General features: G+C 32.4%; 2 protein-coding genes across 3 annotated transcripts; both read left to right on the top strand.

The window, feature by feature from the left end:
• Positions 1–25904: 25904 nt before the first annotated feature.
• Positions 25905–125739, top strand: LOC143046398 (uncharacterized). Of its 2 annotated transcripts, XM_076219542.1 has the most exons (6): positions 60500–60601; positions 70193–70603; positions 72722–72951; positions 74300–74552; positions 109381–111876; positions 123898–125739. In XM_076219542.1, exons 2-6 carry the CDS (start codon positions 70384–70386, stop codon positions 123906–123908), a joined length of 3210 nt encoding a protein of 1069 aa, XP_076075657.1. In that variant the 5' UTR covers positions 60500–60601; positions 70193–70383; the 3' UTR covers positions 123909–125739. The 2 variants fall into 2 exon arrangements, with proteins under 2 accessions (XP_076075658.1, XP_076075657.1); XM_076219543.1 differs by lacking the exons at positions 60500–60601; positions 70193–70603; positions 72722–72951 and adding an exon at positions 25905–26174.
• Positions 34991–40496, top strand: LOC143046397 (uncharacterized). The gene has a single exon (XM_076219541.1). It carries the CDS (start codon positions 35093–35095, stop codon positions 38348–38350), a length of 3258 nt encoding a protein of 1085 aa, XP_076075656.1. The 5' UTR covers positions 34991–35092; the 3' UTR covers positions 38351–40496.
• Positions 125740–137516: the final 11777 nt, after the last annotated feature.

Raw genomic sequence — 137516 nt, 5'->3', positions numbered from 1 at the left:
AATACAGTGCACAGTAAATAAACAGCAAAACAAATCTACCTGAAACTATTAACTGTTTAAGTCCAAGAATATTCTTATGGCACACTGCTATTCACAGACAAAAGTGTATGTAATATATAAACTCCAACATGACTGGGTACGAATTTGTTTATGATAAGGTGAACGAAAAATTAAATCATGAGAAACAAACCTACGTTGACCGAAAATAAATATTGTGGTCTATGCGTCCTGTTCTTATCATGGGTAAACTACCTCTGTGTTCTCGGTTTTTTTTTAGTTCTGCGGGTAGTACATGAAGAGGGTTCAAACACCAGTTTTCAACTTGGACTCCTAGTCCAACAGCTAGTTCTCAAAAGCTCGCTAGTTAAGGAGTTTGTGTTACACCCCAGGGTACCGCGATTTTTTAAAGGCAGTGCTTTAAGGCCTGACTTTCAAGTCATGAGGTTCATCTTTCCTTACGCAAATCTTTGCTGGGGGTCATTTTGCAAGAAATAGATCCGGAAATGTTTAAATTTCTCCTCTACTTTTTGTGGTATGTATTGGTTTTTGTTCCTTTCATTTACATTGGGAAATAAAGAAACGATCAGTGTGTATTGTTCGCTTTAAAAATCTGTTTATTAATGTGTCTTTTGCATTATAAGCAGTCAATCTGATTACAAACTATCATTATTCGAATTCCGTGTGGAAAGAGGTCCGTTCAATTTCGAGTACTATTTGCGATCTAAAGATATTTTAAAATCATTCCACTCGTTGATATAACATGATATTATAATTAAAAGTCGACTGACCGTGAATTATATTGCATAATATACAATTTAAAGTATTTCTGTACGTGAAGCCGTATGACGTTATAGTTATTTCGGTCTCAGTTATGTAAAATATGAAATTATCGTTCCTGAATAGGGTTCCACTAATTAAAGACAAGAAGCGTCAAAAAGTGATAAGAAGCGACAATAAAATTAAAATAGCGATAAGAAGCGACAATATAATTAATTTAGCGAGAAGAAGCGTCAAGAAGACTATATAGCGACTATAAATAAATAAAAAAAATGTCATTGCAACAACTTATTCCCTATAGATATTAAAAAAAAACATGCATTATTTTTTATTGTAGGGGCGGTTATAAAATATTTTTTATATTACTGTACATTGATAGATTAAAATATGTTTTTATTAAGAAGAAAGGGATTAGTTTTTATTAGATATAAAAAAAATATATTTTATGCACACGCTAAAAATTGGCCATCAAAACAAAAAAAAATCAATTTCCTTTTAAAGAATTTATTGAATCAAAACCATGCAATATCATTTCCTTTCTAACAGTGAAATTCTTCTTTTTCATAGGGACATATTTGATAGGTGTAGCTTCACCCTATCACATCAAATGAGAATAGCCTCGTGAGAGAATTACGATTCGCTTGTCCCTTGTTAATTATTGTCGCTTCGTCACTAAATTAAACTTCTTGTCGCTGTTTGTCTCTAAAATTCGTCTTGTCTCTTATTAGTGAGACCAGTCAGTTCCGTCCTTAACTTCCGTTTTTGCACTGCAAAACAATCACACAATTAACGATGCCTAGTCCTTGTTGGTGTGTACCTGAGTGTCATTTAAGAGGAGGACTTGCATTTCTAAATGACTTAATAAGAAGGAAAAGTTGGATCTACGCCATGGCTCAAACGTAGATTGTCATGTGCGATGCAATCGTAGAACCCATATCAATCAGCTGTTGTTTGCAAGGCACATTTTACTGAAAACGACTACGTTCAGGAAACTATTCATGGTAAAACTTTATTTTCTTTAAGAAATATATACTGTTATTTATATAATCGCCATGCAAGTAAACCAAAGTCTGTTTGCAACCGCAATTATCGTTTTAGAATAAAAAGGGGGGTGAATTCAAGACGTCATAACTTTTGGGATTACGATTCAATATCATCTGACATTTTTTGGTTAATACTACAATTGTATGGTTTTTCTACAAGAGATATATTATACTGATAATTATTTTAGCAGTAATTATGTAAATTTCGGTTGTAATGACAAGAATTCATGAGCTATGCCTCGGCTTTCTTGAAAAATATCAATGACAATGTAAACAGGAACAAAACATTGACATGAATGCTCTCCACCTATGTTATAGTTATTTAGGTATGTGTGTTGCACAAGTCTTTCACAAGTTTCAAAAAAGCTAATGTTATAAAACTTTTTTCAGGGCACATACGTATACCCACTTTATAGAGACTTGTCTACTGCCATGCATTCCCATCCTATTTTCATGCACCATTTGTAAGCAAGAGAAATTAAAAATCAGGACGGTGTCCCGTTAAACCAAAAGAACTAAACTGGATGAATATTGTAGGAGAAATCTAGAGGAAAGTTTTGATTTGTGAAATTGGTTTTCCTGAACAGATGTACATTCATCCTCATCCTGCAGGAAAGATTTATAACTGTCAACCACCAACTGACGAGCTAATGTTGAGCTTCACAGATGGAATTACTCAAACACCATAAATGCCCATGTTTTCAGCACAGATTTCACAAATCATGACACAGCTGTGCATTTTTATGCCCCACCTACGATAGTAGGCGGGCATTATGTTTTCTGGTCTGTGCGTCCGTTCGTCTGTTCGTCCGTCCGTCTGTCCCTCTTCAGGTTAAAGTTTTTGGTCAAGGTAGTTTTTGATGAAGTTGAAGTCCAATCGACTTCAAACTTGGTACACATGTTCCCTATGATATGATCTTTTTAATTTTAATGCCAAATTAGAGTTTTTACCCCAATGTCACGGTCCACTGAACATGGAAAATGATAGTGCGAGTGGGGCATTCGTGTACTGGGAACACATTCGTGTTTATACCTGTTAAGAGTCGAAAACTAAATATTATTTTTATATAAATAAACATATATTGTTTCATTTTAGAACTTATATTTTTCCAAAGGATGCATGAATGAAAGTAGTGAAATTCATTTTGCTTTGATATATAGATTTGAATTACAATTGTTCATGTTATTGTAATGCATATAAAAATAAGGAGATGTGGCACAATGTAAATATATGATATTCTGTGAGTTTATCAAACTAAAGGGGATAAGAAATGGGTATAAGCAGTTACAGGACTGTACTACTGTACAATCTCCAACAATGAGAAAAACTCGTACTGTAAAGAGAATTTCATATTAACAAGTAAGTTTTGTTTTTGCATTGAATAATTTTCTTCTATTGTCTTAAAAGCAAATATGGGAAGTGGTTAAAATGCTAATGAGACAGCTTTTATGGCCACCAGATGTCATTGTTACCTTGATTAAAAACTCCTTTTTAGCTCACCTGACCTGACTCATCACTTGGTTTCGTCGTCCATAAACTTTTACAAAAAATCTTCTCTGAAACTACTGTGCCAAATTTAACCAAACTTAGCCAAAATCATCATTGCGGTATGTAATTTAAAAAATGTGTGCTTGGACCCGGTTAACCAACCGAGATGGCCACTATGGCCAAAAATAGAACATACAGGTAAAATGTAGATTTTGGCTTATAACTCTGAAACCAAAGCATTTAGAGCAAATCTGACATAGGGTGAAATTGTCTCTTCAGTGAAGATCTATCTGCCCAGGAATTTTCAGACAAATCTGACAACCCGTTGATGGATTGCTGCCCCCAAATTAGTAATTTGAAGGAAATTTTGCAGAGTTTGGTTATTATCTTAAATATTATTATAGATAGAGATAAACTGTAAACAGCAATAATGTTCTGCAAAGTAAGATCTACAAATAAGTCACTATGACCAAAATTTTAAGTTGATCCCTTAAAGAGTTATTGCCCTTTATAGTCAATTTTTAACAATTTTCATAAATTTTTGTATTTTTTGTTAATTTTTAAAAAATATTTTCAACTGTAAATACTGGGCCATGTTTATTATAGATAGAGATAATTGTAGCACCAAGAATGTTCAGTAAAGAAAGATCTACAAACACATCCCCATCATCAAAAACACAATTTTGTCATTTTATATGTGTCCGTTGTTTAATATGCACATAGACCGTCCAAGGTGAGCGACACAGGCTCTTGAGAGTCTCTAGGTCATTAATACAGGTAGATAACTTTATCATGTTTATACTGAAAAATAATTTTGCTTGGAGGGAGAATTTTAAAAAAGTTCTGTCTTCAAAAGAGTTGACATGTTACTATGTACATTAACCATTATGTTACTTGATGTTCTAGCAATACACACAGAACGGAGACTAGTCAATCTTTGTGAATTATTTTTCATAGGATAGGAGTAATTGAATATGTGTATATAATCAATAATTAAAAATAGTTTTGTTTACATTAAAAAGGAAAAGTTCTTATGTCTTAAAAATGCATTTCATGGCGAGGTACAGAAAATATACTGTAAACAGTAGACTATAGATATAGGTAAACTAGGTACAAGAGAACTCTAAATCTTAAATACTACAAACCACCTCTGTTCTCTGGAAGATAATGATATAACTGGACTAGAAATACACACAACCTGTAATTAACTGCCTTTACAGCGCTTTCGCGCTTTGATTTTTGATAGAATTCAACTTCATTATCTTATTGATAAAATACAAGGTGTTAGACTAAAAAAAAAGTGTCCAAAAGAGGTTTAAAAACGTCCCTTTCAATGGTCCCCTCATTTAGCAATCACGACTAAGTAATTTTTAAATAAGATTTTTAATATAAAGCAATTAAAAAAAATAAAGTATAGGTTTTAACAACTAAAACAGATACAAAACTATCATATTAATTGTAACTCGGAAGATTTTTTGTTTTAAAAAAAATGTTTTTTTACATAAAAAATAATCCGATTTTTTTGGTTCAAATTAAGGCATATTTTCTCCTTTCATAAAGAAATTCGTTATACAATTACCCGTTTTAGTTAATTAAACTTGAGAATTAATCATTATGCAATGTTTAAATCATTTGCAGTATTTATATATCGTCTAAAATATGAATTATTTCATAAAATATATGTACGTGCAAATACTCGTGAAATACCGGAAATCACCAAATTACCGTCTTTGATTCAGTATACAACATGTACAATGTATTCACACATAAGCATTATCAATTTGCAACTGAAAACACATATTTAATTGTCGATTTATGATGTTTTTGTGAAACAAATTATTTTATAAAGTGAATGTGTAACGAAATATTTATGAACACAATACAAATTAAGGTGATTTTTTTTGTGTTCAGAAAAGGTGCACCCTATCGAACTCAATAAAGGTGTGCTTGATAACATTTTGTGTTTTAGCTATGAAGTGATTGACTTATGATTGTTAAGTCATTCAATCGACAAACATCGCTTTGAACGAACGTCAAATAGTCAGTTGTGGGATTTGGTAATACTTTTTACTTTCTTAGGTTTCTTAGAGATACCAAAAAAATGGCTTTGTTGGTTTCAGTTTAAATAAAGATTCTGATAAACATTGGTTGCTAAATGCACATGAAAGAGCTTCAATATCCTTAAAATGTCGACACTTGGTAGGGATGGTTAACCTTGAAACATCCGCCCAAAAAGAACTCAGAAAAACTCGAATGAAGCGAGACGAAACTGATGTTTTGAAATTGTGTCAGACACTGCAAAGCTGGTCAAATCCAAACATCTGAGCAGTTATATGGCTTGTTCTCGGGTTATGTTGCTTCTTCGGAATTAATGTGCGACCTTCTAAACGCGTATGAAAAGGGAAAATTTGCTACAGAAATTTTTATTCCGGAACGGCTCATTCAAAAGTCAACCGATATCTTCAAAACACTCTAAAGAAAATCATTGCTTACATTTTTAAAAAAGGAAATAAAAGGCAAGCAGATAATGGCTGATAAGAACAACAAAATATTGAGAACAGATGCAAACAAAATGTGGCCTGCTTGTCATAGCCAAGACAAGATAGTTGGTTTTGCGATACATTCTCCAGTTTGAATTATGTCCTCTTCCAATGTCTCTTGCAAACTTTGACATGTAATGAAAAATTAAAATCTGTCCTAGGTGGTCTTTTAGAATAGGGCATTCCTTAGGAATTTGATGACATGACAGTTATTCAATTCATTACTAGGATACCAAGCACTTTTTTCGATTTGGCAATTATTATTTAAAAAATCATCCTTTTAGTTTCAAAAAGGGGTCCCGCATTGATTTTGTCACTGATTATTATCCCACAATATTCATTAAGAAATTAGAACGGCAGATCCTTGGGAGGGCATTTATCAGTACGATAATTTCTAGAACACCACAATCGTGTTCTTGGGAATGGAAGAAATGGTTGTTAGTTGGGGGAAACAAAGTTGCTCTTGTTGAATTCTTTGGTTTGGAAAAGAGTAAACATTCCTATAGATTTACACTTGAATGTATTGATTTATTTGTATCACATGGAAGTATGTGCCACAAAATATATGTTAAAAATGAAATAGCGTAGAGTGGTGTTAGCTTATAATCAAACAGGAAGAAGCCGATAAAAATGTTTCTTAATGCAAAAACATGCAGCTGACAAAGGTTACGACTCCATTGTAAAAAAACCTTCTGACACTGATGTGGAAGTATTGGCTTACTATTTTCACAGTTGCATATCAATTCTAATATTGTTAGTCTGACAGATACATCTTCAAAATGCAGATTATCAAATGTGCAATCAATGTGTGCGAAATTTGGTGAGCATGTTTGTAGAAAACTACCAGGATTTCACGCCAATACAGGTTATGATTCAGTAAGTGTTTTGTCTTGTAAGGAAAAAAGCAAAGCATTCGCCTTTTTGACACGTTATTTGGAGTTTTCAGATGGTCTATTCCATCTTGGTGAAACCTTTGAAGAGGTCGGCGAAGAGTTGTCAAAACACTCGAGAGGTTTTCGTGTTCCATATATGGCTACGAAATTAAAAATATAGATGAATAAAGATCAGAACGTTTTGAAATGCAAAAGATGCAATGTTAAGACACATTAAACAAGCTAACTTCCAGACGAAGATTTGGAAATCTGCTTTTAAACACAAGACTGGTCTGTTGCCAAACAGCTATGGTTGGATCGTTTAGAACGCTTTGATCAGTATCAATTGGTTAGACCAACCACCAGCGTTAGATCCTTTGATAATTCTGATGTGCTGTTCATGTAAAGCTTGTTGTGCCAACAAAGGATGTTCATGTGTTCAACACTGTGTTGAACAGATAGCTGTATGTTAATGCTGGAAAGCGTGTAGATATAAGGATTATCAAATCGTTGATATTGCTAACGATGACGACGAAGATGATGTAAATGATGATAATGATAATTCGATAGATGCAGGTCACCAAACTGATGATGATTCTATGGATTGACCTTCTGAGTGACCTTAAAATGTGGTGATTCGGTTGTTGAAAACAATTAAAAAAAATAAAGATCTAGAAACCCTGACATTTTTGTGTGTTTTAATATGAAAGTTATTTCATGAATGTGATGTATAAATACATGACAGAATCGTGCATTTCAGGTTGCTTATGTTTGGGTTTGTTGTGGATTCTATGTTTTTGTGTCTCACCTTTAAATGTTTTTTTTCAACAGCCTTTAGTTACTTTATGCGCTATGTTTCAATGTAAAAATATATATACCATTTTATCAAGAAAATTAGTAAGTATGCTTCTTTTCATTCAAAATCATGACTTTTTGAAATTACCCTCCCCCTTTTTTCTTCGTCCTCTACGATTTAAAAAATAGTTAAAAATTAGCCTGCGTTTTAATTAGATATGATGTGTTCCATTTAATAAAAAGAATAGTACTGAATACTTGGTTATTTTTTACATTTTTCTGTAAATATGTGCAAAACAAAATTTTTGATATACCCTTAAATACGTCCCCTGTTAACCCCTTTTGGACACTTTTTCAGAAGTCTAACACCTCTTAAAATATTCTTCAGATATTACTCTTTAAATTTATACAAAAATATTGCGGTACCCTGGGGTGTAACACAGAATTGAAATTTTGCCCTACCAGCTGATGGACTATCAACGTACATCACAATAACATCACGGCAAATCGATACATTGAAGACCCATTGGTTGCCTTCGGCTGTTGTTTGCTCTATGGTCGGGTGGTTGTCGCTTTGACATATTCACCATTTCCTTTCTCAATTTTACATTTTACAAGATGAAATCTGAATAATTTTCGATTCTTCAGAATAATTTTAGATTCTTCAGAATAATTTAAGATTCTTCAGATTTAAAATCAATGCAATAATTCAAACGAAATTATGTTTGAATTATATATATATATATAGGGTGTGATTTGCTCATTATCGGCCGCCTAGTCATATTTTCGTTTGAATTATTGCATTGATTTGAAATCTGAAGAATCTAAAATTGTTCTGAAAAATCTAAAAATATATATAAGATAAGATAAGATGAAATATTGTTAATTTATAGGTCATATAAAGTTTTGTGTTGACAATTTGCAAAATGCAAAAACCATTGAAATCGTAAATGCAAATGAATGTTAATTTACACGAATGCAATTGGGACACGAAGGGTCGATTGAAAATATATACAGTAATGAAAGCCGTTAAAGGGTGTGAATTTGTAGCTACGGAAAACATCATCTCTGTGTTTCGAAGTGTAAAGTGGCGTCCATTTTCTTGATCTAGTATACATTAGGTTTTCGGGGCAAAACTTCCGCTGGGTTCGGGATTTCTCGCTTGTTGAAGACCCTGGAGTTGTTTTAAATATTTTGGTCTGGTTGTTTTTCTGACATAATCCCTGTTTCCATTCTTCTTATTCAATTAATTGAGACGAATTGTATTTTATCATTTTTTTTCAATAGCTTGCAAACTTGGTTTTGAAAAAAAATTAAAAAAAATTGAAAGTAAAAAGCTTCCATCTTATCAAAGACGCTTGATTAATAAACGTTAAGCGAAACAGAAATCATAATCCCTGTTTTCTGGTCTTATAAGAGTTGACCTGGGGTGAGGATGGAGGGGGTTAGGGGTGTATTTTAATGTTTCTATATTTGTTTCTGCTATTTGTTTTGAACTATTTTTTCTATCTTTTTAATTTACTTTCAGCTGTTCTACTATCAGTGTGCTAAAGAAGAATATATTAATAAACAATTTAATATAAAAACGTAAATATGTGAAGTCATGCGTTATACGACTATGACCTTTTTACCATTTGTTTACAAAACGTAAAACAAGATTAATATGATATTTGATAAAAAAATATAAAAATTTAAACTATTTTACTTTTTTTTACATGATATTTGATCGTCTTATGTGTTATTTATTAAAAAAAACCTGCTGCAGGTAAACATCAACGGTATCAAACACACCCATACAGGTAACAAAATATGAGATAGTATTTAAACTTTTAGAGATGACCCCTGTATATCATATTGTATTAATCTTCATCCAACACGAGCGCCAGCAGTAGTATCGACTTTTCTTACACGTCTATTTAAATGATCAACAAAAATAAACGGTAATGCAATACAATATTCAACGATTCCTGGCTTCGGATAGGCATATATTGTGTTTTTGTATATAAGTTTTTTTATGGAAGTTTTTGAAAGGGTAAATTTAATAAGTTTGCCGGTAAAACATTACACTTTACAGTATATGCTATGTATTCAAGAGCAGTACATCAGTTGACGATAGTTTGAATAGCAGAAATGGTTTGATATTAAAGATTTACCTTATCTGATACAAGGATTTACAAAACTGGTAACATGATTCACATTCATATCAAATTAACAGAAACGATAAATAATGAGTTAATAATAAACAAATTAATCATCAAAAAGCAATATCATTTAGATATTGAATGTTCATAGCTACTTTCTTGTTCTTCTTGTTACAGTTTCTGCTGGGAATAGCTATACTTATAATAAAAATTATTCTGACATGGCAAACACTTGTTTGCAAAGAGACACAAATAGTACTGATCCTCTTCAAACAACTGTTGGAAAAAAGCACATGGTTAATATTCCTTTTGTTTTTTTGTTATGTACAGACGAACACCGTTGATATTTGCCCTTTAGTTGTACGATCTTGTCGTATCACTGATGTACTGTTGCCATACTAATGAATTCACTCTTCATATTGTTTGAAGTTATTTGACGTTGTAATCCGTGATAGGGACCAGCGAAATAAATATATCATAAGATACCTGATGTTCAGTTTGAGTACGTTGCGACTTGCGTGTCTAAAACTGTTTTACAAATATTATTTTGATGATGTGATCTCTTTTTCTGATATTCTAAAGTCCCCCGTAATGAAAGCTGTAGATTCATTTTCCGATTTTGTCGAAACTGTTTGTAAAGTTTTAAGCCTACATTTGTATTTAGGATTTAAAGAGTTTAAATACTTGAAAATATTCATAGATTTAATCTGCTTCAACCAGAGACATAAAACATTATGTATCTCTGGTTCAGCTGATGGAGTAGAACGTAAATTAACAAAAAAATACCGAACTCAGAAGAAAATTCCAAACGAAAAGTCCGTAGAATATTCAGGCAGGATGTCTTAGTGTCTTAGTCTGCAGCAGAGACATTCATAAATGGACCCAGCCTGTTTATGATATATATATATATAAAAAAAAAGAGCAGATGTGGTAAGATTGCAATATTACAAACTATGCACCAAAGTTAAAATAAAGTGGATTACGTACATAAGCAAATATAGAAAATCGTACGGCATTCAACAATGAGAAAACCCCATATCGTTAGGCCAGCTTTAAAATGCCTTCACATCATCAGAAACAATTCAATTGTGAACACTAATGGCCTAATATACAACAAAGCAAATAATGTATAACAATTATTACAGATATGACTAAACGACAACTACTAAATAAAGCCAACAGTAGTATACCGATGTTCAAAAGTCATAAATCGATTGAGAGAAAATAAATCCGCTTTTATGGCAATGATAAATATAACACTAAAATGACAACATTACATGACAAGACTACTATACAAATAAATGGAAGAACATTCAGGACAGAGAAATACACAAATAAACAGTGCAATAGAACATTACGATATGCTCATGGTTAGTAAAGGTATCAGACTTATAATTTAATACACCAGACGCGGGTTTCGTTTACATAAAACTCACCAGTGACGCTCAGGTAAAAGAAGTCAAGAAAGCCAAACAAAGGTGAGCATTGATGACCCAAAATTTAAAAAATATAGAATAAATCATACTTTTACAGTAAATTTATTAAAATTACCATAGAATTGATATCAATGTCAACCCCGTAGTGGTGACTAACTACAGAAAGAAAAAAAAAGACGTAAAACAACCTAGGTCAGCAGATTAAAACAGAACACAGCCGATCTTTTCAAACAAATAGGATAAAGTTCAATGTTAGGTTTGTAATTATGATATTTGATGTATAAAATAACAATGAAAATTACAATACTATAAATATAAAATTATGTTATTAATTAGATAATGAATTGTATTATCTAGCTATGCCGGTTTTTCTTCTAATTATAAATCAAACTATATTAAACCAAATACAAAGTGTAAGTTTAGTTGCCCCAACTAAAATCTTATAAATAAACTAGGTGATTAATTATCTTTACCCTCACACACGAATAGACCATAAAAAAAGTTAGAATTACAACTACACACGATAAGACATTAACAATATCTGATCAGTATAACAAATACAACATCAAAACTAAATACATGAATGTTGGATAACAATATACCGTGAACGTCTTATAGTTAAGCAAATTCACACTCGGCAAAACAGTCATAATCGAGAAAAGGTCACGTTAATTTAACACGCCAGATGCGCGTGTTGTCTACATAAGACTCATCAGTGACGCTCAGATCAAAATAGTTATAAAGCCAAACCCCATCTCTAAGCTTCGTTGAATCCTACTTTTGGATCCTCTACACGACTGAATAACATGCTCTTCCCCTATTTAACCACAGTTTACTCTGTATTTCACTGTTAAACACGAATGAACTATTAAAATTCTTTATAGACCTTTCCGCTGTCTAATAATTTACATACACTTCGTCACCTTTTTCAAATGTCTGCATTGCTGCCTCGGTTTTTATCCCTTCTGGTGAATGCACCCTTCTTATGAGAATAGAACGCCTAATTCTTGAAAAATCTATAACATCCCTATACATACGATATAACATCTGATTGCAATCCTGACCAGTAGTAACTTTGTCGTACATTTTCAAATGTCTCCAATTAGTTGAAAAAAGTAGAATCACAAAAATACTGAACTCCGAGGAAAATTCAAAACGGAAAGTCCCTAATCAAATGGCAAAATCAAATGATAAAACACATCAGAAGAATGGACAACAACTGTCATATCCCCGACTTATTGGTACAGTTGAATTTTGTGTCATAATGACATTTCGTAAGTACACTAATTTGTTCCTTAAACGGTAGAACAACTTGCAATCTTTCTTGTTTCTCGTTTACTTGACATATGTTCTGTTAAGAATCCCAACCTTTATATATGCCGATTTTTCAACTTGATACAACACGCTTCGTACAACATAAGCCTTACCGGATACCTCACTGAACATCGGACGCTTATGGTGTTATTCAACGATTTATGTAAAGGAGATTCCTGTCTTTGTTTTACAACTCTTTGAGATATAATTGTTCATTTAATATTTTCTTCCGAAGACTCAGCTACAACGCCCATACTGAATTCAGGTTTCTGATTTGCCTGGTAAAGTTTTGATTTAAGTCCAATGTTCCCTCAAAAATAAAATTTATCTCAGATTCTCCAAGTTCTAGCTTTTCAGATACAACATCCACTATACATTTGTTTGTTCTGAGAAAATCTAGTCGAAGTATTTCATCAATTTTGATATCTGCTACAGGTGCGTCCAACTTGAAACTTCACTATCAACTTGAATGACAAAGCATGGTTTGCCGTACAAGTTTAAAGTACCACCTCTGACCGGTGTTATGCTTTGACTTTTCTTAATAAGGTCAACCTTACTATGTTTTCCCAAACTTTCATACGGTTTTAATCACAGAGAAAGTTGCTTCTATATCCACAATTAATTTACACGATTGTCTGTTCAAAACTGCTTCAACATACATCCCATCTTCAGACTTTACATGATGCTTTTGATTTCAGGTGGTTAGTGTTCTTGTACCACTTTTCCCACTTAGTTCTTTTCCTATATTGTTTCGTGTAATGTTATTCCTTTGAAGCGGATAGCTACAATCCAATTGAAAATGTCCTTATTGACCACAATTAAAACACTCTTTGTTTCGCTTATTGTTTTTTGCCCATCTTTTATCATAAAAATTCTTCCCTGTATTTTTTTATAATAGCCAATTCACTTTGCAATTCTTTAATCAAACACTTCTGTGTTGACGTGAGTTATTATCGATATGTTCATAATTATAAATTAACTGTTAGCAAAACTTTGATGTTTTTCAAAACTAAGGCTTTTCTACCTCAGGAATAGATTACCTTATCTGTATTTGGTAAAACTTTTAGGAATTTTTGGTCCTCAATGCTCTTCAACTTCGTACTTTATTTGGCCTTTTAAACATTTTTTGATTCGAGCGTCACTGATGAGTCTTATGTCTGGCGTAAATATAAATTTTTAATCCTGGTATCTATGATGACTTTATTTCCATTAATATCATTGACATCTCTATTTTGTCAATAGAATACCGGTCAGCATGCTCGTGTGATTCCTGAATGTGTCGATTGGTTGTCAGTTTGTATTGTTTCATTTCCTAGTCTAATATTTTCTGATTCACATTCAATCTTTATACAATATATATCTCTGTTATCGGGACTACATAGTATAACGAAATCATAATCTGTATTTGATTAGATTGATTGATATTTTAACCTCATCCTATCCGTCTTTATAAGAGTGCTTTTAGGGGACGGATAGCATACTTTCGTCTACACGAATCAGGGGCATATCCACTTATTTTTCAAAGGGGAAGGGCCGCAACCATATGTCCAGTGCCTATTCAAATGCATTTATCGTCCAAAAAGGGGAGTTCAAACCCCCTAGGGGCTTGATCCGCCACAGGTAATGTATGTATGATATATGATGCAATGATCACATATTAAATAATTTACTACAGGTTCATAACAGAGCTACGGTCTATCTTTTTTCTACGATGTTTTATATAATTTTCAAAATCTTTGTAATTGACTTTCAAACAGTTTTACAATAAAGTTTCGTTTTAACGAAAATGTTGTCTTTCTGTTATGGACAAAAACGAAACTTTATCAGAATATTATTTTCCTGAAAAATCTTGCAATTTGTGAACTTGGAGGACAATAACCGTACAAATGTATTACAATAAAGTAATATTTATCCAATTAATTATCTATAAAAGGGAGAGCCTAAAACAACAATATGTCAGTATATATACGGTCAAATTTAAAAGATAAATGAAAAGAAAGTTGTCTAGGTAATTCGGTTGTAAATAGACCTATTGTGTAGAGTTGTCATGTGCCGAGATGTCATAAAGTAAAGTAATCTTTATTAAAAGTCGGGTTTCATTTATTTACAATAACAAAGAACATGAGCTCTTAAGAGCTCTTTAAACCGACTGTCATGGTTCGATACATAGCAAATTTAATAAGAGGGAAATAACCTAACAATTACACATGAAATCGAAAATAGAAATTTACTATCAACACAGTTTTAAACTTGTTTAAAAAAACACATAATATATTCACGTAAGTAAGATTTAATATTTTTAAATAGTTAAACTAAACTAACACTTTGTGAAAAATATAACAGATTTCCCCAACACCACCACCAACAACAACAACAATTTTTATTTGTCAATCTACTCCAAAGCGTCAAAGATAAAAAAATATAATAGCCTTTCAAGACGTCATAATTATTTGGACTATTGTCATTCAAGACGCCCCAAGGAGCAGTACAATTAATTCTACAGTTTGAAATAAAGTGTACAAATAATTGTTATGTTTTTTTCCCATTTAAACTATATAAGAGAAGGGAGACAACAAACACAGTACATATTCTCAAATATATTGAGTGAGTGGCCACAATCAGTACCATTTTTTAATTAGAAGTTGAGCTGTGGACTACTGATGTTTTATTACTTAATTGTACTCTTCTAGTTTTTATTAAACTATCAATTAATATTAATCATTATGTTAACAAATGGATCTTCATTTGACACCAACCATACAAAATTAGATTGGTCATTTAAAGTTTTAAAATAAGTAAATTTAGAGGATAAATCTAAAATGAAACTGGACCTTTCATTTTTAAGTGATGGACATTGAAGAAGGAAATGAATTTCATCCTCAACAATGTCATAATGACTAAATTTACAAAATCTTTTATCTTGGGGTATTCCTTTATGTCTTCCCTTTTCTATTTCAAGTTTATGGACACTAGTTCTAAATTTGGTTAACTCATTTAATGTTTTACAATTATTTAACAACAAATATTTTTCAAGGCCTATATTATTTTTAAATAGTCTATAGATCCTTAATTTATTTCCTTACACCATGCCAGGTTTGTCATTATTTGGTTGGTTAAGCCAAATTTCATCATATTTAATTCGGAGTTTTTTTTAATGATAATTGACTTTATATGAGATTTGTGATTTAACAAATATTCTGGGGTTAAATTAAGTTATTTAAATAATGAATAAATGCTTCCCACCCAATTGTCTTTACATGTTTTAGATAAAATTTTAGACTCTTCAAATGCTTCTTTAATGATGGAAAACACCAGAGACATATATAGACATATATATGTACATATGTTCCTGCCTACACTTATTACCCAATATCTTATCCACATATTATTGTCATGATTATGCATGGGATCTATTATATTATTCTGATAGTCCTCTTTGTAAGAATCTTCCTAAACCTGATTATTCCTTTTGGATTATGATTCAGTCTAGACATTTCATGATTTGGACGCATCAAAATTTTGTTTCAAGCTCTATTCATAGTATTAGTAGAAGGCATTGGCTACGGTTTCATTGAATTGTAACAATAACAAAAAGGTTACATTGGAGACTAATTGCCGGAATGCAAGGAATGCGCGGTTGGGTTAGTGTTGCTTATTCTTTAGTTTTCTATGTTGTGTCTTCTGTACTATTATTTGTCTGTTTGTCTTTTCATTTTTAGCCAGACGTTGTCAATTTATTTTCAATCCATGAGTTTGACTATCCCTCTGGTATCTTCGTTCCTGTTTTGGGAAAGGAACTGATAAACTACAAATGTAACAATAATATTCGTACGGAAGCGGATATCGGTCACTCGTTATTAGTAATTTGGATGTTAACTTGTGTTAGGTGATGAGAATCAATGCTTTATAAGATGATAATATTGAACTATTATATAACGATTATGTCATTATCAATTATAATGTTGGTTTAGTTTTCTTTAAGTGTTACTTCATAATATTATAAAACAAAGGCAACAGTGGTATACCGTTGTTCGACAGTCATACATCGATTGAGAGAAAACGAATCCAGGTCACAAATCAAAATATGAGGTCAACACATCAAATATGAGAGGAAAACAACGGAAAAAAACAGAAATAATAAAGTGCAACAAAAAACCAAACAACAATGCAACACACAGAGAAACGACATAAAAGATAACAATTTCCTGACTGCTGGTGGACGTTTCGTCCCCGAGGGTATCACCAGCCCAGTAGTCAGCACTTCAATGTTGACATGAATATCAATAATGTGATCATTTTTATAAATTTCCTGATACAAAACTTTGAATTTTTCGAAAAACTAAGGATTTTCTTGTCCATGGAATAGATTACCTTAGCCGTATTTGGCACAACTTTTTGGAATTTTGGATCCTCTATGCTCTTCAACTTTTTATTGTTTGGCTTTATAACTATTTTGATATGAGCGTCACTGATGAGTCTTATGTAGACGAAACGCGCGTCTGGCGTACTAAATTATAATCCTGGTACTTTTGATAACTATTGGTACAGTAAATTTCAAGAAAACAAATTGTGGGTTGAACCTGGTTTTGTCAATGTTTGTGGAAAGCCAAACCTCCCGCTTTCATGGCAATGTTTAATAAAACACTAAAATGAGAACATTACATGACAGGACTACCATACAAATAAATTTTAAAACATTCAGGATACAGAAATACACAAATTTACAATACAATAAAACATTATGACATGCTTGTAGTTAATAAAGGTACCAGGCTTATAATCTAATTCGTCAAACACGTCTTTCGTCTACATAAGACTCATCAATGCCCTCATGTCAAAGTAGTAAAACAAAACCCAACAACGATGAAGACCATTGATGATTCAAAATTCAAAAAGCTTGTATCAAATACTGCTAAGGTTATCTGCCTTAGATAAGAAACAATTTTATTAAACAATCGATATTATTATATTTGTAAAAAGTCCTTTACTTATTCCTGATACTCGCCAACTAGACGATAAAATCTCATCATTATATTCTTATTATGAAATAATTGTAGCCAAGGTAGTTATGCACAATACATAAACACAATTTAAGTTATGAGTTATAAATAGTTAAAATATTTAAGAAAAGCATAGATCGGATGTTACGATTACTACAGAACAGAAAAACCTAAAATATCGACACCGTGATCTGAGACCGAAATTTTAAATTCTGATGCGCATCAATTAGAACGGGAACATTTTAAGGTTTTGATTTGAAGTAGATTGCCCTTTTGTGTGATTTGAGCAAAAACTATAAAAGAAAGAGAAGCTGGTTTAAACAGACAAAAAGGATCAGCGATACAAGATCAATAGTAAAAAATGAATAATGTTCTAGTGTACAATGTTGGAGTGTCCATTGTTACATGATGCATGGTCTTGATGTTAGATTCTGCGTACTGATGTGGTTTATCATCTTAACAACGTGTTTTATTGTTCTTTCATTTGTCTTTGTTCTATTGTTTATATTACTCTTACTGTTGGATTGTTTTATGTGATATCCGTTTAAGGTGGCTCGGTATTTATACATCTCGTCAATGTGTTTGTATTGTCTTTCATTTGTTGGTAGTATGTTTTGTATATGCGACTTTTTGTATTTCTTTGGTTCTTATTACGTGACTCTGTACTTTAAAAGATCCCGTCAGTATGATATTTTTCTATTCTATGTCATTATGATATATTTCTATTATGAATTACAAAATACATTGAACCACAAACGTCAAAATTATTCAATCGCGTAATAGAATTAACTATTTGTGGATTCTTATAAATTCTATATAACTTTTGGACTATTTTAAATCTCGGTCTATTTCTGAAATTTATTCTTACATACTTTTGATTTTTTAACCCTGTATGCTAACATTGCCTATGTGAAATTTAAAAATTGTTTGTTTGTACATAGAACGACAAATATATGTGACGTATAAAATTTGCTGACGTCAAACACGCAAATCAATGAATGTGTTTGTAGATAGATGTTTTTGTGTTCTGTTAAATTGTTCCTTTTTAAAATTGTTACACGATGATGACTGCTGTACCCATATTTTGACTATTTTATTTATTGTGTCTGTTTATATTAGTTAACGCATCATTGTAAATATAACGGAATTTGATGAGACTGTCATAAAAGTGAGAGGGTTAGCGCTATAAAACCAGGTTTAATCCACCATTTTCTACATTTGAAAATGCCTGTACCAAGTCAGGAATATGACAGTTCTTGTCCATTCGTTTTTGATGCGTTTTGTTATTTGATTTTGCCATGTGATTATGGACTTTCCGAATTGATTTTCCTCTAAGTTCAGTATTTTTGTGATTTTACTTTTTGTTAAAGATGTTCCTGAACTTTTTTTAAAGGGACACAAACTCCTTTTGGTTTCCCTTCTCCTTGATCAGGATAGATTTTTCTTCTAAGTTGGGAATCACAATATCTGTAATAGGAAAAAGCCATAACCCCAACCACATCAGAGTTAAATGACTATTCCTTCATTCATTTCATGATCTTTTGAGGTATATAACTAATTAACAAAAATGTTTTTCACTGTAATCCACCTTTTTTTAAAGATTTATTTTTGTCTCGTTTCAACATCAACTGCTAACCTTCATGAACTCTTTATTACAGAACCAATTTTAAAAACTAAGGCACCATTATAATCGCATGTTGGCCTTGAGGATTTTTCAAATAAGAGAGCTAGTGTGCAATAAAATTCATGTTTGCATAGCCGAAGATTAAAATAGCCTTCATAGCGGAATTATATGAAAATCAAGATTATGTTATGTATGTATTATAGGCTGTTTTCTGTATAACCGTCCGTATTTGGATATCAATACCAAACATTGGGCCGGCAATTATTGTAATGGTTTTTTTTTTTTTTTTTGGTCGCATGTATCATAGAAGATGATAAAATATTTTGTGGTTCAATTTTAATTTTATTTTCTGTTTAGTGCTACATTATGGCACATCAGAAAGCACAGAAATGCACCTTTTAAGATAGATTTGACCACAAATCTTTTAAAGTCTTTTAGGTTCTTTTTTGTAGTTCTGAAGGGAAAAATCTTCTAGGATTGCAATACATGTTAATTTTGTTGTTTACTGTCCTGAGCAACCAAAAATACACATTTTGAAACTAAGACATGTCGCGTTTTTTAATTTGTACTCCGTGATCTTCGCCCTTGTAACCAAAGGTGGCGCTTTACATGATAGCCTCAGAATGTACCGCTTTATATTTTTTAATGCAAATAGGTCAAATACACATTTTAAGCAGTCTTTTTTATAATTATTATTTTTTGATATTATTCAAATTTAACGTTGCCAGTACTGTTAAAAAGGTATACCCTGCTTGAGAGTTTCTTAACCAAGGTTTGGTATGTTATTAACAGCACAACAAAACTGTACAATTCTTCCTGTTTTAAAGTAATTTGATGATTTTAAACAAAAAAAGGGAAAAGCTTTAGAAATTTACACCAAAAATGAAACAGACTTGAGGTTTTTCACTATGATCCACCTATTTTTTTTTTAAATCACTTTTTGTCCCGTTTCAACATCAACTACTTACCTTCATAAAATCTTTATTACTGAACCAATTCATTTTTGAATAACTGAAGATTAAAATAGCCTTCATAGTGGGTTTATATGAAAATCAAAATTACTTAATGTATGTAATATAGGCTGTTTCTGTATGACATTCCGTATTTGCATACAAACATTGGTCGTGCCATTATTGTAATGTTTTTTTCCAACTTTTTGTCGCACGAACTTTGTGATTAAATTTTACGAAATAATAAGGCGAAAGGCACCCATTTTTTATTTGATCATAATGTAAATTAATGTCAACAGTTTCTGAAAAAGTATCAGTCAAAGGCATAAAATTCTAGTTTGATCCAAATATATATACACATGGAAAAAAGTATTGCAACACCAAATTGAAATTGAAATTAAAAAAACACTTTTTATTTTTTTGTGATATAATTTGGTAAAATAGAACTACTTAAACATTATTCAAGTATCACCTGAGTTTAATCAATAAATATCGACTCGGTAAGTTTTTATCTGCACATGCAGCTACTGTACCCGTAAACAGCAAAACAGGTGTTTTCATCCTCAATGTTTTCAACACTTTAAATAACCAAAATTTTAAAGTTGTGTGATTGACACCTTGTAATGGGTCATCGACAACTCTTAACTGCAGCAAGATGACAGATTATCAGCATGAGTGAAGCAGGAGGTCGCTGTAATAACTGCACGTATTGTTGGTCATCACCATTCCACTAGAAGTCGTTTTGAGAATTAAAAATGGCACTAAACGATGTTAAAGACCTTCCGAAATAAAGAAGACCCTCTATACCATTTGCTAGGAAAAATCAAGCATAAAAAAGGTTGGTCAGAAGGAAACCCCTTGCATACAATACAATCCAAGAAAGAGAGTGTTTGGCATACAGGGACCTTTTAACAAGAACTGTTCGAGATTGACTCATCGCTACTGGTTATCGTGCGATAAGACCATTTCGGAGACCTTTGTTCACGAACAGACACACAGTTTTCCGTATCCAATGTAGTGCAGAGCTCGCTAAAATTGAAAATTAGCATCATGGAGGAAGATTCATTGTTCCAATGGAATTCGGGTCATCTTCCGTGGACGGATCGTAGCCCAGATTTGAACCATATCGAGCATATATGGGACACTTTTGGGCGGGAAGTGCGCGAAAGGACACCCCAGTTCAAACACATCATGAAATAAACAATGCCCTTCATCAGAAATGGTTGCTGCTACCTTAGCAACAAATTAGTCGATTTTTGGAAGGAATCAGAAGACGTTAAGATGCGGTTATCCGTTTGAATGGAGGCTGCGCACAAAGTACTAATTCTTTGGCCTATAACGATCAACCATGATGTGAACAGTCATCTGAAGATTAATTTTGAAATGTCTGACATTGTAAAGTTCGACTACAGTCAAAGTTGTAAAATGCATTTTTTGTACAAAAAACGCTTCATTTTGTTATTAAAATTGTGGTTATATAAATCATTTTTTTTAAACATTTTTTGTTCGTTTCAATGCCAATGTTATCATAAACTATGTTTCAATAATATTATACAAATATCTTATTATATATCATCCAAAAAAAGAGGCTGATTTTTCAATTTTTGAAAAATCAAGGTGTTGCAATACTTTTTTCCATGTGTTTATATGTCTTCTAGCACTAGTAAAAATATGTCCAAAATGAAATCGATTACGTTTTGGGCAACTCTATTATGGGGGACACAGGTGATAAAGTTGTTATTTATTAGCATTATATAGTTCAATGCCGGTTTTTAAAGATTATCAAAATTACAAATTTAATCTTTAACATATGAATTAACTTTTGTTTGACATTGCTTATTGTCCAATTGCAAGCAGTTCATTCTCCTTTTCAGCGAACATACAAATAATTCTAGAGTTGAATTAATCGTTTTCTTTGTAAATCATTTTGTACTAATAAACTACGACGATGTCTTTTATTTGAATCCGAATATTGCACAGCGGAATTTCAGCAGACTTCTCCCCTTTTGTCAATGTGAAAGCTCTTCAAATCATAAACACGCTATCAGGTTATTTTTTTTAATGAATTTTAGTTTGATCAGCATCACTAAAGGCACATGATCAAGAGACATAATGTCCATTGCCAAATAATTCGTGCATTATTTGAACAACATCATGTTAAAAATACATAAACTATAGTTGAAGATAGGTTCTACAAATGTATTATCATTTCCGGAATTTAGGTAAGACACTACCTCAATATCTGTTCTGTAATACGTTGCCGTTTTCAAAAAAATGTACAGAAATTTGAAATTAAATGTTGCCTTCAAAAATTCAACTTATCGCTCCATGAAAGCGTGAAATTCTACAAAGATTTTAATGCGCAGAGAAAGTTAATTTATTACACTATTGATTATTACCATATGATATGGTACAAAAATCACTCAATCAAATCGATTCTTATTGGCCACAGATGACTTTCAAAATGTTTATATCATTAAAAAAGCCCCAAATTATCTCCCTTTGGCGCAAAATGCCATTTTTGGACATTGAATTGAAATATCCTTTTTAAGTCATCGGTGACCGATATTTTTCATTATTAATTTTTTCAAATAAGCTGTACATAAACTCAATAGTTGTAAAATGTAAGCAATTTCTGTAATTTAGTTTTTTTTCGATATTACCACTACTTCTCCTATTAGTTCAACAGAAATAAAGGACATTAACAGAAATGTATGCTTCTTTCGGAGGCAGATTGTGAGCTTAAATGAACGGTGACACAATTTTTTATATCATTTTCCTTTTAATTATATGATAAAGTTAGTTTATAGAAAAATATAGCGAAATCCTATTTTACAAAATAATTTGATTTATACCCGCGATCCCCCTTCAGTAATTTATTTCATTCTGTTATGAAATAGTAAAATGAGTTCATGTTAATGAATAAGCAATAACCAAATATCATGCGTATTTATAATATGAACACAAATGATAGTTCAAATTAATGAAAAAAAACTTGGTATAGTTGTTAATGTCTGTGTCATTTTGGTCTTTTGTGGATAGTTGTCTCATTGGCAATCATACCATATCTTCTTTTTTATATGGACACGTTTGGTTTTTTTTTTTTAAAGACACGGTTTGGGCGTTTATACACATGACAACCATTTATAACAAGACATGGTTTGCAGTTCAGTGACGGCATGTGGACAGGTATGGGGGAATCGGACATGTTTGAGAGGAAGGACACGTTACATACATACATATGAACATGTTGGAAACAAACAGTTAGGTTAATGTATTAGGAAGCCAGAAATAAAAGATGATAAAACATTTTGTGGTTCAATTTTAATTTTATTTTTTAACTGTGGAGTGCTACATTAAGAAATATTTGATTATTTTTTAAATTCTATAAGTTACTGATAAACGGACTCTCTTTTTAAATTAACAAAAACAGCTGTAGTCGGAGGCCAGAAATTTGTTTTTGCAACACCCCTTAGGAATTTGCTTTGCAAAAAGAAGAACCAAGTCTAATAACTTATCGACTCCATCTGTGATTTTAATATTCCGTCTGTTCGTATGTCCAAAAGACCTTTGATGTAAACCTTTCTTGGCTTTAATAAAAATGATAGAAAGAAATTAATATATATTTGGTCATCCGTTTGACTATGTTGTGTTAGCGCCTCTAGTTTACAGGATTTGCTCCTATAGTATTATCGTGCGTTGTCACTTGATTGATTTGAAAGATCTTTTAGTTCACATTAAAAATCTAGAATTTACCAAATATTTTCACAACAGTCGTCAACCATATATAATTACAATATTTCCATATAAATGACAGCACTAATTGTGAATGATTACAATACATTTTCACAATTTTTTTATATATGGTTTTCTTTTCAGAAAATGTTCTCATATGTTAATAAGAAACCTAGATGGTGACAACTGCAAAATCATGAGAAGTGCAGCCACGATCTAAGTTCCAAATATATGAATAGCTACGACAAACATTGAATATAGAAATTAAATTGGAAGTCTGAACAAAATAAAACTATAAACTTATTTAGTAAAGCCATTGGTCATGGCGTCTAGACTTTCACAAGAGGAAGAAAACTATGTCAGGATGAGTCTATTAATGACGGGAATATCTCCTCGTGCAGCACGAGCTTTGTTTGATCAGGAATTTGCTCCGCCATGCTTAGATTCCTCTCTGAAGAAAGAGTACAATAAACTAAAAGACCTTAAAAAAAAACGAGTAATAAACCAGTCACAGTGGAATCTCCTTTTCCCAAGATTCCTTGGTAAGTTTAGAGACACGTTAAATGTCAGTTACATTGAAACATTACATTTCTAGATTTCATGGAAAGAGCAGTGAGATATTTCATAATTCTAACAAAGTGGAAAGTCCTGTTCCTTAACTTTCTGACCTGTCCTATTGTAGCCTGTGAAAGACATATATTGTCAACAGACTTTGACAGTCTTCATCATTAACCAGTTGCTAATACTGGTAAAATTAAATGTACCACAAGACCAACAATTAAGTTTTTGCTACTGCAAATCTATAAAACATTTAAATGAACCAATGATGTTTCTACAACTTTAGACACTTTTGCTTTGTTTCCATTTGCAGGCTTTAGAGATCATAGAGCTAAATTCATTCAAGTGAACTGACAAAAGACTTTGCCATTAATTGCATAATAATTGATTTCATAATGATTGCATAACAAAAAATATTGCAGTCATTTAAAAGAATAATCTTTATCTATCTATATATACCTCTTTTATTAATTTATATGCAGTCTTAAGAAAAGAACAGCATTTTAAAGGAAGGAGATTCATCATTGGAAGTAAAAAATCATTTTATTGTGCTACCTTAACTAGATTGGTAGTGTCCAATAAAAACAGATTGAAGATGAATCCAGCAATAGTATCTTTATAAAATGTTATGATTAATTAAGTGTTAAATTATTTCTAAATAAAACAGAAATGTTGGATCTTAATAATTGAGACAGCATTGCTGCAATTTCAAGTTTTTGTTAGATGAAAAATATGTTAAAATGGGTTGACAAAAACAAATTTAGAGTGGCCGAAAAATATTGTTTTGGCGGAAGTGGTGGCGAAAAAAAAAATCCCGTAAAGGTTATTTGTAGGAATTATTGAATATCTGTGATAATTCATATCGCCCTAAGCATAGAGAAGAGAAGAGAGAGAAAGATAATAAAGGGATATCAAAATTTATCATATACTTAGACTAAATAACATATGAATTTTACTGTATGATAATAGCATAAAATTAACGTAAATTTCATATTTTTCGAATTGGTGCTTAGCGGGCTGATATGAAAAGTTTATCACATGCTTCGAACGTTATCACATACCTTTCCGTAACGTTATCGCATGGTCATTCGGCTCTTGGGCTGATATTGAACCTAGGGCTGATAATACATGCGATATTAAAAATGCCATGTAATAATCTGATAGTATCAGACGACAATAAACTGACAACGCCATGTATAATAAAAGAAAAGGACAAATAGACAAACACTATTATACAAAGCACAACGTAGATACTAAAGACTGCATGAACAACACGAACACCATCAAAATCTAGGGGTGATATCTGGTGCTCCGGAAGGGTACGCAGATATAGCTAAACGTGTGGCACAATTCAATGGTGACAGTGTTGTAGTTAAAACAAATCCGCTATCATATGTGATATGAAATTTTTTTATAAGATATATCAAATTTTCAAATTTCTGTGATCTTAAATCTTATCCAAAGTGTTTATAAAGTAGTTTTTTTTTTTATAGAAGTCATCAAGTATCTTTGATATTCCGTTTTACATCAACATGGTCAAGATACATAAAGGTTATTTATAGAGGTGATCAAGTATCTGAGACCTTCCATCTTTTTCTTTGGAACTACAAAGGTTATTCATTTGTCTTAAATCTTCAATGACTTAATGATCTTATATATTTTATTTCTAGATTTACCTGATTCTAAAACATTTGACGTAACTCTAATAATAACGTTACTCAGAAACCTTACCAACCTCAGTCCTCCTCATGGTGGATTTGACAGGTTACCATCTGATAATGATACCACACCTTCTTCAGACTTAGCCAGGATAAAATATTACAGGAATTTCTTAGCTCACCTGGATGAAGGGAAAGTAGACAGTACTACATTTACAACCGCATGGGACAATGTATCTAATGTAAGTTCATTGTAAATAAAATTATAAAACTATTATAGTCCCCTAGTTTGTACTTGTTTTGACTTACGAACCTTTGTATATGGGCGTCACTAGTAAGTCTTGTGTGGACGAAACGCACTCCAGTCGTATTAAATTTTAAATCTGGTGCATTTTGTTAGCAATTATTCGATTGTTTCTTTGTTCAATATGTTCCAATTTTTGTATTGTAGTCATGTTATGTTGTGTTGTTATTTTAATGTTATATTTAATATTGGCATTAAAGCGGGAGGTTTAACATGCCACAAAACCAGGGTCAACCGACCATTTTGTCATAAAATGCCCTGTACCAAGTCTGGAAATTGGCCGTTGTTACATTATAGTTCGTTTCTGTGTGTGTCAAATTTCGGTGTTGTGTTTCTGTTGTATCGTAGTTCTCTTATATTAGATACGTTTCCCTCAGAATAGTTTGTAACCCAGATTTTTTTTCTCTCTCGATTTATGAATTTCGACCGGCGGTATACTACTGTTGCCTTTATTTACCATGGATAACATTCATACAGTAAGAATAATTTTACCAATAAGCCTGAAATTGAAAGGTATACATTTATATATGACTAGGAAATATCAATCATTGGCATGGACCATGTTGCAGTCTATGAAGATGATATTCCTCACCTTCGAAATTACTACATGCTTAAATGACACTAATACTGAAGTCCAAGGAAAATTCAAAACAGAAATTTCCGGACAAATGACAAAATCAAAAGCTCGAAAACATCAAACGAATGGAAAACAACTGTCACATTTCTGACTTGATATCAGCATTTTTATTATCTCTTTAGTTTTTGAATGCTGTGTACATGTATTTGCAAATCCGAAACTAAGAAACTCATTCAATTCTGAATATTTTTTACAAAACTGCTAGGAATTTATTTTTCTATGAAAACATTAAACTATATCTATTACAAAACAGTTTTGTAGAAGGTCGTTTCTCTTCAACCTGTTTATCTCTTAAATTAGAAAACATCTAAACGATCTAAAACAAATCTAGCTTATTCTCGTGTGTGTCCTCGTGTACCATTGACTTATGTCAGTTTAAATTTCATAGTTTAAGATGCCATTTCGTCCAGCTGATTTGACTTAATAAACCAACAATGTAAACTATAATATTGAACCATTCCTGTGTTGTTGGTTTTTTTTTTATTATAACAGCAATTATCGCAAGTCTCTTTTTATGTAACTGCAATAGTTTTGCATTGGAATTATTGTATGACGTTGTTGCTGTTGTCATTGTCTGGAGACATTTGGTTTCCAGACAATTTGCTCGAGTATAAGTGTACAGATTTCTATGTAATTATATAACAAAGCTCCATACCAAAATAAAGTTGCGATTGATTTTGGGGTTATTGTCGTACATGTTCAAAAGTTAGAGGTACAAAAAGAGGGCAAAAACCTGGTATTTTTGTTATGTTTCAGGACAATCAATTGTGAATAATCATATGGATCTCTATGAAAATGTACTACAAAGATTAACACATCTAAAGAAAGGTTGGGATTGCATAAGGGGGTTATGGCTCCGTGTTGAAGACCGTACTTTTACCTATAATAGTTTACTTTTACAAATTGTGACTTGGATTGAGAGCTGTCTTATTGGCACTTATACCACATCTTCTTATATTTCATTAATATGCTGATTCTTACTGTTTATTTACATTTTAAGATTTAGATATTTTTAATCACAATCCAACTTGTTTTTTTTTGTATGAAGACTCCTTGTTCTCTGTTAATTTTCAGGCTATCCGCCGATTATGTGGACAACAAATGAAACAGGAGTGTGATGAGCTGAAGGTTAAGATACTAGACCAGACAAATCAGGAAATAATGCTGGACATTAAACGTTCAAATGGTGAAATAATGGAATTAAAAACGTCAGTGGATAGCTTGAACAAGTCAGTGAAGGGCTTGAAGAGATCAAAGAAAGCTTTGACAGTAAAAGTGAAAAAGTTACAAACATTGCAAGAAGATACAGTACCTTGGAATATAAGGGGTAAATATGGAATACTTAAGTAGTAAAAAAAAATGTAGAAGGTTCATTGTTTGCCAAATTGCATCTAAAATCAAATATATTTCAAGCTTCGAATTTCTGATTTTTAGTTCACCTGGCCCAAAGGGCCAAGTGAGCTATTCTCATTACTTGGCGTCGTTGGCCGTCGTTGTCCTAGGTGGTCGTCGTTAATTTTTTACACTTTGAACTTCTTCTAGAGAACAACTGAATAGAATGGAACCAATCATGGCATGACTGTTCCTTATGAGGTGCTAACCAAGAGTTGTTACTGTGTCGCCGATCCATTATCCATGATGGTCGCCAGCGAGGGACTAATTTCAACAGAGGACCCTAAGGGAAATACATACACATATCTTCTTTTAGAGAACCAGCGAATCGAATGGAACCAAACATGACATGAATGTTCCGTATAAGGTGCTAACCATGTGTTGTTACTTTGTAGCCGATCCATCACCCAAGATGGCAGCAAGCGGGGGACTTAACATAAACTAAACATGTCATAAGTGTTCCTTATGAGGTGCTTATACAGTTTTGCTACTTTGTTGCTGATTTACGTCAGTATGAATTATTCTAAATGAATTCACCATGGCTGACATACAAATCAATGTAAAAGGAGTTCATAAATTATTGAAGAACCTGAAACCACATAAGGCTACTGGACCAGATGCTATACCATCCTGTATACTAAAGACAGCAGCAGACCAACTTGCTCCAATTCTTACAAAACTGTACCAAGCATCCCTCAACACCGGAGAAGTCCCTCAAGATTGGAAAGAGGCAAATGTAGTCCCACTCTTCAAAAAGGATGAAAGACACTTGGCATCAAACTACAGGCCTGTATCACTAACCTCCATTACATGCAAAGTCCTAGAACACATTGTACACAGCAGCGTAATTGACCATTTCGACAAATACAAAGTTCTCACAAATGCACAGCATGGATTCCGCAAACGACGATTTTGCGAATCCCAACTCATCATCACCATTCATGTTTTTGCATCGAAATTAAAAAGTAACAGCCAGGTAGATATCATAAGTGGCAAATGAGCTTCAATGCAAAAAAATGCATTGTAATTAGAATACAACCCAAGAACCGTCCTGTAATACCAACTAATTACAAATTACACGGACACACACTGGACACCGTTGAAGCTAGTAAATACCTGGGAGTTACTATCAGCAATAATCTTACCTGGGACAGACACATCGACAACATAGTGGGGAAAGGAAACAAAACACTAGGTTCATACGACGTAACCTAAAAGATTGCACTAAACCGGTCAAATAAGCAGCATATTCAACAATAGTAAGACCTTCAGTTGAGTATGCTTGCACAGTATGGGACCCTACGAAACAGGCTAAAATAAAAGCAATCGAACAGGTACAGAAAAGAGGAGCTAGATTTGTTAACAACAACTACACAGACCGCACACCTGGCTGTGTAACAAAAATGGTAACATCTTTAAAATGGGAAAGCCTTGAAGACCGCAGGAAACAAAATAGGCTATGCATGCTGTTCAAAATCCAACATGATCTGATAGACATAGATAGGCACCAATATCTAACGCCAAACGATAGCCGGACCAGAGGTAAAAACCGCTTCTTCCAAAAAAGGGCCACAACAGACGCCTTCGGACAATCATTTTTTTCCAAGGACCATTAGAGACTGGAACCAACTGCCAACATCAGCAACATCAGCTGACACAGTTGATGGATTCAGAGCTGCCCTGACGGAATGCTCTGCTAAAATTTAGACAGTAACATCCTGTACAGAGTTTTATATAGAGAACGTTTTATCCCGTAAATAGCCAAGAGAAAACTTTCTGTGTTGTCCGACATTGCGTTAGTTTTCGCGGGACCTCATACATTTAAAATTTGAATTCGGTTCCTTACCTGGAAGAAGAAGAAGAATTCTATCCTAATACTATCCTATTTGTTGGGAAAATTTTTAGAAATTCAAATGTGACATCACTTACATTTGTGCGTTTATTTATTTGGCTAACGCGGCTGTGAATTTTTATATGCTGGTTTAGATTATTCATCTATTCGTTTTTATATTGTAGTTAGTCACCGGTTTTATCATTTATATCTATTATATAGTCATTTTATAAAAATTTACTGTTTGAAAAAGTATGAATTATTCTAAATGATATAGAAGAGGGGCGAAAGATACCAAAGGGACAGTCAAACTCATAAATCTAAAACAAACTGACAACGCCATGTTCTTATCCCAGGCAGACAACCCTAACCGTATTTGGCACAATATTTTGGAACTGTTGGTCCTCAATCCTCCTTAACTTTGTACATTTTTTTGTGCTTTCGAGCCTTTTTCATCAGAGCGTCAAAGGTTAGTCTTCTGTGGACGAAACGCGCGTCTGACGTATTAAATTTCAAACCTAACACCTTTTGTTGGCTATTGTTCGTATGTTTCACTGTCCTATATATATTCTCCCATTTATTTGTATTGTAGTCCTATCGTGTAATGTTGACATTTTCATGTTATATTTAACATTGCCTTAAAAGTGAGAGGTTTGGCAAGCCACAAAACCAGGTACAACCCATTTATTTTTTTTCTTAAAACGTCCTGTACCCAGTCAGGAAAATGGCCATTGCTATATTATAGTTCGTTTCTGTGTGTATTATATCTTAATGTTGTGTCGTAGTTCTCTTATATTTGATGTGGTTCCCACAGTTTTAGTTTGAAACCCAAATTTGTTTTTTCTCAATCGATTTTTGAATTTTGAATAACGGTATACTACTGTTGCCTTTATTTACTTTTCAAGATTGCCACCAGGATTTATTAATAAATTATATGGCTAATATTAAACTAAATTGGCCTTAATCTTTATTAAAGTATCTGTTGTGACTTTTATCTTTTTTTATATGATGTCAAAAAAGTAGTGTCAGGTGAGCGACAAACACCCTTGAGACAGTACTGAGTAAACATTTCCAGACAGCTGTCATCAGTAATAAATGTATTTTGCTTGATATTTTCAAGGGGAAAATATGCAAGTCAATGCTTGTGTTAAATGCTGTGTGCTAATTTTGCCAAAATGTACTTAAAATTAGCCTATATTTACTAAAAACCTAAAATAACTCGAACATGACGTCTGTTTAATTACTTTAGGAAGAAAGAATTTACTTTCTAGAACCAAATCCGTTTTTTAAATACTGTTTAACTCTACTCATCAGATGGTAAAAACTATAGTTGAATCCCTTGCAAATCAATATGAACATAAGGACTGAGGTGTGATTGTTAATGAATCAGATATCCACCAAGGTCTTATAGAAAAAAATGTGTGCAACAGGTCACTGTAAAGTCTTTATTAAAGAGTACATCCCAAACTGTATAGTCTTCAAAAAGTACTAAATCCTGTTTTATAAATCGCTATTTAAAAAGAAGATGTGGCATGAATGCCAATGACATAACTTAAAAAATATTGCGGGCAACATGGCAAAGCAAATGACAAAAATAAAGTTCTCAATCCAAATTTTACCATTGCCTTATCCTGCTTTTAATAATTTTAAGGGAAAAGATTTGACTAGTAGTGTAAAAAAATCTAAAAACAAAAGAAAAGCGCTTTTATCTGACATTGAACATCTACATGTATCATAAAAAAAAAAAAAAAAATAACCCCCACCTCGAAGTTAAATGGTTACTTCCTAAGTGATAGGTAAATGATATTAGAATGACAAATCTCATTTCTATTGAACTTGTACCTTCAGTCATGGTTCATTGACCTTGAAAGATTGCATAGTTTACATGGTTAAATATTGCCAGTTTATTTTAATTTAGTTTAAACATATTTATTTATAGTTGAATGGGAGACAAGTTATTGCAACTTATATTAATCCCTTTCCAAGTTGCGGGTACATGTGCTGCCCTGTAGCGGCATTTACCTGCTCTTTTTCGAAATCTACTAGGGTATCTTTTAATTTCGACAATTTCATTTTCACCATCAAAGTAACAAAACATGAGACATATCTCTGTGTTAACATGGTCAATAGTTTCTAGTACTGAAGGATAGTTCAGATCCCAATTTCCACTAATATATAAACCGTGTTTTCACAAACAGAAAATACTAATGAACATCCTTCGGATAAATGTGAAAACACCATAAGCAGTCTGAGCTATGCATTGACCATTTGCCAGTATGGTCTTGAGGAAACGATGAAAGTCCGTCGGAAGGGGACGATAAATGGCTGACCCGTGTAAGAGAGAGTTATATCTCTTGAACGTTGAAGACACCCATGTAGATTTCGAAAAAGAGCAGGCTAATGCCGCTACAAGGCAGCACTCGCACCCGCAAAGTTGAAATGGATTAATAGAAGTTGCAAAACTTGTTTCTCAATCCACTATAAATACGTATGCTTAAATTAAATTGCCTCTGAGCCAAGCATTGCCTTATCAGAATATAATTTTTGACAGGATGTTGGGCCATAAACTTTCATAACTGAATACTGTAAACGGTATATCAATATATATGTTCCTGCTGGATAGCAATATATGTTTATTTATGTATTTAATCATCATTATAACACTGGTAAAGAAGACATTCAAGGATTTAACTACAATGACAAATTATTAACCTTAAATAATATCTTTATTCAAAGGAAATGTGATGCAAATAATTTTCAAATGAGTGTCTGAAAGGTCAAGGTCATACACTTTATATATTATCACAAAAAACAAGGGACAAGGCTAGATAACCACTTTATGAGCTGTATTTGGTTTAAAGAATCAGTAAAAAAAAGGAAGGACTTTGAAACTCATAATTATAATAAAAATTCACATCACCATAGCCCAAAAAAAAAAACAGCCAACAAGCAGCATGAACCCCACAAAATTGAGGAGTGAGAGTAGGTGGTCTTGAAGGGATGGCAGATCCTGTTCCACATGTGGCACTCCTCATGTTGCAAGGGTAAACATGTTTTTTGGGGTTATAATTATTATTAATAAAAAATGTTACATTATGTTAGATTGATTTCTGGTATCAAAAATTCATTTCTTTTGAAAATGTGTATTGCATAATCTTTGTTTAGATTTTATATGAATTTCTCACTCATGATAAGTAACATGTCTGTTTATCTCTTTATATGGCTCATTGATAAAGTAAAGATTTATATTAAACTTGTATTAAACTTTTGTCGTAATGACTTTTAACACAAATTCCATAATTATCAGGCAAGACATCTCAGCAATGTTTATCACTGTCTTCATAAAAAGCCTTGTTAAAGGTCGGGAAAATAAGAGGCGAAAGATACCAAGAAGACATTTAAAACTCATTAATTAAACAGAAACTGTTATTAACTCAACAAAATAAACAACAGAAGTGGATATATGTTAATGATACATCAAACAAACAACATAAAAAACCCTACACAATTTGGAAATTAAGGTGGCTCTTGGGTACAAAAATGTCAGCAGCTAATTAAACCTTTATTTTTTCATTACAAATTTTATTTATTACACTTACTTTATTATATGGTACAAAAATCAACCAAAAAAAAAACCGATTCAGCTTGGCCCCAGATGACTTTTAAAATGTTTATATTGAAAAAGCTCCAAATTATCTCCCTTTGGTGCAAAATGCCATTTTTTGGCATTAGATTTGAAATATCTTTTTTTTTTAACTCATCGGTGACCCATATTTTTTATTATTGTTTTCAAATAAGCTGGACATAAACTAAATAATTGTAAAAATTTAAGCGATTTCTGTAATTAGGTTATTTTTTGGTTTTGATATAACCTCTATTTCTCCTATTAGCTCAACAGAAAAAAGGACATTAACAAAAATGTATGCCTCTTCCAGCGGGAGATTGTGAGTTAAAGGAACGGTGACCCCATTTTTTTATTTCATTTTTCTTTCAAGTATATGATTAAGTTCATTTATAAAAAAATATAGCGAAATTTTTCTTTTAAGTATATGATAAAGTTCATTTATATAAAAATATAGCGAAATCCTATATTAGAAAAAAAAATGATTTATTCCCAGGAGCCCCCTTAAGCTAGGAGAATTTGCACATAACACTGTTTAAGTATTTGCAGTGAATAAATTGCTTTAATCTCCAAAAAGCATATGAACTGAAGATTAATCTGAATAAGGAAAGTAATTATTTTATTTCTATTTCAGCACAAAACAGTCAGCTTCTTGTGGAGTGGAAGGATAATGACCAGATGTTTATAACAACAGAAGCTACAAAACATGTACTAAAATGTATAAAGGAGAACAGTTGTGTAACTATTACTGCTAGTTCTGGTGTTGGTAAGACGGCAATACTCCGACATGTGTCTTTACAAATGACAAACGAAGGGTACGATGTGCTACCAGTTACCGCTCCAGGTGACATTGTTAAGTTTTATAATCCAAACCAGAAGACATTGTTTGTTATTGATGATTTATGCGGAAACTATTCTTTAAACCAGACTGACATAAAAGTTTGGGAACCAGTCATGGAGCGAGTAAAAAATATCCTTTGGAATACACATGCTAAGATTATAGCAGCATGTCGATTACAGGTGTATCAGGATGACAAATTTGAATCTTTATCAGTTTTCAAATCATGTGTTTGCAACATTTTATCAGACAACATGTGCTTGACAAAAGCTGAAAAGGAGTCAATAGCTGGGTTATATCTGAAAACTAAAGCTCCTGAGATTATAGATTATTATGATTTATATGATTGTTTCCCTCTTTTATGTAAATTGTATCATGAAAATCCTGCACTTAATATCAAAGATTTTTTCCAGAGCCCATTTACAGAAGCAGAGATTGACAAACTACAGAAAAAAGGATTTTCTAGTAAATACTGTGCTTTGGCTCTATGTGTCATATTTAACAACAATTTGAATGAAGAGATATTAACAGAGGATATGAACAAAGAAACAAGATATATTATTGAGAACACGTGTGAGGCATGTAAACTGGATATAGGGACATCACGGCTTACTTTACAGGATGAATTAAACTCACTTACACATACATTTCTAAAAAAGGAACAAAATAATTACAAAACTATACATGATAAAATATTCGACTTTCTGGTGTACTACTTTGGACAGAAAATAATCGGCTGCTTGATAAAGAATGCACATAGTTGTTTGATCATGGAAAGATTTTTGTTAGATAATCAAAACAATGTTGATCAGTTTATAACAATTGTACCTCCTAAGTATCATAACATGTATATGGAAAGAATGATTAATGACTGGTCAAAAGGCAAAGTAAATGATGTGTTTTGTAACATAAATATGAACATTCCTTACTTCAGACAGAGATTTCTATGTGTATTGAATAAACTGGATGTATCTTACCAGAAACAACTAGCACTCACCTGTGATGTAAGAAACAATGATACTGCTCTGTTTCTGTTATGTTTTGATGGTGACATTCCTATGATTAATTGGTGTATTAATAATGGTGTTGATGTTAATCAGTGCAGGAATGATGATACATCACCATTATATATAGCTGCTCAAAAAAGTTGGGCAGAAATAGTAAGGATATTATTAGACATAGGAGCAGATTATAATATATGTGACAATGATGGTTGGTCACCTGTAATGTGGGCTTGTAGTGAGGGACATACAGAAATAGTAAAGATGTTGTTAGACAAAGGAGCAGATTATAATAAATGTAACAATGATGGTTGGTCACCTGTAATATTTGCTTGTAGATATAGACATACAGAAATAGTAAAGATGTTGTTAGACATTGGAGCAGATTATAATAAATGTAACAATGATGGTTGGTCACCTGTAATGTGGGCTTGTAGTCAGGGACATACAGAAATAGTAAGGATGTTGTTAGATAAAGGAGCAGATTATAATAAATGTAACAATGATGGTTGGTCACCTGTAATGAGTGCTTGTAGTCAGGGACATACAGAAATAGTAAGGATGTTGTTAGACATAGGAGCAGATTATAATAAATGTGACAATAATGGTTGGTCACCTGTAATATTTGCTTGTAGATATAGACATACAGAAATAGTAAAGATATTGTTAGACATTGGAGCAGATTATAATAAATGTAACAATGATGGTTGGTCACCTGTAATGAGTGCTTGTAGTGAGGGACATACAGAAATAGTAAAGATGTTGTTAGACAAAGGAGCAGATTATAATAAATGTAATAATGATGACTGGTCACCTTTAATGAGTGCTTGTAGTGAGGGACATACAGAAATAGTAAAGATGTTGGTATACATTGGAGCAGATTATAAAAAATGTAACAATGATGGTTGGTCATCTGTAATGTGTGCTTGTAGATATGGACATACAGAAATAGTAAAGATGTTGTTAGACATAGGAGCAGATTATAATACATGTAACAATGATGGTTGGTCACCTTTAATGAGTGCTTCTAGTGAGGGACATACAGAAATAGTAAAGATGTTGTTAGACATTGGAGAAGATTACAAAAAATGTAACAATGATGGGTGGTCACCTGTAATGTGTGCTTGTAGATATGGACATACAGAAATAGTAAAGATGTTGTTAGACATTGGAGCAGATTATAATAAATGTATCAATGATGGTTGGTCACCTATAATGTGTGCTTGTAGATATGGACATACACAAATAGTAAGGATGTTGTTAGAAAAAGGAGCAGATTATAATACTTATAACAATATTGGTTGGTCACTTGTAATGAGTGCTTGTAGACATAGACATACAGAAATAGTAAGGATGTTGTTAGACAAAGGAGCAGATTATAATACATGTGACAATGATGGTTGGTCACCTGTAATGAGTGCTTGTAGTGAGGGACATACAGAAATAGTAAGGATGTTGTTAGACAAAGGAGCAGATTATTATACATGTGACAATGATGGTCGGTCACCTGTAATGATTGCTTGTAGATATGGACATACAGAAATAGAAAAGATGTTGTTAGACATAGGAGCAGATTATAATACATGTGACAAAGATGGTTGGTCACCTGTTATGAGTGCTTGTAGTGAGGGACATACAGAAATAGTAAGGATGTTGTTAGACATAGGAGCAGATTATAATACATGTGACAATGATGGTCGGTCATCTGTAATGAGTGCTTGTAGTGAGGGACATACAGAAATAGTACGGATGTTGTTAGTCAAAGGAGCTGATTATAATACATGTGACAAACATAGTTGGTCACCTGTAATGATTGCTTGTAGATATGGAAATACAGAAATAGTAAGGATGTTGTTAGACATAGGAGCAGATTATAATACATGTAACAATGATGGTTGGTCACCTTTAATGAGTGCTTGTAGTGAGGGACATACAGAAATAGTAAAGATGTTGTTAGACAAAGGAGCAGATTATAATACATGTGACAATGATGGTTGGTCACCTGTAATGAGTGCTTGTTGTCAGGGACATACAGAAATAGTAAGGATGTTATTAGACAAAGGAGCAGATTATAATACATGTGACAATGATGGTCGGTCACCTGTAATGATTGCTTGTAGATATGGACATACAGAAATAGTAAGGATGTTGTTAGACATAGGAGCAGATTATAATACATGTGACACAGATGGTTGGTCACCTGTAATGAGTGCTTGTAGTGAGGGACATACAGAAATAGTAAGGATGTTGTTAGACATAGGAGCAGATTATAATACCTGTGACAATGATAGTCGGTCACCTGTAATGAGTGCTTGTAGTGAGGGACATACAGAAATAGTCAGGATGTTGTTAGACAAGGGAGCAGATTATAATACATGTGACAAAGATGGTTGGTCACCTGTAATGATTGCTTGTAGATATGGACATACAGAAATTGTAAGGATGTTGTTAGACATAGGAGCAGATTATAATACATGTAACAGTGATGGTTGGTCACCTTTAATGAGTGCTTGTAGTGAGGGACATACAGAAATAGTAAAGATGTTGTTAGACAAAGGAGCAGATTATAATAAATGTAACAATGATGGTTGGTCACCTGCATTAATTGCTTGTAGATATGGACATACAGAAATAGTAAAGATGTTGTTAGACATAGGAGCAGATTATAAAACATGTGACAATGATGGTCGGTCACCTGTAATGATTGCTTCTGATTTAGGACATACAGAAATAGTAAGGATGTTGTTAGACATTGGAGCAGATTATAATAGACTGCTGCTTAGTCAACTGTAAAGTTTGCTAGTGCAATTGGACATACAGAAATAGTTAGGTTGTTATTAGAATATAGACTGGATTGATATAATTGTTAGCTGCAATCATGAATAGTTCAAAAAGGCCATAGTGATATAGTTAAAGTGAACAATGATTTCCAGAAAAAATAGAGATAAATACCACAAGATATATATAATATATATAATTATAGGAGACTATGTCCTTTTAGGAGTCTATAAAATGTACAAACTACCAAACTTGATATGCACCTGATCGTCTACAATAGATAAGAACTACAACAAGATGGTGTTATAAAATCGTGTTGACCACTATTTCTGATTAACTAAAAGCCTGCGTCAGTGTCAATAATTTGCTCGACGAAAACGAGAAACGAGAAACACATCATCAAACGACAACTACTGAATATCAGATTCCTGACTTGAGACAGGTGCAAACAATTGCAGCGGGTTTAAAAGTTTTAATGGTAACAAACCTTCACCTTTATTCGAAACAATAGTGGCTTAACTCAGTCAAAAGAAATACTAACACAATACTTACACTGAATACATTTGATCTATGTTACAATGTAAATACAAAATCAATAAAATAAAGGATAGATAATAAAAGTAACAGTATTTATCCTCTGTTAAATGTTAAACAATTTCAGAAAAACAACAAAAACATTGAACAAAATTCCGTCATTTACAACAATATTATTCACAGGTTATTGAAAATAATTTTGTAGTTAGGTAAACAGTTTAAATGGAGATTGGAAATATTTTTTTTCAAAATAAATAATTTTGATTTTCATAGTGAACGTTACATCAAATCAAGAACAAGTCTGAAATGTTGAAAGGAAGAATTTAAATACTAGAACGACTGAAAAAATCAATTAAAAATACCATTTAGGGGAAGTACAGTTTAATAATTTTAAAAGTGCCTGTCGTGATTTTAGAGAGCCATCTCTATAGGAGGGGATGGGGATTTAATGCATTATCAATAATTTATTTATGTAAGTCATTAGTGAAGTGGGTTGTCTTATGTTCTCACTTCTCCATTCTATAAAACATGGTATATAACTTATTTTATAACAGCAATTGATAATTTACCTGAGCGACAAGTTAAAGACTGATTTTACTCACAACACGTATATGAAGATATTTTGTGTGATTTTCTAAGCGATGTAAACTAGTGCATCTTAAATGGAAGGAACTCTTTACATAATGATTTTACATAGGTTTCAACAAGACGGGAACTAGTCGTTGATTATTGCATTGTACCGTATAAGAAATTTAGTACACAAGTTTGTTTGAATAAAAATTTAGAAATCGGCGACAAGTTACATACAGAACTAAATTTGACACTCACAATATACCTAATGAGTGAATGGCAGATGTTGAAATAGATGGAAAATTAGATCCGTTTATACAGAACTTAGAATTATCAGGAATTAAACAGAAAGAATTGGACAATAAATATAATGATTTGGTCACAATTATTCATGGCGAAACGAACTCCAAACTAACTAGACGAAAGGTGGTTCACTTGGATGGTCTTAATAATAAACGTATGAAATTGAAAAAAAACCTGGTGGAACGACAATCTCACTGCGCTCTGGAATGAAGTATGCGAAGACGGTACCGAAGTCAAGATAATCTTTTGGATATACAGACTAGGGACCCCGGGTGTTTTGGAAGAACATTGGCAAGATTGGTGTCGGTAGTGAAAGACAGAAGACCATACACATAGAAGTTGTACTAGAAGATGGTTCAATTTACTATGACACTATCATTATTTCAAATAAATTGAAAACTTCTTATGAAAATCTTTTGAACTGAGATGAAGTAACAAATGTAAATGATAATATGTCAAATAATGTTGATTTAGATTCTGTAATTAGTATTGATGAAGTGTTAAAAGTATTAACGTAAGCTAAAAACGGCAAACCCCAAGGGGTCGACACCTATTCCAAAGTGTTCTACATCGGATCCAAGGGATCCTTTGCCTTATCGGGGAATAACTTTGGGACCATGTGCCTATACATTATTTTGTAGTATTTCAAACAATAGATTGGTAAATTGGTTAGATCAAAGAGATATTTTACATGATGAAAAAAATAGGTTTTGTAAAAGTCGAAGTATTATTGATAATTCTTTGCACAATTACGTTAATTATTGAGACAAGGAAATTGAAAAAATAGTCAACTTTTGCTGTTTTTGTAGATTTTAAGAAAGCGTATGATACAGTTAACAGGAGATTATTGTTTACAGATTTGGAATCAGTTCAAAATTTTTGAATACTATTGATACGATTTACCCTCAGGTGGAATGTGCAATTAAATTTAATGGAAACTTAACTGAGTGGTTAAGTGTTGACTCAGGCTTCAAACAAGGGTGCGTTTTATCACCTATATTATTTAATATTTTTATAAACAATTTAGTCATAGACATAAAAGATCTAGACATCGGTATTGATATCGATGTTGAAAAAAATGATAGTTTATAAGTCTGCGACCTTCCACTTTTGCAGTCGGACTTTCTACTTGGTTACTAGCTACGCCCGACAGGCACGACGTACCTTGAAAGAAAAAAAAATAACTTTTCAAACATTTTTACCAAAGTTTCCTAATAAACGATCTCAAACTTATTTTCATTATTACTATTCATGACAGCGATGTTCAATTTGTTCAACCGCTAGCTTTATACAGAAAATCGCCGACAAATAATGTGTAAATCCGAGTAAAATCGTACCTCACTGCATATCTGTCAAAAACAACATTGAAAACAAAATGGCTGCCGCGAGAAGACAATTACAATATCAAATCCGATTCCGGAAGCGGATAAGGGTAATCCCGGGTTTTGGCTATCAACTGAAAGAATCCAGACAGGTGACAAAAAAAATCTATGCATGGTAAATAAATATAAACAATAGAATTGAAAACCAAAAGATATATATGTAAAAGAAAGAAAAAGCAGAAAATATTTTGTACACCAATTTTAATGTCAAATTGCAATACAATGTGACAGCTGGGAACAGTTTATAGCTCTTCATCTTTTATATAAGCTTTTGATTTCAAATATTTTGGCCACGAGCATCACTGAAGAGACATATTTTGTCGAAATGCGCATCTGGTGCAAGAAAATTGGTACCGTTAATTTTATTACTACCACTGGGTCGATGCCTCTGCTGGTGGACTATAGTCCCCGAGGGTATCACCAGCCCAGTAGCCAGTACTTCGGTACTTGCATGAACATACGGATTTTGTTGTGTTATTTAAATTTGCTGTTACAAAATATTAGAAATTATTATAAATTGAGGAATGTATCTCCCTCTTGCAAAGCTCTGATTCCTTTCACGGATTTGGCTATACTTTTTGGACCTTTTGGATTATAGCTCTTCATCTTTTATATAAGCTTTGGATTTCAAATATTTTGGCCACGAGCATCACTGAAGAGACATATTTTGTCGAAATGCGCATCTGGTGCAAGAAAATTGGTATCGTTAATTTTATTATCTAAACAATATATATATGTTCCTGGTAACAGTATAAATTTTCTTTATCAGTGATAAATGCTGGTAATGCATGTTAGATGCTTTTAAAGTTAAACATATTGCTGCAATTTCAAAGGGTATTTTTTTTCTTCTCAATTTTGATAGGTCAGTTAAAATAGCTGGAAGTTTCTAACAAAAAAAAAAGATGTGGTATGATTGCCAATGAGACAACTATCCACAACAGATCAAAATGACACAGCAGTAACAACGACATGTCATCGTACGGCCTTCAACAATAAGCAAAGCCCATACCGCATAGTCAGCTATAAAAGGCCCCGACAAGACAATGTAAAACAATTCAAACGAGAAAACTAACGGCCCTATTTATATAAAAAAAATAACAAAAAAACAAATATGTAACACATAAACATACGACAACCACTGAATTACAGGCTCCTGACTTGGGACAGGCACAAATAGTGCAACTATATTATATGATACCTGAATGTAAGCAAATCATATGATATATGGGTGGAGACCATTGGGCCACTCTACCTCCTCCTGTTTGATAACTTTGAAACGGATGAGATCCCACTCCTCAACCAATTACATTCATGTATGAGACTAAATAACTAATCAAATGGAATATAGGGGAAGTCCCTAGGGTCACCCACCCCCTCATGTTTTAAAACTTGGAAACAGTCGAGATCCCCACCCCTAAACCATATTTATTCATGTATGGGACAATATATATATATATTATCAAATGAAATATAGGTGAAGTCCCTGGGGATCACCACACCCCTCCTATTTGAGAACTTCGAAACGGTCCAGATCCCCACCCCTAAACCATATATATTCATGTATATGTTCCAGACCGTATTAGTATTTGGACCGTACGCGTACGGTCTGACTAATATTAAGAAGTTGTCAAAGTTAATTAGATCCATATAACAGATCAATATAACTTATCTCTCAAATAGATATAAAAAAGTTTAATTGTAATTGCAAAAAAACAACTATATATTTTAATGATTTAAAAAATTCACGCTAATTGAATCTGTTAATCTCTTGTATTTAACATGTCGATCACTCACTAAAATTGAAAATATCGGAAGTAAATATAATGTGGGAAGACAATTGTTTTAGAATATTTAGCAACTTTACCAAAAAAATATTTTTTGCTAAGGAACATACACGAACTGCAAAAATTTAAATGTAAAAAATAATAGTACGTTACTTGTGGTAGCAAGTGTAACATTGGTTGAGAGTACCAAAATTAGGATCAAGATATACAATTAAACAAAAATTTAATTTCAATTGTTCATTTGTTCATTTTATTCGTGTAATTGTAATAATATTAAATTAGTAAATCTGAAAATAAAGATTGTGATTAATGTTAATTTTTTAAAATTTAACCCATATGATCTAATAACATGTATGGTCAGCTCGTACTGAACCATACGCGTATACTCATACGGTCCGACCGTACGCGTATGGTCGGACCGTATGAGTATACGTATACGGTTTGGACCGTGACCGTACGCGTACGGTCCAAATACTCATATGGTCTGGAACATATACATGGGACAATTTAACAAATCATATGAAATATAGATGGAGTTCGTGGGCCAATCTTCCCCTTCCGGTTTGAGAATTTGAAAACGGTTGACATCCACAATCTTAAACCATATATATTCATGTATGGGACAATATTACAAATCAAAGGAATAATAAGGTGGTCCCTAGGGTCAATGCAAACCCTTCTGTTTGAGAACTTGGAAACATTCGAGATCCTCAACCCTATACCATATTTATTTATGTATGGGACAATTTAACTAATCAAATGAAATATAGGGGGATTCCCTGTGGGTCACACCACCCCTCCTGTTGGAGAATTTGGTAACGGTCAAGATCCCCACCCATAAACAATATATATTCATGTATGGGACAATATAACAAATCATATGAAATATAGGTGGAGTTCGTGGGACCACTCTACCCCTTTCTGTTTGAGAATTTATAACGGTCGAGATCCATAATCTTAAACAACATATATTTATGTATGGGACAATATTACAAACTTGGAAAAATTCGAGATCTTCACTCCTTAACCATATATATTCTTATGTTGTACTGTTATACCACTGTCCCAGGTTAGGGGAAGGGTTGGGATCCCGCTAACATGTTTAACCCCGCCACATTATTTATGTATGCGCCTGTCCCGAGTCAGGAGCCTGTAATTCAGTGGTTGTCGTTTGTTTGTGTGTTACATATTTGTTTTTCGTTCATTTATTTACATAAATAAGGCCGTTAGTTTTGTGGATAGTTGTCTCATTGGCAATCATACCACATCTTCTTTTTTATATTCTTATGTATGGGACAATATAACAAATCAAATGAAATATAGGGGATGTCCCTGCAGTCACCCCACCCCTCCTGATTGAGAAATTGGAAACAGTCGAGATCCCCACCTTAAATTAAACCATATATATTCATGTATGAGAACTAATCAAATGAAATATAGGGAGAGTCCTTATGGTCACCCTACCCACTCCTGTTTGATAACTTAGAAACAGATGAGATCCCCACCCCTCAACCATATATATTCATGTATTTGACAATATAACAAATCAAATGAAATATAGGGGATTTCACTAGGATCACCCCACCCCTCCTGTTTGAAAACTTGATAACGATTGAGATCCCCACCCCAAAACCATATATATGCATGTATGGGACAAGATAAAACATTAAACGAAATATAAGGGTAGTCCCTAGGGTCACCCCACCCCCTCTTGTGTGTGTTTTGAGAACTTGTAAAAGATTAAAAAAACAACTCCTAAACTAAACCATATTCATTCCTGTTTGTCATTTCAAAAAGATTGAATGACATACAATGTCAATTTCATAGGCGTCACATATGCATGTCTTTCTATGTTGTGATGTAACATGCTATTGTTTCAGAAAAAGGGAGAAGGTGTGGATCCATTAAAACGTTTAATCCCGCTGCAAATGTTTGCACCTGTCCTAATAGTTATCAAAAGTACCAGGATTATAATTTAGTACGCCAGACGCGCGTTTCGTCTACATAAGACTCATCAGTGACGATCATATCAAAATATTTATAAAGCCAAACAAGAACAAAGTTGAAGAGCATTGAGGATCCAAAATTCCAAAAAGTTGTGTCAAATACGTCTAAGGTAATCTATGCCTGGGATAAGAAAATCCTTAGTTTTACGAATAATTCAAAGTTTTGTAAACAGGAAATTTAGTCAGGAATCTGATGTACAGTTGTTGTCGTTTCTTTATGTATTATATTATACGTGTTTTCGTTTGTCGTTTTTTTTTTATAGATTAAACCGTTGGTTTTCCCGTTTGAATGGTTTAACACTAGTAAATTTGGGGCCCTTTATAGCTTGTTGTTCGGTGTGAGCAAGGCTCCGTGTTGAAGGCCGTACATTGACCTATAATGGTTTACTTTTTTTTAATTGTTATTTGGATGGAGCGTTGTCTCATTGGAACTAACACCACATCTTCCTATATCTATGTCACTTTTCTAGACCTAACCAATGTGTACTAGATCTTGCCCAATTTTAGGCGACCATTGGAATGAATAATTATTGGATCTTTGTTTGGAAGACTTCGTAACAGCATTTCGTAACAATAATTTTTTTGATAATTATAAAATTTTATTGATGGAAAATAATTAGTAGGTTTAAAGAATTTACCTTAATTATAAATTGAATTATTTCTGGTCCTATAAAAATTTTCATTTTCATATGGCTCATTATAAATAAAACACATCTTTCAAGCCCAAGAATGTTTGACCAACTGTTTTTATAAATACCTGTCATTTTATTCCAAACTCAGACATCATAGACTTGGGGTGAAGGTGGGGGACATTTACATTTACTATGGACAAGTTAGTCAGACCTCACCTTTGATCCTTGTAGTAGTAAACATTTGGCTGATTTGTGTCTCATAACTTTTGTACTGTTGAACACAAACTCAGTTTTCTTTCCAGGGAAGCAAGTTCATTCATACTTTTACAAGCTCTTACTAAAGTCAACTTGAACTACTAACAGTCAACTAATATTAACGTTAACTATCAACTAGAAGAACTGCAATCATTGCAAACTTGTACCACTGCAGACTCATTACCATGAAAAAAATATACTTGATATATGCGATGCTTTTAAAAACTTTGGCAAAACATGACTGATTATTTGCCTTAATGATCTTTAAAAAAAAAAATTGAAGCAACATTGCCACAGTTTTTATAATTGGCTTGGTTTTTGGTTAACTGCCTACAGAGCTTACAGTGCTTTGATTTTTTGTATTATGTGGTCTTTGGCCAGATCATAGGAAAAGCTAATCTTGACAGTTTATGGTTATCCGATGTATTTTGTTGATACCCATATGGTGCATTCTTCCATCATCATAACTCTTTGTCATCATATCAGCAAAATATACCCCCATGAATTTGTTATATCAGGTTAATCATTTTCGTGTGCTACTTTTTCAAAAGTGGATATGAGTCAAAAGGGTTTTGTACAATCTAGTTCTTTAAAAGTTAAAAGAATAATACTTCCGTGTCTACAGGATACTTTGTTGAATTTGGAATTTGACGATTGGCGTGTACAGTTCCTGTAAAAATGTGCCATGTTAATAGAGGAAAAAACTGTCAGTACATAAATGATAAGAGGAGCTAAAGATACCAAAAGGACATCGAAACTCATAAATCGAAAATAAACTGGCAACGCAATGTTTAGAACAGAAAAAAGTCAAACAGACAAACAATAGTATAAACAACACACAAGTATAAAAAGACTTAGCACCATCGGCCTGAAGTACGTTTACTATTCACTTTTCACTATATAGTGAACTGATTCAAGTTTATTCAAATAAATAACTTTGATATCTACTTGTATACATAAAAAAAGAAGATCTGGTATGTTTACCAATGACACAACTGTCCACAAGAGACCAAATGACACAGAAATTAACAGATGTAGGACCCCGTACGGCCTTTAAAAATGAGCAAATCCCAAACGTCATAGTAAGCTATGAAAGACTCCGAAATCACAAATTTACAATTAACTGAAACAAGAATACTAACGGCCTAAGAAATGTACAAACAAACGATCGAAAAACAAATATGTAAGACATGAAGAAACGACAACCACTGAATTACAGGCTCATACATACATAATGTTGCGGGGTTAAACATGTTAGCTTGATCCCCTATTAACCTAGGACAGTTGTGTAACAGTACAACATAAGAACGAACTATAAAAATCAGTTGTAAAAGGCTCATAATATGGATACAAATAGAGATACATATAACAAAAACATAGAGCGAACGGGGCCGGGTATTTGTACATCTTCAAAACTAAAAAAAACACTAATAACAGATCTGAGAGTACTCGTAGCTACTGACAGTAAGTTTAAAACTACTAAAAACTGATAAAAACAAAATCATGCATATATGACTAAACTGATTATTAATCAGTACACTTTAAACACGGATTTAGTGTAAAGACGCCATAAAAAGTAACAGAAGAACATGACATTGTGCAATGCCATGACATATACAGGAATTGACAGATTGAAGATCAATAAAAGTGTATATGTTTGTAACAAAAATATTGATTTTGTTTTGAATTTACTGATAACAAAATCAATATTAATACCCAAAAAAACAGTATTCAAAGATATATTGGCAATGTTGAATAGTTTACCTTTAAGAATAAGTATATTTAAAGGATCAATTAGTTGGTCTTTTTTGTGTATAACTATTTTTTAGAATTCGATTAAAATTCTATAAGCTTAAGGTTTATCATAACAAACTGAAAATTAATAATGGCCTCCAAATTGAGATTTGATTGAACCTTAAAAACTAATACACGTAAATAAACTCAACATAGAAACCAGGACTAAATTTAGTATATACGCCAGACGTGCTTTTTTTCTACAAAAGACTCATCAGTGACGCTCAAATCCAAAAAGTTAAAAAGGCCAAACAAAGGTTGAAGAGCATTGAGGACCAAAATTGCTAAAAGTTTTGCCAAATACAGATAAGGTAATCTATGCCTGAGGTAGAAAAGCCTTAGTATTTCAAAAATTTCAAAAATTTGTAAACAGTAAATTTATAAATATAACCATATCAATGACAATTCATGTCAGCACAAAGAGTGCTGACTACTAGGCTTCTGATACCCTCGGGGAAATAAATCTCCACCAGCAGTTGCATCGACCAAGTGGTTGTAAATAAACTCATCATAGATACCAAGACTAATTTTAGTATATAAGCCAGACGCGCGTTTCGTCTACAAAAGACTCATCAGTGACGCTCGAATCCAAAAAAGTTAAAAAGGCCAAAAAAGTACGAAGTTGAAGAGCTTTCGAGGACCAAAATTCCTAAAAGTTTTGCCAAATACAGCTAAGGTAAGGTATGCCTGAGGTAGAAAAGCCTTAGTATTTCAAAAATTTCAAAAATTTGTAAACAGTAAATTTATAAATATAACCATATCAATGACAATTCATGTCAACACAAAAAAGTGTGTTTGTTTGATTATTCTTCGACAGAACACATACTAGCTTATTGAAAATAAACTTAGAGGAAAATCAATTCGGAAAGTCCATAATCACATGGCAAAATCAAATAACAAAACGTATCAAAAAAGAATGGACAAGAACTGTCAAATTCCTGACTTGGTACAGGCATTTTCAAATGTAGAAAATGGTGGATTAAACCTGGTTAAGGTAAGGTAGCACCACCGTCAGAATTTTCTGACTCCAACCAACAGTCTTTAAAAATTAATTTCTCCAAAACTACTGAATGGATTTTTTAAAATCTTTAACTCATTATAAAGCTAAAATATTAATGCTTCTTTAATCTGTAGATAAAAAGATATATTGATTAAAGTGCTGGGTGGCAAACCCAATTTCACCATTCATCTTTAGACACCTATACATTTATTTAAAAACAAATTATCCAAACACTGGGATACGGTATTGTAGAAAATAATCCCTTTAATAACATATATCAATGTCAAAGCATAAGAGGTACCCATGAAGTTTCTATTTTCATTTTTTGCTAACAATTCTCATGAAAATTGTTTTGGGACATTACCCCAAAAACTGAATATCCCCCTTAGAACCCCTATAAATGCATCATTAATACAAAACTTCGACTGAGAACACCCCAGGAGTATTCTGACACCATTATTTTGTCAATATAACCACGCACTTTGTGTCGTTGATGCTCTAATTACTGTAAATTTTGAATTATATGTGCACTGACCAATACTAACTTAGCATTTGGCGGGAGTTTGACGTCACAAATTTGACCAACATCTGTGATGTAGTAATTAAATATAGACAAAGTTCCGCCTCTATCCAGACAGTCTAAGATAAGAGAATAACAGGAATGACCAGCTGCATGTAATCAATATTTAACATCATTATTATCACTATAAAGAATGATTTTCATTTGTATTTTATAAAAGAAATATACTATGAAATTATCTAGAACATTAAAATTATCCAATAAAAGACATGTTCCAAACAAAAAAATTCAAGACCATCCCCTTTCTGAAAATAGACTGTCCCACGTTGAGTTTTATGGAATTGAAAAATTTCACATAAACTTAAAATTGGTTAAATGGCCTATAAAACACCTAACAGAAGACAGATTCAGAAACATATTCTTCTTGTTTGTAGTAAGAGGTTTAAAGTTTGTCAGAGGCTTTCAAAGATACTTTCACACTCTTATCCCTATATATATCCCAAATACATATATTTGTTCATTTTGGTAAGATTTATTCCCTTTAGATTTTCCCCTTTTTAATAACTTTACCCTTTTCTCTGTTTACTTCAAAGTTATATAAATTACTTTTGTTGCAATACACATGATACCATGAGGTAAGACCACACTATTTATCTTGTGGTACGTGATTAACAGCTGGACACTGGCATCTACAGATGATTGACATATTTGCCCCTCCCAAATGCCTATATATTTAAATTAATTACCATGTGCTTTTAATTACATCAGTTCATTATGAATTAACTCCTTGTTGTGATATATCATGATTTTTGGATTTTTGCAAACAGTACAGAATAATACTTACTTTAAAATTATGTGATAAAAAAAATATCTTAACAAAATCACTGTTAGACTGTAGAACTTTCTTAATAAACCATTTAAACAGTCTGACAAATAAGGGGAGATAATTTGTTTGCTGATTGTATCATGTAGTATGTGACTGTATGTTTAGTAAGGTAAACAGTTATACTCTTTAATCTTATAATGTATTTTAAGGTATATTCATATTATTAAGGATACTACATATAGTTCTATACATCCATGAGAAATGTACATGAAGTAACTATCATAACATATAAACAGCATGAAGGGGAGATAATTTGACTTAAGATGGATATCAGTGACTCAATTTTTAAACATTAACTTTCAGGAAATTTATCAGTCACTGTAATATGTGATGGGGTTGGACTAAGAGATCTCATAAACATACATATAATGCGTTAGAAGGTGTAGCAGTTACAATTGTTGCAGAAACAAAAACAAATAGCATATGTAGGAATAATAAGCACGAATGTATTGAAAATTGGAATCAATCAAGCCAATCGATGGAATCTGATGTTATTGGTGAAGGGTTTTTAAACGCAGAGATACGTGTAAGAAACGTGTAAGATACATGAACTTTAAAGCAGATGGTGATTCATCGATGCATGCGCAAATGATTGTGTTCCAGTTTGGGGCAAACATGTTTAGAAATTCGAATGTGCCCATCACATTACAAAGTGTTCACGATAAAACCTGGTAAATTTAGTTAAAGAAAACCCTTTATACAAGGGTACAGGAAAGTTATGCAAAAGAACGAGAGTAAGAATAGTGAGTGCTGTGTAATATGCCATCAGAAAGAGGTCTGATGAAACCATCAGAATTTTAGCAACATAAAAATTTGACTTAAGAAACACAACCTCCAACATATATGGAGATCATAAACTATGAAACCCAGACTTCTGTAAAACAAAATCAAACGTTTCACACCAAAATTAAGATGACGAGAGTGATGTTGAATCTGAAGATATATTTCAAGAACCGCCGGAGGTTTGAATGCTGGAACAAGCCCAAGAAGATTCAAGAAGTAATTACAACTTAAACTCATCAGACAGGACCTTCTTTATTATTGAACAATGTTGCGAAAAAATCAAGCAGTCTCATTGGAAATTTTACTACAAATTTGGCTAGGTGCTGGATGCACATTAGGTCATAATTTGATGGAGGAAAAATGTTGAATCATTGTTATAGGGGTGCTTGGTATACTCAGTGCATTACGTTTCAATCTAAGTCATAATTGGTTACCGAATGTATGGGCTCAAACCACAGAAAAAACATCTGGTTTATATTTTGATAATGTGTACCAACAGAGAGAGTAGTGTATTGAAAACAACAACAAGAGCAAAGATAAAAAAAAATTAAGGAAAGAAGATGGAAAAGAAAAATGTCATCCTTAAAAGAAAGCAACAGCAATAACGTGAAACAACATTATGGTTATGAATCGATTCAACCTGAAAGTGATGTTTCAGAAAATGAACTTACAAAATTGAAATACAACTTTCTACAGAATAATATGTAACCTCTTATTTAACAACCTCTGAAATAGCCTAAATCGAGAAGGACACTAAAAATCAGGTTTGCAGTGAAAAATGGAAAAGGCTAACAGCTTCAAGTTTTGGCAACTGCTATACAGCAATTTTAAAGGAAATAAATCTACTCGAATTGGCCTGCGTGAGGAGCGAATTACCATACAAGAATATATTAATATAAAAGGAAAAGACAATACTGAGAAAAGAGTTGAAAAATGTTGATTTATTATGCACCAAAAATTGAAATATTTACCCGCTTGCCCTGATGGAAAAGTTATTGATATAGAAAAAAATGAATTTGGACTTGATACATGCCAAAAATATAACGCTTACACAGGCAGCAACATCGTTGAAAACGTTTTGTTTGGAAAAAGTATCATCTGGCACAAACAGTCCTCTGCAACTTAAAATCAGTCACAACTACTACTACCAGTGTCAGACATTGCTTTAATATGTGACTCTTCATGGATTTATTTTGTCGTAAGAACACTAAATCCATATGACATATTAATACAAAGAATAGACAAAAACACTGCATTATGGAAAAAGATGGTACCCAAACTAACAGCCTTCTATGATTTAGCTTTATTACCAGAGATAGCATCACCTCGACATAAGACATATCCAAAAATAAGATAGCCAGGAAATTGGGCATGGTTGAATTAAAACATGCATATATTTATTACAATGTAGCAATAGCTCATACATGTATGAGGCATTTTCTCAGTGAGTTGAAGACCCTCTGGTGGCTTTTGGCTGTTGTCCCTTTTGTCACATTGTTGACTCTTTAACACATTAGTAGTTTCTATTATCAGATTGTTTCAGAAAGAAATATACGAACACAATATCCCTTCTTAAAGTTAAACTTTATCCTTTTAATTGGTTGATATTGTGTTTGTTGATGTTGACATACTTGAATGAAAACTGCTACATTTAATAAACCCAAAATACTTAAAAGTTTTATAAATAAATAATTTATTTATTTATTGATTTATCCATGTAAAAATATATAATAGAAACAATGGTTTCAACCATATTTTTTTTTATTTTAGTAATATGTGAAATATTGTCCTTATTCATTTGTCATTTGGTGTAAAAAGAAATATGTAAAAAACACAATAACTTTAATATAGCTATGGCATGGATAATATTTCATTTTTACATGTGTATTTTCATTATGTTTTTCCAGTTTTCTTATCAGCCACTAAAAAATTTACCATGAACATCAAGAAAAAAAAATTGGAAGACTAAATTTTTTATCAACGACCCCAATTCTCTCAAAAAAGCAATCCAAATCTATTGGTGGTGATTTAAATATAGTAGAATAAAAAACATCCTAATGCAACTTTATTATTTGTCTGATGAAAATATTATTAAAAAGAAAACACCATCAATAAAGAAGGAACAAAGGAAAAGAAAAGATTTAACAACAGACGAAGAGGAAGCACAAGGACCATCTCATATGGTCATAAGAAAACAATAAGGAGGTATGCCATATGTAATATCCACAAAACCCCATTTACTTACTTATATAAATAAGAAAATGTGTTATGAGTGACAAATAGAAAACTCTCCATTCGAGTGACAATGTACTACAAGTAAGGAATTCTAGGTGAATGTACGGCCTTCAACACATAGCTTTGGCTCACTCTAAATAGGAAGCTATAAATGTCCCCAAAGTGACAAGTGGAAAACAATACAAACAGAAACCAAAGTTTTATTTTCTATAAAGAACAATAACAAGAAACACCTATGAAGCACAACAACAAATGACAAGAACTGAATTACAATTTGCCTTTGAAAGAAGCACGCATTTCTGTTAAGGTACTTTTTTTCTGTTGAACTAAAAGGAGAAAAAAGGGTAAAATCGAAATAAAAAAAAACTAAAATACAGAAAGCACTTAAATTTTACAATAGTTTAGTTTGAGTTCATTTCATTTGAAAAAAATAATAAAAAATCTAGGTCACCGATTCGTTAAAAAAAGTTATTTCAATTTTTATGCAAACAAATGGCATTTTTTACCAAAGGGGGATAATTTGGAGCTTTTTCAATGATATATAAATGTTTAAATCATCTGGGACCAAAACGAATTGATTTGTTTTAGGTTGATTTTTGTACCATTTCATAAGGTAACAACTAAATTAATAGTGTAATAAACAAAAAATAATGAAAAAACAAATGTTTCAATTTTTGCTGATTTTTTGTACCCTCGAGACTCTTTAATATGATTTAGAAATTATACAACGTATCTCATGACAAAGGATTGACAAATTTGGTAACGAATGAAACAACATCGAAATTGAAAAATGCAAGCAACAACACTGAAAAATGGAGCACAAGGAATTCATTTATTGACATGTGTTAAAAACTTAAAAATACACCGACAACATTTTACTTGAGCTAGTTTAAAAAAAAAATGCAGATTGAATAAGGCACAAATAATGATTAAGTGTAACTTCCAGTTTTGCTGTAGAAGATCAACCTGAATTTTTTTTAAATATTGTTACTTACTCATCAAGGGTCAATTAATCTATTTTTTTTTTATATGTAATCAATAACAAAAATGTACCTTTTTGCGACACCTGTTTTAAATTAACTATCATGATTTCCTATAGGTAATGCCTTTGCTGAAAGTAATGGGATGGAGTTTACGTCAAGAGAAGTTGAACGTGACAACGACCTTCACTTGTATCATTGTGGTTAGGGACGACGAGGACCTTGGTGGTTTAACGCATGCGGGAAATCAAACATTAATGGTCTCCTTGTAATACAACAACTTGTAGTATCCCAGATGCGAGGTCATACAGAGGGCTACATGGAGAGGTCATCATGCGCCGAAAGCCACCGAAATGAAAATAAAACCCCTCGAATGATACCTAGTTTAACAATATCTAATGTCAATGAATAATAGCAACAGTGATGTTCCTTTAGACAACATTGAAGCAATCATATTGCTTTGTAAATCTTAGAACAATCTGAAAATATTTCTCTATATATTGCAAAGACCTATTTAAAAGTATTTACAAGAACACTGTCACAATTAACAGTATAAAAAATATCATAAATACCAGGATTAACATTTAATATACGCGCGTTTCGTCTACAAGAGACTCATCAGTGACTCTCGAATAAAAAAAAAATCCAAATAAAGTACAAAGTTGAAGAGCATTGAGGATCACAAATTCCTAAAAATTGTGCCAAATATAGCTAAGGTAATATATTCCTGAGGTAGAAAACCCTTAGTATTTCAAAAATTCAAAGTTTTGTTAACAGTAAATTTATTTATCATACCCTCGGGGAAAAGAAAAAAAAAATCCCACCAGCGGTGGCATCGACCGTGTGCTTGTAAATAAACTTATCATATCTATTGCATCTTTATTCAAACACTCTTACAAACGAAATGAACCAATTTACCTCCTTCATGTAGAAATACTTTACACTTACAAATTTGTGTTTGAAACCTCAATCTGTTAATTTATTCAATACTTGATTGTATTAATTAACCACTATAATGAATGATTTAATGTTATATAACATAAATTACCTTTCCTTTAACACACTTGATATCGATAAAAATAGTCCTCTAGACGTTTAAATATTTTTGAGAGATTAAAATAGGTGTTCTTCAGTATCGAAACAATTTTTTGATTTCTGGAAAAAAAATTATGATCTTTTGAAAGTGACTTTGTCATCTTTTTCCGAAGTGATTATCTACTCTTTATACTACACTACCAGTTATCGTTCCAAAGAGATATTTGTCTAATAATAAATAGGCGAGTGTTATATTTGAAAAAGACGTCTAGTTATGGACTTTAATGCACCCACCTAACACACGGCTAAATTCTTTTTTAAATGAAAGAATAATAATTTAACTTTGATTTTTGCCCGGTCGTCACAAAATCGTACGGTGCAGTTTTTGTAAAATTGACGTTTATTTCAGAAATTAGTTGAAAATTATAAAACTACGACATGTTTTTCAAGCAAAGAAAATAAGTCGTATCTCTTCTTTTAGACAGAATAATTAAGTGAATTAGATTCTTAGAATAATGAAAAACAATATTTACAACTGTAAGTCCGCATGCTTTTGCATTCCTTCTAAATATTTGACATTTTGTACGAAAATTTTCATAATCCTGACCTTTTCGGATCTACAATTAAATTTTTATTAAATGCTTTTGCACTCTATCCGTTTTAGAACACACCAAATTACTCATCAGTTATCGTTTTTTCATTCAAGATCAAGACTTTATCTCAACATTTCTTAAAATCACGAATTTCTGTAATTTTATGATGTTGGGTAAATCACTATAGTTTCCGGAATCCCTTATCTATTTCGTTATCGTTTTTTTACTGAATATATTAGTCGATTTTCGTGTACTTAATAGTGCTATTAGAGTACGATAAATCATATTTAAACGGTCCTATTTCTATCTTTAACTTCAGTGTAGCTTAAAAAGATATAAAATCGTCCGAAATTAAGATCAAATCAAAGTAAAACATAGTTTTTGAGTTCTGTAGAATTCACCCGTTTCTAAATAAGGAATCGTATCGGAAAATTGTAGAACATCTTCCGAGTCGTGTCAAATTTTCACAGTCCAGTTCACAATGAAACCATTCCTATGCTAAAAATCAAAAACTATCCATTGATTGACGCAGATATGCATAGTCTGTCCATGTATTTACTACATAGAAACTATGTAGTTAAACACTTAAATGAAGATACAGTTGTATTGCCGCAGTGGGAAAACGAAAAGATGAAGTTTACAGAAGACTGGTCGATGAATATGAAAAAAATGAAAACATCCCATTTGAAAATACAAAATATCATAAGAGTTGCTATAAATATTTCAAAAGTAAGCACAACCTATCATCTTCTGTTTTGTCTGTACAAAGATTTTGTAATACATGTACCAATTCTACCGACCAGTCTCTTCTCATATATCAACGAGGGCAGTAGATCTACAACTCATTCTAATTTGTCTGTTTGTATATATTGCAAATGTATAAAGCCTATAAGCAAGTTACACAACTTCATAAAGTATCCTCTGAGGAGCAAACTCAAGCTGTATTGAGTGTTACTACATATATCTCCTACAATGATCTGATTTACAAAATAACTCATGATAATTTTACTATTAAATCCTTATACCATCGAGCTTGCATCGCTAAATATTTGCTACAAAATTTGAAATCAGAAAGTAAAGAGCTATTTAATTCTGAAAATAAAACAGCTTTTACTAACATTTCGACGATTAAAGATGACGTGCCTGTATACAAGGAAGTATTCTGGTTCACAACTTTAATCACTTGATCAGTTAACCGGGCTTAATTTCTGCCCGAGGATCGCCGCCGCGAAAACTACACAACATATCAGCTTCAACAAGAACTAAAAATATATGGTCAATTTATAGTTACATGTATACAGCATCAACAAGGCCAAGGTACTTCCAATATTGTATACAGTAGCTCTATAATTTTGTCTATTGCCGTAATGACGGAAAATTACTCGTTTAAAATGACTGTGATATACAGTCTGTCAAATTTAAAGATCTGAGCAGTGACTGCGAAACTGGTTGCAAGCACTTTATGCAGTTACTAGTATTTAACGGAAGCAGATATAGGGTAAAGTTGTAATCCAATCAGATGGAGAAAAAAAATATTTCACTGGATTATCCAATTGAAATTATGACACCTGCTTCCAAAACATTTCTGTATTGTCTTTTGGATGATGGCGCATCTGCGGCAGTTAATAAAGCGTACGATATTCCTATTGACAAAGTTCTTAGATGTATGGCTTTAGCAGAATGTATATTATCTATAAATATATTTTTTTACTCTTTTTCATTTAGGTTTATTATTACAAATGCACCGTATTTATGGACACACCTTTGATAATTATTAACAAGTGTGACTGCTCAGGAGATTAGAAAAATTGAAAAAGGGGCATACATTCTACATGGCTTTATTTTTCTTCTGGGGTCAAAATTTTATCCAAGACAATGTCGACCTAACTACAGAAACAATAAAAGTTATCCGTATGACTTTGGTTTGCTAAAAGGCAACATCGGTCCGGTATGATGTCATCCAAATTTCTACAACATTTGATCTGTTCACGCATTGGTATAGGTATAGGGGGAGGGTTGAGATTTCCAAAAACATGTTTAACTCCGCCGCAATTTTCCTTGTGATGTTTTATATTAAAATTGTCACAATTTTGTTGATATAAATATACTAGTAGCACTTTACTCATTTTAGTAATGTTAGTTAGTATTCTTATCATATCTGATTTAGTGATGTAAATGAAATTGCGGTATGATCCAACCTCAACATATTGCACTAAAATAATACAAAAAATTTGCCCTATGGTTGTCTGATCTTGAAGCAGTTGGTAGGCTTTCAAATTAACAGGAGACAATACTCTTCCTCTATTTTAATGTACAGCTCATCATGGGACTTTTCTAAACAATTAAAAATACGTCATATGTTATATTTCCCCCTTGCTTCAAATATTTTGTTTCGGATTATTTATATCAAATTTGCTGATATATGTTTGTAAATACATGCAATCAAATGATATGGAGGTATTATAAGATTTAGATAATGCAAGGGCGACTACAGATACATTTGTGTGACTTAATGGTTGATTTTCGAAGACTCCGAGAGAAAACGTTACGTAACATGCGTTACCGTCAAAATCAACCAAAATTAATTAATACTATGATAGAAATATATTTTCCCAACAGTAATACAGCATTCCTGTAAAATTGTTTCGTTTTTGCATTTGTTTTGACTCGATTTTTCTACTGGAAATAACCGTGAATTAAAATTGCACCTATGACCTTTGACCTCGATTTAAAAAAGAAATGCACCATAATTTCTTTTGACGACCGGGATATTTAGAAAGTACACATTCTTAGCTTTCCAGTGATATATAATTTAGCCGTGTGTTAGGTAGGTGCATTAAAAATGTAAATTTGGCTCTCATATCACTCGCCTAAAAAGGCGTTACGAAAAAAACTGGGTTCAAATACATATATCAGTTGCAGTAGTTTCAATTTCATCTTTAACAATGGAGTTGAACAAATATACACTAGTTTATCGTTGGAAGAAAGATTACAGACATTCGTTAGTTTTAACATATTAATGTGTATGTCTGTTATACAGATTAAATATACGGATGAGTTATTGGTATTCCAAAAAAAAAAAAAGACTAAATGTGTAACACTTATCACAGATGTATTCCTGTACTCGCATATTTGTCATTATGAGACATTAACAAGCAAAACTTTTCTGATTTGTTTCCATTAATATATATCCCCAGAACTAGAACTTAAAGAAACAACAGACACGATTTCCCTTGCCGAAATTTCAGACTTTTACCTCGAATTTGACATAAGTGGTAATCTCAGTACCAGAATATATGACAAACGAGACGATTTTAATTTTTAAATTTCAATTTCGCCCACCGTATCAACTTCATAAGTATAACACAAGGGTCTTGAAGTATATATTCTCGTTACTGGCGTTGTTTATCATCTTTTAAAGTACGTGTTATAGTTATCTTTTATTTTTCTTTGTAAATGATTTGTTTTTCTATTTTTGGTTATATCTTTAATACTTGGATCGGAAATTATACATTGCGTCCTTGTATTATTGTGTTATAGGATTTTTTTTTTATCTCGCGTTATTGTCAATATAATGGAATTGTATACGATTGTCGTAAAAGTCATAGGTTAAGTTATCTATTAAAACAAGGTTTCATCCACCATTTTCTGAACAAGATAATGCCTGTACCAAGTCATGAATATTTGTTTGATGTGTTTGAGGTTTTGCCATTTGATGTGAGACCTTCCGTTTTAATTGAACTTTCCTAAGTGTCTGGAAATAGATTTTATTGTTACTTTATTGTATTGCTTTACATCATTAATTGAGGGTCATACGAACACTTTAAGGTACATAAAGCTTTTAAATCTTGCTATGAATATGAAAAGATTGATGCAAATATGTTTGTAAAAGATAAGCTAAAAAATATGTAAAATTTTGGAAAAGTACCAATACATATAAATGAGGAAACAAAAGCATATGTCATGTATATATATTGTTAAATACAATGTGCTGTTCTGGTCTCAGACAAGATGGTATACAATGTGACATTCCAGGCTAAGAGTTAATATTCTCTGAGCCGAAGCCGAAGGGTATATAAACAGTATTTATTGTTAAAGTTTTGATTTAAAAACTGCTATCAATTTGAAAATTGTAGAAATTAACGTTCAGCGCCTTTCTTCAAACATATGGAATGAAAATATACAACAAGTGCCAAAAATTTGTACTTTTATAACTTTCAAATCTGCCTTTAATCAGGAACAGTATGTAGAAATCAATTTTACCAAAGTCAAATGCTCGAATTTAGCACAATTCAGATGTGGAATATTACCACTAAGGACAGCAGCCAGACGATATATAGGTGAACGACCAGCATAAAGACTCCGAAAACCGAAACTCATTTTTAATAGACTTTACATTCTATTCTGGTTTAACGAGAACATATGTTTGATGAACTTTTATTAACTACCTCCTTTATATCTATGGACAATAATTATGAAAAGATTAATTTGTTAATTATTAGTCATACTAAAAAACTAGCCAAATACATCGTATTCCAAAGGACGCAATTCTGTTTACAAATAGTTAAATTTTTATATATTTTAAAATTATCTTTTTTTAAAATTAACTTTCATCAACAAAAAGATAATTTGAAGAATATTTTTTTTTTCCAAAACGTAATATAATTGTTTTATAATTATTTAGTTTTATTTGAGCTTACTTATAAGTTCATTGGGCTGGGTGAATTTATAATTATGATTAAGCTCAAATTTAAAAGATAAATGAAAAGAACATTTAATGTATTGTGTTCGGTGGTAAAAAGACCTACTGTGCAGAATTGCCATGTTCCGAGTTTGTTATGTGCCGAGATGTCATGCTTCGTCGTGCTCATATTTAAAAAGAGGGAAATAACCTAACAACTACATATGAAATCGAAAGTAGAAATTTACTATAAACACAGTTTAAAACTTGTTTAAAAAACTTTATATATTCACGTAAGTAATTTTTGATATTTTTAAATAATTAAACTTACCTAACACTTTGTTAAAAATATATTTCTTCATACCGGAGACATATATAGATATATATATGTGTATACCTGCCTATATTTATTACCTAACATCTATCCACAAATCATTGTCATTATATTAATCTGATAGTACCTCTTTGTAAGAATCTTCCTCAACCTGATTATTCCTTTTGTATTCTGATTCAGTCTAGACATTTCAAGATTTGGATGCATCATAATTTTATTTCAAGCTCTATTTATAGCATTAGTAGAAGTTCGGCTACGGTTTCATTGAATTGTAACAATAACAAAAAGGTTACATTGGAGACTAATTGCCGGAATGCAAGGAATGCACGGTTGTGTTCGTGTTGCTTATTCTTTGGTTTTCTATGTTGTGTCTTCTGTACTATTATTTGTCTGTTTTTCTCTTCATTTTTAGCCAGGTGTTGACAATTTATTTTCAATCTATGAGTTTGACTATCGCTCTGGTATCTTCGTCCATCTTTCGGGAAAGGAACTGATAAACTCCTAATGTAACAATAATATTCGTACGAAAGCGGACATCGGTCACACGTTATTAGTACTTTGGATGTTAACTTGTGTTATGTGATGAGAATCAATGCTTTATAAGATGATAATGTTGAACTATTATATAACGATTATGTCATTATCAATTATAATGTTGGTTTAGTTTTCTTTAAGTGTTACTTCATAATAGTAAAAAAACAAAGGCAACAGTAGTATACCGTTGTTCGACAGTCAAACATCGATTGAGAGAAAACGAATCCAGGTTACAAATTAAAAACTGAGGAAAACACATCAAATATAAGAGGAAAACACATCAAATATAAGAGGAAAACAACGAAAAAAAAACAGAAATACTATGGTGCAACAAAAAACCTAACAACAATGCAATACACAGAGAAACGAAATAAAAGATTACAATTGTCATTTTCCTGATTTGGTACAAGGAATTTCAAGAAAACAAATGGTGGGTTGAACCTGGTTTTGTGGAAAGCTTAACCTTCCGCTTTCATGGAAATGTTAAATATAACACTAAAATGACAACTATACATGACAGGATTACCATACAAATAAATTGAAAAACATTCAGGATAGAGAAATACACAAATTAACAATACAATAGAACATTATGACATGCTAATAGTTATTAAAGGTACCAGGCTTATAATCTAATTGGCCAAACACGTCTTTCGTCTACATAAGACTCACCAGTGCACTCATGTCAAAGTAGTAAAAGAAACCAAAGATGAAGAGCATTGATGTTCCAAAATTCCAAAAGCTTGTATTAAATACGGCTACGGTAATCTGCCTAAAATAAGAAACAATTTTATTAAACAGTCGAAAATATTATATTTGTAAAAAGTCCTTTACTTATTCCTGGTACTCGCCAACTAGACGATAAAATCTCGTCTTTATATTCTTATTATGAAATAAATGTAGCCAAGGTAGTTATGCACAACACATTAACACAATTTAAAAGTTATAAATAGTTAAATTATTCAATATAAGCATAGCTAGGATGTTACGATTACTACAAAACAGAAAAACCTAAAATATCGACTCAATGATCTGGAAGCTAAATGTTAAATTCTGATGCGCATCAATCAGAACGGGAACATGTCAAGGGTTTGATTTGAATTAGAAAATTTGAGCAAAAACTATAAAAGAAAGAGAAGCTGGTGTAAACAGAAAAAAAAGGATCAGCGATACAAGATAAATAGTAAAAAATGAATAATGTTCTAGTGTACAATGTTGGAGTGTCCATTGTTAAAGATGTACATGAACCTTTATTAAAGGGACATTAGCTCTTTCATAGGCTTTTGGTTTTCCTTCTCCTTGATCAGGATAGATTTTTCTTCTAAGTTGGGAATCACAATATCTGTGATTGGAAAAAGCCATAACCCCAACCACATCAGAGTTAAATTACTATTCCTTCATTCATATCATGATCTGTTTAGGTATATAACTAATTTACAAAAATGTTTTAGAAATTTACCCCAAAAATAAGACAGACTTAAGGTTTTTCACTATAATCCATCTTTTTTTTAAAGCTTTTTTTTTTCGTTTCAACATCAACTGCTGACCTTCATAAGCTCTTTATTACTGAACCAATTTTAAAACCTAAGGTACCATTATAATCGTTACAGCTAGTACTACATAGAACATATACTAACAATTGAGTCAAGGGGAAACAATTCATATTAAGGTAGCATTCCACAATTAGGTGTGTAGTTTCGCATTTTGGACCCTGTGGAATTTCCAATTAAGAGAGCTAGTGTGCAATAAAACTTCATTTTTGGATTAATTTCAACAGTTTCTGAAAATGTTTCACTCAAATAGTTATTAAAGGTACCAGGATTATAACTCAGTACGCCAAACAAGTACAAAGTTGAAGAGCATTGAGGATCCAAAATTACAAAAAGTTTTGCCAAATACGGCTATGGTAATCTAAGCTGGGATAAGAAAATCCTTAGTTTTCACAAAATTCAAAGTTTGGTAAAAAGGAAATTTATAAAAATGACCGCTTATTGATATTCATGTCAACACCGAAGTGTTAACTACTGGGCTGGGGATACCCTCGGGACGAAACGTCCACCAGCAGTGGCATCGACCCAGTGGTGTAAATAGTTATCAAAGGTACGAGGATTCAAAGGCATTGAAATTCTAGTTTGATCCAAATTTTGGGCATTATGTGACATTTTAACCCTCCTGTTTGCAATATTTTGTGCAAATAAAAGCAAAATGTTGCCATGGATAAAAAAAAGGGATTATATTTCACGCTTTTAACTGTTGAAAATCAAATCTAGCAAATATACTGATTACATACATGTAACACTCCCAAACGTGTCCGATTCCCCCAAACATGTCTATATTTCCCAAACGTGTCAGTAATATTCAAAACTTCATTAACGTGTCCGATTTCATACCCCTTGTAATAGATGTGCCTTGATGTGCCTAGGTTAATTCCCCTTAATTTGGACAGATTAATTATTTAGTATGTAAATGTTTATTTTAAGTTAAATTTGATTTAAATATAGTAGGATAAAAGTAAAGAATGTTAATTTAACTGTTTTAGTATGTAACTTTTGATGCTTTTATCATGTTTTAAGAATATTCATTTATTTAACTTTTCTTCAGTACCTTTTCTGTTAAAGTTACCCTGTTTAATGACAAGTTTAGGATATCATTTGATATTCGGTCGGAGTCGGCCTTGCACAGGCCTCCAAATACTCGCCGGACTCATCAGCCCACCTGAGTTCAGAGTTAGCCACCACTTCGGTGCAGTTCGCCAGAGTTAGTCACCCCTTTTTGTTGCAATTTTACTACTTTAAAACACAACGCGAAGCAAATTTACTTTATTTTACTTAAAAGACTAACTCTGGGAACACTCTATTTTTCAGTTTTACATTTGAAATTACTTTATTTTTGAACTTCAGTTTAGAAAGTTTTCTGACTCCTGTTTATTTCCGACTTTGTTTAAATTCATGCAATTATTGTACATTTGTGAATAAAATATAGTTTTCATTTGATTTATTGTCTGTTATTCAGCCATAATCTGATATCAGGTATCCCAATGGTCGAATAGGGGCGAAGTACTGGCCACTACACGTCCCGGGAGGTGTCGTCACCGACCCCCTCCGTTACAAATGGTGCCGTGACCAGGATACCTGATCCCTCAGTTTTGGTTTGAATATTTTTATTGCACTTATTTTTGATATTGTTTAAATTTTTGATTTTCAAAATGATAAAGTTTGAACAGAAACCTTGTACTTTTGATGGTGTTAGTGCCGATGTACAAGATTATTTTATATTTAATTTGAAGCAGTTAGTCTGTGGAATAACTGGAATTTTTATGAAATGGCTCTTCAGCTAGTAATCAACTTAAGAGAAGAAGCACGAACTATTTTACGTCTTCTTACTCCAACTCAGTTGCAAAGCTATGATTTTTTGAAAAGTTTACTTTTTCAACTCTTTAATCCTAAGGAAAGGATAGCATTTTATAAATTTCAACTGAATAGTTGTTTAATTTTGTCAGATGAATCTGTGTTCGATTTTGGACATAGATTCAAACTTTTATGTCATCGTGCATATCCAGATAATTTTCAAAGTATGCAAACTTATTTTATGGATCTTTTTATTGGAAAGTTAGAGAAGGAAATGGGAAAGTTTGTCCATTTCAAGCATCCTGCAACTTTTGACGATGCTATATTTTTGGCTACAGAGTTTGAGTCTTTTAATTTGATAGTTGAACCTGTTGAATGTGAAATTAAGGAAAGTGAAGAAAGTTTAGATTTTAGTTGTTTGAAGTCTGGTTTTGATCAAATTGTCAAAGTTCTTAAAAAGCTGGTTTATAAGAAGTTTAAAGTAAAAAAATGTTTTAATTGTTTGGTAGTTGGACATATCAGAGCTAATTGTCCCAATAAAGTTTGTAAAAGTGTCAATTTTGTTCAAGTTGTTGAACCAGAAAAACCAGTTTCTACTGCAGTTCATAAGAAAGTGAAAAAATCATGCAAAGTTGTCAACAAAGTTCAAACTTTATTTTCATTTGATTTGCAAAGCTGTTTATCTGATTATTTGATTTCTAGCACGGATGAGTTTTCTTGTTTGAAGGATAAGCCAGTTAAAGTTTGCATATAGTATGTTTTATTAGTTTTAATTTGTATATTTAGTATTTTACTTATTTTGTCAGTTTATATTATTGTTTAGTAGGTATGGTTTCAAAGTTTTCATTGGATTTGTTGTTTTTCTTGGTCACGTTAATGTGCCGGTTTTGCCATCAAATCCACCCTCAAAAACGTTGTTTGATTTGATTGTGTTTTCTTTAGATGTTGGTTTGTTTAGATTGTTGCTCAGTTTCTTGTTTTAATAGGTTTATTTATGAGTTTGCTCATTTATTTGGATTTTTAACCTTTCTGAACAAGTTTTATTGTTTTAAATTTGTTTAGTTTGGTTATGGTGTTCCTTTTGTGACTTTTATAAGTCATGGCAGAAATCTATTGAGTGGCAGAAAAATTATGTGTGAAGATAACCACCTGATAAAGTAAGCAGTTCTTGTTATCAAGAGCACCTTTCTTACTTTTTGTACAACGTTTGAACTTTGATCATCTTGAACCCGGAATCACATGTTATACGTGATTCCTTGAGATCTACAATGGTGGACTTAACCTGGTACAACGATGGACTTTTTAGAACCCGAAAAACACACGTTTAAAGTGTTTTCGTGAAAACAACAATTGGTGGACTATACCTGGTACAACTTGAACCATGCAGATTATCCGTATTAACATTCCGTTTCCGTTTGAATCTAGAACTGTGTTTTATTGAATGCAGTATAACTGTGTCCGTTTACATTTATATTCTATGGACCATACTTTATAATTTGTGTTTACCACCTTTTCCTGGACGTTTATACTGTGTGGAACTTTTCCTATGGTTGGACCGTGTGATTATTTGACATTTTTGTGACATTTATTGACATTTTATGTGCATTGATTTATATTGTTTATTGTTTTTTTACCACATCTATTTTAAATAGTTCTTTTCCCAAATTAATTTCTTTAATATTTGTCCTAAGGGGGGAGGATTGTAATAGATGTGCCTTGATGTGCCTAGGTTAATTCCCTTAATTTGGACAGATTAATTATTTAGTATGTAAATGTTTATTTTAAGTTAAATTTGATTTAAATATAGTAGGATAAAAGTAAAGAATGTTAATTTAACTGTTTTAGTATGTAACTTTTGATGCTTTTATCATGTTTTAAGAATATTCATTTATTTAACTTTTCTTCAGTACCTTTTCTGTTAAAGTTACCCTGTTTAATGACAAGTTTAGGATATCATTTGATATTCGGTCGGAGTCGGCCTTGCACAGGCCTCCAAATACTCGCCGGACTCATCAGCCCACCCGAGTTCAGAGTTAGCCACCACTTCGGTGCAGTTCGCCAGAGTTAGTCACCCCTTTTTGGTGCAATTTTACTACTTTAAAACACAACGCGAAGCAAATTTACTTTATTTTACTTAAAAGACTAACTCTGGGAACACTCTATTTTTCAGTTTTACATTTGAAATTACTTTATTTTTGAACTTCAGTTTAGAAAGTTTTCTGACTCCTGTTTATTTCCGACTTTGTTTAAATTCATGCAATTATTGTACATTTGTGAATAAAATATAGTTTTCATTTGATTTATTGTCTGTTATTCAGCCATAATCTGATATCAGGTATCCCAATGGTCGAATAGGGGCGAAGTACTGGCCACTACACGTCCCGGGAGGTGTCGTCACCGACCCCCTCCGTTACACCCCTCAAGCGTGTCCGATGATCGTTATTTGCCGAAACGTGTCCACTGTCAAGGGGGTATGGGTGTCTTTCGCCATCTTGGATTGTAAAAAACAGAGAACCTAAGGTCCGGATTGTTTATCAAGTTGGCAAAATTTGATGCAGGAATGCAGATATCTAATATGAATTTTCATTTAAAAGAACCAATTTATAGTATAAATTATAATTATTAATATTTTTACAAGTGTAGATTATTTTGGAATGTTTTTAAATGTTTTTAAAATTGGCATTTTAAGGGGGTGGGGGGTGTAACTATAAAACAGTGCATTTTCTGAAGGAATCTACATGGAATTTTCCTATTTTGTATTTTAACCGGAAAAAACGTACGGTGACCCTACCTTTACTTTTGATATTCTCAAAGCATTGTCTGAAAGCTATCTTTTCCTAATTTATTTTACAATTCTATCATTTCGTTTAGTTTCTAATCACAAAATGGTGTTTTTTCCTGTATAATCCATACAAAATGTGTCATTTTGTCACAACCTGTAGCTTGAGAAAATGCGCGGTGACCTATCATTTTTATTATATGTTTTACCATATATCAACAGATACTACGTTTTGGCAAAGTATGAACAAATTCTATCATTTTTATTTTAGACTCCCATACCACCTTAAACGCAAGAACGTCTCGCGTCTTTAAGCGCTAATACATGTATGTCCCAAATGAAAGCGATAACGTTTAGGGCAACTCTATTATGGGGGATACAGGTGATGAAGTTGTCATTTATTAGCGTTATTTAGTTTAATACTGGTTTTTAATGATTATCATAACTGCAAGTTTAATCTTTAACATATGAATTAACTTTTGATTGACATTGCTTATTGTCCAATTGCAAGTATTTCATACTCATTTAGAGCGAACATACAAATAAATCTAGAGTTGAATTAATCGTTTTCTTTGTAAATTATTTTGTACTAATAAACTCCGACGATGCCTTTTAAATAAATCCGAATATTGCACAGCGGAATTTCAGCAGAATTGACTCCCCTTTTGTCACTTTAAAAGCTCTTCAAATCATTAACGGGCTATCAGGTTTTCTTTTAATGAATTTTAGATTTCCAGCATCACTAAAGGCACATGATCAAGAGACATTACGTCCAGTGCCAAATAATTCATGCATTATTTGAACAAAATCATGTTAAAAATACATATACTATACTGGTATATAGGTTGTCATATCGGGAATTGAGGTAAGAAACTACTTCAATATCTGTTATGTAATACGATGCCGTTTTAAAAAAAAATGTACAGAAATTTGAAAATAAATGTTGCCTTAAAAAATTCAACGTATCGCTTCACGAAAGAGTGAAATTCTACAAAGATTTTTATGCGCAGAGAAAGTGACATTATCCCTCCACAAGGTATCTGATTTAATATCTACAATTTGACTGAACATGGCTGCTTACATCCGACATACTTGAACGGAAGACCCCACTTTTACTCATGTTAAACTGCCGCTTTATAAAAAAGACCTTAAGGAGGCTCGCGGGTACAAAAGTTTCAGCAAAAAATTAAACATTTGTTTTTTCATTGAATTTTTTTTTTATTACACTATTAATTATTACCTTATGATATGGTACAAAACTCACCCAAACAAATAAATTCGGTTTGGCCACAGATGACTTTTAAAATGTTTATATCATTGAAAAAGCCCCAAATTATCTCCCTTTGGTGCAAAAATTCGATGCTTGGGCATTAAATTGAAATATTACTTTTTAAACTCATCGATGACCTATAAACTCAATAATTGTAAAATTCAAGCGATTTCTGTAATTTAGTTCTTTTTTTATTTCGATATAACCCCTCTGTTTCTCCTATTAGTTCGACAGAAATAAAGGACATTAACAAAAAAAGTATGCTTCTTTCGGAGGCAGATTTTTTGAGCTTACATTTTATTTCATTTTTCTATTAATTATATGATAAAGTTCATTTATAGAAAAATATAGCGAAATCCTATATTTAAAAAAAATTGATTTATGCCCACGGGCCCCCTTAAGTAATTAATTTTTTTCTGTAATGAAAATGGTAAAATGAGTGTACGTTTATGAATAAACAATAACCAAATAACATACGTATTTAAAATATGGACACGAATGATAGTTTCAATTAAAAAAAGCTTGGTATGGTGTGGGTTTTTTTTTAATGGACACATTTGGGCGTTTATACAAAAAGTAAAATCACAAAAATAATGAATTCCGAGGAAAATTTAATAAGGAAAGTCCCCAATCAAATGGCAAAATCAAAAGTTCAAACACAACAAACGAATGGATAACAACTGTCATATTCCTCACTTAGTACAGGCATTGTCTTATGTAGATAATGGTGGATTGAACCTGGTTTTATAGCTAGCTAAACCACGCACTTGTATGCCAGTCGCATCAAATTCCATTATATTGTCAACGATGCGTGAACAAAACAAACAGACACAATAGGTAAAAATGTCAAAAATAGAGGTACAGCAGTCAACATTGTGTTATCATCTTACTCACTTTAAAAACAAGAAATGTAACAAATGACAAACGTTGGAGCCTTTGTATAACAAGACATGTTTTGCAGTTCAGTGACGTCATGTGGACACGTTTGGGGAAATCGGACATGTTTGAGAGGAAGGACACGTTTCTAAGTGTTACATACATGTAAACATGTATAACACAAATAGTTAGTTTAATGTATTAGAAAGCCAGAAATAGAAGATGATAAAACATTTGGTGGTTCAATTTTAATTTTATTTTCTAACTGTGGAGTGCTAAATAAAGAAAGATTTGACTCCTTTTTAAATTCTATATTTTACTGATAAAAGGACTCTCTTTTTAAATCAACACTGACAGCTGCAGTCGGAGGCCAGACATTTGGTTTTGCAGAACCCCTTAGGAATTTGCTTTGCTCTGTTCGTATGTCCAAAAAACCTATGATGTAAAACTTTCTTGACTTTAATGAAAATGATAGAAAGAAATTATTATATATTTTGTCTGCAGTTTGACTATGTTGTGTTAGAGCCTCTAGTCTTTCTACTATAGAATTATCGTTCGTTGTTACTTGATTTATTTGAAAGATCTTTAGTTTACATTATAAATCTAGAATTTACCAAATATTTTCACAACAGGTGTCAACCTTATATATAATGCAACATTTCCATATAAACATGATAAATGACAGCACTAATTGTAAATGATTAAAAAACATCACAATTTTTTTATTTATGGTTTTCCTTTCAGAAGGTTTTTTCAGATGTTAAAAAGTAATCCTAGAAGTTAATAAACAGACCACCAGAGAATCATGAGAAGTGCAGCCATGAGCTTAGTTCCAAATATGTGTATGGAAAGCAATGATGACAATGACTTGAATAAATAGAACTGAAAGTCTGAACAAAAGAAAACTATAAACTTCATTATTATAGCATCACATAATGGCGTCTAGACTTTCACAAGAGGAGGAAAACTATGTCAGGATGAGTTTATTACTAACAGGTATATCTCCGCGTGCAGCACGAGCTCTGTTTGATCAGGAATTTGCTCCGTCATGCTTGGAATCTTCACTGAAGAAAGAGTTCAATAAACTGAAAGACCTTCAAAAGAAACGAGTAATAAACCAGTCCCAGTGGAATCTCCTGTTCCCAAGATTTCCTGGTAAGTTTAGAGTCATGTTTTATGTAGTTAATTATAATTAACTAAAAGACCTTTAAAAGAAACGAGTAATTAACCAGTCACAGTGGAATCTCCTGTTTCCAACATTTCCTGTTAAGTTTAGAGTCATGTTTTATATAGTTAATTACAATAAACTAAAAGACCTTCAAAAGAAACGAGTAATTAACTAGTCACAGTGGAATCTCCTGTTCCCAACATTTCCTGGTAAGTTTAGATTCATGTTTTATGTAGTTAATTACAATAAACTAAAAGACCTTCAAAATAAACGAGTAATAAACCTGTCGCAATGGAAACTCCTGACCCCCCGGTCACCTGGTAAGTAAAGAGACATGTTATATGTTTGTTACAGTGTAGACTGGTTCCCGATCGCAATATTCATTATGTTACACATATACAAATATGGAACGTACGTAGTACCGGAAACCAGGATAGTTAAGGTGAAACTACTACCTAAGATTTCCTGCTAAAAAAGGGGGAGATGAGTCATATTTCAATGAAAAGTAGAATAACAAAAATACTGAACTCCACAAAAAATTCAAAACGTAAATTTTTTTAACTAATGTCATAAACAACAGCTCAAACACATCAAAAAAACGGAAACAACTGTCATATTCCTAACTTGGTTCAGGAAAAAGTGAAAACTCCTTTTCTCTAATTTTCTAGTAACTTAACATAGACATGTAAGATGTCATTCACAGTGAAACAAGGAAACCTCCTGCTACAAAGATTTCCTGGTATGTTGTGAATATAAAAAAAAACAAGATGTGGCACGATTGCCCATGAGACAACCCTCCGCAAGAGAACAAATAACACAGAAATTTACAACTATAGGTCACCGCACTGCCTTAAACAATGGGTTAAAACCCATACCGCAAAGTCAGCTATAAAAGGCCCTGCAATGACAAATGGAAAACAATTCAAACGAGAAAACTAACGGCCTGATTAATGTATAAGATAATGAACGAAAAACAAATATGATATGCAGCAACAAACGACAACCACTGAATTACAGGCTCCTGACTTGGAGCAAGCGAATCCAGAATGTGGTGGGGTTAAACTAGTTTGAAGGTGCCAAACCTCATGTTAGGTGTCAGTCACAGTGAAACTCCTGTTCCCCTGATTTCAATGTACATTGTATTTTGTGATAGTAGACATCTGTCATATGTCCATTGCCGATGACCTCATTTTCATAATTCAGTGACTACTTAAAATAAAGATGTTTTGTAATGGTAAAAACTCTTTAAATATGAGTAATAGGATAACTATATTTGGTATGTGCTTACCTTGCAAGGTCCTCCTGTCTAGCAGACAAATTGATATCAACCTCTTTTCATGGATCAATGAACAAGGTAAAGTTTGCATGGTCAAGTCTATATCTCGAATACTATATTTGGTGTATATAATGACTGTACGGTGTACATGTCCAACTCACAGGTGTCTTCTGAGCTTAACCTTATTTCCATTGTTCAGTGGTTAAAGTTCAGTTTTTTTGTGGTTTTGGTCTGTTTTTCTAAAACTTTATACAATAGGTCAAATTTATTTGATATATGGAAATATTTTGTAATTTACATGTCAGTCTGGCAGGATTTATTTAACCTTGACCTCATTTTCATGGTCCATTGCTCAATGCTAAGGTTTTGTGTTTTCGTCTGTTTTTCTTCAACTGTATGCTATATGTTAACTCTATTTGGTGTATGAAATAATTGTAAGGTGTATATGTCTTTACAGGTATCATGTGACATTAATATACTATTCGTGGTTCATTGGTCAATGTTAAGTTTTCCTGGTTAAGTTTATTCCTTAGATACTATATTTGATGCACAGAAATCTTTTTTTCCCGAGTAGTCAATGACCAATGAAAATGAGTACAAGGACAATGGACATATAGTTATAATGTAGCGTTTTGTTTCTATTAGCATGATTCATTTGTATGTATGTACCTACAATATGTTACCAGGAAAACAACAAGTTATTAATGAAGGGTATTTGCAGAAATGATCCAGTTTCTGTGATCTTCAATTTTACTCTTAGGATTCATAAAGGTTTTAAACTAGTCTTAAATTTTCAATGATATAATGATCTTATGTATCTTATTTGTAGATGTTCCCGATTCTAAATCATTTGACGTAACTCTTATAATAACGTTACTTAGAAATCTGACCACTCTGACCCCTCCTCGCGGTGGATTTGACCAGTTGCCATCTGATAATGAAAACACACCTTCTTCAGATTTAGCCAGGATTAAATATTACAGGAACTTCCTTGCTCACCTGGATGAGGGAAAAGTAGACAGTACTACATTCACAACAGCATGGGACAATGTGACTAGTGTAAGTTCATCGTAAATACAATGTTAGCATGGATACAAACTATACAGTAAGATTAATTTCACTAAAAAGCCTGGAACTGAAAGGTATGCATTTATATATGACATGGAAATATCAATCGTTGGCATTGACTATGTTGCAGTCTATGAAGATGATTTTCCTCACATTCGAAATCACTACATGTTAAAAGTAAAATAACACTAATACTGAACTCCAAGGAAAATTCAAAACAGAAAGTCCCTGATCAAATGGCAAACCCAAAAGCTCAAACACATCAAACGAATGGAAATTAACTGTCACATTCCTGACTTGGTATCAGCATTTTTATTATCTCATTAGTTCTTGAATGCAGTGTACATGTATTTCAAATCAAGAACTATAAGAAACTCCTTCAATTCTGAATATTTTTACAAAACGGCTAAGAATTTACTTTTCTATGAAAACATTAAACTATATTTATTACAAAACAGTATTGGAGAAGTGTTGAATTTCTTTTTCTCTTTATCATGTTTATCTCAACTTTAATTTAAAAGTTTAACATCTAAATTATCTAAAAAGAATCTAGCTTATTCTCTTGGGCGTCCTCATGTACCATTGACTTATGTCAATTCAAATTTCATAGTTTAAGATGCCATTTCGTCCAGCTGATTTGACTTAATAAACCAACAGTGTAAACTATAAGGACGCCTCCGGGTGCCGGAGCTTCTCACTGCATTGAAGACCCATTGGTGGCCTTCGGCTTTTGTCTGCTCTATGGTCGGGTTGTTGTCTCTTTGACACATTCCCCATTTCCATTCTCAATTTTATAATATTGAACCATTCCTGATTTTTTTTTTATTATAAGCAGCAATTGTTGCAAGTCACTTTTTTTGCAACTGCAATAGTTTTGAATTGGAAAAATTGTATGCCATTGTCTTTGTTGTCATTGTTCCATACCAAAAAATGTTGCGATTGATTTGGGGGTTATTGTCTTAAATGTTCAACAATTAAGGGTAAAACAAAAGGGTAAAAAACTTGCATTTTTGTTTTGTTTCGTGACAATCAATTGTGAATAAGCATATGGCTCTCTATGAAAATGTACCACATGAATCCATACATTTAAAGAAAGTTTGGGATTGAATTTTGGGGTTATGGCTCCGTGTTGAAGACCGTACTTTTACCTATAATAGTTTACTTTTACAAATTGTGACTTGGATGGAGAGTTGTCTTATTGGCACTTATACCACATCTTCTTATATTTCATTAATATGCTGATTCTTACTGTGTATTTAGATTTTAAGATTTAGATATTTTTAATCACAATCCAACTTGTTTTTTTAATGAAGACTCCTTGTTCTTTGTTAATTTTCAGGCTATCAGCCGATTAGGTGGACAACCAATGAAACTGGAGTGTGATGACATGAAGGTTAAGATATTAGACCAGACAAATCAGGAAATAATGCTGGACATTAAACGTTCAAATGGTGAAATAATGGAATTGAAAAAGTCGTATGAGAGCTTGAACAAGTCAGTGAAGGGCTTGAAGAGAGCAAAGAAAGCTTTGACAAAAAAAGTGGAAAAGTTGAAGACATCTCAAGAAGATACAGTACCTTGGAATATAAGGGGTAAATATTGAATAATCCAAAAAATTGTAGAAGGTTCTTTTTTTGCCAAATTGCTTCTAAAATCATCCAAGATGGCCGCCAGCGGAGGACTTAGTTTAACATAGGACCCTATGGGAAATACATACAAATGTCTTTTTTTAGAGAACCACTGAATGGAATAAAAACAAACATAACATAAATGTTCCTTTTGAGGTGCTGACCATGTGTTGTTACTTTGTAGCCGATCCATCTTGCAAGATGGACACCAGCGGTGGACTTAGTTTAACATAGGACCCTAAGGGAAATACATACAAATGTCTTCTTTTAGAGAACCACTGAATGGAATGAAACCAAACATAGCATAAATGCTCCTTATGAGGTGCTAATGAAGTTTTGATACTTTGTTGCTGATACATCAGCCAAGATGGCAGCCATGGGGAGGAATTAGTTTAACATCGGACCCTATTGGAAATACATACAAATGTCTTCTTTTAGAGAACCACTGCTTGGACTGAAACTAAACATGTCATAAATTTTCCTTATGAGGTGCTGCTGAAGTGCTGCTACTTTGTTGCTGATTTACTGTTCAAGCTGGCCACCATGATTTATTATTACTTTATGGGGCTAATATTAAACCAAAGTTGGCCTCAATCATTTTTTAAGTATCTGTTATGATTTTTATATTTTTTTATATGAAAAACCCAAGTAGAGTCAGGTGAACGACACAATCTCTTGAGAGCCTTTAGTTTAAATGTGTAAAGTTTTAATCTATATACAGTACTTAGTTTAAACTTTCCAGACAGTTTTCATCAGTGTGATATTGCAGTAATAAATGTATTTTGCTTGATCTTTTCACGGGAAAAAAATATAATAGTCAATGCTTGTGCTTAACATTTTTTATGTTAATTTAGCCAAAATGTACTTAAAATTAGCCTATATAATATATTCACTAAAAACCTAAAATAGCTCGTCTGTTTAATTACTTTAGGAAGAAAGAATTTACTTTCTATAGTCACCGTCACGTAAAATTGGTACCATGTTTTGGTTCATTCATTCAAAATAACGTTTTTCAATTAGCGGAATCAAATATCATTACAAAAATCAACTACTGTCCTACCTTTTATTGAGTTTGCACTGTATAATCCTGACCTTCACATAATCCAAGATTATTTTGTATGGTGGAATCCGACATTGTTATTACCGGAAGTGTTGCTGTGGATTTCCACATGCTGTCTATTTTCTCGGGTCTCTCAGAGCTTTTCATCATCTTTATTGTTTAAAGGCAAAAAGCGCTGAAAATTGTATCACATCAATGACAAGGATATTACCAGAGAGTAACGAATGTTATGTAAATGAAACCGGAGGGTTTTTTAAGTTGTGTATTTTCTGTGTCAACTTTTTACCCCTGTTTGTATAAAGAGTAGGTATCGGAATCCTGAGTCTCTGATCCTTCATATTTAACTTTGTAATACTCAACACTAGCAAGTTTTCATAGTTTATTAATAGATTACAATTTAGCAAATATCAACATTAATATTGTAAAAATAAAGTATTCAAATGTAAATAAGTTAAAACTCACATAAGAGTGACAAAATATGGTGAGATCTGTGCAAGACCAGCAAGACTGAAGATAGACATTTTGTTCTATATGTAACAATGTCATCTTTCAGCAAGTGGTAAGGTCTGTGCAAGATCAGCAAACTTTCTATATTAAAAGCCTTATGTAGACTGTTTTAAAACAGAATTGGGTTGCATTTTAACAATTGCACCTACATTAAAAAGTTTCTATAGGAAGACTATGGCCCTCTAAATGATTAAGCAATTTAACAAATATTAATCTCAGATCTTATTTAACAATAGCGAGATGAATAGAAAAGCTATATAATATAAGTAAAGAATCATTTGTATCAATGATTTATATCAACAGTAATATTTAAATGTAAATTTCTCAGTCCATTATCAAGGGAAGTAATGTTGTTTCAAAATTAGGCTCTCCACCACATAAATAAGGGATCCTCATAGAAACCAAGATGGCGGTTTTACAATGTGATTAATCTTAAAAAATGTGAAGGTCAAGACTATACAGTGCAAACACAATAAAAGGTAGGACAGTAGTGGATATTTGGAAAGAATTTTCTTCCGCTAATGGAAAAACATCATCTCGAGTGAATGCGGCTGATATTTAAAAAAATTTCGACAAAAATCACAGTGCCAATTTTACATGACGGCGACTATAGAGCTAGTTCCATTCTTTGAATACAATTTAGTTCTACTCATCAGATGAATATAATGTGTGCAACAACTACTGGTCACTGTATTGTCTTGAACAAAGAGTAAATCCCATACTGTATAGTTTTTAAAAAGGAGTAAATCCCGTACCCTATAATCTCAACTAGGAGTAAATCGCTTATCCTATGACCAAAATGACACAGATATTAACAACTATAGGTCACCTATAGCCTACAACAAGGAGTAAATCCCATACCATGTAATCTTCAACAAAGAGTAAATCCCTTACCCTTTAATCTTCAAAAAGGAGTAAATCCCTTACCCTTTAATCTTCAAAAAGGAGTAAATCCCTTACCCTTTAGTCTTCGAAAAGGAGTAAATCTCTTATACTTTAGTCTTCAAAAAGGAGTAAATCCCTTAACCTTTAGTCTTCAAAAAGGAGTAAATTCCTTACCTTTTAATCTTCAAAAAGGAGTAAATCCCTTCACCTTAAGTCTTAAAAATGGAGTAAATACCTTACCTTTTAATCTTCAAAAAGGAGTAAATCCCTTACCCTTTAATCTTCAGAAAGGAGTAAATTCCTTACCCTTTAGTCTTCAAAAGGGAGTAAATTCCTTACCCTTAAGTCTTCAAAAGGGTGTGAATCCCTTACCCTCTAGTCTTCAAAAAGAAGTAAATGCCTTACCCTTTAATCTTCAGAAAGAGTAAATCCCTTACCCTTTAGTCTTCAAAAAGGAGTAAATCCCTTACCCTTTAATCATCAAAAAGGAGTAAATCACTTACCCTTTAGTCTTCAAAAAGGAGTAAATCCCTTACCCTTTAATCATCAAAAAGGAGTAAATCACTTACCCTCTAGTCTTCAAAAAGAAGTAAATGCCTTACCCTTTAATCTTCAAAAAGAAGTAAATCCCTTTCCCTTTAATCTTCAAAAAGGAGTAAATCCTTTACCGTTTAGTCTTCAAAAAGGAGTAAATCCCTTTCCCCTTTAGTCTTCAAAAAGGAGTAAATTCCTTAACCTTTAGTCTTCAAAAAGGAGTAAATTCCTTACCTTTTAATCTTCAAAAAGGAGTAAATCCCTTCACTTTAAGTCTTAAAAAAGTAGATCCTTTACCTTTTAGTCTTCAAAAGGGAGTAAATGCTTTACCCTTTAATCTTCAAAAAGAAGTAAATCCCTTTCCCTTTAATCTTCAAAGACAGTAAATCCTTTACCTTTAGTCTTCAAAAAGGAGTGAATTCCTTACCTTTTAATCTTCAAAAAGGAGTAAATCCATTCACCTTAAGTCTTAAAAAAGGAGTAAATCCTTTACTCTTTAGTCTTCAAAAGGGAGTAAATTCCTTACCCTTTAATCTTCAAAAGGGTGTGAATCCCTTACCCTTTAGTCGTTCAAAAAGGAGTAAATGCCTTACCCTTAAGTCATCAAAAAGGAGTAAATCCCTTACCCTGTAGTCTTCAAAAAGGAGTAAATCCCTTACCCTCTAGTCTTCAAAAAAAAGAAAATCCCTTACCCTTTAATCTTCAAAAAGGAGTAAATGCCTAACCCTTTAGTCATCAAAAAGGAGTAAATCCCTTACCCTCTAGTCTTCAAAAGGGAGTAAATACCTTACTCTTATGTCTTCAAAAAGGAGTAAATCCCTCACCATTTAGTCTTCAAAAAGGAGTAAATGCCTTACCCTTTAGTCATCAAAAAGGAGTAAATCCCTTACCCTCTAGTCTTCAAAAATGAGTAAATCCCTTACCCTTTAGTCTTCAAAAAGGAGTAAATACCTCACCCTTTAGTCTTCAAAAAGGAGTAAATGCCTTACCCTTTAGTCATCAAAAAGGAGTAAATCCCTTACCCTTTAGTCTTCAAAAAGGAGTAAATGGCTTACCCTTAAGTCTTCTAAAGGGAGTGAATTCCTTACCCTTACGTCTTCAAAAAAGGAGTAAATGACTTACCCTTTCGTCATCAAAAGGAGTAAATACCTTACCCTTTAGTCATCAAAAAGGAGTAAATCCCTCACACTTAAGTCTTCGAAAAGGAGTAAATCCCTCACCCTTTAGTCTTCAAAAAGGAGTAAATCCCTTACCCTTTAGTCTTCAAAAGGGAGTTAATCCATTACCCTTTAGTCTTCAAAAAGGAGTAAATCCATTACCCTTTAGTCTTCAAAAAGGAGTAAATCCCTCACCCTTTAGTCTTCAAAAAGGAGTAAATCCCTAACCCTTTAGTCTTCAAAAAGGAGTAAATCCCTCACCCTTTACTCTTCAAAAAGGAGTAAATCCCTTACCCTTAAGTCTTCAAAAGGGAGTAAATCCCTTACCCTTTAGTCTTCAAAAGGGAGTAAATCATTTACCCTTTAGTCTTCAAAAAGGAGTAAATCCCTTACCCTTTAGTCTTCAAAAAGGAGTAAATACCTCACCCTTGAGTCTTCAAAAAGGAGTAAATCCCTTACCCTTAAATCATCAAAAAGGAGTAAATCCCTTACCCTTTAGTCTTCAAAAGGGAGTAAATTCCTTACCCTTTAATCTTCAAAAGGATGTGAATCCCTTACTCTTTAGTCTTCAAAAAGAAGTAAATGCCTTACCCTTTCGTCATCAAAAAAGGAGTAAATCCCTAACCCTTTAGTCTTCAAAAAGGAGTAAATCCCTCACCCTTTAGTCTTCAAAAAGGAGTAAATCCCTAACCCTTCAATCATCAAAAAGGAGTAATTCCCTCAACCTTTAGTCTTCAAAAAGGAGTAAGTTCCTTACCTTTTAATCTTCAAAAAGGAGTAAATCCCTTACCCTTTAGTCTTCAAAAAGGAGTAAATCCCTCACCCTTTATTCATCAAAAAGGAGTTAATCCCTCACCCTTTAGTCTTCAAAAAGGAGTAAATCCCTACCCTTTAGTCTTAAAAAAGGAGTAAATTCCTTACCCTTTAGTCTTCAAAAGGGAGTTAATCCCTTACCCTTTAGTCATCAAAAAGGAGTAAATCCCTTACCCTTTAGTCTTCAAAAAGGCGTAAATCCCTCACCCTTTAGTCTTCAAAAAGGAGTAAATCCCTTACCCTTTAGTCTTCAAAAAGGAGTAAATCCCTCACCCTTTAGTCTTCAAGAAAGAGTAAATCCCTTACCCTTTAGTCTTCAAAAAGGAGTAAATCCCTCACCCTTTAGTCTTCAAGAAAGAGTAAATTCCTTACCCTTTAGTCTTTAAAAAGGAGTAAATCCATCACCCTTTAGTCTTTAAGAAAGAATAAATCCCTTACCCTATATAGGGTGAAAAAGGGGAACATTCAGAATTTAACAAAAGGAGTAGGTCCGGTAAGGACCGATTTTGGCCTCATTTTTCAGGTTCATCTGACGAAAGATTTTGACCACTTTTTAAACACTTTTGTGTCTATTGCATTTTATTCAATTAGTTTATGTGAAAGATTTTAACTAATTTAGTCATTAAAAACGATCCGATTTAAGCTCAAATATGAAAAATATACCAAATATGCCGAAAAATGTCACTTTTCATATCGTTTTTGTCAAAAATGAAAGTGGCCGCATCCGTGTTCATCCTCAACCTTTATATATGTTATGTATTATCATCAAATACAACTTACATTTCAATATTAAGGATGAACACGAATGCGGCCACTTTCGTTTTACACGGAAACCGTCTAAAATTAGACTAAAATGCTAGAATTGTGAAGATTTCAGTAATTTAGCATGACTTAAAGGTGCTAGTACCCGATATATGTGCATTGTATTGTCAAAACCAGCCCATATTTATGTAGCAGAAGCATTTTACTATCCAATAAATAACTAAAAGTTTACATTTTAACAATTTTGTAAAACTGCTATATTTTGGGGCCAAAAACGGGTCTTACTGAACCTACTCCTTTGCTTTATTTCACAGATTTTAAAGAAATTAACTCAAATAAGAAGTTTTATAAATATTTAATGAAGATTAATAGAGTCCTGGGCCTTAAATATGATGACTCAGCATAAATTCACAGTTTACAGTATGCATAGTTTACTTAAAGTCCTGGATACAAAATTAAATCATAATATTTGCATATTTGTAAGTTAAATTGTTAAGACGTGCTTATATTTACTCTTCGCAGTCATTGCAACTCATAGATCCTTCCTGAATATTATTTATGGGGTATTTGTGTCCTTTTGATAACCCAAAAGTAAGCCGCAACACCTAAATCTGCTTTTTTGTCACCACGGCATAATAAATACAAGCTAGAAAAACAAAAATAACTCAAGAAAACTTACAATAGTGTGTTCTATCCTGAATATGTACTAAATATTCCAGATTGCTAGAAACAGCAAAATGAGTTAGGAAATTTGAGGCCCCAGGGGCAAAAAACATAGAAAATTGCCTACCCCCTGAGTCATAAAACAAATAATTTAACTTGTAAATGCTATGATTTTATGATTTTTAAGTTCTTGATATAGAAAACAATAACTATGCTTGGCAGTTATGCAAAAATCAGATGTTAGCAGTCATCTCTACAACATTTTAAGTGAATTTATATCTCAGACTGGTATCTGCATACATACATTTTGACATACAACTATTGCAAATATGGCTTTGTTTGAACACTTCTAGTATATATAGTAGCTAAATTGTGTCAGATATATGGTTACAGACAAGAATTCTAAATTGACCATTTGTGGCAGAAAATGTGTTCTTTAATTGACAAATAGGCATACAGTAAGATGTGGACTGGAGATAGAGGCTGGATTGGATACTTTATATAATCTTGAATGTTGTAATGATTGACTGCTAAACATTACATTTATGATATTCTGATATGCTTTCAATATGTTATCAAAACAGTTTTTTAACAGGTTCTATGCATTTTTTATCAGAAAATATGCAAATAGGGTAAGCTGGCAATAATCAAAGTCTTGTTTTCAAATTCTTTAAAAAATTGAAACAGGGGAGGGGGTATAAAATGTATAGAAAAGAAAAACTTAGAGTATACACAGTGATTTCTTTAAGACTTTAATTCTGATAAATGAGTATTAATGTGAGAAAAACTGATTTTAGAGAGTTTTCTATTTGAATAAATGTCTGTATATAGGGTGAAAAAGGGGAACATTCAGAATTTAACAAAATTTGCTTTATTTCATAGATTTTAAAGAAATTAACTCAAATAAGAAGTTTTATAAATATTTAATGAAGATTAATAGAGTCCTGGGCCTTAAATATGATGACTCAGCATAAATTCACAGTTTACAGTATGCATAGTTTACTTAAAGTCCTGGATACAAAATTAAATCATAATATTTGCATATTTGTAAGTTAAATTGTTAAGACGTGCTTATATTTACTCTTCGCAGTCATTGCAACTCATAGATCCTTCCTGAATATTATTTATGGGGTATTTGTGTCCTTTCGATAACCCAAAAGTAAGCCGCAACACCTAAATCTGCTTTTTTGTCACCACGGCATAATTAATACAAGCTAGAAAAACAAAAATATCTCAAGAAAACTTACAATAGTGTGTTCTGACCTGAATTTGTACTAAATATTCCAGATTGCTAGAAACAGCAAAATGAGTTAGGAAATTTGAGGCCCCAGGGGCAAAAAACATAGAAAATTGCCTACCCCCTGAGTCATAAAACAAATAATTTAACTTGTAAATGCTATGATTTTATGATTTTTAAGTTCTTGATATAGAAAACAATAACTATGCTTGGCAGTTATGCAAAAATCAGATGTTAGCAGTCATCTCTACAACATTTTAAGTGAATTTATATCTCCGACTGGTATCTGCATACATACAACTATTGCAAATATGGCTTTGTTTGAACACTTCTAAGTATATATAGTAGCTAAATTGTGTCAGATATATGGTTACAGATGATACTGTTGTGACAAGAATTCTAAATTGACCATTTGAGGCAGAAAATGTGTTCTTTAATTGACAAATAGGCATACAGTAAGATGCGGACTGGAGATAGAGGCTAGATTGGATACTTTATATAATCTTGAATGTTGTAATGATTGACTGCTAAACATTACATTTATGATATTCTGATATGCTTTCATAATGTTATCAAAACAGTTTTTAACAGGTTCTAGGCATTTTTTATCAGAAAATATGCAAATAGGGTAAGCTGGCAATAATCAAAGTCTTGTTTTCAAATTCTTTAAAAAATTAAAACAGGGGAGGGGGTATAAAATGTATAGAAAAGAAAAACTTAGAGTATACACAGTGATTTCTTTAAGACTTTAATTCTGATAAATGAGTATTAATGTGAGAAAAACTGATTTTAGAGAGTTTTCTATTTGAATAAATGTCTGTATATAGGGTGAAAAAGGGGAACATTCAGAATTTAACCAAATTTGCTTTATTTCACAGATTTTAAAGAAATTAACTCAAATAAGAAGTTTTATAAATATTTAATGAAGATTAATAGAGTCCTGGGCCTTAAATATGATGACTCAGCATAAATTCACAGTTTACAGTATGCATAGTTTACTTAAAGTCCTGGATACAAAATTAAATCATAATATTTGCATATTTGTAAGTTAAATTTTTAAGACGTGCTTTATTTACTCTTCGCAGTCATTGCAACTCATAGATCCTTCCTGAATATTATTTATGGGGTATTTGTGTCCTTTCGATAACCCAAAAGTAAGCCGCAACACCTAAATCTGCTTTTTTGTCACCACGGCATAATAAATACAAGCTAGAAAAACAAAAATATCTCAAGAAAACTTACAATAGTGTGTTCTATCCTGAATATGTACTAAATATTCCAGATTGCTAGAAACAGCAAAATGAGTTAGGAAATTTGGGGCCCCAGGGGCAAAAAACATAGAAAATTGCCTACCCCCTGAGTCATAAAACAAATAATTTAACTTGTAAATGCTATGATTTTATGATTTTTAAGTTCTTGATATACAGTTGGGTGCAGACCAGGCATTACATGTAAACGGGCCTAAAAAGTGAACGCGGCGTTTACTCGCGTGCACTTCATGTAAACGCCACGTTAACTCTGCGTTAACTCCGAAATTTTAGTAGACATAAATAGTAAACGGGCGTTTACTTTCGCGTTTACCTCCGCGTTAACGCGAAAACCGCGCGTCTTCTAATCTTGTAAAGAGTAAACGGGCGTTTACTTCGCGTTAACGCGAAAAAGGCGTGTCTTCTATCTTTTAAAAAAAGTAAACGCCCGTTTACTGTTTGTAGTAAACGCGCGTTAACGCAGATTGTCCTCGTATCTTGGATACACTGACCTAATATATCACATAATAAGGTACATTAAAATATCAATCTGTCCATTTTCGATCAACATATTGACAATTGCATTTAATGAAATGAGACCTCTTCAATTAATTTATTGAAAATTAATCATTGCATATAAGAACAAAATGGAAATTAGTCCTGGAACTGTAAAACCTACAAGACTTTCAGTTTACATTCGTGAGAGGATATTTTAAGTTTTGGAATATTCAATTTTGGCATATTTATTTTTAAATATGCCGGTTTAACTGTGAGTCGATATTTGTACATGTAAATTTTGAACAGAAAAAATAGAAAATCCGCTGTTGAAAATTTTTGGAACTGACTATTTTTGCAGGTAATAAATGTTTATATTTCTAATAAAAAGTGTTTTTAATGTTAGGGTTCAAAACACATATACGTAAAATATTAAGTCATTTTAACAATATAAATAAATGTACAAATGCACACGGCAATTATTTTATAATACTTTAATACACAATTAGTTAACGCGAAAAGTAAACGCCTGTTTACTTTCAAGTGCGTATAAAAATACAATTGAGAAATCTGCAGTAAACGCCCGTTTACTTTTACGTGCACGTAAAATTAAACTTGTGAAATCTGAAGTAAACGGACGTTTACTACTGACTAAACGGACACAGAGTAAACGCGCGTTTACTCGAGTAGACATTAGAAATTTCCGTTTTGACCGCGTTAACGTAAATGAAGTAAACGGGCGTTTACTAGTAAACGCGAAATTTATAGTTAACTAACGAAAAATGTGCACGCCGCGTTAACTTGCGTTTACTTTATGTATTGCTTGGTCTGCACCCAACTGTAGAAAACAATAACTATGCTTGGCAGTTATGCAAAAATCAGATGTTAGCAGTCATCTCTACAACATTTTAAGTGAATTTATATTTCCGACTGGTATCTGCATAAATACAACTATTGCAAATATGGCTTTGTTTGAACACTTCTAGTATATATAGGTCCGAGAACACAATTATTTCGTAGTGCATTTCTTTTAGAACATAAATGGAAATAAAAAAAATCCCACCTGCGCTTTCTCAAAGAAACTTTTACAGTGTGTTGTACTACTTTTGGGACAAATTATATCAAATTTATAGAAAACTTCATCGCCTCTAACTCAAAATATGGACAATTATATGTTTAGGGCGTCTTGAAATCTTTTGACAGCTTCCGAAGTGCTCATTTTCAACCTTTTTCAGCTGGACCAAATCACTACTTTCCTTTAAAATTCTGGACCCAAATTTTTTTACAGTGTAATTTCATCCCCCTTCTTGCAATTTGAGGCATTGAACATGGAGAAATAAATTTGGAAGGGGTATAAAAATTAATGGCAAGTAACCCACTGTCAACACTAGGGACTATATTTGTGAACAACGAAAATCAAGGGACGACAATGGTGGTCTCGGACCTAATAGGGTAGAAAGAGTTGACAAATCTTAAAAAAACTTGGTATGAACAAAGCTTAATGTATTATAACACTGCTTACAAAGTTTCATGACAATAGGATGTATATTATAGACATTAGGTTAAGTTCTATACTCATCTTTGCGTGTAAAATTTTGACGTTAAAATTGAAAAATTTCAACTATCAACATTTGGGGCTTTAAAAATTAAAATATTGCAAAAAAATACTTTTTAAATGCCTTAATATATAACTTATCATGTACTGAAAGCAATAGAGTACTCATTTGATTTATCAGACTTGGCATAATTATTCAAAAGTCAAATTTATATGAGCCTGCGCCTACAAATTTAGGTTTTTCAATGAAGGGGGGCCTTACATGAAGATGTAATATTTTCCAGCAATTTTAAATTTGTGAAGCTTTTTGGTTATAAATAATCCTTACATATGTATTTAAAGTACTTTAAATGGAAAGAAAAGTTACAAATAACATATCATATTAGTTTAAAAGGGTCTTAGGCCAAGTAAGACTGGAAAAAAATTAGGATCAATTTAGGCCGTGCCACATATTTACATTAAAAAATGCATATTGAGGCTATAAGAAATAAAAATTTGTGTCTTTTTTATCATTTCTATACTCATGTGACATGATACAACAAATCTGAGCACAAAAAGACTCTTGCAATTAACTTTTCTTACAAGCAGTATGGGCTGAATCAAAGAATTTTGCCTTTTTAGGGAAAAACTTGCATGCAATTTATTCTCAACAGGCTTATATTTAAACCACTTGCTATCCTACAGAAGAAAAGAAATATATTATGTGAAATGGAACAGGTACAATAGACATTGTAAAGTGCATTTGATACAAATTTAGTGAGGTCTCTAATATGGACATCAGATTTTATATACCAAGCTCCCCACTATTGACTTCATCCAAACAAGGTGTTAGACAAGGGTCATTTATACAACACATTTTGCAAATTTTATCTGAGATAAACTTCTTTTCTGTAGATTCAGAGTTCATAAATAAGTAAAAGAAGCAGATAAAGGCATAGAAACACAAATATTGACACATAAAAACCTGTCAGATAGAAAGTCAGGATGCCATTTATGCATCAATATTGAAAAAGTTATAAAATGCCTATTTTGACCATAAAATGCCAAAATTGGTTGTTTTTGCAGAAATTCTATAAAATAAAAGTTTAAATCCTTTAGTTTCATGCTATTTGACAAGTTGACACCATCAAATCATTTAGGGAAGTTGCCAGAGTACAAATTCTATATTTACAGATTTCACCTCTTAGGTCCGAGAACACAATTATTTCGTAGTGCATTTCTTTTAGAACATAAATGGAAATAAAAAAAATCCCACCTGCGCTTTCTCAAAGAAACTTTTACAGTGTGTTGTACTACTTTTGGGACAAATTATATCAAATTTATAGAAAACTTCATCGCCTCTAACTCAAAATATGGACAATTATATGTTTAGGGCGTCTTGAAATCTTTTGACAGCTTCCGAAGTGCTCATTTTCAACCTTTTTCAGCTGGACCAAATCACTACTTTCCTTTAAAATTCTGGACCCAAATTTTTTTACAGTGTAATTTCATCCCCCTTCTTGCAATTTGAGGCATTGAACATGGAGAAATAAATTTGGAAGGGGTATAAAAATTAATGGCAAGTAACCCACTGTCAACACTAGGGACTATATTTGTGAACAACGAAAATCAAGGGACGACAATGGTGGTCTCGGACCTAATAGGGTAGAAAGAGTTGACAAATCTTAAAAAAACTTGGTATGAACAAAGCTTAATGTATTATAACACTGCTTACAAAGTTTCATGACAATAGGATGTATATTATAGACATTAGGTTAAGTTCTATACTCATCTTTGCGTGTAAAATTTTGACGTTAAAATTGAAAAATTTCAACTATCAACATTTGGGGCTTTAAAAATTAAAATATTGCAAAAAAATACTTTTTAAATGCCTTAATATATAACTTATCATGTACTGAAAGCAATAGAGTACTCATTTGATTTATCAGACTTGGCATAATTATTCAAAAGTCAAATTTATATGAGCCTGCGCCTACAAATTTAGGTTTTTCAATGAAGGGGGGCCTTACATGAAGATGTAATATTTTCCAGCAATTTTAAATTTGTGAAGCTTTTTGGTTATAAATAATCCTTACATATGTATTTAAAGTACTTTAAATGGAAAGAAAAGTTACAAATAACATATCATATTAGTTTAAAAGGGTCTTAGGCCAAGTAAGACTGGAAAAAAATTAGGATCAATTTAGGCCGTGCCACATATTTACATTAAAAAATGCATATTGAGGCTATAAGAAATAAAAATTTGTGTCTTTTTTATCATTTCTATACTCATGTGACATGATACAACAAATCTGAGCACAAAAAGACTCTTGCAATTAACTTTTCTTACAAGCAGTATGGGCTGAATCAAAGAATTTTGCCTTTTTAGGGAAAAACTTGCATGCAATTTATTCTCAACAGGCTTATATTTAAACCACTTGCTATCCTACAGAAGAAAAGAAATATATTATGTGAAATGGAACAGGTACAATAGACATTGTAAAGTGCATTTGATACAAATTTAGTGAGGTCTCTAATATGGACATCAGATTTTATATACCAAGCTCCCCACTATTGACTTCATCCAAACAAGGTGTTAGACAAGGGTCATTTATACAACACATTTTGCAAATTTTATCTGAGATAAACTTCTTTTCTGTAGATTCAGAGTTCATAAATAAGTAAAAGAAGCAGATAAAGGCATAGAAACACAAATATTGACACATAAAAACCTGTCAGATAGAAAGTCAGGATGCCATTTATGCATCAATATTGAAAAAGTTATAAAATGCCTATTTTGACCATAAAATGCCAAAATTGGTTGTTTTTGCAGAAATTCTATAAAATAAAAGTTTAAATCCTTTAGTTTCATGCTATTTGACAAGTTGACACCATCAAATCATTTAGGGAAGTTGCCAGAGTACAAATTCTATATTTACAGATTTCACCTCTTAGGTCCGAGAACACAATTATTTCGTAGTGCATTTCTTTTAGAACATAAATGGAAATAAAAAAAATCCCACCTGCGCTTTCTCAAAGAAACTTTTACAGTGTGTTGTACTACTTTTGGGACAAATTATATCAAATTTATAGAAAACTTCATCGCCTCTAACTCAAAATATGGACAATTATATGTTTAGGGCGTCTTGAAATCTTTTGACAGCTTCCGAAGTGCTCATTTTCAACCTTTTTCAGCTGGACCAAATCACTACTTTCCTTTAAAATTCTGGACCCAAATTTTTTTACAGTGTAATTTCATCCCCCTTCTTGCAATTTGAGGCATTGAACATGGAGAAATAAATTTGGAAGGGGTATAAAAATTAATGGCAAGTAACCCACTGTCAACACTAGGGACTATATTTGTGAACAACGAAAATCAAGGGACGACAATGGTGGTCTCGGACCTAATAGGGTAGAAAGAGTTGACAAATCTTAAAAAAACTTGGTATGAACAAAGCTTAATGTATTATAACACTGCTTACAAAGTTTCATGACAATAGGATGTATATTATAGACATTAGGTTAAGTTCTATACTCATCTTTGCGTGTAAAATTTTGACGTTAAAATTGAAAAATTTCAACTATCAACATTTGGGGCTTTAAAAATTAAAATATTGCAAAAAAATACTTTTTAAATGCCTTAATATATAACTTATCATGTACTGAAAGCAATAGAGTACTCATTTGATTTATCAGACTTGGCATAATTATTCAAAAGTCAAATTTATATGAGCCTGCGCCTACAAATTTAGGTTTTTCAATGAAGGGGGGCCTTACATGAAGATGTAATATTTTCCAGCAATTTTAAATTTGTGAAGCTTTTTGGTTATAAATAATCCTTACATATGTATTTAAAGTACTTTAAATGGAAAGAAAAGTTACAAATAACATATCATATTAGTTTAAAAGGGTCTTAGGCCAAGTAAGACTGGAAAAAAATTAGGATCAATTTAGGCCGTGCCACATATTTACATTAAAAAATGCATATTGAGGCTATAAGAAATAAAAATTTGTGTCTTTTTTATCATTTCTATACTCATGTGACATGATACAACAAATCTGAGCACAAAAAGACTCTTGCAATTAACTTTTCTTACAAGCAGTATGGGCTGAATCAAAGAATTTTGCCTTTTTAGGGAAAAACTTGCATGCAATTTATTCTCAACAGGCTTATATTTAAACCACTTGCTATCCTACAGAAGAAAAGAAATATATTATGTGAAATGGAACAGGTACAATAGACATTGTAAAGTGCATTTGATACAAATTTAGTGAGGTCTCTAATATGGACATCAGATTTTATATACCAAGCTCCCCACTATTGACTTCATCCAAACAAGGTGTTAGACAAGGGTCATTTATACAACACATTTTGCAAATTTTATCTGAGATAAACTTCTTTTCTGTAGATTCAGAGTTCATAAATAAGTAAAAGAAGCAGATAAAGGCATAGAAACACAAATATTGACACATAAAAACCTGTCAGATAGAAAGTCAGGATGCCATTTATGCATCAATATTGAAAAAGTTATAAAATGCCTATTTTGACCATAAAATGCCAAAATTGGTTGTTTTTGCAGAAATTCTATAAAATAAAAGTTTAAATCCTTTAGTTTCATGCTATTTGACAAGTTGACACCATCAAATCATTTAGGGAAGTTGCCAGAGTACAAATTCTATATTTACAGATTTCACCTCTTAGGTCCGAGAACACAATTATTTCGTAGTGCATTTCTTTTAGAACATAAATGGAAATAAAAAAAATCCCACCTGCGCTTTCTCAAAGAAACTTTTACAGTGTGTTGTACTACTTTTGGGACAAATTATATCAAATTTATAGAAAACTTCATCGCCTCTAACTCAAAATATGGACAATTATATGTTTAGGGCGTCTTGAAATCTTTTGACAGCTTCCGAAGTGCTCATTTTCAACCTTTTTCAGCTGGACCAAATCACTACTTTCCTTTAAAATTCTGGACCCAAATTTTTTTACAGTGTAATTTCATCCCCCTTCTTGCAATTTGAGGCATTGAACATGGAGAAATAAATTTGGAAGGGGTATAAAAATTAATGGCAAGTAACCCACTGTCAACACTAGGGACTATATTTGTGAACAACGAAAATCAAGGGACGACAATGGTGGTCTCGGACCTAATAGGGTAGAAAGAGTTGACAAATCTTAAAAAAACTTGGTATGAACAAAGCTTAATGTATTATAACACTGCTTACAAAGTTTCATGACAATAGGATGTATATTATAGACATTAGGTTAAGTTCTATACTCATCTTTGCGTGTAAAATTTTGACGTTAAAATTGAAAAATTTCAACTATCAACATTTGGGGCTTTAAAAATTAAAATATTGCAAAAAAATACTTTTTAAATGCCTTAATATATAACTTATCATGTACTGAAAGCAATAGAGTACTCATTTGATTTATCAGACTTGGCATAATTATTCAAAAGTCAAATTTATATGAGCCTGCGCCTACAAATTTAGGTTTTTCAATGAAGGGGGGCCTTACATGAAGATGTAATATTTTCCAGCAATTTTAAATTTGTGAAGCTTTTTGGTTATAAATAATCCTTACATATGTATTTAAAGTACTTTAAATGGAAAGAAAAGTTACAAATAACATATCATATTAGTTTAAAAGGGTCTTAGGCCAAGTAAGACTGGAAAAAAATTAGGATCAATTTAGGCCGTGCCACATATTTACATTAAAAAATGCATATTGAGGCTATAAGAAATAAAAATTTGTGTCTTTTTTATCATTTCTATACTCATGTGACATGATACAACAAATCTGAGCACAAAAAGACTCTTGCAATTAACTTTTCTTACAAGCAGTATGGGCTGAATCAAAGAATTTTGCCTTTTTAGGGAAAAACTTGCATGCAATTTATTCTCAACAGGCTTATATTTAAACCACTTGCTATCCTACAGAAGAAAAGAAATATATTATGTGAAATGGAACAGGTACAATAGACATTGTAAAGTGCATTTGATACAAATTTAGTGAGGTCTCTAATATGGACATCAGATTTTATATACCAAGCTCCCCACTATTGACTTCATCCAAACAAGGTGTTAGACAAGGGTCATTTATACAACACATTTTGCAAATTTTATCTGAGATAAACTTCTTTTCTGTAGATTCAGAGTTCATAAATAAGTAAAAGAAGCAGATAAAGGCATAGAAACACAAATATTGACACATAAAAACCTGTCAGATAGAAAGTCAGGATGCCATTTATGCATCAATATTGAAAAAGTTATAAAATGCCTATTTTGACCATAAAATGCCAAAATTGGTTGTTTTTGCAGAAATTCTATAAAATAAAAGTTTAAATCCTTTAGTTTCATGCTATTTGACAAGTTGACACCATCAAATCATTTAGGGAAGTTGCCAGAGTACAAATTCTATATTTACAGATTTCACCTCTTAGGTCCGAGAACACAATTATTTCGTAGTGCATTTCTTTTAGAACATAAATGGAAATAAAAAAAATCCCACCTGCGCTTTCTCAAAGAAACTTTTACAGTGTGTTGTACTACTTTTGGGACAAATTATATCAAATTTATAGAAAACTTCATCGCCTCTAACTCAAAATATGGACAATTATATGTTTAGGGCGTCTTGAAATCTTTTGACAGCTTCCGAAGTGCTCATTTTCAACCTTTTTCAGCTGGACCAAATCACTACTTTCCTTTAAAATTCTGGACCCAAATTTTTTTACAGTGTAATTTCATCCCCCTTCTTGCAATTTGAGGCATTGAACATGGAGAAATAAATTTGGAAGGGGTATAAAAATTAATGGCAAGTAACCCACTGTCAACACTAGGGACTATATTTGTGAACAACGAAAATCAAGGGACGACAATGGTGGTCTCGGACCTAATAGGGTAGAAAGAGTTGACAAATCTTAAAAAAACTTGGTATGAACAAAGCTTAATGTATTATAACACTGCTTACAAAGTTTCATGACAATAGGATGTATATTATAGACATTAGGTTAAGTTCTATACTCATCTTTGCGTGTAAAATTTTGACGTTAAAATTGAAAAATTTCAACTATCAACATTTGGGGCTTTAAAAATTAAAATATTGCAAAAAAATACTTTTTAAATGCCTTAATATATAACTTATCATGTACTGAAAGCAATAGAGTACTCATTTGATTTATCAGACTTGGCATAATTATTCAAAAGTCAAATTTATATGAGCCTGCGCCTACAAATTTAGGTTTTTCAATGAAGGGGGGCCTTACATGAAGATGTAATATTTTCCAGCAATTTTAAATTTGTGAAGCTTTTTGGTTATAAATAATCCTTACATATGTATTTAAAGTACTTTAAATGGAAAGAAAAGTTACAAATAACATATCATATTAGTTTAAAAGGGTCTTAGGCCAAGTAAGACTGGAAAAAAATTAGGATCAATTTAGGCCGTGCCACATATTTACATTAAAAAATGCATATTGAGGCTATAAGAAATAAAAATTTGTGTCTTTTTTATCATTTCTATACTCATGTGACATGATACAACAAATCTGAGCACAAAAAGACTCTTGCAATTAACTTTTCTTACAAGCAGTATGGGCTGAATCAAAGAATTTTGCCTTTTTAGGGAAAAACTTGCATGCAATTTATTCTCAACAGGCTTATATTTAAACCACTTGCTATCCTACAGAAGAAAAGAAATATATTATGTGAAATGGAACAGGTACAATAGACATTGTAAAGTGCATTTGATACAAATTTAGTGAGGTCTCTAATATGGACATCAGATTTTATATACCAAGCTCCCCACTATTGACTTCATCCAAACAAGGTGTTAGACAAGGGTCATTTATACAACACATTTTGCAAATTTTATCTGAGATAAACTTCTTTTCTGTAGATTCAGAGTTCATAAATAAGTAAAAGAAGCAGATAAAGGCATAGAAACACAAATATTGACACATAAAAACCTGTCAGATAGAAAGTCAGGATGCCATTTATGCATCAATATTGAAAAAGTTATAAAATGCCTATTTTGACCATAAAATGCCAAAATTGGTTGTTTTTGCAGAAATTCTATAAAATAAAAGTTTAAATCCTTTAGTTTCATGCTATTTGACAAGTTGACACCATCAAATCATTTAGGGAAGTTGCCAGAGTACAAATTCTATATTTACAGATTTCACCTCTTAGGTCCGAGAACACAATTATTTCGTAGTGCATTTCTTTTAGAACATAAATGGAAATAAAAAAAATCCCACCTGCGCTTTCTCAAAGAAACTTTTACAGTGTGTTGTACTACTTTTGGGACAAATTATATCAAATTTATAGAAAACTTCATCGCCTCTAACTCAAAATATGGACAATTATATGTTTAGGGCGTCTTGAAATCTTTTGACAGCTTCCGAAGTGCTCATTTTCAACCTTTTTCAGCTGGACCAAATCACTACTTTCCTTTAAAATTCTGGACCCAAATTTTTTTACAGTGTAATTTCATCCCCCTTCTTGCAATTTGAGGCATTGAACATGGAGAAATAAATTTGGAAGGGGTATAAAAATTAATGGCAAGTAACCCACTGTCAACACTAGGGACTATATTTGTGAACAACGAAAATCAAGGGACGACAATGGTGGTCTCGGACCTAATAGGGTAGAAAGAGTTGACAAATCTTAAAAAAACTTGGTATGAACAAAGCTTAATGTATTATAACACTGCTTACAAAGTTTCATGACAATAGGATGTATATTATAGACATTAGGTTAAGTTCTATACTCATCTTTGCGTGTAAAATTTTGACGTTAAAATTGAAAAATTTCAACTATCAACATTTGGGGCTTTAAAAATTAAAATATTGCAAAAAAATACTTTTTAAATGCCTTAATATATAACTTATCATGTACTGAAAGCAATAGAGTACTCATTTGATTTATCAGACTTGGCATAATTATTCAAAAGTCAAATTTATATGAGCCTGCGCCTACAAATTTAGGTTTTTCAATGAAGGGGGGCCTTACATGAAGATGTAATATTTTCCAGCAATTTTAAATTTGTGAAGCTTTTTGGTTATAAATAATCCTTACATATGTATTTAAAGTACTTTAAATGGAAAGAAAAGTTACAAATAACATATCATATTAGTTTAAAAGGGTCTTAGGCCAAGTAAGACTGGAAAAAAATTAGGATCAATTTAGGCCGTGCCACATATTTACATTAAAAAATGCATATTGAGGCTATAAGAAATAAAAATTTGTGTCTTTTTTATCATTTCTATACTCATGTGACATGATACAACAAATCTGAGCACAAAAAGACTCTTGCAATTAACTTTTCTTACAAGCAGTATGGGCTGAATCAAAGAATTTTGCCTTTTTAGGGAAAAACTTGCATGCAATTTATTCTCAACAGGCTTATATTTAAACCACTTGCTATCCTACAGAAGAAAAGAAATATATTATGTGAAATGGAACAGGTACAATAGACATTGTAAAGTGCATTTGATACAAATTTAGTGAGGTCTCTAATATGGACATCAGATTTTATATACCAAGCTCCCCACTATTGACTTCATCCAAACAAGGTGTTAGACAAGGGTCATTTATACAACACATTTTGCAAATTTTATCTGAGATAAACTTCTTTTCTGTAGATTCAGAGTTCATAAATAAGTAAAAGAAGCAGATAAAGGCATAGAAACACAAATATTGACACATAAAAACCTGTCAGATAGAAAGTCAGGATGCCATTTATGCATCAATATTGAAAAAGTTATAAAATGCCTATTTTGACCATAAAATGCCAAAATTGGTTGTTTTTGCAGAAATTCTATAAAATAAAAGTTTAAATCCTTTAGTTTCATGCTATTTGACAAGTTGACACCATCAAATCATTTAGGGAAGTTGCCAGAGTACAAATTCTATATTTACAGATTTCACCTCTTAGGTCCGAGAACACAATTATTTCGTAGTGCATTTCTTTTAGAACATAAATGGAAATAAAAAAAATCCCACCTGCGCTTTCTCAAAGAAACTTTTACAGTGTGTTGTACTACTTTTGGGACAAATTATATCAAATTTATAGAAAACTTCATCGCCTCTAACTCAAAATATGGACAATTATATGTTTAGGGCGTCTTGAAATCTTTTGACAGCTTCCGAAGTGCTCATTTTCAACCTTTTTCAGCTGGACCAAATCACTACTTTCCTTTAAAATTCTGGACCCAAATTTTTTTACAGTGTAATTTCATCCCCCTTCTTGCAATTTGAGGCATTGAACATGGAGAAATAAATTTGGAAGGGGTATAAAAATTAATGGCAAGTAACCCACTGTCAACACTAGGGACTATATTTGTGAACAACGAAAATCAAGGGACGACAATGGTGGTCTCGGACCTAATAGGGTAGAAAGAGTTGACAAATCTTAAAAAAACTTGGTATGAACAAAGCTTAATGTATTATAACACTGCTTACAAAGTTTCATGACAATAGGATGTATATTATAGACATTAGGTTAAGTTCTATACTCATCTTTGCGTGTAAAATTTTGACGTTAAAATTGAAAAATTTCAACTATCAACATTTGGGGCTTTAAAAATTAAAATATTGCAAAAAAATACTTTTTAAATGCCTTAATATATAACTTATCATGTACTGAAAGCAATAGAGTACTCATTTGATTTATCAGACTTGGCATAATTATTCAAAAGTCAAATTTATATGAGCCTGCGCCTACAAATTTAGGTTTTTCAATGAAGGGGGGCCTTACATGAAGATGTAATATTTTCCAGCAATTTTAAATTTGTGAAGCTTTTTGGTTATAAATAATCCTTACATATGTATTTAAAGTACTTTAAATGGAAAGAAAAGTTACAAATAACATATCATATTAGTTTAAAAGGGTCTTAGGCCAAGTAAGACTGGAAAAAAATTAGGATCAATTTAGGCCGTGCCACATATTTACATTAAAAAATGCATATTGAGGCTATAAGAAATAAAAATTTGTGTCTTTTTTATCATTTCTATACTCATGTGACATGATACAACAAATCTGAGCACAAAAAGACTCTTGCAATTAACTTTTCTTACAAGCAGTATGGGCTGAATCAAAGAATTTTGCCTTTTTAGGGAAAAACTTGCATGCAATTTATTCTCAACAGGCTTATATTTAAACCACTTGCTATCCTACAGAAGAAAAGAAATATATTATGTGAAATGGAACAGGTACAATAGACATTGTAAAGTGCATTTGATACAAATTTAGTGAGGTCTCTAATATGGACATCAGATTTTATATACCAAGCTCCCCACTATTGACTTCATCCAAACAAGGTGTTAGACAAGGGTCATTTATACAACACATTTTGCAAATTTTATCTGAGATAAACTTCTTTTCTGTAGATTCAGAGTTCATAAATAAGTAAAAGAAGCAGATAAAGGCATAGAAACACAAATATTGACACATAAAAACCTGTCAGATAGAAAGTCAGGATGCCATTTATGCATCAATATTGAAAAAGTTATAAAATGCCTATTTTGACCATAAAATGCCAAAATTGGTTGTTTTTGCAGAAATTCTATAAAATAAAAGTTTAAATCCTTTAGTTTCATGCTATTTGACAAGTTGACACCATCAAATCATTTAGGGAAGTTGCCAGAGTACAAATTCTATATTTACAGATTTCACCTCTTAGGTCCGAGAACACAATTATTTCGTAGTGCATTTCTTTTAGAACATAAATGGAAATAAAAAAAATCCCACCTGCGCTTTCTCAAAGAAACTTTTACAGTGTGTTGTACTACTTTTGGGACAAATTATATCAAATTTATAGAAAACTTCATCGCCTCTAACTCAAAATATGGACAATTATATGTTTAGGGCGTCTTGAAATCTTTTGACAGCTTCCGAAGTGCTCATTTTCAACCTTTTTCAGCTGGACCAAATCACTACTTTCCTTTAAAATTCTGGACCCAAATTTTTTTACAGTGTAATTTCATCCCCCTTCTTGCAATTTGAGGCATTGAACATGGAGAAATAAATTTGGAAGGGGTATAAAAATTAATGGCAAGTAACCCACTGTCAACACTAGGGACTATATTTGTGAACAACGAAAATCAAGGGACGACAATGGTGGTCTCGGACCTAATAGGGTAGAAAGAGTTGACAAATCTTAAAAAAACTTGGTATGAACAAAGCTTAATGTATTATAACACTGCTTACAAAGTTTCATGACAATAGGATGTATATTATAGACATTAGGTTAAGTTCTATACTCATCTTTGCGTGTAAAATTTTGACGTTAAAATTGAAAAATTTCAACTATCAACATTTGGGGCTTTAAAAATTAAAATATTGCAAAAAAATACTTTTTAAATGCCTTAATATATAACTTATCATGTACTGAAAGCAATAGAGTACTCATTTGATTTATCAGACTTGGCATAATTATTCAAAAGTCAAATTTATATGAGCCTGCGCCTACAAATTTAGGTTTTTCAATGAAGGGGGGCCTTACATGAAGATGTAATATTTTCCAGCAATTTTAAATTTGTGAAGCTTTTTGGTTATAAATAATCCTTACATATGTATTTAAAGTACTTTAAATGGAAAGAAAAGTTACAAATAACATATCATATTAGTTTAAAAGGGTCTTAGGCCAAGTAAGACTGGAAAAAAATTAGGATCAATTTAGGCCGTGCCACATATTTACATTAAAAAATGCATATTGAGGCTATAAGAAATAAAAATTTGTGTCTTTTTTATCATTTCTATACTCATGTGACATGATACAACAAATCTGAGCACAAAAAGACTCTTGCAATTAACTTTTCTTACAAGCAGTATGGGCTGAATCAAAGAATTTTGCCTTTTTAGGGAAAAACTTGCATGCAATTTATTCTCAACAGGCTTATATTTAAACCACTTGCTATCCTACAGAAGAAAAGAAATATATTATGTGAAATGGAACAGGTACAATAGACATTGTAAAGTGCATTTGATACAAATTTAGTGAGGTCTCTAATATGGACATCAGATTTTATATACCAAGCTCCCCACTATTGACTTCATCCAAACAAGGTGTTAGACAAGGGTCATTTATACAACACATTTTGCAAATTTTATCTGAGATAAACTTCTTTTCTGTAGATTCAGAGTTCATAAATAAGTAAAAGAAGCAGATAAAGGCATAGAAACACAAATATTGACACATAAAAACCTGTCAGATAGAAAGTCAGGATGCCATTTATGCATCAATATTGAAAAAGTTATAAAATGCCTATTTTGACCATAAAATGCCAAAATTGGTTGTTTTTGCAGAAATTCTATAAAATAAAAGTTTAAATCCTTTAGTTTCATGCTATTTGACAAGTTGACACCATCAAATCATTTAGGGAAGTTGCCAGAGTACAAATTCTATATTTACAGATTTCACCTCTTAGGTCCGAGAACACAATTATTTCGTAGTGCATTTCTTTTAGAACATAAATGGAAATAAAAAAAATCCCACCTGCGCTTTCTCAAAGAAACTTTTACAGTGTGTTGTACTACTTTTGGGACAAATTATATCAAATTTATAGAAAACTTCATCGCCTCTAACTCAAAATATGGACAATTATATGTTTAGGGCGTCTTGAAATCTTTTGACAGCTTCCGAAGTGCTCATTTTCAACCTTTTTCAGCTGGACCAAATCACTACTTTCCTTTAAAATTCTGGACCCAAATTTTTTTACAGTGTAATTTCATCCCCCTTCTTGCAATTTGAGGCATTGAACATGGAGAAATAAATTTGGAAGGGGTATAAAAATTAATGGCAAGTAACCCACTGTCAACACTAGGGACTATATTTGTGAACAACGAAAATCAAGGGACGACAATGGTGGTCTCGGACCTAATAGGGTAGAAAGAGTTGACAAATCTTAAAAAAACTTGGTATGAACAAAGCTTAATGTATTATAACACTGCTTACAAAGTTTCATGACAATAGGATGTATATTATAGACATTAGGTTAAGTTCTATACTCATCTTTGCGTGTAAAATTTTGACGTTAAAATTGAAAAATTTCAACTATCAACATTTGGGGCTTTAAAAATTAAAATATTGCAAAAAAATACTTTTTAAATGCCTTAATATATAACTTATCATGTACTGAAAGCAATAGAGTACTCATTTGATTTATCAGACTTGGCATAATTATTCAAAAGTCAAATTTATATGAGCCTGCGCCTACAAATTTAGGTTTTTCAATGAAGGGGGGCCTTACATGAAGATGTAATATTTTCCAGCAATTTTAAATTTGTGAAGCTTTTTGGTTATAAATAATCCTTACATATGTATTTAAAGTACTTTAAATGGAAAGAAAAGTTACAAATAACATATCATATTAGTTTAAAAGGGTCTTAGGCCAAGTAAGACTGGAAAAAAATTAGGATCAATTTAGGCCGTGCCACATATTTACATTAAAAAATGCATATTGAGGCTATAAGAAATAAAAATTTGTGTCTTTTTTATCATTTCTATACTCATGTGACATGATACAACAAATCTGAGCACAAAAAGACTCTTGCAATTAACTTTTCTTACAAGCAGTATGGGCTGAATCAAAGAATTTTGCCTTTTTAGGGAAAAACTTGCATGCAATTTATTCTCAACAGGCTTATATTTAAACCACTTGCTATCCTACAGAAGAAAAGAAATATATTATGTGAAATGGAACAGGTACAATAGACATTGTAAAGTGCATTTGATACAAATTTAGTGAGGTCTCTAATATGGACATCAGATTTTATATACCAAGCTCCCCACTATTGACTTCATCCAAACAAGGTGTTAGACAAGGGTCATTTATACAACACATTTTGCAAATTTTATCTGAGATAAACTTCTTTTCTGTAGATTCAGAGTTCATAAATAAGTAAAAGAAGCAGATAAAGGCATAGAAACACAAATATTGACACATAAAAACCTGTCAGATAGAAAGTCAGGATGCCATTTATGCATCAATATTGAAAAAGTTATAAAATGCCTATTTTGACCATAAAATGCCAAAATTGGTTGTTTTTGCAGAAATTCTATAAAATAAAAGTTTAAATCCTTTAGTTTCATGCTATTTGACAAGTTGACACCATCAAATCATTTAGGGAAGTTGCCAGAGTACAAATTCTATATTTACAGATTTCACCTCTTAGGTCCGAGAACACAATTATTTCGTAGTGCATTTCTTTTAGAACATAAATGGAAATAAAAAAAATCCCACCTGCGCTTTCTCAAAGAAACTTTTACAGTGTGTTGTACTACTTTTGGGACAAATTATATCAAATTTATAGAAAACTTCATCGCCTCTAACTCAAAATATGGACAATTATATGTTTAGGGCGTCTTGAAATCTTTTGACAGCTTCCGAAGTGCTCATTTTCAACCTTTTTCAGCTGGACCAAATCACTACTTTCCTTTAAAATTCTGGACCCAAATTTTTTTACAGTGTAATTTCATCCCCCTTCTTGCAATTTGAGGCATTGAACATGGAGAAATAAATTTGGAAGGGGTATAAAAATTAATGGCAAGTAACCCACTGTCAACACTAGGGACTATATTTGTGAACAACGAAAATCAAGGGACGACAATGGTGGTCTCGGACCATATAGTAGCTAAATTGTGTCAGATATATGGTTACAGATGATACTGTTGTGACAAGAATTCTAAATTGACCATTTGAGGCAGAAAATGTGTTCTTTAATTGACAAATAGGCATACAGCTAGATGTGGACTGGAGATAGAGGCTGGATTGGATACTTTATATAATCTTGAATGTTGTAATGATTGACTGCTAAACATTACATTTATGATATTCTGATATGCTTTCAATATGTTATCAAAACAGTTTTTTAACAGGTTCTAGGCATTTTTTATCAGAAAATATGCAAATAGGGTAAGCTGGCAATAATCAAAGTCTTGTTTTCAAATTCTTTAAAAAATTGAAACAGGGGAGGGGGGTGTAAAATGTATAGAAAAGAAAATCTTAGAGTATACACAGTGATTTCTTTAAGACTTTAATTCTGATAAATGAGTATTAATGTGAGAAAAACTGATTTTAGAGAGTTTTCTATTTGAATAAATGTCTGTATAGGTTGCACTTTGTAAATACAGCTGTTTCTAAAAACACGCCTCTTTTGGGGAGTAATTGAATATTCATAGAAAATTAATTTTGTTTACATACTGGTTCCCAGTTATGCTCTCTGTGTTCCATATCGCAGAGACAGAACTTGGGAATGTTACCAGTAAATAAACACGTGCATATTGTTTACATTGAAATCTGTGGTAACCTTTCATTCGAGGTAGGAGTAGTTAAGAAAATTAGTGTAAGTTTAAACTCTGAGAAGTTCAGGGCATATAAACGTTGAAAATATGCCGCACAGCCCTATATTTTGACCTTTGAAAAAAATTGTGGTGCATAATTATGAACTTTCAATTCTAGGATAAGATTTTTTTCAAAACTTCATAGTAAAAGTGGTACAGTTTTAGCCGTAAAAGGAGTTCCTATGGGAAATTGCATTGTCAATATTTACAGAAATGCAACCTATTGTCTCATTGGCACTCACACCACATCTTCCTATATCTATATATATAGTCTTCAAAAAGGAGTAAATCCCTCACCCTTTAGTCTTCAAGAAAGAGTAAATCCCTCACCCTTTAGTCTTCAAGAAAGAGTAAATCCCTTACCCTTAAGTCTTCAAAAAGGAGAAAATCCCTCACCCTTTAGTCTTCAAGAAAGAGTAAATCCCTTACCCTTTAGTCTCCAAAAAGGAGTAAATCCCTCACCCTTTAGTCTTCAAGAAAGAGTAAATCCCTTACCCTTAAGTCTCCAAAAAGGAGTAAATCCCTCACCCTTTAGTCTTCAAAAAGGAGTAAATCCCTCACTCTTTAGTCTTCAAAAAGGAGTAAATCCCTTACCCTTTAGTCTTCAAGAAAGAGTAAATCCCTTACCCTTTAGTCTTCAAAAAGGAGTAAACTCTCACCCTTTAGTCTTCAAGAAAGAGTAATTCCCTTACCCTTTAGTCTTCAAGAAAGAGTAATTCCCTTACCCTTTAGTCTTCAAAAAGGAGTAAATTCCTTACCCTGTAATGTTCAAAAGGGTGTGAATCCCTTACCCTTTAATCTTCAAAAAGAAGTAAATGCCTTACCCTTTAGTCTTCAAAAAGGAGTAAATGCCGTACCCTTTAGTCATCAAAAAGGAGTAAATCCCTCAACCTTCAGTCTTCAAAAAGGAGTAAATGCCTTACCCTTTAGTCTTCAAAAGGGAGTGAATCCCTTACCCTTTAGTCATCAAAAAGGAGTAAATGCCTTACCCTTTAGTCATCAAAAAGGAGTAAATCCCTCACCCTTAAGTCTTCGAAAAGGAGTAAATCCCTCACCCTTTAGTCTTCAAGAAAGGAGTAAATCCCTTAACCTTTAGTCTTCAAAAAGGAGTAAATCCCTTACCCTTTAGTCGTCAAAAAGGAGTATATCCCTCAACCTTTACTCTTCAAAAAGAAGTAAATCCCTTACCCTTTAGTCTTCAAAAGGGAGTAAATCCCTTACCCTTTAGTCTTCAAAAGGGAGTAAATCATTTACCCTTTAGTCTTCAAAAAGGAGTAAATCCCTTACCCTTTAGTCTCCAAAAAGGAGTAAATCCCTCACCCTTTAGTCTTCAAGAAAGAGTAAATCCCTTACCCTTTAGTCTCCAAAAAGGAGTAAATCCCTCACCCTTTAGTCTTCAAAAAGGAGTAAATCCCTCACTCTTTAGTCTTCAAAAAGGAGTAAATCCCTTACCCTTTAGTCTTCAAGAAAGAGTAAATCCCTTACCCTTTAGTCTTCAAAAAGGAGTAAACTCTCACCCTTTAGTCTTCAAGAAAGAGTAATTCCCTTACCCTTTAGTCTTCAAGAAAGAGTAATTCCCTTACCCTTTAGTCTTCAAAAAGGAGTAAATTCCTTACCCTGTAATGTTCAAAAGGGTGTGAATCCCTTACCCTTTAATCTTCAAAAAGAAGTAAATGCCTTACCCTTTAGTCTTCAAAAAGGAGTAAATGCCGTACCCTTTAGTCATCAAAAAGGAGTAAATCCCTCAACCTTCAGTCTTCAAAAAGGAGTAAATGCCTTACCCTTTAGTCTTCAAAAGGGAGTGAATCCCTTACCCTTTAGTCATCAAAAAGGAGTAAATGCCTTACCCTTTAGTCATCAAAAAGGAGTAAATCCCTCACCCTTAAGTCTTCGAAAAGGAGTAAATCCCTCACCCTTTAGTCTTCAAGAAAGGAGTAAATCCCTTAACCTTTAGTCTTCAAAAAGGAGTAAATCTCTTACCCTTTAGTCGTCAAAAAGGAGTATATCCCTCAACCTTTACTCTTCAAAAAGAAGTAAATCCCTTACCCTTTAGTCTTCAAAAGGGAGTAAATCCCTTACCCTTTAGTCTTCAAAAGGGAGTAAATCATTTACCCTTTAGTCTTCAAAAAGGAGTAAATCCCTTACCCTTTAGTCTTCAAAAAGGAGTAAATCCCTCACCCCCTAGTCTTCAAAAACGAGTAAATCCCTTACCCTTTAATCATCAAAAAGGAGTAAATCCCTTACCCTTTAGTCTTCAAAAGGGAGAAAATTCCTTACCCTTTAATCTTCAAAAGGGTGTGAATCCCTTACCCTTTAGTCTACAAAAAGGAGTAAATGCCTTACCCTTTCGTAATCAAAAAGGAGTAAATCCCTTTACCCTTTAGTCTTCAAAAAGGAGTAAATCCCTCACCCTGTAGTCTTCAAAAATGAGTAAATCCCTTACCCTTTAATCATCAAAAAGGAGTAAATCCTTCAACCTTTAGTTTTCAAAAAGGAGTAAATCCCTTACCCTTTAGTCTTCAAAAAGGAGTAAATCCCTCACCCTTTATTCATCAAAAAGGAGTTAACCCCTCACCCTTTAGTTTTCAAAAAGGAGTAAATCCCTACCCTTTAGTCTTCAAAAAGGAGTAAATCCCTTACCCTTTAGTCTTCAAAAGGGAGTAAATCCCTCACCCTTTAGTCATCAAAAAGGAGTAAATCCCTCACCCTTTTGTCTTCAAAAAGGAGTAAATGCCTTACCCTTTAGTCTTCAAAAGGGAGTGAATCCCTTACCGTTTAGTCTTCAAAAAGGAGTAAATGCCTTACCCTTTCGTCATCAAAAAGGAGTAAATCCCTCACCCTTAAGTCTTCGAAAAGGAGTGAATCCCTCACCCTTTAGTCTTCAAAAAGGAGTAAATCCCTTACCCTTTAGTCTTGAAAAGGGAGTAAATCCCTTACCCTTTAGTCTTCAAAAAGGAGTAAATCCCTCACCCTTTACTCTTCAAAAAGGAGTAAATCCCTTACCCTTTAGTCTTCAAAAAGGAGTGAATTCCTCACCCTTTACTCTTTAAAAAGGAGTAAATCCCCTAACCTTTAGTCTTTAAAAGGGAGTATATCATTTACCCTTTAGTCTTCAAAAAGGAGTAAATCCCTAACCCTTTAGTCTTCAAAAAGGAGTAAATCCCTCATCCTTTAATCATCAAAAAGGAGTAAATCCCTTACCCTTTAATCATCAAAAAGGAGTAAATCCCTTACCCTTTAGTCTTCAAAAGGGAGTAAATTCCTTACCCTTTAATCGTCAAAAGGGTGTGAATCCCTTACCCTTTAGTCTTCAAAAGGGAGTAAATGCCTAACTCTTTCGTCATCAAAAAGGAGTAAATCCCTACCCCTTTAATCTTCAAAAAGGAGTACATCCCTCACCCTTTAGTCTTCAAAAATTAGTAAGTCCCTTACCCTTTAGTCTTAAAAAGGGAGAAAATCCCTTACCCTTTAGTTATCAAAAAGGAGTAAATCCCTTACCCTTTAGTCATCAAAAAGGAGTAAATCCCTTACCCTTTAGTCTTCAAAAAGGAGTAAATCCCTTACCCTTTAGTCTTCAAAAAGTAGTAAATCCCTCTCCCTTTAGTCTTAAAAAAGGAGTAAATCCCTCACCCTTTAGTCTTCAAAAAAGATTAAATCCCTTACCCTTTAGTCTTAAAAATTGACTAAATCCCTCACCCTTTAGTCTTCAAAAAAGAGTAAATCCCTTACCCTTTAGTCTTCAAAAAGGAGTAAATCCCTCACCCTTTAGTCTTCAAGAAAGAGTAAATCCCTTATCCTTTAGTCTTGAAAAAGGAGTAAATCCCTCACCGTTTAGTCTTCAAAAAGGAGTAAATCCCTCACCCTTTAGTCTTCAAAAAGTAGTAAATCCCTCACCCTTTAGTCTTCAAAAAAGATTAAATCCCTTAGCCTTTAGTCTTGAAAATGGAGTAAATCCCTCACCCTTTAGTCTTCAAAAAAGAGTAAATCCCTTACCCTTTAGTGATCAAAAAGGAGTAAATCCCTTACCCTTTAGTCTTCAAAAAGGAGTCAATCCCTCTCTATTTAGTCTTAAAAAGGAGTAAATCCCTCACTCTTTAGTCTTCAAAAAGGAGTCAATCCCTCTCTATTTAGTCTTAAAAAGGAGTAAATCCCTCACCCTTTAGTCTTCAAAAAAGAGTAAATCCCTTACGCTTTAGTCTTCAAAAAGGAGTAAATCACTCCCCCTTTAGTCTTCAAGAAAGAGTAAATCCCTTACCCTTTAGTCTTCAAAAAGGAGTAAATCCCTCACCCTTTAGTCTTCAAGAAAGAGTAAATCCCTCGCCCTTTAGTCTTCAAGAAAGAGTAAATCCCTTACCCTTTAGTCTCCAAAAAGTAGTAAATCCCTCACCGTTTAGTCTTCAAGACAGAGTAAATCCTTTACCCTTTAGTCTTCAAAAAGGAGTAAATCCCTCACCCTTTAGTCTTCAAGAAGGAATAAATCCCTTACCCTTTAGTCTTCAAAAAGGAGTAAATCCCTCACCCTTTAGTCTTCAAGAAAAATTAAATCCCTCACCCTTTAGTCTTCAAGAAAGAGTAAATCCCTTACCCTATAGTCTTCAAAAAGGAGTAAATCCCTCACCCTTTAGTCTTCAAGAAAGAGTAAATCCCTTACCCTTTAGTCTCCAAAAAAGGAGTAAATCCCCTACCCTTTAGTCCTCAAAAAGGAGTAAATCCCTCACCCTTTAGTCTTCAAAAAGGAGTAAATCCCTTACCCTTTAGTGTTTAAAAAGTAGTAAATCCCTCACCCTTTAATCTTCAAGAAAGAGTAAATCCCTTACCCTTTAGTCTTCAAAAAGGAGTAAATCCCTTACCCCTTTAGTCTTCAAGAAAGAGTAAATCCCTCACCCTTTAGTCTTCAAAAAGGAGTAAATCCCTCACCCTTTAGTCTTCAAGAAAGAGTAAATCCCTCACCCTTTAGTCTTCTAGAAAGAGTAAATCCCTTACCCTTTAGTCTCCAAAAAGGAGTAAATCCCTCACCCTTTAGTCTTCAAGAAAGAGTAAATCCCTTACCCTTTAGTCTTCAAAAAGGAGTAAATCCCTTACCCTTTAGTCTTCAAGAAAGAGTAAATCCCTCACCCTTAAGTCTTCAAAAAGGAGTAAATCCCTTACCCTTTAGTCTTCAAGAAAGAGTAAATCCCTCATCCTTAAGTCTTCAAAAAGGAGTAAATCCCTCACCCTTTAGTCTTCAAGAAAGAGTAAATCCCTCACCCTTTAGTCTTCAAGAAAGAGTAAATCCCTTACCCTTTAGTCTCCAAAAAGGAGGAAATCCCTCACCCTTTAGTCTTCAAGAAAGAGTATATCCCATACCCTTTAGTCTTCAAAAAGGAGTAAATCCCTCACCTTTTAGTCTTTAAGAAAGAGTAAATCCCTCACCCTTTAGTCTTCAAGAAAGAGTAAATCCCTTACCCTTTAGTCTCCAAAAAGGAGTAAATCAAAAAATTAAAAAAACAATTATCTGGCACTGAAAAAAAACCAATAATGCCTCACCTTGAAGTTTAATGGTTACTTCCTTAGAGGAAGGTAAATGATATTATATTATTAAGTATGCAGACTTATTAGTATTGACAAATCTCATTTCTGTTGACCCTGCACCTTCAGTCATGGTTCATTAACCTTGAATAATTTGCATGGTTAACATGTTTAAATATTACCAGTATAGTTTAATTTAGTTTAAACATATTTATTTATAGTGGATTGGGAAACAAGTTATTGCAACTTATATTAATCACGTTTAACGTTGCGGGTGCAAGTGCTGCCCTGTAGCGGCATTAACCTGCTCTTTCTCGAAATCTACTAGGGTGTCTTTAATTTCAACAATTTCATTTCACCATCAAAGTTACAAAACATGAGACATATCTCTGTGTCAATAGTTTTTAATACTGAATTTCAACTAATATATAAACCATGTTTTCAAAGAAAGAAAAATACTAATAACAATACTACGGATAAATTTGAAAACATCACAAGCAGTCTGAGCCAAGCTTTGCCTTGTCAAATAAAATGTCGGGCCATAAACTTTCAAAACTGGATAGCAATATATGTTTAATTATGTATTTAACCATCAGAACAATACTTATAAAAAATACATTCAACGATTTAACAACAATGGCAAATTGATAACCTTTAATAATATTTTTGTTTTAAGGAAATGTATCGCAAATAATTTTGGAATTTGTATCTGAAAGGTCAAGGTCATACACTTCATATATTATCATGAAAAACAAAGGGCAAGGCTAGATAATCACTTAATGAGCTGTATTTGGTTTATAGAACCAGTAAAAAAAGAGGGACTTTGAAACTCATAATCATAATAAAAATTCACATCACCATGGCAAAAAACCAACCAACAAGCAGCATGAACCCCACAAAATTGAGGGGTGAGAGCAGGTGCTCTTGATAGGATAGCAGATCCCTTTTCCAGATGTGGCACTCCTCATGTTGCAAGGGTTAACATGTTTAACAATTCTTTTGGGGTTACATTATGTTAAATTCATTCCTGGTATCAAACATTCATTTCTTTTGAAAATGGCAGAAAATTGTATTGCATAATCTTTGTTTAGGTTTCATATGAATTTCTCACTCATAATAAGTAACATGTCCGTTTATCTCTGGCTCATTTATAAAGTAAAGATTTATATTACACTTGTATTGAACTTTTATCGTGATGACTTTTAACACAAATTCTATATATTTATTAGACAAGACATCTCAGCATGTTTACCATTGTCATCATAATAAGCCTTGTTTAAGTTCGGGAAATAAGAGGCGGAAAATACCAAGAGGACATTCAAAACTCTTTCATTAAACAGAATCTGTTATTAACTAAACAAAATTAAACAAAAGAAGTGGAGTAAAGGTTCAAGATACAGCAAACAAACAACATCAGAAAAAAAGACCAACACAATTTGGAATTAAGATGGCTCGTGGATACAAACATTTCAGCAAAAAATTAAACCTTTATTTTTTCATTACAAATTTTATTTATAACACTATAATTTATTACTTTATTATATGGTACAGAAATCAACCCAACAAAACCGATTCGGTTTGGCCCCAGATGACTTTCAAAATGTTTATATCATTGAAAAAGCTCCAAATTATCTGCCTTTGGTGCAAAAATGCCATTTTTTGGCATGAAATTTGAAATATCTTTTTTAACTCATCGGTGACCTATATTTTTTATTATTGTTTTCAAATAAGCTGAACATAAACTAAATAATTGTAAAAATTTAAGCGATTTCTGTAATTAAGTTATTTTTTTATTTTGATATTACCTCTATTTCTCCTATTAGCTCAACAGAAAAAAAAGGACATTAACAAAAATGTATGCTTCTTCCAGAAGCAGATTGTGAGTAAAATGAAAGGTGACCCCATTTTTCTATTTCATTTTTCTGTTAAGTATATCATTATATGATAAACTTCATTTATAAAAAAATATAGCGAAATCCTATATTAGAACTGCAGACTAATCTGAATAAGGAAAGTAATTAATTTATTTATATTTCAGCACAAATCAGTCAGATTCTTATGGAGTGGAAGGATAATGACCAGATGTTTATAACAACAGAAGCTACAAAACATGTACTGAAATGTATAAAGGAGAACAGTTGTGTGACTATTGCTGCTAGTTCTGGTGTTGGTAAGACGACAATACTCCGACATGTGTCTTTACAAATGACAAACGAAGGGTACGATGTACTACCAGTTACAGATCCAGGTGACATTGTTAAGTTTTATAATCCAAACCAGAAAACATTGTTTGTTATTGATGATTTATGCGGAAACTATTCTTTAAACCAGACCGACATTAAACTTTGGGAACCAGTCATGGAGCGAGTAAAAAATATCCTTTCGAATACACATGCTAAGATAATAGCTGCGTGTCGATTACAAGTGTATCAGGATGACAAATTTGAATCTTTATCAGTTTTTAAATCATGTGTTTGCAACATTTTATCAGATAACTTGTGCTTGACAAAAGCTGAAAAGGAGTCAATAGCTGGGATATATCTGAAAAGTAAAGCTCCTGAGATTATAGATTATTATGATTTATATGATTGTTTCCCTCTTTTATGTAAATTGTATCATGAAAATCCTGCACTTAATATCAAAGATTTTTTCCAGAACCCATTTATAGTTTATGAAGCAGAGATTGACAAACTACAGAAAAAAGGATTTTCTAGTAAATACTGTGCTTTGGCTCTATGTGTCATATTTAACAACAATTTGAATGAAGAGATATTAACAGAGGATATGAACAAAGAAACAAGATCTATTATTGAGAACACGTGTGAGGCATGTAAACTGGATAGAGGGACATCACGGCTTACTTTACAGGATGAACTAAACTCACTTACACATACATTTCTAAAAAAGGAACAAAACAAATACAAAACTATACATGATAAAATATTCGACTTTCTGGTGTTCTACTTTGGACAGAAAATAATCAGCTGCTTGATAAAGAATGCACATATTTGTTTGATCAGGGAAAGATTTTTGATAGATAAACAAAACAATGTTGATCCGTTTATAACAATTGTACCTCCTAAGTATCATGACATGTACATGGAAAGAATGATTGATGACTGGTCAAAAGGCAAAGTAAATGATGTGTTTTGTAACATAAATATGAACATTCCTCACTTCAGACAGAGATTTCTATGTGTTTTGAATAAACTGGATGTATCTTATCAGAAACAACTAGCACTCACCTGTGATGTAGATAACAATGATACTGCTCTGTTTCTGTCATGTTTTGATGGGGACATTGCTATGATTAATTGGTGTATTAATAATGGTGTTGATGTTAATCAGTGCAGGAATGATGAGACATCACCATTATATATAGCTGCTGATAAAGGTTGGGCAGAAATAGTAAGGATGTTGTTAGACATAGGAGCAGATTATAATAAATGTGACAATAATGGTTGGTCACCTGTAATGAGTGCTTGTAGATATGGACATACAGAAATAGTAAGGATGTTGTTAGACAAAGGAGCAGATTATAATAAAGGTGACAATAAAGGTGTGTCACCTGTAATTATTGCTTGTAGTGAGGGACATACAGAAATAGAAAGGATGTTGTTAGACAAAGGAGCAGATTATAATAAATGTGACAATAAAGGTTTGTCACCTGTAAAGAGTGCTTGTTATGAAGGACATACAGAAATAGTAAGGATGTTGTTAGACATAGGAGCAGATTATAATAAATGTAACAATGAAGGTGTGTCACCTGTAATGAGTGCTTGTTATAAGGAACATACAGAAATAGTAAGGATGTTGTTAGACATTGGAGCAGATTATAATAAATGTGACAATAATGGTTGGTCACCTGTAATGAGTGCTTGTAGATATGGACATACAGAAATAGTAAGGATGTTGTTAGACAAAGGAGCAGATTATAATAAATGTGACAATTATGGTTGGTCACCTGTAATGAGTGCTTGTTATGAAGGACATACAGAAATAGTAAGGATGTTGTTAGACATTGGAGCAGATTATAATAAATGTGACAATAATGGTTGGTCACCTGTAATGAGTGCTTGTAGATATGGACATACAGAAATAGTAAGGATGTTGTTAGACAAAGGAGCAGATTATAATAAATGTGACAATTATGGTTGGTCACCTGTAATGAGTGCTTGTAGATATGGACATACAGAAATAGTAAGGATGTTGTTAGACATAGGAGCTGATTATAATACATGTAACAATGAAGGTTTGTCACCTGTAAAGAGTGCTTGTAGTGAGGGACATACAGAAATAGTAAGGATGTTGTTAGACATAGGAGCAGATTATAATAAATGTGACAATGATGGTTGGTCACCTGTAATGAGTGCTTGTAGTGAGGGACATACAGAAATAGTAAGGATGTTGTTAGACAAAGGAGCAGATTATAATAAATGTGACAAGGAAGGCAAGTCAGCTGTCATAATTGCTTCTGAAAGAGGTCATGGTGATATAGTTAATGTTTTAAATGAACATTCTAGGAACAAAACAGGTACATAACATTAGAAGTTTAAATTACTTTAGAAAACCTTTATAACTCCTACAAATTACTAAAACTGTCTTCATCAGTATATATGTTCATATTGTTGTTTTACCACTGTACTTAAAAGTTATCTTCCTAAAAATGCATGAAATATTTACCTCTGGATGTTAAGCATACAACAATCAATCAATTCAAAAGTTTTTAAACCACAGATAAACGCAGGAGGATTTGTTTTTGATCGGTTATTTATTTTTGTAAACTAAGAGGACAGATTATTCATTTTCTTTGATATTGAAGCAAGATTTTTCATTTTCATTAAAGCAAGGGACTGATTATTCATTTTCACGACTATATCTATGGTATTCGAAAACAAACAATTTTTAAATGATTTGTTTATCATAAATAATACATGTATAGTCAAGTCGTTATGTACCATTTAATCAGAATTAATCATCATCCTCTGCAGAAATGAATCGTGTATATTCCCAACTGCATATACATGTATTGTATACAAACACTGTATTAAAGTTTGGTTGTAACTAGCCTCTTTTAAAAGTATTGACAAATGTATTTTTGACGAGCGGAGCAAGGCAAAATATTTTTGAAGGGTTTTGGAGCCACTGAAAGCCTAAGAAGCTATGGAACAAATGATGCAAAATCATGCTTTCTGGGTGTTCCGAAGACCCTTTCATAATCTGCAAATGCAAATTTTGTTTTAATAATTTTTTGAAACTATATTTTGGTCTCAAATCAAAATGTATAAATTCATTGTAAGACTTAAGTTTCTAGAGACAACATCAAAATACCAATGTACATGATAAAGCAAAAATGGAATTTAAATAGTTAAGTCTGTGGCTGCAGTTTTTTTTAAAACTCATGATCAAGTTCATAACAAAATTACTAGATTACAAAAGAAATGCAACACTAACAGAATACAGAAGGGCAATCAATGAACAAAACACAAATAAATAAGAAACATTGATCCCGAAAAATCAGGGCTACGTCTGAGGGAAAACAGAACTTGCTTCTTGCAAGGCACTCGCTGTGAACACAATTTGAAATGGAGACAATCGTTGGGTTTTGAAATTTCCTACACGAGGCATTTGCCTCAATGTAGTTCATCCCTGTTAAAATAAAAGTGAGGTAAGGTTTCCTGAGACAATATACCTCAATTTAAATGAAACCAATTTTCAGAAATTTCAAGTTTATTCAAATGATATTTATACTTTTATTATTAAAAAAATTGGGAAGGGTTTCCAGATTTTTTTGGGGAAAAAAGATGAATTTAAATTTAAAATTGCGTTCGTATTATGTGACTGTGTTGTCTGCGTCTGAAAACATTTTGGTTCGCAGACAAATTTTTCATGTTTCAGGACAATTATTTGCGTATAAGAGTATGGATCTCTATAAAATTTTACCACAAGGTTCCGTACTTCATAATGAAAGTTTTAATTTATATGTAGGGGGTCAAACTGTCTAATAAATAGGGGTCTAAAAGGGATTTTTTGGTTTCTGGACAAAAACTTGAGTATAACTCTATTAATTGCTATTGAATTCTGCCACAAGATGTTATATCATAAAATAAAGTTTGGGGTTATGACCTTAATGGTTAAGTTAAAAAGGGCCAAAAATAATTCTTTTGTAATACTTAGTATACATTCCTTATTGCTTTAGCAATTTCAATGGGGTTTAATTCAAATTCTTGAATTCTTACATTGGGATTCTTTAATCTGGTATTTATAATTTGGATTTGGGGTATGTTTTTCAATTGGTCCATATTAAGATTCAAAGGCACCAAAATTAAACTTAATTATTGGTGTTCTTTGATATGCTGAATCTAATAATGTATTAAGATTTTTAATTTTCGGGCCTGTCTTCAAATTGGTCCCCATTGAGGTCCCAAGGGTCCAAAATTAATATTGCTGGTTCTAAAAAAAATGACTGGTTGGGGTTCTTTGATATGCTGAATCTAAGGGTGTATTTAGATTTTTGATTTTGGGCACAGTATTCAAATTGGTCTAAATTGGGGTCAAAATTTGAACTTTGTTTGATTTCATCAAGAATTTAATTCTGGTGTTTTTTGAAATGGCCAATCCAACAGTGCTTTAGATTTTTGGTTTTGGACCCCGTTTTCAAATAGGTCCACATTGAGGTCCAAAGGGTCCAAAATTAAACTTTGTTTGATTTTATCAAAAATTGAATTATTGGGGTTCTTTGATATGCCGAATCTAACTGTGTAATTATATTTTTAATTGTTGGTCCCGTTTTCAAATTGGTCTGCATTATTGTCCTTGGAGTTCTGTAATATGCTGAATTCATCGTGTATTAAGTTTTGTATTTTTGGCCCCGTTTTCTTATAGGTCCACATTGAGGTCCAAAGGGTCCAAAATTAAACTTTGTTTGATTTCATCAAAAAATGATTTATGGACATCTCTTTAACTGAATTTTAAATGTGCGTATTGTTATGTGTTTACTTTTCTACATTGGCTAGAGGTATAGGGGGAGGGTTGAGATCTCATAAACATGTTTAACCCCGCCGTAATTTTGCGCCTGTCCCAAGTCAGGAGCCTCTGGCCTTTGTTAGTCTTGTATTATTTTAATTTTAGCTTCTTGTGTACAATTTGGAAATTAGTATGGCGTTCATTATCACTGAAACACTATTTATTTGTTTAGGGGCCAGCTGAAGGACGCCTCCGGGTGGGGGAATTTCTCGCTACATTGAAGACCTGTTGGTGACCTTCTGTTGTTGTTTTTTCTATGGTCGGGTTGTTGTCTCTTTGACACATTCCCCATTTCGATTCTCAATATTATTGGGTTTCTTTGATATGCCGAATCTAACAGTATATTTAGATTTTGTTTTAATTTTCGGTCCTGTTTTCAAAACTGGCCTACATTAAGGTCCAACTGGTCCAAAATTAGACTTAGTTTGATTTTAACAAAAATTGAACTCTTGGGGTTCTTTAATATGCTGAATCTAACCCGGTATTTAGTTTTTGGATTTTGGGTCCTGTTTTTAAATTGGTTCACATTGAGGTCCAAAAGGTCCAAAATTAAATTTGTTTTGTTTGATTTTATAAAAAAATGAATGTATGGAGTTCTTTGATATGCTGAATCTAACCGTGAATTTAGATATTTGAATTTTGGGCCCTGTTATTAAACTGGTCCACATTGAGGTCAAAAGGGTCGAAAATTAAACTTTGTTTGATATCCTTAAAATTGAATTATTGGGGTTCTTTGATATGCTGGTCACTTAACGATATCTATACAAATTAGTCAGTATAGAAAGTCCCTGCTGAATCTAAGCATGTATTTAGATTTTTGATTTCTGGCCAAGTTTTCATTTGGTCTAAATCGGGATTCAAAATTAAACTTTGTTTGATTTCAACAATAATTGAATATATGTGGTTCTTTGATATGCTGAATCTAACAATGTATTCAGATTTTGGGCCGCGATTTGATTGATTGATTGTTTGTTGCTTTACGCCGCATTAGCACAAAAAGGCTATATCGCGGCGAGAGCTAATTCGAATATTTTCACAATTTAAAGCATATTTTTAAAATAAGACAAAAAGTCCTTCAATATACTAAAATTCTAGACTAAAGCAAATTGATTATTTACAAATAAAAATCAACAGTAAGATAACGTGATCAAAATTAAAAACGACTTAAGGTAACACGATACCGAATGGCATGTCTCCCGATTTCCAAAACTTTTGGCATACTTGTACTTTGAATCGAGTTACATCGGAATATGTAATAAAAAATGGGGGTCACCATTTTTGTTTTTTTGTAATTTTCATAGGAAAACATCAATTTTGGCGACAATTTTACTTAGGTATATAGGGGAAATGCCTTTTTTTCGGCTTACCTTTTTATACGACCGCAAAAATTTTAATTTTTTGGTCGTATATTGCTATCACGTTGACGTCGTCGTCGTCGTGTCGTCGTCCGAATACTTTTAGTTTTCGCACTCTAACTTCAGTAAAAGTGAATAGAATTTTAACACAAGGTTTATGACCACAAAAAGAAAGGTTGGGATTGATTTTGGGAGTTTTGGTCCCAACATTTTAGGAATTAGGGGCCAAAAAGGGCCCAAATCAGCATTTTCTTGGTTTTCGCACTATAACTTTAGTTTAAGTGAATAGAAATCTATGAAATTTTGACACAAGGTTTATGACCACAAAATGAAGGTTGGGATTGATTTTGGGAGTTTTGGTTCCAACAGTTTAGGAAATAAGGGCCAAAAAAGGGCCCAAATAAGCATTATTCTTGGTTTTCGCACAATAACTTTAGTATAAGTAAATAGAAATCAATGAAATTTTACCACAAGGTTTATGACCACAAAAGGAAGGTTGGGATTGATTTTTGGAGTTGAGGTCACAGCAGTTTATGAATTAGGTGCCAAAAAAGGGCCCAAATAAGCATTATTCTTGGTTTTTGCACCATAACTTTAGTATAAGTAAATAGAAATCTATGAAATTTAAACACAAGGTTTATGACCATAAAAGTAAGGTTGGGTTTGATTTTGGGAGTTTTGGTCCTAACAGTTTAGGAATAAGGGGCCCAAAGGGTCCAAAATTGAACTTTGTGTGATTTCATCAAAAATTGAATAATTGGGGTTCTTTGATATGCCGAATCTAACTATGTATGTAGATTCTTAATTTTTGGTCCCGTTTTCAAATTGGTCTACATTAAGGTCCAAAGGGTCCAAAATTAAACTTAGTTTGATTTTAACAAAAATTGAATCCTTGGGGTTCTTTGATATGCTGAATTTAAAAATGTACTTAGATTTTTAATTATTGGCCTAGTTTTCAAGTTGGTCCAAATGGGGGTCCAAAATTAAACTTTGTTTGATTTCATCAAAAATTGAATAAATGGGTTCTTTGATATGCCAAATCTAACTGTGTATGTAGATTCTTAATTTTTGGTCCAGTTTCCAAATTGGTCTACATTAAGGTCCAAAGGGTCCAAAATTAAACTAAGTTTGATTTTAACAAAAATTAAATTCTTGGGCTTATTTGATATGCTTTATCTAAATATGTACTTTGATTTTTGATTATGGACTAGTTTTCAAGTTGGTCCAAATCAGGATTCGATATCAAGTATTGTGCAATAGCAAGAAATTTTCAATTGCACAGTATTGCACAATAGCAAGAAATATCTAATTGCACAATATTGTGCAATAGCAATTAATTTTCAATTGGAGTTATCTTTCTTTGTATAGAATAGTAGTTGATAACATATGTTGGAAATTTGCCAGACATGACTATGATGTCATTTTCTATTTTTATTTGCCAATAACTTCATTGGAAATTTGCCAATATAAAATGTTGCTGATGAAGCTTTTTTTCCTTATCTTATCTAAAATGTTTTTAGATAATGTATGTTGGACATTTGAAAGACATGACTATGATGTCATTTTCTATTTTTATTTGCCAATAACTTTATGTAAATAACTTCATTGGAAATTTGCCAATATAAAATGTTGCTGATGAAGTTTTTTTTATTGTTTTATACAATAAACAATGTATATTCACTTTTATTACCAACCAATCTTTACCATTCAGTGATAACAAGCACTTTATTTTACATTTTAATATTTTATGATGTATTTAAAAGAGTAGTTATTGTTGCAAACTCCATTAGAAATTTGAATTGATATCAGTTTTGGAAAAAGGGAAACGGGGATGTGAAAAAAAAGGGGGGGGGGTTAAATTTTTCTCATTTCAGATTTCATAAATAAAAAGAAAATTTCTTCAAACATTTTTTTGAGAGGATTAATATTCAACAGCATAGTGAATTGCTCAAAGGCAAAAAAAAAACTTTAATCTTATAAATTGCATATCACATATCTCCATTTATCATTCAATCAGTCAACTTTTGTACAAATAACATGTACATGTACACAATTTTTTTTTTTTTATTTGTACTTGTACTTTTACAAATAAAGTCTCATGTTACCCCACTTCCATAATGAGCAAGCGGTAACGTAGATATCTAGTTTTGCGTAACTGTTCAATTTTGGTCTTACTCGCGGTCTGCGTTTAAACTTTGTGGAATTTTTTGAAAAAAATAGAGGCAATGATTTAAATTTTAACAACTAAAGTTCACAGTGACGAGATTAATTGTAGGATTGATTGCTTTGATTATTGGTTGGTTAACGTCCATTGGAAAATATTTCATGCATGTTCAGGACGAGAACAAGTTAACAATAAATACAATAGATAGGTTTTGCAATAGAGGCAGGGCATCCTCGATGATGGTCGGGAAAATTTAACTGACGCTATACATGTATATATATATACTTTTATACTTGTTCTAAAAACTAATTTTAAGAGAGAAACTTTCCGGGCCTTTTCCGACGCCTAGTATGCGAGCAATATGGCCCTCAGAGCCCTAAGAGGTAACTTTGTCAATTTTCTTTCAGTAGTTTTGTCTCCCAACTTGTACATGTACATTATTTCCAACTCAAAACTAAAAAGACACCGAATACCCATGCAAGCGTAAATTAACACGAATATAAAATCTAAATGATCTCAAGATCTAGCTTTTTTTTTACAGTCTCTTGCCGTTTGAATAATAAAAACTCAGTCGTTTGCATGTAAATTTCGAGAAAAAAATTATAACGGAATCAGGGAACACGGAATTGATCTGACTACAGCCAGCCCCAACTATCAACTTGCGTTTGTAGACGCAAGTGGATACTCGGGGCTGGCTTTATTCAGACTGTAACGGAACCTGAATTTTGTTATTTTATTTCTGCCGAATCAAGTGCCCATGTATTTCTCAGCCTTCGCTAACTTTCTAATGCTTCATTCCGATGTTGCTGTCAGTCCTGAGTAGACCTGGTTTATACGATTAAAAAGCTGGCACTGTATTTTAAAATATTTCCAAAACTATATCGAATTTACTCTGTACAGACCAGTGAATTGCAGAGACTGTTTTACACATGGAACACAGGAAAAGTTATTCGGCTAAATAACCACTTTTTTACATTCCATACAAACAACCTATTTTCTGTATGATTTTCAACGTCTGCTTGTATTGTGCTTTTCCCCTAATTTTATCCGTATTCTCATCCAAATAAATTTCAATTTTGTCCGAGCGGTGTTTTTTATGAGGCCATTTTAAAACAAATTAATAGTTGTAAAATTCCCCGTTTTTTTCACACATCATCCTAAACTTCTATATATAAATTAGATTTCTACTTTAAAAACAAACTTTCATGGGGATACGGTGTGAATCATGAATAAGTACTATTGCAAAAATAAACCAAGGTTTACTTTTATAAGTTGTTATTTGGATCGAGAGTTGTCTCATTGGCACTCACACCACATCTTCCTATATCTATACCAAGAATAAAAATAAAGTGATAAAACTGTGTCTGTTATGCATAATAACATATATAGATAAAGCGTGCAGATGCTTTAATATCAAAGAAACAGAATATTTAAAAAGTAAAGTAATACTTTTTAAAGATTAACAAAGAGCAGAATGATTGCCGGAAAACGATAAAACCATCTATGTCAAAAAACCACTACGTATTGCATCAAAACTCTCGGCACTCTGCATCTAGGAAAAGTTACCGTTAAAAATGTCACACAAAACCCGCTGCATTGGCTGATATACATGTGAACGTTATTCGATAACGTCAGGAACGATAACTCATGGCGTAACGTCATTCGGTATCGTGTTACCTTAAGTATTATAACATTTTTATATTCTATAATAAATTCCAATTTCTTTTAAAAATGCAACAATATTTGTAAATGGAACATTATTAAATAAATCATACATATTCTTGAATAAATCATACATATTCTTGACATTGAAATGCTTCTTACGAATATCAGCAAAGTTTAGTTTTTCGACCAAATTCATTCTGTGTCAGAAACCTCTTTTTAATGTATCTTTTATGCATATTAAAAAGCAAATTAAAATGAAACATATTTTTAACTATAAATAAAACTACTTGTATATGGTAGATTAATTTGTAATTAAAAGGTCCATGTAAAGATGCCGTGCATGCCACTTTTATTGTTTATTTGTTTATTATGTGCTGTACATATGTTGGAAATAGAACATTTTTGTTTTATCATTTTAAATTTTAAAGTTAAGGGAAATATTTGGAGGGGCTCCTAATTAAAGGAGGCTTATACCATGTATACTAAGAAGAAGCTGCAGGCGTATTTGTTAGTGCAAAACCAGTTTTGGTTTGATAAACTTTCCATTTGTTAATGAGAACCAGTTTGAAACTAGTTTCGAACCTAAACTGGTTTGACGTTTGTTATTCTCAAACCAAAACTGGGTTCCAGAAACTATTCAAACCATGTCCAAGGGTGGTTTATGGTTTTGGTTTTATAGGGTTAAAAATGGCGGCAATGTTGATGCAGTGTAGTGGTCGCGAAAAATGTTATGCAGATTGTATGGTCAAATTGATTTTTTTAGTGGATCTTCAATACTAATGTACTAGTAGTATAAACTTTTTGTGTTGTTTTTTAACCTCACATAGTTTTTAATATAGATAATGTTAATTCTAAACACTGCATTTTTTGGGGGGTAATTTATTTGTTACTGTTATTGCTATTTATTCAGTCTGACAGATATCTTCTTGTATACATTGGCAATTAAAAAACGTCTTAAATTTTTATTTGTTGTAAATTGGAAAATACTGAGATGACACTTAATGTTTATGAGATAACAATCCAATAAAAAAAAATGTAAATATTACTAGAATTCATAATTGTGAAATAAATTGAAATAGCCAATGAGAACAAGAGCTTATGAAATTGTTAGTAGTGTTTGTCACGGAATAGAAGTTCCTTCATAATATAAGTCCCAAAAGGAACAGATATTCTGGAATATTATTTCCACAGGAATAAATATTACAGTATATGTTCCTAACGGAATAAATGGTATAGAATATTTGTTCCAACAGGAACAGATATTATGACAATGTTTATAACAAAGTTTCCATTGGAACTTCTGTTAGGTGGAACAAATATACGTTGACAGTGATTATGATATTTGGTATATATGTTGTTGCATTAAGATGAGCACAACTCACTATGAAATTAGAAAATAAATGGCTCCATTTTCGAATTCAGGGTATGAACACTGAAACATTTGACAGGTACCATGTTGAACTTAATTGTGATTAGGTATAGTGAACCACCATTGATAATTCATTGATATTGGTATACAGTGTGAACATCTCATTTAACAGAGATTATTATAATTTGACTAGGTGCGTCTCTCAGTATCTTACCAATAATTAATTAAGAGACTGGTTAAGTTTGATTTTTATGTCTAAATTCTAAGCAACACGTGACCTCTTTTTCTTTGCAGTTTCGAGTATTATGTACACCAAAAAAAAAGTTATTTATTTCTTCCATCTCCCTAAACCCACTCTTCAATGTACTCATTCATGCCATTAATTTTATTTCAAGAGCAGAAATCAGGAGCGTATTTTGTTCTTCTTTGGTCGTGAGCCAGAGGAGGTCCATTTCTATTGTTTTGCATCTTCTGGTTCTCTTCCACCTTTTTTAAACAAAACAAAAAAGGTGGTTTAGACGGCAGCGGCACAAAACAAACATGCATGGAGTCGTTTAGTCTAAATAACAATTATTTATTATAAATTTATGAATGTAGATATATAAGAATGTGAGCTGTGTTATAAACGCTTTTATGGTATGTCAGTCTTAGTAGGACATCCCTGTAGGACGATAAGCTGGATAAATACAAGAACTACACGGACAATAACAGTTAAGGAGCAACTATTTGTCATTCAAGGGATTTGTTTCATTGGTTGGTGTTTAACACTCGTGATTAGGCTAGTGTCCAAATATGAAGTGGATGTAAGCAATTATAGGCAACATTAAGGCCTTCTACAATGACACAACCCAATACTGTAAAGCCGTTTATAGAAGGCCATGAAAAGTGTGAAAAAAATCAAACAAAAAAACTATAGGTCTAACTATACAAAACAAAACAATTTATAAAAAATTAAATATGAGTTGAGACATGTACTAATGACAACCACTAAACAGGTTCATAAAGAATATGGCAGGGGTTGATATAAAAACGAAGATATGGTATGATTACCAATGAGACACTCTTAATAGAGACAAAATGACACACAAAAATTAACAGCCATAGGTCACCATACAGCCCTCAACAATAAACAAAGCCCATACTACATAGTCAGCTATAAAAGGTCCCGAAATTACAAAATTTATGTAAAACCATTCAAAGGAGAAAACTAACGGCCTAATTAATGTACAAAAAAAAAGTGAACAAAAAAAAAATTAGACGGCAACAAACGACAACCACTGACTTGCAGGCTCTTGACTTGGGACAGACACGTACATACAGAATGTGGCAGGGTTAAATATGTTAGCGGGATAACAACAATCCCTTAACCTGGGACAGTGGTGTAACAGTACAACTTGTTTGTGATCGCTCAATCCTTCCCGGAGCTGAAACAGTAGTGTGGCAGTACAATATAAGAGCAACCTGTGCAAATCAGTTGCAATTAGATTAACTCAAACGATCGGTACGAGACACACACAAAAAAAAAACGGCGAAATCATTAAGACAATAGACTCGAAGCATCAAACTAAGAGTATTTGCAATTAATGGAAGTTTGTTCAAAGCTAGTTGCAACTAGTTCTGAAATAAATCTTGTTCTTCCAGACTGAAGTATCAATCAGTACACAACCAACTGATTTATTTAAAAAAAATCTTAAGAAACGTCTGCTATACGATGTATCCTTACATATAGATCCATATACAATGAAAGTTTTTGAAAAGTGGAAGTCCAAAGGTTTTGACCATCAAAATTTTGCATTAGAAAAAATAGTTAGGACCAGAAGATTTTTTTCTAGGACTACCAGAGAAAAAGGATTTTGAGAACTTTCTGATATCTTTGTTTTATACAAAAAAAGTCCACTTCGGTTACTTTAAAACAAAATGTGGATTGACTAAGATGTCCTTTTTGATCAGTCATATTCACAGGCACTTGTCTCAGATTTTTTTTCCTGTATATATACTAGACAAACATTGACAATTTCTTGTGCAGTTTAAGATTATTCTTAAAAAACATATAGTGGGGGTTAATCCTGGTTCTCTACTGGACGTATCTTAATTTTCTAAACAATTATTGAAAACTTAATTTATGTCATCAAACATAATAAAAATCTGCTGTATTTGAAGGCAAATTGAATTTGTATTCATTGATCTTCCGTAGAATATCTCCAGAAGAGGTCCAGATTCTTTTTTTGGGGGGATTCTTCACTAAAAGACATCCTGGAAATGTGTAGAAGAGACCAATAAAACAGGCCCAAGTAGTTTTGACATCATTTAAATTTCAGATAAACTTTACATTTGTTGAAAAATATATTAACCCAAACAAATTTTGAAACCTAAACCAAAACCAATCAAAACCAGTTTTAAACCAAAACCTAAAACTAATAAAAACCAGTTTTTTCTGTAACAAATACGCCCTTAATCACAATCAAAATCCAGAGCTGTATCAAGCTTGAATGATATTGAATGTAGTGTCCATAATTGCCCCAACTTTTCAGGGTTCGACCTAGGTGGTCGTATCAAGCTGCGCCCAGGAGATCATCTCATTTATACTTGTATTGCTAAGTTTTACTAAAGAACAAGTGGACATGTAGTCTCTCGTTAAAGAAAATTCTCATCTTATAGAAATCTTAAGAAATGTACTGCTATTGAATTATTGTTTTCCCGTTCCCTTCTCTGAATTGCCTTTCTTATGCATTTACCTCAACTAAAAGAAATCTCATTAGAACTTCTTCAAACACACAGCACAAATGAAAGGGAAATCAGTTTTGAAAAAGAAAAGGTAAACAAACATGCACTGCAAGGTAGATAGTGTTAATTGATTCTGAAAGACAAATACTAAATCACCCAAAACCTGTCATGACAAAGTTTTGATTAACAAAGGAAACGCCTGACAATTCGGAAAGAAATAAACATTGCTCTATCAACTTTCTTATTTTTCAGGTACTTTATGATTCTGTGTGGATTGTTATTTAAGGTGATGACTGTAAAGCTAATGCAACACAACAATTAGAAGCTAGAGTTATGGATTAACAATCATTCAATGATATATTTTGTATTCATAAGATTATGCATTATGGATTTGTAATAAACAAAAACAAAAACTTTAGATGCTTAACATTATAATAACATGATGCTCGTTTGAGATAACTTTAATCATGATTATTCAAACGAGTACTTTCGGATTTTGGTTACTTTCTCATAAAATATTGTAAATTCAATATTACTTCGTCAAAAGCAGTCAGTGTTCCGCAACCATAACCTCTCACTGCTTATGTCTTTATAATGAACCTACAAGACTGTCCATCAGTCTACCAGCTGACTGTGTAGTGTTGAGACAGAATTTATCTCTTTCTCATTTTTAGCTCATTTGGCCCGCAAGTGAGCTTTTCTTTTCACTTGGCGTCCGTCACAGTTTGAATCAGTGACTCAGTGGAATGAAACAAAATTTGGCATGAATGTTCGTTATAAGGTACTGACTAAATGTTGTTACTTTGTAGCAGATCCATCATCCAAGATGGTCTCCAGCAGGGGACTGTCGTTTAACATAGGACCCTTTTGACAATACATACAAATGTCTTCTTTTAGAGAACTTCTGAATGGAATGAAACCAAACATGTTCCTAATGTGGTGCTGACCAAGTGTTGTATTTTTTTGTAGCCGATCCATCATCCAAGATATCCATAAAAAGGTACTTAGTTTAACATATGGCCCTTTTGGGCTTTACATACAAATGTCTTCTTTTAAAGAACCTCGATATGGAATGAAATAAAAATTGCATGAATTTTCCATATGAGGTGCTGACAAAGTATTGTAACTTTGTAGGTGATCCATCATCCAAGATGGCCATCAGCGGGGGACATGTTTAACACAGGACCCTGTGGACAATGCATAAAATGGTCTTCTTTTAGATAACAACTAAATGGAATGAATGTTCCAAATCAGGTGCAGGCCAAGTGTTGTTACTTTGTAACCAATCAATCATTCAAGATGGCTGCCAGAGGGGAACTTAGTTTAACAAGAATCCTATGTAAAATACATGCAAAAGTCTTCTTTTGAAAAACCGCTAAATGGAATGAAACCAAACATGGTATGACTGTTCCATGTGAGGTGCTGACCAATGGTGTTCACTTTGTAGCAAATCCATCAACCAAGATGGCTGCCAATGGGAATTTCGTTTAAGATAGAAGCCTATGTGAAAAATATACAAATGTCTTCTTTTAGAAAACCGCTTAATAGATTGAAACCAAAATTGTATGAATGTTTCTTTTGATGTGATGAACAAGTGTTGTTTATACCTTGTAGCTGATTCGTCATTGTCCTTATAAAGTCATTTTCTACATTTTGTAAACTTTACAAAAGTCTTCTGCGTTTGGTTAAATTACGAGACAACATTCAATCAAATTTGGCCTCAATTATCATTAGGGTATCTGTTATGATTTAGATTTAATCTATTTTTACATGATTTCCAAAACCAAACTAGAATCAGGTGAGCGACACAGGCTCTTGGGAGCCTCTAGTTACTTAGGTAATTTATTTGAAAATTATTGTATTTTTTAGACTTTTACATTTTGATTTTAAAATTAAGTTCATTTTATGATTAAGTAGTTTTGGTATTAATTCTATATTTTATTTTTACATTAGAAAGAGAAATAGTTTTCCTTTGGATTTGATATTTAGATTTTATAATTTGTACCTTAATTATTATTATCTGATATTGTTTACTAATTGATTTTTATCATTCATCTAAATTGTTATCGTTAATTATTAAACTATGAAAACCTTCCTTGTGTTTTAGCTTTGTCTTTCAGAACATTAAGTCTTTTGATAGACTGACCTCCTGTTTCTTGGTTCGAGTACATATGAGTTAGCTTCCTCTTATCTTACAGTGCTCTGGACCTTGGTGACATATATGTTCCTGAATAGTTGTACGTTATTCTTTACTGGATGATTTAATCAGTTCAGTGCGGAAGTCACTGTAAGCTTTCCATCAATATGGTAAACTTCTCTGAATTTTAAGAATTAATGAGTAATTGTCTGAATGAAAAGAGATGTAAGGCCAACATCAATGAGACATTATTGAGTGGCATGAACAACTAAGACACATAGAGATGTGTATTGAAGTACAATGTGTAAGAAATTTCATGTTTTAACTATATTTGTCAGTAGTTGTTAGTAGTTCTTATGTATTAATCACTGTAATGTCATCATAACAACTCTGACTTCATTTTCATTGATTGATACTGTGATTTATTATGTTCGCTGTAAGCACAAATTTGACAAATAGTTGGTTCTAATTAACTAGATAAGATCTCGTGAGTAATTGCTCAATCAATGAGCGTCAGTGGTTGTCGTACTCCTTCATAAATATTTTTTTGTACTCATACCAAATCTTCCCATATCTATTACATAAAGATTTCTGGTGTTGAGCCAGACAAAATAATGGAGAAGGCAATAAGTTGCTATTTCTGTGAAGTTCCTGGCTATGTTAGTGCTCACTGGGCTGTAAATAGAATGCTAAAGAAGACAATAAGAAAGAGTTTAGAATAGTACGGAGTGGAGGTTCCCACTCTTACCAAATATCTTACGTAAGTTCCTGTTTATACTAGTGTTTACTGAACTGTAAACAGAAGACTTAAGATGACTAAGGGCCTTATAAATAAGTGTACTGGTGGTGATAAGAGGTTTCCTATCATACCAAAATTGTTGTTTCTGTTAAATTTGTAAAAATGCTATGAGAGAGTGAAATCAACTATTTTGATAGCCAAAAGTAATGGTGAAGAGTGGAGGTTCCACTCATACCAGACTGCCGGTGTATTTGGGAGTCTTCTCTTTTATATATGCAATATTTGCTAAATGTATATATAAATACAATATCTATAGTCCAATAGTTGTAAAACAAATTGAGAATGGTAAAAGGGAATGTGTCAAAGAGACAATAACCCGATCAAAGTGCAGAAAACAGCCGATGACCACCAATGGGTCTTCATTACAGAGCCCGTAGGCATACTTCAGCTAACCGCTCAAAAAAAAAACTGTGTACTAAAATATTTAGCAAAGTAAAATATAATCGCAAATCTAAGTATTTATCTTGTAAAACTTGCTTGATTTCTATACAACTAAAATTTTTGAATAAAAATGAAATGTTATACAGTTGAGATTCTCGATCATACAATGAGGTTTCTTCTATTCAGTATGCAATAGTGTAGAGTGTAGGGTCCCACTCATACCATAAAAACAATAGAATATAGTTGCCTGTTAATCTGATTTCTTGTCTAGCAGTCCTTACTCATTTGATCCTTTAATTTTTGTAACCAAATGTTAGATAAAAGCCTATCTGGATGTATGTCGTCCATATACATATTTTAATTGTATTTTAGTATAGAGCTTGTGTTGTAACAAGTTCATCTGCTGGGGTTGTGTAACAAGTCCAAGATGAAATTGAGTTCTTCAAAGTTGATATTGTCAATGTGATACTTAAGATCGCTGTCCTGTTCAATGAAAGTTGCAGGGTCTTTTTATTATATTGATTCCAAAGTGAGATGTTATATCTACTATCTCTCTGTACAAGCTGTATCGGTAACATATATTCTACGGAGGTATGATACGATGTAAATACCACTGTCCCAGGTTAGAGGGAGGGTTGGGATCCCGCTAACATGTTTAACCCCGCCACATTATTTATGTATGTGCCTGTCCCAAGTCAGGAGCCTGTAGTTCAGTGGTTGTCGTTTGTTTATGTGTTACATATTTGTTTTTCGTTCATTTTTTTTTACATAAATAAGGCCGTTAGTTTTCTCGTTTGAATTGTTTTACATTGTCTTATCGGGGCCTTTTCTAGCTGACTATGCGGTATGGGCTTTGCTCATTGTTGAAGGCCGTACGGTGACCTATAGTTATTAATGTCTGTGTCATTTTGGTCTTATGTTGATAGTTGTCTCATTGGCAATCATACCACATCTTCTTTTTTATATAATCAAAGGTTCCTTCAAAGAAATTTGGTATTTGAGTTAGACACACGTTTTGTTTACAAAAAAATTATCAGTGACGCTCCAATTTAAAGGCCAATGAGGTATGAAGTTGAAAAACATTGAGGATAAAAAGTTCCTAAACGTTTTGCCGAAAACAGCTATGGTAATTTATTACCGAGATAGAAAAGCGTCACCATATAAAAAATTGATAGTTTTGTAAACAGTTAATTTATAAATATATCAATGATACATAACTCTTGTCAACACAAAAGTGCTGACTAATGGGCTGGTGATACCCTCGGGGAATCAAAAATCCACCAGTAGTGGCATCGACCCAGTGGATGTAAATAAACTCATCATAGATACCAGGGATAAAATTTTGTATTGTGTCAGACGCATATTTCGTCTACAAAAGACTCATCAGTGACGCTCGAATAATTTGTTTTTTAAAGCCAAATAAAGAACGACGTTGTAGATATTGAGGACAAAATACAACTAAGGTAAGCTAGATCCTGCCCTTGTTGTCTGTTGTATGTTATGGAAGTTAGATCACATGTACCGAGTCAGATATATAGGTGGATGATGCCAACACACGGGGTTCAATGTTACTTTTGATATTATCACGCAGCCAAGCATCCCTTTTTGCTGTCTTATCTCCTCTCTTTACCCACCACCTTATGTGGTCTAATGTAGATGTATCGGATTAGTTTTGAAGGTAAATACCTTTTCTTTCCGACAATACCTAGGGGGTACGAAATTTAACACGCCTCTCTGGACTCACTGACTTCCGTAGGTATTTGGAAAGTGGAGGAATAATTTTTGTCAAGCCTGCGCTCGACATAACGATAGTGATCTGGCGAGGCGGCGTTAGCTAAAAAAGCTTTATATTTAAGGAGGTGGAAGTCCTGGATGCTTCATACTTTGTATATGAATGTGTCACGTTACGAAGTTTCCGTCAGTCATATGTCATATGTCCTTGACCTCATTTTCATGGTTCAGTGACTACTTAAAAAAAGTAAAGATTTTTTGTAAATGTTAAATTCTATCTTATTATCAGTAACAGGATAACGATATTTCATGGATTAGTGAACAAGGTTAATTCCATACCTCAGATACTATAGGCAATAGGACTAGTATATTCGGTGTTTGGAAGGATCTCTTTCTCTTTAAAGGTCGGTGACCCCCACTTTTTCTTTTTTTTACTGTACTCCATTACCAACTCATAGCCTTCACCTTTGACCTTATGAATTTATCAAATGACCTAAAACTCGACGTTGGCCTGCATATCAATCATGTGTACTGTTAACCATAAACAGATTTGCATACCATATAGTTAAGGCAAAAAAATGGAAGAAGGATTTTTTTTTCAAAAATTACCATTTTTGGTTGCCATGGTTTCACACTTTTGGTGATCTATCTCTCATAAAACGTCGGTGACCCCATTGGTTTTTTTTTATTTTTCTGTACTTCAATACCAACTCTCTTAGAATGGAAAGTATAATACAAATCTGTAATTTAGATTTAACTTAGCTCTTAACGATCTCATTAAAGTTTTATCAAAACTTTCAAAAACAACATAAATTTAGCATTTTTATGTACCTTATAGCCTTAACCTTTGACCTTACGAATTTATCAAATGACCTAAACTCGGGGTTGGCCTGCATATCAATCTTGTGTACTGTTAATCATGAATAGATTTTAATTCTATATAGTTAAAGCCAAAAAAAACGAAAGAAAAGTTGATTTTTTTCAAAAATTACAATTTTTGGTTGCCATGGTTTCACACTTTTGGTGATCTATCTCTCTTAAAAGGATGGTGACCCCCAATTTTTTTTTTTTGCTTTTTTGTACTTCAATAACAAGTCTCTTAGAATGGAAAGTATAATACAAATCTGTAATTTAGTTCTCTCCGTACTTTAAGATTAAGGTAATGGAGGTGCAATTTCCCCTATTAGTCTTTGTAAAAATTGTACGATTTATGAGAGAAAACCCTATTTTTTTAGCAGTCAGTAACTCGCTTAGATGGTCGGTGAACCCCTATTTTTTTGCATTTTTTTTTCATCCATATGTTGTTGTTTATTCTTTAGTTTTCTATGTTGTGTCATGAATACTATTGTTTTTCTGTTTGTCTTTTTAATTTTTAGCCATGGCGTTGTCAGTTTGTTTTAGATTTATGAGTTTGACTGTCCCTTTGGTATCTTTCGTCCCTCTTTTAAGAGGTTTCAATCAACAAATTATAAGGAAAAACTGTAATTTAAATTTTATACCCTCGAGCCTCCTCTACCATCATGATTTTACGATTATTTTCATAGTTTTCTGTATGAATAGATTCACTTCTGATTCCCCTGCGCATCATCTAAAGTGTTTACTTTGCAATATCATTTAATCGAGACAATTTGTATGCATAGAGTATATCCGAAAGCAGTTGTGTTATTAAATATTAAATGCATGTTGTCATTAATGAAATTCGAAAAAGTAGGTGAAAATGAAAACCTTAGTTTGCACTGTCTCATAAATCAATATAAAACAGTTAATCATTTTCAAAACATCATTTCTGGTGGCTTGAATTTATTTGTTCGACTTTTTTTCTTCCAAACACTAAAATTCATGACAATCCACGAACTAATGTGCCAAAGAGACAACAACCCGACGCAGAGCATAGATTTTGAAAGGAAAAGGATGTCATTGTTAAATAAATGAAAAATCTAGAGATTTATAGGGAGACGGATTTATATTAGATTTTCCAAACATGTTTCCGAATCCCATATTTGAACTTTATGTAACATTGTAATATTTAAACGGACTTTTAAAAAGCTTGCTATTTTGAATCAGAAAAGCAAACATCCTTTAAAGGCATCGTAAAATTGAATGGCGAATAGATAAATTATGAAATAGTTACTGATAGGTGACTACATGTTTTATGCCTTTTCATTTGCTGATAAAAATCAGAAAGAGCCAGGCATTATTCATTTCTTACATGTCAAAGTGATTGGTGGATATTTTTGTGTTTTTGGATTTATACTTACATTTTTAAAGTGATATATGTTGTTTATAAATAGAATCAAATCCAGTTAGGGTAAAAATTATGAGAGAAAAAAATCCGTCTACAAACTAAAAACTATTTATTGAATATTCAAAAAGCATTCGAACAAATAAAATAAGTTCGAAAAAAGGACGACATGTCTTTATTTTACATAGGATATATCTTACATATATCTATATCTACATCTTTCTCAATGGTATACACAAATGGACAAATGTTTACCATGCAGGCAAATAAAAAAATAACTTTAAATACCTCAACAATATCGGTGAATGTGATGCCATCCACAGCAGCATGTGCCAGTGTATGTTCTAGTGATCAACAGTGTTGTTCATCAAGCTATGAAACATCAACTAGACTCTGTACTTTAGACACATGTTGCACACCAGGGACAGAGACAGCAGATAATTCAAAAGTTATAATGAAAATTCCAGGTATTTAGAAAATAAATAAATATTACATTTGTAAATTAGAATTCTAGTAAATTTTAGAGATAGTATGTGTCCCTATACTTGTTGTGTTTGCCCTAAAATTTTATAATTATTGATTGTGTGACTGTGAAAGAACTTTCACATGTTTGTTTTATCTTGTTAATTGAATAGTATAGTGTGGGGAAGTATAGATACTTATTCACGCTTGCTGTTTTTGCTATTGCCCCCTGCTGTTTTTGCCCTGTGTTTGTTATACATTGTATGTCTGTTTTGTATTACTTTTAGTCGGGCATTTTATAACAGTTTTTGTAAGAGCTCTTTTAAGGATTTTCTAAGGATTTTCTTATCCCTGGCATAGATTACCTTAGCCGTATTTGGCACAAATTTTTGCAATTTTAGATCCTCAATGCTCTACAACTTTGTACTTGTTTGGTTTTAAAAATATTTTGATTTGAGCGTCACTGATGAGTCTTATGTAGATGAAACGCGCGTCTGGCGTACAAAATTATAATCCAGGTACCTTTGATAACTATTTTATGTGACAAATTTATGTGACGTATAAAATTTTCTGTCATCAGACACTCAAATCAATGAATGTGTTCGTAGATAGTAGATGTTTTTCTGTTCTGTTAAATTGTAATTGTTCCTTTTAAAATTGTTATACGATGATGACCGATGTACCTATATTTTGACAATTTTATTTATTGTGTCTGTTTATTTAACGCATCAATGTAAATATAACGGAATTTGATGAGACTGTCATTAAAGTGAGAGGGTAAGCGCTATAGAACCAGGTTTAATCCGCCATTTTCTACATTTGAAAATGCCTGTACTAAGTCAGGAATATGACAGTTCTTGTCCATTCGTTTTTGATGCGTTTTGTTATTTGATTTTGCCATTTGATTATGGACTTTCCGAATTGATTTTCCTCTAAATTCAGTATTTTTGTGATTTTACTTTTACTGCTTTACATTTGTACGTATTATTTCTTATTCCGTAATTGTGATCCTTATTCAATGTTTCAAATAAAGGCAACAATAGTATACCGTTGTTCGAAATTCATAAATCAATTGAGAAAAAAACAAATCCGGGTTACAAACTAAAACTGAGGGGAACGCATCAAATATAAGAGGAGAACTACGACACAACAGAGACACAACATTAAAATGAAACACACACAGAAACGAACTATATATAATATAACAATGGCCATTTTCCTGACTTGGTACACCTCTGGTCTGTTTTTTGTTTTCCATATACCCCTATTTATGTAATAATTATTACGCAATGGACAGAAATTGAAAAATTATCCTACATCTAGGATATCCACGTGCTAAAAAATGAATTACTAATAAAAAATCTACAACAGCCTATAAAAACTATCCTACTACATTTAGCACTGTGTACATTTGTGTCAAAGGAGGCAATGCCTCTGTAGCCCGATTGTTACACAGAAATGCACGTGGATATCCACAAATTATCCCATGCAATGCCAGAAAATGATTGACCTGTTCCAGATTAACTTCTCAAAATATTGTTAGGTCAGCAGTTAACCGAAGAACTTTTTTGTTCCCCGTTTCCTCTGACTTTACTAAAAAAAAATGATATTTTTATTCCAGTCTTAGTGTGGTATTCAAAACGCGGAGGAAACAGGACGATAATATAAGAAAAGAAATCAAGAGCACCTTAATGCTCTCGAGACCTCACAACTTGAAAATTTTTGAACAGCTGTATACTTCTGTTGCCTTTATTGATATATCAACATTTAGATAAGCATAATCACAATCTAATAATTTATAAAATTCCAACCTATTGAAACCGTTCAGAAACAACCAGGATAATCACACAAACAATTTTGAAAAATCCCATGAAATGCGCAAACTATTTTGTATGAACAAACTTCAAACAGCTTATCTTCTTTGCCTCAATGACAAAATATTGGGACAGGAGAACATGAATTAAAAGTCTATCATGAATGTTGTCGATAAACGGCTAATAAATAATAGGTATCATGGTAAACGTAAAAAAAAACTTGTATCTACATATTTAACTTTGTATACATTATACACATGCTGATCTGTTATCTATAATTGAAAATATTGGTGATCTGGTCCAGTATGAAAAGGTCAAAAATTAGTATGTCTAGATCTGAAGCTGTCAGTTTATACAACATAAAATTGTTCTTCATTTGAGTGACAGTTTATATACTTTTCTATAATTTTGATATAATGTATCCCCAAATTAATACACTACACTGTGAAAATATTTTTCGAATAGAGCAGGTGCAAATTTTTGTAAAAATATTATTTTTGTTTTCTGTCTTTGATAAATTCACTACGATATAACTGTTTTCTCGGACCAATGTTTGTTATATGTCTGTCTTGTTTTACTAGTGTCATTTTATAAGGCTGTTCAGTATAGATTTTATAAGAATTCTTCATACTGTTGCATTGTCATTGTGGGGTGTTTATAGCTGATTATGCGGTATCGGCTTTGCTCGTTGTTGAAGACCGTACGGTGACCTATAGTTGTTAATTTTGTGTCATATGATTTCTTGTGAAGAGTTGTCTCATTGGCAATCATACCACATCTCCTTTTTTTATATAGACATCAATTATTATGCAAATTTGGTCATAAACCAAAAAAAGACTATATGATCATTTTCTGGAGTGTAATACAATTTCATTATTCAGCCCTTTGTATGAATAAACCCGTATTATTACAGCCCTTCGTATAAATCCACCCGTATTATTACAGCCCTTTGTATGAATACAACCGTATTATCACAGCCCTTTGTATGAATACACATGTATTATTACAGCCCTTTGTATGAATACACCCATATTACAGCCCTTTGTATGAATACACCCGTATTACAGCCCTTGATATGAATACAACCGTATTATTACAGCCCTTTGTATCAATAAATCCGTATCATTACAGCCCTCTGTATGAATACACCCGTATTATCACAGCTCTTTGTATGAATACACCCGTATTATTACAGCCCTTTGTATGAATACACTCGTATTATTACAGCCCTTTTTATGAATATACCCGTATTATTACAGCTCTTTGTATGAATACACCCTTATTATTACAGCCCTTTTTATGAATACAACCGTATTATTACATCCCTTTGTAAGAATACACCCGTATTATTGCAGCCTTTTGTCATTACAGGTTGTGTCCTACTATCGATTATTATGAAAATCAAATACATTTTCTTAAATTGAAATATATAAATAGAGGTATTGATTTTATCAATTTATCTAGTATATTCAATGACTCTACCATCCATCGCCAAATATCTCCATATTTTAACAATACAGAACAACCTATTATTTTGTATTTGTATGGTATTTCAGCAAAAGTTTGAATTTCAATTATACGTCAGTAATATCAGACGTCAAAACAGAAAATAATGCTCCTCCTCATGTGACTGAGACACATTTAGTTTTATATATGTTCCCTACGGTAATGTCATTACAGGTGGTCTTATCATTGTATAAGACCTCGAGGTAAAAATTTACTTAAAAAAGGACACAAATATCGTCCTCTGTCTATTATAGATTAGAAACAGTGTCGTCTGGTCATTTAAAAATGTAACTTTACAAATTGTTGTAAATGTGAAAAATCTGATAAAAAATCTCTAGACATGTACTATTCGTATATCACATTTTGAAAATAATTCTGAAATTAATAAATGAGTTCATAATATACCCATTTCTAAAATATAAAAAAAAACATGCAAAGCGGTTTGTGTCGTATTGGCAAACAAAGCAGCCAATAACATAGGGAAGGTGTGATGCATATACTACACGAGGGTTTATCCAAAACAAATTTATCAATTCTTCTACATTCAGATACCTTTATAAATTGTTATTTGGATGGAGAGTTGTCTCATCGGCACTCACACCAAATCTTCCTATATCTATCTACGTACACTCCATATAGAGTCAAATTGTAAACAAGAACATCACTGCCATTTCACAGCTTATACAGCCTGTTCTGAACATTTGAAAGTCCTGACTTTGTACTTTGTTAACTACATTACACAAACTATCATTTAAATTTCGCTTTATCTATGTATTTTGTAAGGATTTTTCTACTTATATGTCAGTGCTTCTAACTACCTTCCTCATTACTATCAAAGATCTTATTTATAACTTTGGTAGTAAAGATTATGAAAATAATGGTATAAATTAATTTGAGTGTTAAAAATTCTTTAGAGGTTTTGGATAAAATACTTAATTTTGGTGGTCCTTTTAACTATGTTGACATTTATGATTTTTCAAATTTTTATATTACACTTCCTGACAATATTATCCAGAAAAAGTTATTATATTTGATTAAATATTTTTTTGAAAAATTTCATTGTTAATCTATTTGCTGTAACTCGTTTTAAGCCTTTGTTTGTATGCTAGATACACTTACTGTAAATGGGAAGATATGATTGGAGCTTTAAATGTTCACCTGTCCAAAATATAATGTCATGAAATGGTATCATTTTAGTGTTATATTTAACACAAGAGTGGAAAGTTTGGCTACCCACAAAACCAGGTTCAACCCACCATTTGTTTTCTAAATAAGTCCTGTACCAAGTCAGGATATTGATTTTTTATCTTATAGTTTGTTCCTCAGTTTTAGTTTGTAACCCGGATTTGTATTTGTCTCAATCGATTTATGACTTCTAAACAGCGGTATACTACTGTTGCCTTTATTTATATGTACTTTTCGGCAATGAAGTGTATCGACATATAGGTAGTATGTATTCATATGGGCACTAATTGCACCCCTTAAATAGCAGATTTCGTTTATTGCATCACAGTTTATGGCCAAACTCAGTAAAGACACGACATTGTTACATTTGCTTGACACATTCAACAATACCTACCGTTATCTTGGTGATTTTATTTTCGTTTAATAATTCAGAGTTCTCTAAATATACTACCGAAATTTACACAAAGGAACTTACTTTAAGTAAGTTTTACATGAACAGCAGTAGTTGTCCTTTTCTAGATTTTGACATTTCAATCTCTAAAGGGAAACTCCATACTAAAATTTAAAGTCAAAAGAGACGAAATTTTCATTCCCTATGGTTTATTTTCCTTTTTTAGACGGCGATGTTTGACTCCATCATACGGTGTTTATATATCCCAACGCATTCGGTATGCCCGTGTGTGTATTGATGTCATATATTTAAACGAACTTAATTAATGCATCACTGGTAAGTCAGGGATTCGTTACCATACATTACTTAAAACATTTGCTAAATTCGTTCGTAGATACAAAGATTTGATTAGTAAATTTGGCTTTGCCTGTAGAAAACTGATTAAAAACGGTATTTCAAATCCTAAATTTTACGGTTATATTGTAATAAAATCGCATAAATCACTATGTGATCCGTGGAAACTCATCGAAACTTTAAACAAACTTATTAATAAAGGTTATCTTATTTATTTCGTAATAAGATCTTTGAATATTATTTACATGGACATTCACATCGATTGTGTCTTCAACAAAATAAAACACGACTAACTTTGTATTCTTTTCGAGTTTTGTTTGGGTTATATCAATACTCATTTCCACGTTGATTTGTATTTAGAGATTGCTTTATTTAAATATAGCATAATACATATTTATTGTAAGGTTGAATCCTAAGCCATTGCATTCCGATACTTTTGTTTAGGCATTACACAAGTCACGTCTTCTTTGACTGTGCATGGCGTTAAACACTAAACCTCTGGGATGTGGTTTAATTGATTTCAGTCTCTGCTGCATGCTTGTTTTAATGTTGATATTGTTTGGCTTTTTACTTGTTTTCAGTAACTGCGAGTAATCTCAAGTCGTAATTTTATGTTATATAGAAAAATGATAGATAAATATTTTATTCTCCAAGAACTAAATACAACTTTACAGAGAAAGCACAATTACAATATGTAAATTTGACCTGTTGACACAATTCGTAATGCATTTCTCTATTTCAATGTCTATTTTTTCTGTTTTATCTCGACTAACTAATTCGAATATTTACCTCCTTTGATAAGTATTGAATACATGTATGACGATCAATTTTTCATTCCAGTTCTCGTACTCTGAACAAAAAATTTATCA

Source organism: Mytilus galloprovincialis, chromosome 9 (genome assembly GCF_965363235.1).
Source record: "Mytilus galloprovincialis chromosome 9, xbMytGall1.hap1.1, whole genome shotgun sequence".
Lineage (NCBI taxonomy): Eukaryota > Metazoa > Mollusca > Bivalvia > Mytilida > Mytilidae > Mytilus > Mytilus galloprovincialis.
The sequence above is the reverse complement of the archived record's forward strand: the minus strand, read 5'-3'. Positions and strand labels throughout refer to the sequence as shown.

Excerpts from the sequence above, each read along its gene's own strand:
- LOC143046397 (XM_076219541.1), top strand. The coding sequence starts at position 35,093 with ATGAACAAAGAAACAAGATATATTATTGAGAACACGTGTGAGGCATGT.
- LOC143046398 (XM_076219542.1), top strand. The coding sequence starts at position 70,384 with ATGGCGTCTAGACTTTCACAAGAGGAGGAAAACTATGTCAGGATGAGT. Across the intron at positions 70,604-72,721 it reads CCTGTTCCCAAGATTTCCTG|ATGTTCCCGATTCTAAATCA; the intron begins GTAAGTTTAGAG and ends TCTTATTTGTAG. Across the intron at positions 72,952-74,299 it reads CATGGGACAATGTGACTAGT|GCTATCAGCCGATTAGGTGG; the intron begins GTAAGTTCATCG and ends GTTAATTTTCAG.